The 120497-nt window shown below is 34.1% G+C and overlaps 2 protein-coding genes, 7 long non-coding RNA genes, 1 other non-coding gene and 1 pseudogene across 10 annotated transcripts; 6 read left to right on the top strand and 5 right to left on the bottom strand.

Annotated features, from left to right (window-relative positions):
- Positions 1 to 3510: 3510 nt before the first annotated feature.
- LOC124436027 (NLR family CARD domain-containing protein 3-like) lies at positions 3511 to 26524 on the bottom strand. The gene is made up of 3 exons (XM_046985952.1): positions 24534 to 26524; positions 4436 to 5649; positions 3511 to 4373 (listed from the first exon to the last, which is right to left on the bottom strand). The coding sequence occupies exons 1-3, from the start codon at positions 26444 to 26446 to the stop codon at positions 3937 to 3939; spliced, it is 3564 nt and encodes a 1187-aa protein (XP_046841908.1). The 5' UTR covers positions 26447 to 26524; the 3' UTR covers positions 3511 to 3936.
- Positions 10993 to 12190, top strand: LOC124436806 (annotated as a pseudogene).
- Positions 26525 to 37482: 10958 nt separating the features above from the next.
- Positions 37483 to 52201, bottom strand: LOC124435824. Its single transcript, XR_006945167.1, has 3 exons — positions 52117 to 52201; positions 50258 to 50263; positions 37483 to 37493 (listed from the first exon to the last, which is right to left on the bottom strand). It is a non-coding gene; the product is annotated as an uncharacterized LOC124435824 (long non-coding RNA).
- A 322-nt stretch (positions 52202 to 52523) lies between these two features.
- LOC124435828 lies at positions 52524 to 52767 on the top strand. The gene is made up of 2 exons (XR_006945171.1): positions 52524 to 52623; positions 52731 to 52767. It is a non-coding gene; the product is annotated as an uncharacterized LOC124435828 (long non-coding RNA).
- Positions 52768 to 62764: 9997 nt separating this feature from the next.
- Positions 62765 to 67222, top strand: LOC124435820. The gene is made up of 2 exons (XR_006945164.1): positions 62765 to 62969; positions 66804 to 67222. It is a non-coding gene; the product is annotated as an uncharacterized LOC124435820 (long non-coding RNA).
- A 4806-nt stretch (positions 67223 to 72028) lies between these two features.
- Positions 72029 to 76822, top strand: LOC124435821. Its single transcript, XR_006945165.1, has 2 exons — positions 72029 to 72231; positions 76285 to 76822. It is a non-coding gene; the product is annotated as an uncharacterized LOC124435821 (long non-coding RNA).
- On the bottom strand, positions 75094 to 77065 carry LOC124435827. Its single transcript, XR_006945170.1, has 3 exons — positions 76981 to 77065; positions 75867 to 75872; positions 75094 to 75104 (listed from the first exon to the last, which is right to left on the bottom strand). It is a non-coding gene; the product is annotated as an uncharacterized LOC124435827 (long non-coding RNA).
- A 16369-nt stretch (positions 77066 to 93434) lies between these two features.
- Positions 93435 to 93508, top strand: Trnaa-ggc. The gene has a single exon. It is a non-coding gene; the product is annotated as a tRNA-Ala (tRNA).
- Positions 93509 to 112962: 19454 nt separating this feature from the next.
- LOC124435819 (NLR family CARD domain-containing protein 3-like) lies at positions 112963 to 113585 on the bottom strand (the record flags this gene model as incomplete). Its single annotated transcript, XM_046985778.1, has 1 exon — positions 112963 to 113585. A coding segment is annotated over one exon (573 nt), but the record flags the coding sequence as incomplete, so codon positions are not given.
- A 576-nt stretch (positions 113586 to 114161) lies between these two features.
- LOC124435822 lies at positions 114162 to 116670 on the bottom strand. Its single transcript, XR_006945166.1, has 2 exons — positions 116495 to 116670; positions 114162 to 114477 (listed from the first exon to the last, which is right to left on the bottom strand). It is a non-coding gene; the product is annotated as an uncharacterized LOC124435822 (long non-coding RNA).
- Positions 116671 to 116779: 109 nt separating this feature from the next.
- On the top strand, positions 116780 to 117019 carry LOC124435829. Its single transcript, XR_006945172.1, has 3 exons — positions 116780 to 116801; positions 116901 to 116933; positions 117000 to 117019. It is a non-coding gene; the product is annotated as an uncharacterized LOC124435829 (long non-coding RNA).
- Positions 117020 to 120497: the final 3478 nt, after the last annotated feature.

The raw sequence follows: 120497 nt of genomic DNA, 5'->3' as shown, positions 1-120497 counted from the left end.
GCAGGCTTGGTAAATAGTTTTCTTAAAATGATGTAACAGAGCATCTTATGTGGGTGGAATACATTTGAAAGATCTACCTTTCGGGGTAAATAGATCATTGCAGGGTTCAATAGTTGTCATCCATGAGCTTTCATTAATATAACAAAACGCTCAATTTCCGGAAATGAAATTTCGACAGCGTGAAGAAAAGGGCATTTTCATATTAACTTGAAGAAATTAGAAAAATTGAAATTTGACCAAGTCTCCGATGTAGTTCTTTGCCTTTTCATGCAAATGTTCATGCTTGGTCGCATCCAGCAAGTGCGTGAAAGAATAACATTCCCTTCAAACAATCAGGACCCATGCTTCGTAAAAATTTCATTGATTGGAAGATAACGCGGATTATATTCCAGCGCCAAACACCACGCAAAACTCGTTAAATTGGAGTTATGGAAAGAATGTCTCACAAATGAATAAAACATCAGTGTCTACTGTTCTGATTAAGATGTCGGGATAATGCATAGCTGCTCCAGCTGCATGGAGGATAAGCCTGGTGTCCTCCTTTTCATGACTACACGGTGATAAAGTTGAATGATCACAAGCACTAGCACATTCTAGTGTCAGGTTGCACTCGCCGTTGAATGCGTTTCCCTTTTTTTTCTCTGGTTGGCGCTTTTAAGCTGTGCTGATTGTAACGATCCAAATTACGTCTACTCTTCGGGCACTTCTCAGCTGGTATTTTACATAAGGAACGAAAACAATGCTGCAGTTTTTTGGAAAATGCTAGAAGCACCATTTGAAAGCATGTTGACAATTGCAGCGCCATCAATCATCATAGCCAGTGCATGCGGATATTAAGTTTAACAGTTTGGTTCTATTGAACTTTCTAGACATGTCAGCAAGTCAGATTTTTTCGGTGTCTTCAGTTTTCCAAAGTTGGAGATAGATAGAGGAAATCCTTGATTTTTATGAGCAAAACTTCATTCAGGTCACCATCACAAACTTGACAAGAGACGTACAATCTTGAAAGAAAAGCAGTCTTGTATCAGAGACATAATCAACTTTTTTAATTATGATTATTTTTGCATCTTGGACAGGTAAAATATCAAAGTTTTGTTTTCCTTCATAGGCTCAGTGAGAGGGGTAGTACGTTTCTTCAATCGTTCTTTAACAATTGCATTATATTATGCCTTTTGTATCTAATACAAGCAGCTCTTCACTTGTTTGCTCGAAAGGATTCTGCAATGATAATTGTGTAGCTTTTGTTTCTTCATTATGAAGAGACAATGATTGGCTATATCCTATAAGCTCCTGCGATGCTTCAAAATCAAGGATAACTCTAGAAACCTCTAGGCCCGATCCAACCATCTCAGTAGCTTCATCTTGTCTTCCGTCAGTCCGACTTCGCCTCCGCTACCTTTTACAAACTTGTTGTTTTGTTCGTGGGCCTGGTCAATTGGAATTACTGAGAAGGGCGTTGGCTCTTATTCACCACATAGTCACCCTTGTTTATTCTGCCGAGACTAATAGAAGTAAGCACTTAGTGTTTTCCAGGTCACGAATATGAACGGTGAACCATCTAGCATAATTTGTGTGGTCAAGTGCAAAAAACACGGAGCTAAAGACCAACAAGCTTCCTTGTAAAGCTGGAAGTAGTTCTCAAGAAATGACCTTACAAATACCAAGATAGCAAGTTAGAAATGACCTTACAAATACCAAGATAGCAAGTTAATGACAAATAATGAAACTGTGGAACTTCTTTCGTCTGTTTTGCTTAGCATATCAAAACTTACCCGCGTGCCAAGATTGGTAGTATCTCAAAACATGCAATTTTGATGATAAACTAGTTACGCAACATTTTGTAAACAGCGGTTTTTACTTTTCCCACGTACTATCTTACTTATAACTTCAGGCTGTTTTGCAAAATGCACAATTGTACCTGGTTTGCTAATTGTAAAACTGAAAAGAACAATTTTGGAAATTTTTTAGTAACGTCACTGTACGTCATAATTTAGGAAGCGCGTTTTTATGTTTACATGCGCAATCACACTGGGGTTTATAGCCAGTTTTATTTAACATGTCAAAATCTACAAATAAGGCCAAGTTTGGCGATTGTTACCCAAAGCCCACATTTCTTCCAAAAAAGGTCAAAAACCTCCGCACTACCATGGGGGCATTTAATTTTATCTACCAATTATGAGGTGATTGTGCTAACTCGTTGAGTTACACGCCCAAAGATTTCTTTTAGTTTTTTGGAGTAATTCATAACTTTGAAATGAAAGAAAACAAGTCGATCTTGTCGCAGAGAAGAAATTGAACCTTTGCAGGCAAGATTCTCGTACTGTCAACTGCACCACTCGGCCAGAATAGAGACGTGTAAGTCACATGAGAAAATATAGAACTATTGGTCCAAATTACCATTAATTGCCTTTTTTTATAATTATAAGGATCGCAACATAGCTACATAGAATGTTTGAGCAATGTTTTGTCCCCATCATTGCAAAGATGAATGCAGGGACTTACTTAACCCTCACTATAGAACTATGGCATGGTTATACAGTTTACATTATGACTAGGAGGAAGAAAACCAATAAAGTATGCACAATGTCCGACATTGCTATGTGGTGAATGAAGCAATGTCGCGCATGCCCATTGTCAATTTTATGGTGTTGCATGGGAGGTGTTTTATCTTGTTTGCTTGGTTTAGCCACAGTATAGAAAGCATACAATAGGGCCACTCCATTGAATTTTCTTGTGCCACGCATATCTTATTACGCATGTGATTGCCATATTGGCAGCAAGTAAATTATATTTTGTGACCAATAGGATTGACCATATGGCAAACGGCAGTAAACTAATTTCATATACAGCAGCCAGTTGCACAGCGACGTGGCCTTATTGTATATTCCTATACTACGGTTTAGCTAACATATTTTTTTAACTGTCATAAATAATTATTGTATGAGTTGACGACTTCTTCAAATGTGTCTAACCAAGGGGTAGGCTCAACAGGTAGAACAGCGAACTACTACCCCGAAGATGCGAGTTCAAATCTCGTCTAAGTCACATGTTTTTCATGTCAGGATTAATATTTCTGCTTTGTAGTAATTAATTAAAAACAATAGGTTTAAAGGCAAAAAAAGCAAGATTATAGAAGAGTTTCAAGCTAAAGAGAACGCCACAAACCAAAATAAAAATCGTAAAAGTAAGGTGTACAAAGAGTGTTAGCGCGTTGCATAAGCGACGTTCATATAGCTATTAATTTAAGTTTTGTCATTCACAAGGAATACTTACGACAGTTTATAGCCCAGGATAAGTTCAGAAAAACACACAGACAATTACTATGTCTGTTTAAAGTTGTTCACATATGGAGCAAGTTTCCTAACGTTCATGCAATAACGAATTCTTCAGAAGATTACCTTAATTATATATCCTGTTTATTTTTAGCTAAAAAAATATTGCGTTTTTATGACTATTAGACGGAATTTGTTCATAAATCTGTTGACTGGAGAGGAATTTTGAAAGAAAACATTCAATGTGTTCATGTTTAGTATTGAAATTTCTTTTGATAGTTACAAAATATTTATAACATCATTTAAGTCCAAAATTGTTTGTTACAGTCTTTACTCTTTGCAGTAAATAATGCAAAAAAAACAAAAGAAATAAATGAACAATACATGATTACTAATAAACTATACTTTTACTCTGCAAATGGATTAACATAGCTATGTAGAGAGAATTGAAAATAGTTTTTAAATCAAGAAACACTTTATAAAATGAAAGTCACAAGAAATATATATTGTTCACTGTGAACAATTTTTCATTTATTTTGCTGATAAAACATAAATGTTTAAATTACAAACCTTCAAGCAGGAAGTTACATACATTTTTACTATTTTTATCATGTATCATGCAAAGAGAAAAATCATTTGTAGGAAATGTAACTAAAAATAAAAATCACTTGTTTGAAGTAAAATTTTCACTTTTTAATGTGCTACTAAGATATTTAGCACCTTGAACACCTATACTGTTACTATTGACACTCAACTTAGTAAGCTTACAATTCTCAGTATTCAAAGCTTCACTAAGAGATTTTGAACCTTCATCATCTATATTGTTAAAATGAAGAGGCAATTCAGTAAGTTTACAATTCTCACTTTTTAAAGCTTCACTAAGAGATGTAGCACCTTTATTACCTATATTGTTATAATTAAGAGACAAGTCAGTAAGTTTACAATTCTCACTTTTTAAAGCTTCACTAAGATGATTTGCACCTTCATCACCCATACTGTTATTGAGGATGTTTATTTCAGTAAGCTTACACCTCTTATTTTTGAAAGCTTCACCAAGAAAGATCACACCTGTAGCTGCTATTTTGTTATTACCAGTACCCTATTTGATAAGTTTATAATTCTAACTTTGAATGCTTTTCTAAGATATTTAGCACGTTAATTACCTATTTTGTTATGCTTCAAATAAAATTCAGTAAGCTTACAATGATCACTTTTTAAAGCTTCACAAAGATATTTAGCACCTTCATCACCTAGTTTGTTATGATCCAAATAAAATTGAGTGAGTTTACAATTATCACTTTTTAAAGTTTCACTAAGATATTTTGCCCCTTCATCTCCTATTTGGTTGCTACTAAGATTTAAACTAGTAAGTTTACAATTATCACTTTTTAAAGCTTTACTAAGATATCTTGCACCTTTATCACCTATCTGGTTTCTATTAAGTTGCAATTCAGTAAGTTTACAATTCTCACTTTCTAAAGCTTCACTAAGAGATTTAGCACCTTCATCACCTATCTCGTTTTCATTAAGAAACAATTCAGTAAGCTTACAATTCTCACTTTTCAATGCTTCACTAAGATATTTTGCACCTGTACAACCTATATTGTTACAATGAAGAGGCAATTTAGTAAGTTTACAATTCTCACTTTTCAATGCTTCACTAAGATATTTTGCACCTGTATCTTTTATACTGTTTTTACCAAGACCCAATGTAGTAAGTTTGCAATTCTCACTTTTCAAAGCTTTACTAAGATATTTTGCACCTTTATCACCTATTCTGACTCTCTGAAGAGTTAATTTAGTAAGTTTACAATTCTCACTTTTCAAAGCTTCAGTAAAATATTTTGCACCTTCATCACCTATAATGTAAAAACTAAGATCCAATTCAGTAAGTTTACAACTCTCACTTTCCAAAGCATCTCTAAGATATTTTGCACTTTCATAACCAATATTGTTATTACCAAGATCCAGCTTAGTTAGTTTACAATTCTCACTCTTTAAAGCTTCGCTAAGATTTTCACCGAAAATATTGCCTAAGTCACAAGACCTGAATTTTAAATTAATCAAAATTTCCGCTCTCTCACTTGACAAATAGTTTTTTAAAGGAAGACAGCTATGATTATCAAGAAACTTGCAATCGTCAAAAGAAAGACTTGTTATGTGTTCACATTTAGAAAGAAATTCAAACAATGCGTTTGAATCAACAGGCGTAAAAGAAACTTTATCAATCTTCACTTCTTGAGAAAAATGCATTAACTCTGAGCAAGCTGAGCGCATGACTTCTTTGTCCTGCAACTCGTATAAGCACTTTACTCCAAGAAAACCAAGGACTTTATCGCCGTTTTTTAAGAATAACTTTGAAATCCACTTTTTAAACCTACAAAATCAAAATACATAACTTATAAGTAAAGGTACATTGAATGTTGCATGACAGGAATTTGATTGGCTAGTGCAATAAATCAAGTCTCATTTTAAATGTCAACGCATGTTACATTTGTTGAATGCATTAAAGTCAAAAGAAATAATAAGAAAAAATTCTAAATTTTCTTTTGTTTTAAATGCATTTGGCTTTTGTAAATTTCAACGTTTGAAACGGGCCTACAATGGTGACGTAGAACATTTGTAAGTTTGACCCAGAACTATTCTGGGTCCATCTAACAAGAATTCTTTGGTAATCAAGCTAAGGATTTAAGGAGCCAGCAAAGTTTCAAAAACAAATTGTGTTCAACATGGGACATATAATACATGCCTCTTCTTCTTTTAAAATTAAATTTTCAGTCTCTTTGTTTAAAATCATTGACACCAATTGCTCAAATTTTACTCTTGAAATAAAAGAAGCTCTTTGCATCAATAAAACTAATCTTGTCTTAAATGTTGAAATTTACCACTATAGCTATAAAGCTCTCTTATAATATTTATAGTTAATGACTTAGTATTGTAATTAGATAATGTACCCATGGCGACTTGTTTATGTACGTCTAACTTGGGTAGTCTTTGGTTAACAGACGACAATCTGTAATAAAAATTTCGACAATAATTGTAGCATATGTTTAGTTCTCCTCAGTCTGTGTTGATTGTTGTTTCTTTGCGATGAATTGTTGTATGCAGTATAAAACTTTTTTTTTGTAAAAATTGCTTTGAAAATTTATTTTGTAAATACTATAGCAAGACTTCCGACTGTCCAACAGTAAATAAATTATAAAACACCGATTTATGAGGTGCACTTTTTTGTTCTTACGTGTTATGATGGTATTTTATTCCATATTTATTGTAAAAATAATGAGCAATGATCAACAAAATTTCTCACTTTTTTTGATAAATTTTGCCAGGAATAATGCGAAAAACAGTTCTGTTGCCTCATTTGTCTGGTCCATACGGAGCTATGCAACATTAGCTAGATGAAGAAGCGCTTATTCCTTAAGATCAGATCTGCATAAACCGTTGCACGGTCAGCTTTCAAAAGCAAACCATAGAACTCAAATTGCATTATCCGGAAGGAAAAAATTGATGATGGATTAAGAGGAAAATCAATTGAAAGGGAACTTGCCACAGCAGAGGAAAAAGAATAGTTATTAGTTTACATTGATGGAAGTCAGTTGAAAATAGCAAAGTTGAATACAAAGAAAACCATTTTACGGCCATGATTGTAAAAACGATAGAAAACAAAATGAGTTTGTCCCTTACACGTCTCTTACGATGCCCAAGATGAACAAGCGACAGAATAGCGTTGTATAACTAACAATCTAAAAATATATAATACCCTTTATGAAGCAGAAAAGGTAACCTTTAATTTAGAAATGTTAACGGAGTTAAAAATCAATGGCGACGCGCCAAATTCCTGTTCAAACATCTTAGCCGCTCAGGATGATTGACTTGGCAAAATTGGTCAATATTACCATTTGCTTATTACCAACTGCTAAGTGTCTCGAATTTTTTTCGTTTGTTCACATTTTAAACGTCACGTTTGTCAGACAGAACGTCTGGTTTCAAATGGTAAACGTTACGTTTGTTTAAATCGCGGATTTCTAAAATTGTAACAGTTTTTCTATATATTATATGGTTAATTATCATACTTTGCAAATTGCTTAAGCTATACGAATGTAATTCTCAGTTGCTACAGCATTTTATCAATGTAAAATCGTATAAATATGTCAATGACATGACGAAAACCTGTTCAAATTGTTCCTCAAAATTTAAACATTCCTGAGCAAACGTTATGTTTCTAATTTGAAAGCGGTGTTTCGCCTGACAAACGTAGCGTTTGAAACGCGAACAAACGCGAAAAATTTAGGACACTTACCATTTGAATGCAAATGGTAATATAATGGTGAAAAAACCAAACAAACGATGATCTAAGGCAGAAACTGGCAGACATTTATCAACCAATGTTAATCATTTAACTTGGAAGAAACCAAATGAATACATAAGATCGACACAAAGAAAAGCCCGCTGTGCCAAAGAATAAATCTCTGAAATTTGGTAATTACTGAATCATACGATTTGCGGCATTTATCCTAAAGTTGGGAATTTTTTAGATTAAGCTTGTCAAAGTTGGAGTTGCAATTACTTAATCAGCCATAGCGTAGCTGATATTGTCACATTGCAATCTGAGCATTCGATTTGAGATACTGCAAAGCTAAGCAAAGACATTGAAAGATGTCGACCTATAACACCAGTGCTTTAACACCCCTTGGCGATATGTACAAGGAGCTGTTGACTCGCAATCTTGAGCTTTTCAAGCCAAATTTAAATAAGGAATGTCGTTACTTGTGTTCGCTTCAAATACCCGCGTAACGGAGTTCTTGTTTTGCGAAGATTTACATGTTCACATTCCTAGTATCAAAGTAATAAAATTAGCCATAAAACTACGACCATCTCAAAGGCTAATACTTACACCAATGTAGATCGTCTCTATAAATGCAAGGGATATCACTCCTAATGAAAATGATTTCTTCTCAACAAACACAGCACAGATAGTAGCAGGCAGCCTTTTTTAAGGCAAAGTCAGGTAACAATTATTGCCCTACTAGATGAGCCAAAACCTGCCTATGTGACTGCATAAGACGGCAAAACTTTATAATATTTCTCCAGTAAACGCTTCAATCGTCAATTCATTATTATTATACTACCAAAGTAACTAAGTAAGTCTCTAGCTTTAGAGCAGGTAGTCTTTGTTCTATGATAAATGTGAGATTATAGCTTCAAATGCTGAAGTTTTACAACTGGTCTCAGGTAAACAACCTGAATTCTCACAACTACTCTATCAGCTATATCTTCCACAAGACAAATCAGGTTTGGATTCCAGCTGGAATGCTGAAAATAACTTAAAAAAGCCTTAAAAATTCCTCAGCAAAATTGGTGCATAAGTTCCGTGAAAGAAGGAAAAAGCGTATGTATCTTGCAAAATTTCATGACTTCAAAAAAATGGGCATGGGGTCCTTAAAACAGATTATGAAATTTAAAGGTTTAAACTAATTTATAAAATATCATCATTACTTAATGGAATCCTTTGCTGCCACCATAACATAATAAAACCCAACTATATAACAGATGGAATTGATTTAAAGGAATGCAAAATTATTTTTTCGCACTTGCACCACAACATTGAAAATATTTAAAGTTTTCCAATGGGGAAAAATTATATGAACTTTCCTCTACCCCAATAGTTTGTCATAAAACAAAACGAAAATTTAAAAAATGATTAAAGCCATAAACTTCTATTCGTAATAGCGGGGCTGTATCTATGTTAGTCAGTTTGATGTTTATTTACAAGGCAACGTTTAATTATAATGACCATTCAAACAATGCTTTAGATACGACCATGCAGGCTACTGAAAACTTTAGAGTTTAACAAGCACATTCAGAATTCATCATTTACCAAGCAAAGTTCTTGTAGTTACTTTGTTTTTAGATTATATCTGTCCAAATAATTCTAACCAAGGAAAAGGTAAGCAGTGTAGAAACATGACGCTGTATTTTTTATACAGTTTACCACTCGGTATCCATCACTTTGTATCTGTGTGAGATTATGAATCGCTATTTTTCCTTATGTCTAGTTTGAGCCTTTTATTTCAGACATTTTTTGCCCATAAAACTTCAGCATTGAAAAAATATTAACAAAATTTTCATAGAAGTATGAATTTGGAAAATAGCATGTGAGAATTTGTAATATTTGATTATGTTTGCTGAACTGTTTATTCAAACGGTCAGCGGCGTAACAGGGTGTGTCCAAGTGTCAAGTGACGGAATGGCTTGAACATTATACAAGAATTACTATATAAGTTAAGTTAATAAATAAAAACATATATGAGAAATAAATAGCAATACTATTATGTTACATCTCAGCAATTTTAGTATATTGTTATTAAAATATAAATATTTTTTTGAGGAGTCTTTATAGGTGTACTTTTAACAAAAATAGCATGCACTTGGGGTATATTCGTGCACAAAAATGTCACGTATTTTACGTATCTTCTCAGTTGATTTATTTTAAATCAAATTTTATGAAATTTTCATATATCTTATGATGTTGTGGCAGGAGTAGAGGTCCCGACACACTGGATTTCAGGTATGGTAGCTGTGCAAAAGAAAGGTGGAAGTATTCGTGTATGCACCAACACAAAGCCATTAAATAATGCAATGAAACGTAATCACTATTGTTATCCAGATATAGAGGATCTTCAACCTAACTTAGCAAAGGCTAATTAAGGTATTCTCGGTTGTGGATGCAAAGAATGGGTTTTGGCACATACAGTTAGATAATGGAAGTACCTATTTACCACATTTGCAACAACATAGGGCCGTTACAGAAAAACGAATGACTTTTGCATTTTTCTGGCTCCCCGAAAAATTGCACGCTATCTTGACGATGCTCTGGAATGATTGAAAAAAAATAGAGCTATTTGTGACGATATACTGGTTTGCGGCGTAAGCGAATCCTATGAGCAAACATTGGATAATCATGATAATAAGCTAGTTAGTCTATTGGAAAGATGCAGAAGTACTAGAATAAAGTTAAACGTAAAGACGTTGTTGTTTTGTCGTAATCGAGTAAGTTTCATGGGTCATTTAATTACCTCAGATCGAAGGACTCAGTCATGATACTAAAAAGGTTGAAGCAATGCAGAAGATGCCTATATAAACTGATAGACAAAGGGTACGACGACTCCTAAGGATGATCAACTATCTTCAAAGGTTTGCGCGTAACTTATCCTCAGTCACAGCAATTTCAAGAAAGCGCCTCAAAGAGCAGAACGAACTTTACTGGAGAAATGACGTTGAAGGGAATTCTTTCAATGTGATCAAGGACATTTTGTCAACAACTCCTCTTTTGAAGTATTTTGATCCTGATCACGATCTTGAGTTACAGGGTGACACTAAGAAGATTTTGGGAGCTTGTCTAATGCAAGATGTGCAACCTATCACCTATGCATCGAGGTCATTAAGCCCAATTGACAAACAGTACGCTCAGATTGAGAAGGAAATGTTGGTGATTCCATTTGGAAGAGAAACGTTTGAACAGTATATGTATGGGAGACGAGTAAATGTTAAAACTGGTCACATACCAATTGAGACTATTAAGAAGAAGAGTGTCCTAAATACACCGAAGAGATTACAACGAATGATGCTTAGATTACAGAAACAGAGTGCTTAAGCGGTGACGTCACGTTTCCATCGTGCTAAAAATGTCAGTTCCAAACAAGCGCCCATTCGATTCAAAATGACGACATTATCCAACGCTTCGCTTTTTTCTTTCTTCTCAGAAGAAAAGAAATCTATAAAAAAGGGGGGAACCTATTTAAGTCAGATCACATTAAAGCAATTACTTGCCAGCAGGGTGTTTTACGGGGAGAAGTACACGCAAGCATGAAACAAAAGGTTTATAAAGTGACGGTGAGTTGTTATTCTTTGCATCATCGATCTTTTACTAGTAGCATCTTGCCAAAAAAATCGTTTCTATTTGCCGAACTAAATACCATTAATCTTGACATCTTGCAGATTTATTTGGATGAAGAACATGAAATAAAATCAACCCAGTGTGAATGTACAAGATGCGTGTTTAAATGCAGTCACGCAGCAGCCCTCTATATTCACGGTATTCACAAACTGAGCCGAACCGACATCGAATGCCAATGGCTGAAACAAAAGTCAAATACATCGCTTTCAACTCGAGCGGTCACAGAAATGTTTCCCCGCATAAAAGGTATTCAGCTCCGTCGAAAAAACCTACACAAGCAGACCGTTGCGCGTTGTACGAAGACCTGAAGGAACATGGGCGGTTTACGGGGCTCTGCTGGCTAATCAGCCCTTAGCCACCTATTGCTAACCAGCTTCCTTTTCCAACTATAGAAGAAATTATTTTCTCTGACGAGTTTCTTTAAGCCACTGGGCGTCAGCAACAGCTGGACTGTTTGGTTCGCCTTTCCAGATTACAAGAAACGGACATTTTATGGGATAGCGAAGACTGCTGGCCAGCGAGACAGCCCGGCCTGGTTTTTGGCGAGAAAGGGCCGTCTTACAGAGAGTAACTTCGGCTCTGTCCTAAAGGTAAAGAAGATCACTCCTTCACTTACTAAACGTCATCTCGAGGAGTATGACCTATCAAGGGTAAAGGCAGTGCAATGGGGAGTAAATAATTACGAGGAAGCCGTCAAAGCATTCACCCTGAAAACAGGGTTGGCAGTGGAAGGAGCTGGAATCTGGTTTTGTTCATCTGGAATTCTTGGTGCATCTCCAGATGGTATCATTGATGAAGGAACTGCTCTTGAGGTGAAGTGTCCGTACATGGAACGGAACATAACAGTAGCAGAGGCAGTGGAGTCAGCAACATTTTGCCATGAAAAATGTACAAGTGGACAGGGCTGCGCCTTAAAAAAAGATCATGTTTATTACTCTTCACCTCAATAGAGTCTGTAACTCTAACTTAAAATCACGTAATTCATCAAATTCTTACCGATTAAGGACTTGTTTTTGAATATCAGTTCATACCTTATGAGTCGAATCCATCTCTTGTACTCGTCGTTCTGCTTTGTAGCGCTTGGAAAATCGAAGAACTTGCAAGTGTTGCCTTCCGACGAATGGCTACATGTAGGCCACGTGAAGGCCGAGTCCTTTACACTTCTTAAACAAAAGTTGATCCCTTGGATGACCCTTTAACCTTTCCTGTTTTTTTTTTTACTGCCTTTTGTTGGATTACACTAGATAATTAAAGCTTTAGACATTCAAAACAAAGGAAGCGTGTCAAAAGCGCTCGCATAAGATATTTTGTTTAAAGCTGCATTTTTAGCGCCATGTTAACGTGACGTCACACTTAAGGACTCAATATGAACTGGAAGGTTAAAGGTTAAAGGTTAAAGGTTTTTTATTATTCATCTTCACATTAAAAAGTACGATGAATTTACATTGAATTTCTATATTTTCATACTATACTAAAAATTACATGTTAACTTTATTATATATATATTTACAAGATCTAGCAATAAAAGATTGTTTATGACGTTTGGTCCGAGATAAAATACTATAAGTTTTGCTTTTACGCAACTCGTGCGAATTTTCTTTGGGATAAGGTACTAAAAATTTGCATGGATGATCAGGTTCCTCTATAATCCTTTTGATCTCTTGGATAGTTGCTAGTTCACGTCTGCTTTTAAAGAGGGCAAGTAGTTTTATCTAGTTGTAAAATTTTTAAACTTCTTCTTTGTACACGTTCAATTTCTTGCTGTAAAAAATGTGGAAGTCCTGCCCAGACTGCCGATGCATACTCTAATACTGGTCTTATTTTTGATGTATATGTTAATAATCCAACATCTGAAGGTAATTGAGACTTCCTACAAAGTCGAAGATGATATAGTCTTTTATTTGCCTTGCTTGTAATTTGGTGTACATGTTCATTCCATTTAAAATCATTTTGACATGTTACGCCAAGAAGTTTGAAATTAGTAACTCTTTCTATTTCCTCTTCTCCAATAAATAGGGAGGGTGGTTCTTGTATTGAGTCCGTAAAGCATATCCACATATCCTTTGTTTTTTTCGGATTCAGAGCCATTCGGTTATTATCAGCCCATTTCCGTAATTCGTCGATTACTTTTTGCATGGAACTGCATTCACCTCTTTCGACAATCTGGTTCTGAGTGCAATCATCCGCATATTTACATGTATTAGCATCTATTTCTTTCGGAATATTGTACTCTAAATCATTTATATATACATTAAAGAGCACTGGTGATATGACAGCGCCTTGTGGCACGCCCAAAGGGCAAGGTTGGATGGATGACATGGTTCCTTGTAGGTTGACTTGTTGCGTTCTTCCTGTCAAAAAACTTCGAATCCATTGCCAGAAAGACTTATTAATTTCCATAGATGCTAATTTTTGTAGTAATATATTGTGATTCACCATGTCAAACGCCTTTCGAAAATCTATAAATAATACGTGAACTCCCCTTCTACCTAATTGAGAATTATCTGTTGCATTATACCAATTTTGTGTCATAGATATTAGAACAGATACAGTAGATCGGCCATGAGTAAAGGCATGTTGGTTACTCTTTATTTTGAAATATGATTTATTCAAATGGAGTTGAAGTTTGTCTATTACTTTAGCCATTTGAGGAAGGATAGATATAGGTCTGAAGTCATTTTCAACATTGCTTGGATTATTAACTTTAGCAACTGGAGTTATTAGTGCATGTTTATATTGGCTGGGGTACTTGCATTGTTTTATACTTGTGGTTACTATATTGTGTACGACTGGTGCAAGATCTTCGCAAAAACGTTTAAGTATCCATGCCGGAATTTTATCATCACCTGTTGCTTTTCTGGGATTTAGGTGCTGTAGACAACTCTTGACCTGTCCAATAGATGGTAAAGGAGGTTTAACATCCTTAAGCGTTTGGTTGATCAAGTTATCTTCAATTTCGTAGTCGGGTAATTGGTTTAACCAAGGTTTTGTAAAGACTTGTTGTAATTTTTCAGCTAGTTCCAGTACATTTTCATCATAAACATTTCTTTTTACATTATTCCTGCTATTAATTCCCAACATTAAGAAGATTGATTTATACCATTTTTTGGGGTTAGTCGTACGAAAGTCTTTTGCTTTTCGTTTGTAATATGAAATTTTGGCGTTGTTTATAAGTTTTGAGACATCAGAGCATAGTTTTTCATAACGTGCTTGATTTTTACATGAGAAAGCACGTTGTCTGGCTTTGATCTTTGATTTTATAAAGCTTGTCATCCAAGGTTTATCTGAAGCATGCATTCGTACTGTTTTTTCAGGAATAGTTTCATCCATAATACTAAGCATCGTCGAGGTAAAAGAATTTACTTTTTCATCTACATCTTCTACATTAAAGACCTCCGACCAATCTTCAAGAATAAGTTTTCTGCATAAGACATTTACTTTTCCAGGTGTTAAGAGTCTTACCCTTCTGGGAATTGTTGGTGTTTTTTCTTTCTGTTTTGGCACTAATAGAAGGCAATTGTGATCAGAAAGTCCCAATGGTGGTAGATGCTGTGTTGGTTTATACATATCTCGCATATTTGTCAAGACTTGATCCAAAACGTTTTTTCCTCTGGTTGGGTATAGGATAGATTTTTTTAAATTGAAACAATTACATAGATTAGTCAAGTTTAATTTATTGAAGTCTCCAGCAACTATAATTGCAGAGGATGGACGTTCACATAGCAACTGATCTAAATTTTTGATGAGATATTCAATCATATCATGTTCTTTTTCGGCACTTTGTCCAGGTGGATAATAAAAAATGACGACAATAATTGCACTAAAATGGCGAGGCTGTTGGTTTAAGCACTAACCATAGCACCTTTTTATCATTGTCTTCATCAAATAACTTACGACTAACAGCTATACTTTGATGTACATAAGTAAGAACTCCTCCGCCAAGGGTGGGTCTGTCTTTGCGAAATATTTTGTATTCATCATTAATCGATATTGCTGTATCTGGTATATTTGGAGAAAGCCAGGATTCTGTAATCAGAACAACTTCAGGACCATCATTCATGACGACTCCATGTAGTTCATCAATTTTATTAGTTATATGACATGCATTTTTGAGCATGATTGTTGGGAGAAAGGTTTTAACTGGATCATTACTATTAGTTTTAATTTCTATAGAGTTGCATTTTCCATAATTCGTATTGTATCCCTTATTTATTTTAATATGTTTGATTGGTTTTCTCTGGGTTATACGAACGTCAATTGAGAAGATGTTATCATTGGTTGTGTAATCTGATGCCATTAAACCACGATTCATTCGATCCATTTTCCTCCTCATCTTAGCCCCGAAACCAGTCCTATACTGAGAACAAACGTCAACATGCGGTTCAACAGTAGTTATTTTTCGTTCAGTGTTTGATGAACAAAGTGTAGGTATGTTAACCATTCTCTTGCTTTGTTCTTCCTTTTGCAAGATGTCTGATAATCGTACTTCAAAAAAGCTTGTTTGCGAAGATCTTGGTGATGTGAGTATGTTGGGGGATGATGGTAATACCGAAAAGGGGTACTCTTATGATAAAAATTGTTTTTCTTTGTACTTTTAGAAGGTGTTTGAGATGGTGGATATTTAATGGCGTTAAACTTGACTTGATAATTACCATCCTTAGAGTTGTTTTGCTTTGAGTTTTGGAAAACAGTAGTAGGACTCGGCAGTTGCTCGGTGTTAATTGCTGTAAGCGATGTTAAATTTTGTTTTTGATCAGAAAGGACTTCATGAGTTGTATCAACTGGGTTTGATGGCTTCTGTTCCAGATGGATAGTAGCAGCAGAGTTGTTTATCTGGAGTTGTTCCATGCCAGCATGATTTGCAGTATACTTGACATGTTGTTTTTCACGATATTTAGTCATTTGCATTGAAAACGTGTCATTGAAATTTTGTTTGTTATTAATTGTAGTATAATTTTGTAGGGTAACCGGACAGTTTTTCGCCTTGGTGTAATTATTTTTGTGTTTGGCACGATATATTTCTAGTTGATCATCAAGAGAGTTAAGCGATTGTGATGGAACAAAATTATTGCAAATTTTAAATTCATGTCTATTGTTTCTAGTTTCAATAGCTCGTTCAGTCTTTTTGTTTTCAAATCTCTTTTTTAACATTAATACATCTGTTCTAAGCTCTTTAATTTCCAATTCAAGTTTGATATTTTTATCCTTTTGTACTTGCAACTCTGTTTGCAATGCCCTTATATCATCTATGAGAATTTGAGCCTTTGCTTCGTGGGGAAAAGATTGGGTATTTTCTAAAGTTTGAAGTGCATCGACTCGGCTTTGAATAATTTCGATATCAAGTTTAATATCTTCGATACACTCTTTAATGTTAACATTCGACGATATAGGTGTCATTCCACCTGAGGCTTGGGAAGGAATACGTTGTAAACATCTACAACATACCTTTGTATTAGCTTTAAATTCCTCCAAAGTTGTTGATACACACATTTGAATTAGACAATATCTTAGTTGATTACCGCTTTCTCCTTGAAACATCAAAGTATTCTGTCTACCACAGTACCAAGTACAAACCAGATCATTGCTTGAACCGACAAACTTTCTTGAACTACCTCCCGGTGATGACCATTTACCTCGTTGATCAAGGCTATTTTCGAAAAAATCTTGCAGTGTTTTTAAACAATTTTGCCATTTTAATCGTTTTCCATCATAAACAATACATTTAGAAGCTTTAAAACTATAAATTCTTTCTATATCACACTTAAGATTACATTGATCGCGAGACAACAAAACACAACCTTCCGCCATGTTTGCGGAAAGTGAAAAAAAAGAAGTTACGTATAAGAAGGGATCAGGGGCCGGTTGTGTAAAAACGTAGTTAATTTTAACTATAGTTAGCGCTAACTACCGTAGTTAACTCCTTAACTGTACTAACTTAACTAAGTAACTTAACTGTAAGTAACTTAGTAACTTAGTAACTTAAGCCGATCAGTTAAATAGTAACTTAACTGATCGGCTTAACTGTATTGCACAAAACGTAGTTTGTCGGATAGTTAACTAACTGCGTAGTTAACTTGCGTGGGAATTGCGTGGAGTGCTGTTTACGTTAAATGACCAAAAGCTAAATCGATTTATGCTTTGTAATGGCGGGCAAGTGAACTATAAAATGACTTCAAAATCAAGAAAAATCTCTTGGCTTATGTAAAAATCTTAAATATGGCAAACTATTGTCGTTTTTAACGGATGTTGCTGATGTGAAAAGAAAATTTAATAAACGATTCACGGTGACATGGTAACCGGATTAAATTGTAGCTTATACTTTGGACTTTTCTAAAGAAAATCGACCCTTATCTTCTGTGTAATACAGTGCGATGTTGATAAATGATTACGAGTCTCGGAAGGACTGCTTTATTTCATTTACCAATTATATATAATGGACTTGAGCAAACGAAACAATGAACTCTTCTCAAATTGATTCATATTGTGTTCTTTGTGCAAGGATTTGAATATTTGAATGGCCTTGCTTTTACAGAATTTAAAACTGAGAGATTGAGGGTAACAAAAGAAAAGATCGTTTCGTTCTTCTTTATAACAGCTGAGTAAAATGCTTGAAAGAAATGTGTTTGTACAGACATAAGTCACACATATTTGTAAAAGAGGACAGTGATGGACATTTTTATTATTATATGAAAGAATGTTATATGCAGTGCGGTGTTTTGATCATATCTTCATTTAATTTTTTATTATTAGAAAACATTTCTTTGAGTCATCATAGTTAGTGGCCATGTAATCCAGCAACTGTCTTTTCTCGGCTTGTGACATGTTATATTCACAGCTATGCACAAAATACTTATTTGCTCTTAATTCTGCCTTGCAAAAACTGAGTTGTAAAAACTATTGGGTATATTTGTTAATGAGCCTTAGTTATGAAACTGTTATTTATGCCTTTGTGATTTATTGGCCTATTTTTGTCTAAAGCTTGGGAGTTTTATTTTTTTTCGTACTTTTTAAATCATCAAATAGTAGCTAGAGCTTTCTGCTTCTTAGAAAAATATTGGCAGGCAAGATTGTATGTACATTAAAAATAAACATTTTTACATAGGAAATATATGATGAAATATCAGTAAAACAATTATGATTTATTTTAAAACCAGTTTTTACGAGGTTCTATCATTGAGTTCTATAATAACTAGAGCGGCTAACTTTACTGGGGCGAGGATGCCAAAAAAATGGCGGCCAAAGGACGTATTTCCGCTGAAATGATCGCTTTGCAGAAAAATAATATTCTCGACCTCCCCCTGGTGTCTATAGTAAATTATAAAGAATTTTTCAAAAACAAGCACGATATCACAGAATATGGATATCGTAGTTCCATATTCCGTGACGATTCTTTTTTGGCATTTCTTTTATAATGCCAACACTTCAATCGTTCAATTGTTGGATGTCGTAGTTTACACAAAAAGGAACATATCGCTTCTCACAGGTGAGGTAGTTTTTGTTTTGTTAGTCCGTCAACGATTGAAAGGCAATTATACATGCACTTGAAAAGCCATAAAATACATATTAAAGATCGTATTTTTTAAGACTGACTTGAACGCTAAATATACTGATGTTTTCCTGTTTTTGTTTATAAAATTATGCATACTTTTCTGTCATTTGTTAATGCATGAAATCGTAAATTTACCCATTTATTTGCAAAATAGTTTCCCTAAAGCAAAAAAGACCCTGCACACATTTTGCTCTGTGAGTAAGTATCAAAAAGAAATGATCAGCCCCAATGGTACCCATGATTTGGAGCAGAGCTTGTTATGTTCTATTTGCTGACAACATGCAGGGAAGATCAAGGAGTAAAGATGACTGGAAGATGTTATTGACCAGGCAGAGTCTTAAAAAATGATAATGCTGTAAAGATAATTGATTTATTGTCTGCCCTATCCAGAGTTATTTAATTTGATCGTGGTCAAATTCTATGGATGGAGACAATGGATTCACTAAGGATGCCTTAAATGCTTTGAAGTTAAAGCTCATGATCCAAAGAAAGATGGCAAGAAGATTGTGTGTGTTTTGATGCTTAATGAAATGTCAATTCACAAACATGTAAAATGGAAGGCCATAAAGTTTGTGTCTATGTAAACATTTGTACTGAGATTGATGATGAGTCGATGCAGATGTGAAGCTTCAAACTGTATAAGCCATTGGGTTTTATGTAACTTAAAGTTTAAATGATGTCATATCTTTATCAAAATATTTTAGTTGAGTGTTGTTTAAATGTTACTAATATCTAATGCACTATACTGAAGCATTAAAGATTCAGTGATGAAACCTTTAAATTTACTGTACTGTATATTTCTTATATATTTCTTATATTTCTTTCAGAAAAATTTGAGCTTATTTACCTATTAGAGCACAGAATGGAGATTTATGATAAGTATTATTGCTGATTTTTTAAAGAAAAGTTTTTCACTTTTCAAAGCTTTTCTACAAATTTTTTGCTTCTTATTTCTTATCATGAGATTGATGATATAGAGGTGGTAATATAATCCAATAACTTTCTAATTTCTAAAAAGCTTTTAAGCTTCTAGCATAAGAGTACAATATAGGTATGTAATTCATTTGGTTTTATTGTCTTGCTATGACATATCTACTTGCACTTCATCATTCTTGTATGAACAAAACACCAGATGTGGATACTCAAAGAACAAAATGCACTATGAACTGCTTACGAAATTTATTATTGAGGTGAAAACTGTGTTAATCATTCAAATTATAGTGCACTTACATTGCAAATATAGGAAAAAGAAAACAAAGTGAAAAAGAAAGGTAGAAGTATTAAAACTACAAATGAATTATAAACAACATTGGAAGCATAAGTGTTTTGATGATTATTTGCATTTTTCCCAATTCATATATCAATACAACAAAATCAAAATGTGCTACAACTTTACAAGTATTTGATGCGGTCATGTAAATTTTCTGCTTGTGTTCTAAACCATGAGCAATGGAAAATGTATATATATATATATATATCAAGCAACATGGACCTTCACCATGTATGCTAATGAAATGTTTTATGCATTTAAAAAACTAACATCATTGTATCTCATGCAGCTGATACACAAAAGAGTAGTCATGAATAAAAACTGTTGTAAAGCTCATGTATCTATATGTATTATCGTTGGTTTATTTAGCACAACATTTATACTGTAGTATATGTTTGTTTTAGCATAATCTAGCTTATTTTCCATAGAGCAATGAGTTTATATGATGCATATGATTTTCAATCAAGCAAAATGCTCAGGGAAAAATCCGCAATTTGAATATTTGATACATCCAAGCCTACAGGATTCATTGCTCAAATAATATTCTTTCTTTTTTTTTGTCATGGAATGAATTGTACTTGGTTGTAAGACAATGTCAGCGAGTTATGTGCACTAATCTTAAAGAAGTGGCTCTATCTCAATTGAGAGTCTCACTTATGAGTTGAAATAACTACCGGACGCAAAAAAGACGATACAAAATGCAATTGCTATTTTGTAAAAAGGGTTTTGTTACGCGGATAAGTTGTTGGCTGTTTTTCGTCAGAAAAACTTGTGATGCTTACAGTACGGACGAATGTAGTACACCGTCCATAAAGCTCTTATTCTAAAAGCTTTGCCATGGAAGATACATATGTGATTAAAAACTCAAGGTAAAACTTGTTGATCAACAACCTCTCGCCCATAATTGTCTTTAAGAAGATAAGCCACCATATTTAACTGTGTTTTGAAAAGTTAACTATGCCCCACAGCATAGTTAACTTAACTACCTTTAAACTGCAGTTAGCGCTAACTACTTTTTTATACAACAGACTTAACGCGTGTTAAATATAACTACTTTTTAAATGCAAAAAATGTAGTTAAAAAGTAGTAAGGAGCTCTATACAACCGGCCCCAGATGTATTAAGCTGATACCTTAAGTCGTGCATATGTAAAGGGAGATCGTAAAATGCAGAGTTTTGATCACGAAATGTTGTCAATTTGAAACAGTATCAAAGAGAATATAGAGTCCATTAATATGGTTAATAACCTTGAAGTCTCTGAAGAATCATTGACAAAGATTAAACAAGGTATAGTAGCAGATAATGATTTAGAGAAGCTAAAAACGATTGTCAGACTATGATGGCTAGAGGTAAGAGGTCAAGTACCACCAACTATAGCAGAATACTTCAATTTTCGCGATGAATTGTTAATTCAAAATGGTTTGATATTCAAAGGTGAAAGATTGGTCATTTGATTTGGGGCAAGATCATTTATATTGGCAAGAATTCATGCAAGTCATATCGGTGTGCAGGGATGTCGAAGACACACCCGAAAAAGTGTGTATTGGCCTGGTATGACAAAGAAATCACAGACTATATTTTAAGATGTCAAACGTGCAACGCAAATTCACATGAACAACGAAAAGAATCGTTGTTCAGCCACGCAATTCCTCAACGATTATGTGAAAAGTTGGTTGTTACCTTTTTGAGCATGAAAGAAGTGATTTTTTAGTGACAATTAATTATTTCTGAAATTTCTCTTTGAGTTGGATCAGGTAAGCAATAAAACCAGCAACAAAGTCATTAATAAACCTAAATCACATATTTCAAGACATGGAATTCCAGAACAGTTTGTGACCGACAACGGAACATCAAGAGAATTAGAGTTTGAACATATTACTAACTCACCCGGATATCCGAGGTATAACGTAAAAGCTGAGAATGCTGTGCGGACAGCAAAACAATTATTGAAAAAAGCGAAGAAGAGTGGAAGAGATCCTAATTTGTCCCTGTAGGAGTGGCGTAATTTTTCTATTGAAGGGATTGGGTGTTACATGATAGCAACTACTATCATGTAATATCATTTTTATATCATATTATAATTTCATATATAATTAATTAGAACTTTATCTAGAAGCTTGCTTGCATGCGCTAGAAGCTTGCTTACATGCGTAAACACTTTAGAACCGCAACCGCATCTGTTGTTATTGTGGTTAACTATATCTTGCTGTAACATACTGTATTGCGTATGGGATGTAGGTCACAAAACCACAATACTTCCGATTAGATATTATATATATATCAGTAGTTTAGACCACTGAGTACAACCTAAGAGGACAACCTACGAGCACAAGCTACGAGGAGACAAACTTGGGAGGCATAGCCTACCGAAGTAGGTTGACAAGCTACAATCTACCAGACAACTATCTTGGCTTCTGTGCCATAACTATCTTTTGGCTTCTGTGCTTTAATCTATTAGAAAACTATTGTGAGTCATTGTTGGACTCACGAACGCTCAAGAATAAAGACTCGCGGTTGTACTCAGACAGAGGAGATAACTTTTACTCATACTTATTGATATTATTATTAAGACACTTATTCCCTTTAATATTTACGCTTTATTAATAATTGTTTGAGAAATATAGCTGGTTCACACTATCTTTGTTGCGTGTGGAAATTAATAGTTATTCTTTCGGGACCACGCACGTAACATTGGGTTTTAATCTGTCTAGAGATTGTTTTGTCTGCAAAATAGAACGCCAATTCAAACGTCCAAAAGTCTTCTAAAGTAGGAAATCCCGAAAAATCTTGACCGTAAATTGCTAGAGCAGAAAAGCAAGTAAGCTTAGTAGTACAACGTAAGAACCAAAGAACTAACACAATTGGAAAAAGGTGATTGTGTTTAAATCAAACCATTAAAGTAATCAGAGAAGCGTAAGCCATGGGTACAAGCAAAAATTAAAGGGAAAGATGGCATTCGTCCATATAAAGTTCGAATGGAAAACGGAAGAGTGTACAGACAAAATCGACGACACCTTAAACATTCTGAAGAATAATAAGAGTAAAATACAACGATGTCTGACTTCCAATCACCAGTGACAGAAACATATATTAAAAAGGATTAAAGTGTTGAGCAGTCACGTAAAGACCTTTTTATTTCCGGTCAACCTTTGAGAAGACAGAGCCTGTTATTCTTGATCATCAAGTGAGAACGAGAAGTGGAAGAGTTGTAAAGAAACCCTCTCGCTTTCAAGTGGGTGTAAAATGAAAAAATCCCAACTATGAGCTAAGTGATAGAATACAGCATTAATCATGTTATTAAGTTTGAAAATTGCCTAATTAATTAAGGGTATAAATAATATCATTTAATTAGGAAGCCTTGCTCTATATAATCATATATTTTCATTTTCAGTTGGATACTTGAAATTGGCAATATAAGAATGTTTACATAAAGAAAAAATATTGCAGTACATAGACTACTAAGGTATCATGTCCTTTTGTTAGAGAAAGGGAGATGTAAGGATTATCATTTAAAATTTGAAATATTGTAATGCTACTTCCGGTGGTTGCATGTAAAGACAGGTTCACAAATTACTAAAGACACACAATAAATTTAATTTAACTTTGAGTGCTCTGTTCTGTATTCTGTATAATAAGAAGAAACGTTACAGAAACCATATTTATGACATGATTTCCCACAATTTAATATTATACCTATAGTTTAATAAAAAGTTGGCGGGTAGTACAGCACAAAATTTATTGTATATCCGAATTGGCCTGCGAAACCTTGGTGACCAAATGTAAGGCCTTGGTGACCAACATTCACCATTAACTATTCCAACAAAACAGCTATGATTACCAACAAATATGCAATTTTGGAAGTAAAGATTTGTTATGTGTTCGCATTCAGAAAGAAATTCAAACAATGTGTTTGAATCATCAGCCGTAAAAGAAGCTCCATTAATGGTCATTTCTTGAGAATCATTCTTTAAGTCTGTGCAAGCTGACCTTATGACATATTTGTCCTGCAACTCATATAAGCACTTTACTCTAAGAAAACCTAGGAAATATTCCTAGGTTTTCTTAATCCTAGGCTGTTATAAATTATGTACCCCACGCTATAAATGAAGTGAGAGGCCTTAGCCTTTATAATTTTTTTAGATTGCGGCGTCAATGATAACAACGTCAGCTTCAAAGAGCTAATTTAGTAAAAAAGGGCAACAACTTTACTTTAAATCCGACAGACCTCTTTAAAACTCAGCAACATTTTCAAAACTGAAACAGCACTCTGCAGAAAACCATGAAGTTTTGTCTTATATAAATATAGGCTAACTTCATATAAAACTGCTGCAATTTCTTATAACAATCCAGCAACAACTCTGAGCATATGTAGTAGACGTAGTTAGTGTTCCTGCGCTTCCTGTCCAGCAGGACAAAAAACTGTAAAAACAAAACTCATCGAAGACAATAACCTAAACCTCACTAGAAACAAAAATATAGAACCTACCGTTGTTCAACCTTTTCTACTGTTTCAGCATTTCTGATGCTGCCAGATCTCTTCATGTCTCCAACTAAACCAGCAACAAACTCTATCACCAAATACCATTTAGAATCAGATACATTATCATCCAAAAAATTTGCAATGTTTTGCCAATCGTCAACAATACACCATGCAGCGAAGAACTCTTGAAGAGTCAAATGAATAAAACAATAAAGATTGCGTCGTCTATCTGGTAATTTATGAAAGAAACCGCACTTTGCCAGATGTGGAAAATTCGGGAGACTTGGTTCGTTAAAAATCAAACTCTCTTTCGCAATACCGTCTTTTGCAAGGCTTTTTATTTTCGTCAGGTCTTCAAGCTTATCAAGCTCTTCCGGTAAACCTCTGACGAGATAATCTATTGGTCGTGATCTTCTTATAAAATCTGGATGGTGCTTCCAAAGTAAGATTTTAACTGCTCTTTTGTACAATTCAGTTGTAGTTTTTGGAATATCTTCTGCTTCTTTTGTAAAGCATTCTTTCAGGGTCAGACAGACAATGTAAGCGTTGACGGGGATATAACACAGGCTACGAAGTTCGATAGAATTATCAATGCAGCTCAAAATAAGCTCAGTAGATTCCTTATCGTTACCACAGAACTTGTGAACATATTCTTTAATCTGATCTTCAAAAAACCCCAAGATCTCCACTGTCCTCTTGAATTTCAAAAGTTTAAATGCAAATTCAGCGGTTGGTCGTGATGTTATAAGAACAGTGGCACCTGGCAACAGCTTACCTTTAATCAACATACTTAACACTGTAAATGCTGGCCTTTTTTCTTTAACAAGCACTGGGCCATCAGTTTTAAGATTTTTGTCATCCAGCGGAAGCTCATCAAGACCGTCAATGATAAGAACAGTTTTTTTTGGATTTGACATTATCAATTCGTAATCTCGATATGGCAATCCATCAGCACACAACATTTCTTGAAGAGTAATGTCAACATTTTCAAACGCACGACATCGGATTAGATGAACGTACTTATCTCGCCAATATTTATCTGTGTTGTTTTTCCATTCATGCATAAGTTTTTTTGTTAACATTGTTTTACCAATTCCTGGCCTTCCAATGACTAAAATAGAACGTGGATACGATGTTTCTTTCTCACCCTGGATTGGCTTAAAAATATCAGTCACCATTTTCAATTTTCTTGCATCATGTCCAATTTCTAGATGACTTTGAAAGATTTCATGTCTTTTATAATTTTCTGGATAAGCATTCTTTAATTCTCTTTCCGCTTGCATAATGACATTGACATAAATCTCCTCAAACTTTAATGGAGTGTATTGATCATCCCCAAAGTCCTCATTTGTTTGAACGTCTTCGTTGCTGTCAAAATTTTCTTTTTGTTTTTTCAAAAATGTTTGAAATCTTTCACGTTTTCGTAACAAATAAACTTCACAAAATTCTCTTGATGTTGTAAATAATCTGTACTTCCAGGCTACAATCGTCAAATAAGACAGCTCTAAGATTGTCAGTATTATAAAAATGACATCAACAGACGCAACAACTTGAATCAACGTCTTACTTTTATCAGCGTTAAGATTTTGACAAGCAAGTAATATGACGTCGTATGAGGTAGGAATAGTGTGATTTAAAGAGGCTGTTTCTTTCAATTTAGGATGCCATGAACAAATGTAATCGATAGGAAACTTGGCTGAGAAAAGTAATCCAACGAATACGGATAATATAATGAGGCGAACAACCAAATGGACGATATAAATGTAAAATGTAGAAAATCTAAATTTAACGCTTTTACATTTATCATTGTCTTCACCATGATAACCACCATCTAGACGTTCACTTTCCCCATCATTGTTCACTGGATCAAATTGACCATAACGCTCCACTCGACGTTTTACATAATATCCATAAACCATACTCCAAATTAAGACAATACCAATATTTAAGCACACCACAAGAAAAATTACATACTTGAAATTTAGGCTATCTTTGTATTGTCTGAAACATCTTGATTCAATGGTTTTCATGAGAGAATTGTCATTGTTTTTTGACAAATTCTCATTATAACAATTAAAAGAGACATCATTATATAAATTTAAGGAAATACCAGACACGATGAAGCCAAATATTTCAAAGATAATCAATATTATTCTTCCAAACCAGTTAAAACTTTTCCATGGTATATATTCAAGACACTTCTCGAACATTTTTGTATCCCTTAAATCAATGAATTGAACACGAATTAAAACAAGTCTAAAAACCATTATATATTCAGCACTTAGCGAATCAACAAAAGCGTTTTGAAAATTAAGACTAGAGGTGAAAAAGTTCTCGGGCAGGATACAAGATTGGCGTGAATTCAGGGACTCTTTTAAAAGTTCAATTCACAACAACGACGGATTGTCTGAGGTCGACAAATTCACCTATCTGAGGGGACTGGTGGAGGAGCCGGCCAAGTCAGCAATTTCGGAATTTGCTCTAAATTCGATCAACTATGCAGAAGCCCTTAAGGTGTTAGAACGGAGATACGGAAACAAAGTGATGGTGCAAAGGACACATGTAAATGATATGATGAACTAAAGCCCGTGTACAACGAGAATAATACGACGAGGCTTCGCGAGTTCTTTGACGCCGTGGAAACGAATTATCGAGGACTCGAGGCACTCGGTATAAAGGAGAAGACGTATTGCAAGATAGTCATGCCAAATTATCTAACAAAAATACCGGACTCATTAAAACTGACCATTACCAGGGGAAGAGACTACTTAGAGTCGGGCATGAAAGATTTTTTCGACGCGTTGCAAGTCGAAGTGGAGCTGTAGGAATGCCACAATTCTTATTAGGGGAGAAGGACGAAGATTAACGAAGAAGATGACGGGAGCCAGAACAGCTAGTGGTTTGTTTGCCAGCCGCAACAACCGATTGTTTTGTGCTTTCTGCTCTGGGGAGCACAAACACGAAGAGTGCAAGAAAATAACAGGACCGACAGAACGTATGCAACTTATTCGTAAGTTTAAAAGATGTTTTGTTTGTCTAAATAAAGTTCATTTAGCAAAAGATTGTCGTGCACGTACTAAGTGTATGTATGTGGGGAGGGTCATCATGTGTCTTTATGTGACAAAGAAAAAAGGGACGAAGAAAAGGCTGAAAACCAGAGTGGTAGCGCAGAGTAAACAGAGCAGGTAAATGTGAGTAACGTGCATGTGAGTACAAAGACTAGGGTAGCCTTGCAGACTGCGCAAGGAATTCTTGTAGGTCAGAATAGGAAGAGAGTGCGATTGCTATTTGACTCGGGAAATCAGAAGTCTGTCGTGACAAACAGAGCAAAACAAGATGCGAAGCTTAATGTAGGAAGGTGAGAATGGTTAGAGATCAACACCTTTTGGTGGTGGAACAAATGAAGGTAAGATGACGGAGGTCAATTTCAGGGTCGCATCAGTTAGGGATAATTACAAAATTCGTTTAGAGGCATTAGTAGTTCCACGTATATGTACGGTAAAAAATGAGCATATTTAGGTGGATGAGGAGCAGTATTCTCATTTGAAAAATTTGTTTTTGCCAAATGTAAGTTGGAAGCAGGAGATGTTGGAAGTGGATGTTTTGATAGGAGCAGATAACCTTTGGGCTTTTCAGAAAGGAGAAATAATTAGGGGAAAAAGAATGAACCAGTTGCGATTGATACTTGTTTATGATGGGTTGTAAGCGATCCACTAAAAGGGAGCTTGAAAGTCAAAAACGCACATGTTAATTTAGTTTCGCAGACTGCAACGCAGAATACAAACAGCATAAACAGGCAGGTGAACAAGTTGTGGGATATAGAAACACTTGGGGTCAGAGAAACTGACGATGTGCACGAAGCCTTGTTAGATAAAATTGAGTTTAATGTGCATTAGTACTCTGTTAAATTGCGGTGGAAGCAGGGTTATGGGCATTTACCAAGTAACTATGCCAATTGTTTAGCACGCATGAAAGGGCAAATTAAGCGTTTGTCAAATGAGCCTGATTGGTTAAAGGAATATGATAAAATTATCAGGGATCAACTAAAAATGGGTGTCATTGAAAGGGTTGACGAGTCAGAACCGGGGATGAATGTTCATTATCTTCCCCATCAAGCGGTGATACGTAAAGAAGCCAAAACAACTAAGCTAAGAATAGTGTATGATGCTTCATCAAAGAAGGGTAAGAAAGGGACTTCTTTGAATGACTGTCTTCATGTAGCACCATCATTAACATCGTTGTTGTTTCATAAATTAATCAGATTTAAGGAAAAAAACGTGTCCTTGGTAAGAGACATAGAGAAAGCATTTTTGAACGCAGAAGTAGACAAAGCAATAAAAGGGATTATTTAAGATTTCTGTGGGTTGGAGATGCGACTAATGCTAATTTAGAGGTTGTTGTTTACAGGTTTTGCAGAGTAGTGTTTGGATTAAATGCTTCGCCATTTTTACTCAATGCCACGCTTAGGCATCACATAGCGCAATTTGCAGAATCACATCTAGTGCTTGCTCAAAAATTGAATGAAGGATTTTAAGTTGATGACTTAGTTTCGGGGTGCAAAAGCGCAAACGAAATGATCGATTTATATGAAAAGGCAAAATTTAGAATGTTTCAAGGCGGGTTTAAGTGAAGGAAATGGATTACAAATTACGCAAACGTGCGAGCGCATTTAGAACAGTGTGAATGCCTGAACAATGTCGTGCAGACGACAGATCGAGACAATGAAACATTCACACAATGGAGTTTGGGAATCCAAAATAACGATGATTACGCAAAGTTTTTGGTATAAGCTGGGGTTGCGACAATGATCTGTTCATGTTCGACCTGCAAAAGTTTGCAGGAGACTTGGGTGACAAGAAGTTAACTAAACGAAACCTGCTGAGCGCACTAGCAAAGATATTTGACCGCTAGGATTAAGAGCTGCGTAATAGTTGTGATGAAAATCTTGTTTCAGCAGCTATGCGTAGAAAAGATTTATTGAGATGACAAGATAAGCAGATAGTACGCCGGTCTTTACACCAAATGGATTGAAGATCTAAACCGTGTTAAGACTATCAAGCTAAGTAGATGCATCTATAGTGGTGTGAAGGGCAAAATTCGATCATGTGAACTTCACGGGCTTGGTGATACAAGCGAGAAAGCGTATTGAGCGCTAGTATATTTTGTTTGTTGCACAAGTGTTGTAGTTTTTGTGAAATTGTTAACAGCAAAAACTAGAATTGCGCCGCTGAAGAAGCTTACTATACCGCGCTTAGAACTAATGTCCGCGCTGATGTTAGCAAAGTTAATGGAATCTGTGCGGAAAGCTTTGGTAGGCCAAGTAGGGAAAATAGAAGTAAGGTACTGGTTAGATAGTATTACAGCATTACATTGGATTCTGAATTGCAGATAGTGGAAACAGTTTGTTAGAAATAGAGTAAATGAAATCTTAGCAATAACACAGAAGGAGAAGTGGGGACATTGTCCAAGAATGGAAAATTCCGCTGATTTAGGAAGTAGGGGAGGGTTTGCGTCGAAGATACAAGAGCAATCATTTTGGTGGACAGGACCAAGGTGGCTGAGTAGCGTAGAAAGAGAGAGGCTTCAATCAGAGGTAGGCGTAACTGGGGAGAGTAAAGAAGAAGAAAAGCGAACGGCACTATTAGTAGTAGATACTAACGAAGAAATAGGTATTCAGAACGTAATCTCTTTAGAGAGGTACAGTAAGGTTGAAAATTTATTCCGGGTAACGGCATGGGTTACACGGTTTGTCAGGAGTTTGATCGCTATGATCAAAGGGAAACATGAAGATTTAAACTTCACGGAATTAGGGAGTCAGGAGATAAGTAAAGCAGAAAAACTTAGGTTGAAGGCTTCACAAGACAGGCTAAAGAAGGAGGATAAGTTCTAGCCGTTAGAGATACAACTCAAGGTAGTAGAAGATGAGGCGTTACTAAAATGTCAGGGTAGGCTAGCAGGATCATACTTGGAAGAGGAAACGAAGTTTCTAATCTTATTACCAAAGGAAGGTAGATTGACGGAATTAATAGTTGAGCATTGCCACAAAAAGGTACATCATAGCGGAGCTAAGGCAACTTTAGCAGAGATAAGGTCAAGGTTCTGGATTCCACAAGGGAGAGAGAAGGTAAAATCAATTCTCAACAAATGTGTCGTGTGTAAGAAATTAGAGGGTAAACCATATAATAGACCGAACGAAGCAAACCTTTCGGCATTCAGAGTGTAGCAAGCAGAACAATTTTTGAAGACAGGGGTAGATTTTGCTGGACCACTACATGTGAAGAATACTCAGGGGGACAGACAAAGTATACATCGCATTTATTTCCTGTTGCGTAACTAGGGACCTACATTTAGACCTAGTTAAATATTTGTCTACGGATGAATTCATAAGATGTCTTAGACGATTTTCAGCTAGAAGGGGGACCCCTTCATAAATGGTATCAGACAATGCGAAAACATTCAAAGCAACAGTCAAGACTTTAGAAAACTTCTATAATAATGTATGTGTGCAAGGGTATTTGGGAAACAATAGGATAGAGTGGAAATTCAATCTAGAAAGAGCTGCCAGGTGGGGTGGATTTTTTGAAAGAATGGTTAGGTCAGTAAAGAGGTGCTTGAAGAAAGTATTAGGAAATGCTAGGTTTACATTTGACGAACTACTGACAGTGATGGTTGAAGTTGAGGCAAAATTAAATCCTAGGCCATTGACTTATACGTACGACGAAGTGGGTAGTGAACCACTAACTCCGTCGCATTTTGGGAAGAAGGTTGTAGACCATGCCAGATGAAGGGTCTGGTGAAGAGGAGTCTAATGAGGGTTACTGTAAAATACGGTATCTGTAGTTGAGTATGAACAAAATGCATTTCTTGAATAGGTGGCGTAAAGAGTATTTGGTTGGTTTAAGAAAGTTTCATAAGCAGGACAAGGACAATGCTATTAGGTTAGAAGAGAAGGGAGATGTCGTGACTGTTTATGAGGATAATGTCAAAAGAGGAAATTGGAAGACAGGTGTAATAGAGGAATTGGTTTTAGGGAGAGATGGGGTGGTAAGAGGCGATAAGGTTAGGCTAGTTTAGAACGGTAAAGTCATTCACCTCAATCGTCCCGTCTAAAAGCTCTTTCATACCCAGTTAATGCACGACGAAAGAGAATTTGAGCAAAAAGAGAATGAAAAAGGAATGAGAAGAAGGGAGGCAAAACATGAGGGTAGATGGCAAGAGAGCCGCTGCTCTTGATTCTGTATGAAAGACACAGAGTATGCTTGATTAGTTGGACTAATCAAGGAGGGGAGTGTGTTGTAAATTATCATGTCAAATTATGTTGAGTGTGACTGTGTCATATTATACATTATAAGATATAACGGATATTAAATTTATGTAAAATACTATAGTCATGTTAAGAGAACACTTCCTCACCGCAATGCGTCATTGCGGTAGGATGTAGGTAGAAGCGGAATGGCGAAATTGCGCGTCATATGTAAAGCCTAAAACCACTTTCCAACAATTATATATAAATATAGCTTGAAAGCGTTGGTTCGGATTTTGGAAAAGTTGACGTTAGTGCTGTATCAAATAGTCATACAAATTTGATGAATTAGAGTCGTATTGCAGAAGGTAATAAATTTGGAAAACACAGTTCTAGGATTGACGGTTGTCCGTAATCTTAACGAGATCAGATTTAATCATTCCGTATCGAGAAGAACCAACGCTTGGAACGTAAAATCGTGCACAACACTGTAAATATCTTACTGAAGTGCTAAAATTATATATTCAAAATACAGTCCCATCGTTAGTGTGAAGATTTGGACAGTGAACCAGCACTTCGCACAGATTGTGCGAAAAAGAGAACCAATGGAAACGAAAGATAATTGTAACATTACTAAAATTAGCAAAATTCTTGTAATAAGCGATACTTATCTATGGCAAATATAAACCGATTTACATAGTACTTTCAACTTGCTTTTTTAAATACTCTACAAACTCTATGAAATTGAATAGGCGCAAAACTGTCCAAAAACCACTTATTACTGACATAATTTAATAAAACGAACACGCTAAATAAGCAAATGCAAACAAAAAAAAGCATTTGGCAGAGTTTGTCATGAGAACAATACATTTAACAAGCAGTACAAGTTTACATCAATAATAAGCCGAATTACTGACAATATTTCCATACTTTTAAAACGACTCAAATATGTATTCTATTTAGGCTATTGTCTCATGATTTCTAACGAACAAATTCAGCATCCTTAACATACCAACACATCATCACAAACATACCTTGTTTTGTTTTTGCTTAGCAAATCGTTGTTGCTGTTTGTATTTTTAACTTCTTTCAATTGATATTCAACAATACGGTCATGAGTTTCTACAGGTAATATAAAATAAAAATGATTTTATAGTATCAGGCACGATACTCAAAGTTTATTAAATGACTTATTATATGGCGAACAATTACATTATGATGATAATTATACATCGCAAACACGCACAACAATTCTGTGAATTTTGTTTGACAAAACTTTTACTGGTTCACAGTTCAATCTTTCGTATTTTCCGATATAAGGCAAGAGAAAGTTATAAGCGTCACACATATCTTTTACGTTGATATGTGGCCAGTGGCAAGTTATTTTGTGCCGCGGAATTTAAGTCATTTTAAGAATAGATTGTAATTCAAAGCAAAGATACGGTTTATGATTTTTATTGTTTTTTATAATTATAAGTTTGATTTTAATTTTGAGTATGTTGATTGATAAGTTAAAAAATGTAAAATCTAATGCATTATCATAAAGTATATGCTTACTATAGGATTATCTTTACATTCTTTACAGTGTGTATATACATACTCATATGCATATATGTAGTCGATTGCAAAACTAGAGGGATTTTATTCAACATTTGCATATCAGCATGAGACAAACACTATTTTACATATGCCTTTTTCATTTTTTGTTGAGGACTTTGAGTTTAAGCATATTTATTTTCATATTCTGTGCCATATATTTTGAATGCACTGATCAAAACCACTATATAAATACTTAAATTCCGAAATAGAAGTGATATCTTTTTTATGCAGTCGATTGCAAAGCCAGAGTATCTTCATTTTATATTAGCATATGAGCGTGACGCAAGTAATATTTGCTAAAAGCTCGAATAAAAATAAATGAATAAATGTCTTTTTATTTAGTGTTAGTGACAAGATGACAATTAACAGTGAAGCACATTTATTTTTCCATCGGTGTCATTTCGATTATACTAACGACAAATCATTATACAGCGTGTTCGAAAAAAACGGAATCCGCTTAAATTTATACGTACACATTAAATGAAATCTGCTTGAGACCACTTAGTCTGCAATGGAGATTTGTTCTGCCTGTTTTATTTAATTCCACGTTTTTCTATGTTTGAAGCAACTAATGAAAAAAAAAGGATTACGTTTTCGTGGCTTTACATTCTAATAAATGTCGCTTTTTTATGTTACAAAGATTTAATATTATTTGTGCAAGTTATAAGGTTCACATATATCCTTTGCGTCGATACTTGGCAATTTGTTCCACGGAATTTAAATCATTTCAAGGATATAGTAACTAATTGTTATGAAAACAGAGAAACGCTTATAATTTTGGTTTTTGTTTAGGTATTAATTGTATTATTACATAATGCATTCAGCAAGCTTACTATATAGGACTCTTAGCTTTTTATGAGAATATTTAAATGTACATTTTCTCTCGGGTATACGTATACTCATACAAGCGTAGGAAATACGATCATTGGGTGGTGGGGAGGAAGCTCATATTCATATATGCATGTTATAATCTGATTTTAAAATACGCATATTATGCTTGTATGAATGTTCTCCACAATTATCGATTTTTCTACGTCCATGCATCAGGGGGTGATGTTTTTGCATTGATTCAAGATTTCTTAAATAAACATTACCAAGCGTTTACCTTCCACTTCACCTTACGGCTGACCTATGTGTTACGTTTTTATAGGCAACTTAATCCTACGAAATATGCAATTCAAAAACAAAATCGAACTGTATCACACAAGAGAAATAAAATTTTAAAGACATCACCCCCCGTCAAGTGGCATGCGCAAATTTCACGATGCTCGCACGTGATCTACATGTTATTTTTAGGGCTGTGTTTTGAATTAAGATCCAATATGTTGTTATGGGAGGTTTTTCCCTTACGGATAAAGCTAATGTTTTCATTTTTTCGATTGGTACTAAAATACAGTGTATTTCGTTACGATATAGCTATCAAGATACTTATGAAGTCAATGAAGCGGGACTTATTAAGCAGAAAAGCAACGACACTTTGCAATGGCGCCGATATTAGGGAGTTTTAGCAAAAGTATGACTACGAGAACGAGTACGAAATTTGACCGTGTAAGGGAATGGCACGAGGAAGTTTGTTGTCGTTGTCGCTTCGTCAAAATTTTGCTTTAGTTGTACACAACAGAACGAGCCTTTTATTGTGTAAAACACCGACGTTGGCGAAGCAGCTACGGCTATATTTGTCAATAATGATATCAAAGAATCGATAATACTGATTTTGCGAGAGGATAGGACTCTTTACAGTAAAAAATCTTCACTATTTTGAGTTTCATGTACGATATATTTGTACTATTTTATTGTTTGTTTACCTTTCACTTTGCGTACGAAATACATGAAAGTTTTGCAGGTCATATTTTCCTTTTTAATGTACATCTGAGCTCAAAAAAGGTTCTAAATTAAAGCCTGGATGCTCGAAAATAGTACTGTAAACTAAATTCTTACAGAATGAAGAAATATACCTACTTTCTTTGCTTAAAAAGACATCGTAGTCGCGACTACGAATTTTTTACAAAACATCGTACTCAGATTGATGACGGCTACGTGTTGTTGTTGTCGCAACAATGTTTTCGCGCCAAAATGACGTAAATCGTACTCGTAGTCGTACTCGTAGTCTCTGCTAAAACTCCCTATTTAGCAGAGACTACGAGTACGACTCAGTGAACTCGACATTTGAATAACTGGAATGATAACCGAAGCCAAAAATTGAAGCCAAAAAAATATTTGTCGTCATCATTCGTCATCACACGTCAGGCTCTAGTCTCTCGCGTGTTCATTTTAATTTTTTTAAATCATTTGTCCCTTGGTAATGGTAGAGTTCGGATCTTGATCAGAGCGTAAAAATAACGAAATTTTTGGAATGAAAAGGTTCACGGAAAGTGAATCAAAGGGACAAATCGAGAAGCAGGGTGAGGTGAACTTAGTCGATCTGCTTTTACGCTGCGGTTTTCCTTTAAAACACATCAAAGTCTTTAAGGATATTCAATTACTGATATCGAGATGACAACCATTTAGTATTTCAAGCACTATCAAAATCGATGAAAGATACAATCGCTCTGTAAAAAGTAAAATGCGAGTTATAGACTCAACATTTTTTATGAACCTGGATATTCAAGTTTCTCTTTTCTTCGGAAAAACAGATCTTTAAATCCATTGAAACGACAAAAAAAGACAAACACTGTCTGACACCGTTTGAAAATTTACCTTCCGACGAAATAAAAATTTATGCTTGAATATTTTCTCGTCATATTTTCTTATTGTATTGCCTTTTTAGCATAAAGTGTAATTTTCAGTTGGCTTTTCCTCGTTACAAGTTGTAAGTTACAACGAACTCACTGTAGTAAAGTTTTAGCTGTAAAAAATAACCTTTTGCGAGGAGTTGGCCTAGTGTGTTGTTTGTCGTGATGTTGTTTATATGTTTATGCTTTTGCAGTTTGTATTCAAATTTATATTGGCCGTGTATGTTTGGCACTCAGGGGAATGAAACTGACGTACAAACCGCGTGAATATTCGACTTTGAAGGACTGGAACTGACGTACAAACCGCGCAAGAGACTAGGACTTTGGCTTCAATTTTATATCTATAAAATGTATTGTAGTTATCATTCCAGATATATATATATGGAGTTCACTGGTACGACTACGAGTACGATTTACGTCATTTTGGCGCGAAAACATTGTTGCGACAACAAAACACGTAGCCGTCATCAATCTGAGTACGATGTTTTGTAAAAAATTCGTAGTCGCGACTACGATGTCTTTTTAAGCAAAGAAAGTAGGTATATTTCTTCATTCTGTAAGAAATTAGTTTACAGTACTATTTTCGAGCATCCTGGCTTTAATTTAGAACCCTTTTTGAGCTCAGATGTACATTAAAAAGGAAAATATGACCTGCAAAACTTTCATGTATTTCGTACGCAAAGTGAAAGGTAAACAAACAATAAAATAGTACAAATATATCGTACATGAAACTCAAAATAGTGAAGATTTTTTACTGTAAAGAGTCCTATCCTCTCGCAAAATCAGTATTATCGATTCTTTGATATCATTATTGACAAATATAGCCGTAGCTGCTTCGCCAACGTCGGTGTTTTACACAATAAAAGGCTCGTTCTGTTGTGTACAACTAAAGCAAAATTTTGACGAAGCGACAACGACAACAAACTTCCTCGTGCCATTCCCTTACACGGTCAAATTTCGTACTCGTTCTCGTAGTCGTACTCTTGCTAAAACTCCCTAATAACAGAATGTCCGTGTACGAAATATCTAAGATAAAAGACACTGCATTGCATCCAAACTTGACAAAACTGGAGTTATAATATTATTTTATCATCAATGATCAGGAAAATGTACAAGATTTGCCGAATACTTTTAATATTCGGCGATAAAAAGCACATAAGACGGCAAAATATGGCTGAAAGCGGGTTAAGGAGCTAGGTATGCAAAATATATTCTATCGTATGCCAGCAAAAACAATGTCAAATGCTTGAAATAACGAATAATTAGAGTTGAACAATTCAACATCAGCTGTATAATTACTCTTTCAAAATAAATTCGCTTTGTGAGGCATATATGTCATTGAATCATAACACAAAGTTAGTGAAATAACACATAATGCACAATTATACAATACTTCTTCAGGTAATCTATAATAAATCTACTTTCTGGCATTATAGTAACATTATAATTAATTCAAAACGTATAAAAAGCTTAATAGATCGCCATCAATTTACATTTATGGACTGATTTATACATCGTAAACACACATAATGATTCAGTTTATTTTGTCTCACAAACCTTTTACTGATTGGCGGTTTAAGTTTTCAAGTTTTTGCAATTGACGTTCTTGGCAAATTTAAGCACTGTATGTATATCTTTTGAGTCGATACGTGGCATATTATTTTGTGCTACGGAATTTAAATCATCTTAAGAATAGATTGTTATGTAAAGCAAAGATACGGCATATGATTCTTATTGTTTTTGTTTAGGCAATAGATGAACATAACTTTGAGCAAAATTATCCACAGCAAAAAATGTTTATAATAATGCATTATCATAGATTACTTAGACACGTTTACACTATACCGGATTACTATCGTAGCAAGTTAATTTCCTTTTCACTAAAAGGCAGTGAATTTGCTCAACGTCAGAAACACAAACAAATGGACTAAATTTATCAACTTAATAAGTGTTAGCGCAGCTTTAGTACAGCTTACTTTAAACATTTGACGTTATTTGCAGTGCATATATATATGTACTAAAATAGGTGTAGGTTGATCTTTAATTTTTAGGGGGAGGGCTCATACTTAAATATGCATGTTGTGATGCATACAAAACAATGGTATTCAAAAGAGCTTAAATTTGCTAATCACGAAAATTTGAACTCTAGACTACACAATTATCAATATTCCGTACGCCCATACAGTTATAAGTTCAGATGAAGTCTGTTGCAAAGCAAGAATGATTTGATTCCACAGTAGCCAATTAATGTGAGACAAGCATTGTTTAATACAAACTTCAATGAAAAGAAATAATCAAATATCCTTTTATTCAGTTATTCTGTGTTAATAATGTGATGACACGAATTTAAGCCATCATTCATATCGATTTGCATAGCTGTTAGAAAAATTGCTCTGTTCATTTGTGACTTAAAATTTTATCTGCATCTATAAAATTCATTGATATCTCTTGTCATAATGATAGCAGGGTTTAAAAACATAGACAAGACATATAAAAACGTGATAGTACTTAGTAGCAAATAATGATCATATTACATCGTACATAAGCACCTTAAACACGCGTGATGATTCTGTGTATTTTGTCTTACAAACCTTTCACTGATTGATGGTTAAAACTTTCAGATTTTCATGTTTATACTGTTAAGCGTCTGATGTATCCTTCGAGACGATACGTGGCAAATTATTTTGTTCCACGGAATTCGAATTATCTTAAGAACAGATTGTTATGTAAAGCATAGATATGGCTTTTATGATTTTTATTATTTTCCACACGTTTGATTTTAAATTTGGAGCAAATTGATTGATTTGTGCTATAAATGTAAGTTTTAATGCGTATATACTCATTAACTCATATAATTTTATGAAATCACCAAAAAACATTTGGCAGATTTTGTCATGAAAACCAACGGAAGCGAGAGGCATTTGCTACATCACGAAAATCATCAAATTCAGAGACCATATATACAACAAGCGATACAAGTTTATATCACTAATGAACGGATTTGCTTATTTTGCTGGTCTATATTTCTATACTTATAAAATGACTCAAATATTTCAACAATTCAACATTAACTGTAGAATTACTCGTACAAAATAAATTCGCTTAGTGAGGATATATTTCATTGAATTATATCACAAAGTTAGTGAAATGACACATATTCAGTGGCGTAGCTAGCGGTCCCGCTACTCCCGCCCGGCGGGAGTAGAAATTTCCCAAAAAAATAATAAATATTCTATTTGGACATAAGATATACATTATTTCACGAACAATTTGTAACATTATGTTTTATTCGTTCATATTTACGCTTTATTAGGTGGTTCGTAATCGTAATACAGCAAAGTCTCAAGATTTGTTATGTAACCTAGCAACCGCCTTTTCTCGCACATTGCATACTCGCGCGATTCTCCACGTATTCCGCCCATCTTCAGAGGGCGGAACATACAATATAATTCTATATAAGAAGTTTTGAATTCTGGTTGGCTAAGGGACTTGACGCATGCTCAAATCTGCTGTTTTTATAGTCGAACTCCCGCTATTTTAAGGCCCTGTCTACACGTATCCGGATAAATTTGAAAACGCAAAACTTTTTTTACGGATGTACGTTCCGTCCACACGTATCCGGATAAAACGCCCACACAAACCGTATACTTTTGAAAACGCTGTCCAGAGTGGAATTTTTGGAAAACGGAAAAAAATTAGTCTCGTGTGGACGGGTGAAACCGTAAAAATACAGAAACGATGACGTATAACTAATTGGTCAAATATGGCGGAAACACGAAAGGTTGTTGCGATATTGATTTGCCTTATTTCAAGCATAATATCATGCGTCCAGCTTTATAATGCGGTGTTGAATTCTCACGGAGAATATATTCGAAATCGTATGAATATTATTCGTCAGCTTTCGTTGCTTGGTACCGGAAGGGGGATTGTCAAGCGGTTGAGCAAGAAGCGTCAAAGGAAAAAGCGAAGATTTTGGATTCGACCTGGAAGAACAAATGCTTGGTGGAACGGTTTTATACGTGAACTAGTAGTCCCAGAAGAATGGCGAGAAAATTTTAGAATGTCTCGAGTTTCCATTGACAGACTAGCCGAAGAATTAAGACCCTACATCCAAGGGGAAAAAACTATCATGAGATCTCCTGTTGATGTGTTGACCCAAGTTGCTATCACACTATATTATCTCAGTGATGAAGGTCGTATGAGAAAGACTGCAAATGCGTTTGGTATTTCTCGACAGACCTTTTCCAAAATTGTGAGAAAGGTATGCCAGGCAATAACAATACACCTTGGACCAAAGTATGTAACATTGCCATTTACTGAAGAGAATGTGCAAGAAAAAGTGAACAATTTTTACAGAGCACATGGTTTTCCACAGTGCTTGGGTGCAATTGATGGAACACAAATTCCAATAAAGCAGCCACGACAAAATCCTACTGACTATATTAACCGAAAAGGTACTTACAGTTTGAATGTGCAAGCTATATGTGACCATAAATACTGTTTTATGGATGTGGTTGTGAAATGGCCTGGAAGTGTGCATGATGCAAGGGTTTTTTCAAATTCCAGCCTAAACCAATTGTTGAAGAATGGCAAGATACCACCATGTCAACGCAAGATTTTAACTGATGAAGATCCAGTTCCTATTTTTATATTAGGCGACCCTGCATATCCATTAATGCCGTACTTGATGAAGGAGTATTCAAATGGTGGGTCTAATCAGCAGGAACAGTATTTCGGTATGACTTTGTGCCAATCAAGGATGGTCATTGAATGTGCTTTTGGTAGACTCAAAGCTCGTTTTGCAATGCATCCAATGGATATTAATCTTGATGAGCTACCTTTTGTGGTGTATGCATGCTTTGTACTACATAATTTTTGTGAAATTAGTGGTGAAAGAATTGCAGACGAAAAGGTCACTGCTTCTGTCGAGTATGACAAACAATTTCAGCCAGTTATTGCCGACAATAAATTCAGAACTGACTGTAATGAAGCTGAAGGTAAAAAATCAGAAGGATATTGACAAGGTACTTTGATCCATAGACAAACCAAAACTTCAATGAACAATGATTTAACAAAACCTATTTTTTATCTTAACCCAAACTATTTTCATCTCACTATGCAATATTTGTTACTAAGTAACTACAACCTTATAAAATATACATATCACTCTATGTTCATTTCAGTAATGCATATTATATTAAAAATTTTCATTTGTAAAGTGACTAAAGTGCAATGTGCTATTTTCTACATTCATGGGCTGTGCAGCCTGTGGTCTGTCCCAGTTGCTGTTGTAACCAGTAAGCCGAGTTGCAAATTGGGGAGGTAATGGTTGAGGATGCAGCATTACTTGACGAAGCATAGAAAAACCTTCCACAATACACCCAGTAAGTTGTTCCATATTTTGCGAGAATTTCTTCATTTGGGTAGCCTGCTGCTTATCCACTTCGTCCATCTTTTCAAGAAGACGTTTTTATATTTCAAGATCTTCTTGCATGGCATTCAGGAGTTGTTCGTCTGTTGATAACTTTCTCTTTAATCTGTTTTGTCTATAATTCTTCAATTTAGAATTTAAATATTCTCTTCGTTCAGAAACACAGTTTCGTTCATTTTCTTCATCGTCAAGAGTAGGTATTTCGGTATGAGGGCTGCTGGATGTTGAGGAAGCTATGGGTGTACCAATAGAGTTGACGAGACTGGGACATATTAAACTTGACTCAAACTCTTGTTGAATTTCTTGCGTCTCTATTCCAGATGCCATTGTAGTCGTAGCTGGTGAGCCTCCCCATATTTCCTGACATTTCTCGAAATAAATCAGCACAACTCTTCCATGCCCACTTTTCTTACCACAATCAACAGCAGCGCGGAATTTGAGTCTGATAGCTTTTAGTTTTGAAGTAATAATTGACTTATTGACTTCATTATTCTGGTGGGGAAACTCTTTTTCAATTTGGGCTGCATCATGTTCAGATGGATACTGAGCGAAGGAATAAATTCAAAATATCAGAATATTTAGATTGGCATGTCTCCCAGTCAACATTCTCCGCAGCTCTTGCAGTTTTGTACTCAAGAACAACGTTTAAAAGGAGCTCCACTTCATCGTCCGTCCACACAAAGTTTTCGGTTTTGCTCTTCTTGGATTTGGACGAATTTTCTAATGCGTTTGACATAATTTTTGAATTGTATTTAATAGCAATGCGCAGAAGAATGTCAAGTGTCAAGAAAGCACATATACGTACACGTTATTTGCAGGCTCATCTTGTCTGAAGCGCATGCTCAAATGGAATTTTATCAGTGTTGTCAAATTTATCCGGATACGTGTGGACGGGCGAAAACGATCCGAAAACGATTACGTGTGGACGCGGAAGTTTTTAATACCGTAAAAAAAGTTTTGCGTTTTCAAATTTATCCGGATACGTGTAGACAGGGCCTAAATTGGCGGAGGTTGTAATTATTCGACCTTTTAATACGAGTACAGCGATTAGTGATTATCAAATTACGTGTCATTGTCGGTATTAATTTTCCATTGTGTTTACTCTCAAATTGCTATTTTGTATTTGTGTATGACACAATGGCTTCAAGTGCGACTGCGATTTGCTCAACTGATGTTGATTTAGTAAATAGCTTATTAGCTAAACTGTTCTCTGCTCGATCGTCGGTCGAACAGAATGTTATCGTTCATGAACGGCCTACTCCTGATTTAACTATCTAAAATAAGGGAAGAGCATTTCAGAGAGATTGGTATGAGGCGAAGGACTGGCTGTGTGGCAGTACAACCTTGCAGAAACTGTTTTGTTGGCCATGTCTAATGTTTTCCCAAAAAACATCGCCATCGTGGACTAAGAATGGCTACAACGATATGCGGAGTATTATGTCTGATGCTAAGAAGCATGAAAAATCTAAATCGCATTTGAATTCATTTAAGACATGGAAAACGTATGGAGCTAGTGAACGAATTGATTGTCTTATGTCCCTCGCTAGAAGAAATGAGATTCAGCGTCACAATGAGGAGGTAAGACAAAATCGAGAAATTTTAAAAACTGTTACTGAGGCCGTGCTGTATTTGTCAAAGCAAGAGTTGCCATTTAGAGGTCACAATGAGTCCGAAGGTAGCTTGAACAAAGGTAATTATAGAGAGTTGCTCGAATGTTTTGCTAAGTTTGATTCTATATTTGAGCGTCGACTGCACAGTAGACTAGCAGAATCTGATATAGTTGGTGACAGAAGATTTACTGGAGTCTCCCCAGAAATTCAAAATTGTCTTATCAGCTGTCTTGATTCAATTATTGAAGATGAAATCAGAAAGGAAATAAATGATTGCACATTTATGAGTATTCAGGTTGATGAAGCATCTTATGAGTATTCAGGTTGATGAAGCACCAAAGAGTAGCTAAGTGTTATTGCTCGGTTTGACAAAGCAAATGAAATTATGGATAGGCAATTAGGATTTGTGGATGTAAGTATGAACAGAAATGCCACAGCAATATCACAAGTTGTCAAAGATAAACTTGGTGAGTATTCTAATATAAAAGAAAAACTGGTTTTACAAACATATGATGGTGCTTCTGTCATGTCTGGCCATATCAATGGTGTTCAAGCATTGGTTTGACAAGAGTATACTTTTGCTCATTTTGTTCATTGTGCAGCTCATAGATTGAACCTGGTCCTATGCCAGTCAGCCTCATCAATTTCTCCTGTTAAAATCTTTTTTATTAATATAGCTACATTCAGCACTTTTACAAGCAATGCCCCAAAAAGAAAAACTTTTCTCACATCTAACAACCTTGAGTTTCCTGCCCCTGGTGAAACAAGATGGTATTATCGCTCTAGATTAATCAATGTATTGCACAAAAACTATGAAAAACTTTTAGATATTTTTGAGGGGTACTTGAACAACCAGCTGTGTTGGATGATGAGTCATTAAGTAAAATAAGTGGCTTACTGCATTATCTTGATAGCTTTCTTTGTTTTGTTTGTGTGTTTTTTACAGGATTTTAGAACAGTCCACAATTTTGTATTCCATTCTTCAAAATAGGGAAACCCATTTTAACTATGGCATAAGCAAGATTGACAATTTCAAGCCGTTTATTGTGTCACTTCGCACAGATCAAGCTTTCACCGAGTTTTACCAAACTGCACTAGAAAAAGTAGGCCCACCAGCAACCAGAGCAGATAGTAGATACAATTACAAACAGCTTTATTTTGAGATTATTGATTCCATTAAAGGCATGTTAAGTTAACGATTTCAAGATATTAATCAGTTCGAGTTTTTGGACCTTGTAAATCCTAAACTATTTACTACATGGAAGGGCATAGTTCCACAGGAGAAAATCAATCTTCTCAAAGATAAGTATAGTCCTCTTTTTGACATCCAAACTTTGAAGAGTCAACTTTCCTTCATTTACAACGACAAGGACTTTCACAAAGAGTGCAGTAATGAGGTTCTTAAATACATCTTCAAATTTAATCTCCAGTCGAGTTTAGGTCAAGTGGTAAATTTGTTAAAATTGAATGGTGTGTTGGCAGTGGCAAGTGCTTCAGTAGAGAGGTCGTTTTCTTGCTTAAAAAGGGTAAAGAGCTATTTAAGAAATAGAATTGGTCAAGGTCGGCTTAGCTCTTTGTGTAGAATATCTATTCACAAAGATATCATTGAAAAGAAAGAGGAATCAGAGGTGTTGCATAACGAGGTGGTTGAAAAATTTTTAGAAAAACCCAGGAGGCTGGCCTTTCTTTATAAATGATGAGCATAGTAGGTGTTTTGATATTTGTTCGTATAATACATGGTACTTCATTGAGAAAATTAAGGATAACTTTAAAGAATAAAGCCCTCCCTGTCTACTTGCCCCAATCTAAACAAGTTTAAACTAACAAGTAGAATGCTAAGGAAAATCTCTCTCTATGCACTTTAGAAGTGTCGTATACTATATTATTTTTTGTGCTAATACAAATTTCTTCTGTTTATGCAGGGGCAGTGATGAGTAAATTATGTTTTAGGGGACAATTGTCTCCTGCGTAACGTTTCTCTGAGCCACCTTTAGTACCTTTTAACTAGTTGCAGTTTCAACGATTGCCACATTAAGAATGCAGCTAACAAAATGGGTTTTATAAATTATTGTACAACAAATAATTCGCCCTCGAAATCCCAGGAAATGCTGTTTCCAAGGCTCTGGATTTCAAAATTTTCCGTGGGAGCATGCCCCCGGACCCCCCTAGTGGGGTCGCGCCTCCGGCGCGAGGAGGATTGGCGGGAGTGACTATTTTTCCTGGCTACGCCACTGCACATATTGCATAATTATACAATATTTTTTCAGGTAATCTATAATAAGTATAATTTCTGGCATTATAGCAAGAATAAATTTAATTCAAAATGTATAAAAAGCTTTATAGATCGTAAACAATTTACATTTATGGACTGATTTATACATCGTAAACACACATAATGATTCAGTTTATTTTCTCTCACAAACTTTTTACTGGTTGACAGTTTAAGTTATCAGGTTTTCGCACTTGACGTTCTTGGCAAATTAAGCACTGTATGTATATCTTTTGAGTCGATACGTGCCATATTATTTAGTGTCACGGAAGTTAAATCATCTTAAGAATAGATTGTTATGCAAAGCAAAGATACGGCATATGATTTTTATTGTTTTGGTTTATGCAATAGATGACCCTAACTTTGAGCAATATTATCAATAGCAGAAAAATGTTTATAATAACGCATTATCAAATAATTACTTAGGCCCGTTTACACTATACCGGATTACTATCGTAGCAAGTTGAATTTCATTTGTGCTAAAGGGCAGTGTTGCCACTCACTATTTTACAAATTCCCAAGATTTTGAGCAAAAAGTCCCAAGATCCCCCACAGTCGTTTCTGGAGGACCCCTTTGTCATGGGTACACGATTAGCCCCACTAATGAACGCATAATGTAAGGACTGGGATGAATTGATTTTTGTTTAATTTTAATTTCATAAAAATCGATAGTTTATGTATATAAGTGTTGAAATAATCAAATATAGTTGGTGAAACGCAACAGTACATAAAAAAGTCAAACATGGTGATGGTAACATCGTAGAAACAGCCAAATCGACAACATGCTAAGTGCTAACCAGACCCTATCTCAACAGTCTCTTCGTTTACAATGTCATAAACATCAGTCACATTTTCTTCCTGTTCCTGACGCTGACAATGTTTCTTAAAGAACTCCCTCCGACAATGATCAAATTGTACGTCTTTTACAAGTTTCGTAGACGGCTCCCACCTGTAGCAATGCGCACCTTGTCGAGCAATAGCTTGTCTTGCAATTAATCTGTTCCTCAAAGTTGAACAATGTAGGCGTTTGGTTTGAGGAGTCTTTATCATGTTAACTTGAGGAAAAATTCTCTCGACACAGGCAGATGAGTGAGGCAAAACAAGCAGGTTGCACATAAAATTTCCCAAAAGTTCAAACTTTTTATTGCCGTTACCATCTTTAATAGCTCTGATCTCATCCCAAAACTGTGTTGGGGAATTAATCATGCCTTTAAGAGAGTCTGTGGCATATAACAATTGCCTCCACTGATCATCAAGTTCATCCAATTGATCTTCAGACACTAAAGACGGAAAATGGTGTGCTAATACCGCTATCGAGTTAAATGACCGCCTGCTGGATAATGCCTCTGAAGGGTTGACTACTGATAGCTTTTGAAAGAAAACCTCTTCTATACTTGGTCACATAACTCAACGAGAAAGTTACGGCAATCGTTTCTGAAACGTTGTTCTTGGCTACCCAAAGACTGTTGGGTGCACAGGACTTTACATCTTCCTCCAAGATGAATATCGTTGAGAGGCTTGTATAGCTTTACGTCATTTGGATCAATCTCTTCCAACGGTGTTTCTCGTACGACTTTGTCGTGGATAAACATGGCCAAAATGCCTCTATACTCATCCGATATAGAACTGTACAGTGTGTGCAGCTTGAAATCTTGAGCCTGAAATTCAGCATTTAATCTGTCCACTTTTGACAATATGTAATTTAGGAATGCCATAATATGCTTGGTTCCATTCGTCGTCATGGTTTCATAGATCTTGACTGCCCCGTCTACACGATCACATGGAGACTCAGATTGAAAGAAAAGTTTTAATGCATCCCATTGCTCTAAAGTTCTGGCAACAACTTGGCCTCGGGAGAGCCACCTCGTCTGTAAAATCTTGAGAACTTTATGACGAGGCGCTCCAACAATATCTTGTATGAGACGGAACTGGTGTTGCCGCTGACTGCTACGGGAAAATTAACAGCAGACATCTTTCACAAATGCTTCCAACCATGAAGGTAGGCGACAACTTGCATAGTGTGTGCAGAGAGCAAAGGAGTGACAAATGCAACCAAAGACAGATACACCAGGTACATCTTTTTTTAAAAGAGCCTGAAAATCTCCATTTTTGCCCATCATTGTTGAACAATTGTCGCCAGCAAAACCAACAACATTACTTAGTGGTATGGCTCGTTCTTGAAAAAAGTTTTTAACAGCCGCATGCAATCCATCAGCAGTGCCGTTTTCTACTTCAAGGGCAGTCAATAAAGCATCAATCACTTTCCTTTCATGGTAAAATCTGACGACAACAGCAAGAATTTGGGATTCGTCTACGATCAGAGAAAACTTGTTTTTCTGACAGATTGCTGATATTGACTCCACTTCCTCTCGTGCAATTCCTTCTTGAACAACATATGATGCCTTTGTTCTTTTTAACTGCATTTTTTGAGCAATTTTGCTGTCGGGAAACATTTTTTTCATTAACTCGCTGAGATGATCAGCCTGAAGAAAAGGCGTTCGGTGCTCAGCTAGAAAACCAGATAACAAAACTTCAGCTTTTGCTGTCATTTCGTCAACATCTGGCCCTGTTTGCTTTTGAAAAAACTTGCTCACTTGCAAAGTATTTTGCTTGGCTTTATATGCATCAGTATGTTTCTTTGTTGCTTTATGTTTCATCAAAGCCGACTTGTTCGGACCGTTGAATGTATGTTCACACACTTTGCATCTCACTGTGAATTTATTTCCAGGATCTTTTGAAATCCAATCTGCTAATTCTGGATCTTTGAACGATTGCTTGTACCATTTTTTATCTTCAGGTTTTGCTTTTTTTCTCAATGGACGATGATCATTCTTATCACTTGAGTTGCTTTCTTCGTCATACATTTTGCTTCTGAAATGTGTATGCACTGTAGTGTTTTGAGCTCCCCACCCAAATGAAGCAAAACAAGTCAAGTTTACCTCAGGCTTGAATCCTCAGAAAAAGGCCGCCATTTTGTTTTTACAAAACCATACAGGAAAAAGTTTTTTGGATGTTTAATGTTCGCGTTCAATACATTGAGTTGAACAAGAACTGGAGGGAACAAGGGGCCTGGACCCGGTTGTCAAAAACATGGCTGTGATGGCAGATTTTGGTTGTCAAACTTCCACTTTAAAAATTATTTTTAATATTCACTCCCTCCTGATTTCTACTGTTCAATAGTAAAGACAACCAAGAAATGCAATACCAATTAATAATATTTTCGATCGAAAGAAATGCTTCAGCGTTCTATGGAATACACGTACATTAATTTAAAGAATATCCACAGTAAAAGAACTTATATTATTTTCAAATAAACATCAGATTCAGGCGGCATCTTCAGTGGGAGGGTGTGAAGGTTGTCAAGCTTATTTATAAACACGTGTCACACTTATTTATAAATTCATAATACGAGATAATATTACCTATAAAATATTTAAACAAAATATCCCAAGATTTTACAATATTTCGAAAAAAACCCCAAGATCCCAAGCTTGAGCAGAAAATCCCAAGATCTTCGGAGAAATCCCAAGGCGTGGCAACTCTGTTAAAGGGCAGTAAATTTGCTCAACGTCAGTAACACAATCAAATGGACTAAATTTATCAACTTAATAAGCCTTTATTCCGAAGAGTTGCCCCTTTAAAGCAAATGAAGATGTCTTGATGAGCGAATCCGGTATAGTGTAAACGCAGCGTTAGTACAGCTGACTTAAAACATTTGACGTTTTTTGTAGTGCATATATATATACTAAAATGGCTGTAGGTTGATCTTTAGTGGTTGGGGGAGGGCTCATACTTAAATATGCATATTGTGATGCATACAAAACAATGGTATTTAAAAGAGCTTAAATTGACTAATCATGGAAATGTGAACTCTAGCCTACACAATTATTAATATTCCGTACGCCCATACAGTTATATGTTCTGATGAAGTCAGTTGCTAAGCAAGAATGATTTGATTCCACACTAGGCAATTAATGTGAGACAAGCATTGTTTAATACAAACTTCAATGAAAAGAAATAATCAAATATCCTTTTATTCAGTTATTCTGTGTTAATAATGTGATGACACGAATTTAAGCCATCATTCACATCGATTTACATTGCTGTTAGAAAAATTGCTCTGTTCATTTGTGATTTAAAATTTTACCTGACGTCACGCATGGGGAGCGTGTGGAGGGAGAACAAGCACATGTGCACATTTTATATGTTGATATGGCTAGTAACCTAAAGTCAGCGCTTTGTAGGTGAAAAAAGGTATTCTGCCTGGATATATAGAAAATATTCAGTGTAAGGATAGTAAAGCGCGTTACAAAATGAAATTAGGACATTCCAATGGAGATGATCCGTACGAAATACCAAAAAATCAATGGCTCAACGATATCGCTCTGTGGCCTGCTGTCAGCTACATTCATGTTGGGATGTATTTATTATTTTCGGTCAGTCCGTACACGAAAGAGCAGTTAAAAAAAACTTTAAGAGTCTTGATAGTCATCAAAATTTTGTGAATGGATGGGTGCGTCAAGTGTTGGTGAAAAATATGACGATCATTGCTTGCTTATTGCTAAGTAAATGCTTCTCAGTTGTCACAAAAACATTGCACAAATGTTCAAAGCAGCTTTTCGCACCAACAGAGATTCACCTTCTACGAATCTAATCATAAGCATTTGCTATCCTCAGCTGAAGAAATTTTCAACTGCAGCAACAAGATGGGGTTGCCAGCATGAAGATGTGGCAAGATACGAATATCGGAAATGGCTAAACACAAACCATGAAAATGTCTCAGTAACAAAGAGTGGATTCTGGATTCATTTAACCCATGGATTTCTTGGTGCTTCTCCAGATGGACTTGTCTCTTACCAATATTGTGGCACTGGGATCTGTGAAATAAAGGTTTGTTATTCATTGTGTCTATGTTTCATGGGGAAAAGGTCAACATAATAATTACATCACCTATTGATTTTGTTTTGATAGTGTCCATTTTGCCATAAAGATGAGACAATTGATACTTCAACAGATGACAGGTTGTTTTGCATTGAAGTAAAAATGGCACAAAACAACTTAAAAGAATTCATGCATATTACTATCAAGTACAGTTGTAAATTATTCTAATTTCATTTAACAAGCTTAATGTATAGCAATTAACTTTATTAAGTTATTGCTCAGTTGTCATGCACAGGCTTGAGCTACTGTGATTTTGTTGTGTGGACAAAGAAATACTTGTTTGTTGGACAAATCTTGCAAATTAACGAATTTCTAGAAAGGAGCATAGAGGCAGCAAAGAAATTTGTATTGAGGGGACTCCTTCCAGAGTTAACTGGAAAATTATACTTAAGACCCAAAAAATTGAATAAGTGAAATATAATGAAATCAAATGTCTTATAAATATTATTAGTACAATTTTAAGTGTACGCATGCAAAATCTTTCAAAAATTTTATTTACTGATAAGGTATGAAAGAAATGTTAATTAGTGCACAGCTAAGAGTAACTATTTTGTCAATTGTAGTGGGCTCATTATCTTTAGACTTTACAAAATCAATTGGCTGAGTTGAACTCAGAAGTGCATATTTCTTTCAAATGTTTCCAATCACTCTTTTCACGTGAATCCTCACATTAGCACTTTGTCTGGTTTGTTCAACTTCAATGTCACTGAGCTGTTTTTTACCCTTAGTAAAAGCTGGCATCTTGATAGTTGCACAGTACAAACCAACTGACTCCTGGATATCAAAGCCTCTATCAGCTAAGAGTGCATCTCCAGGTAAGAGCTTATCAAGGAGAGCACTGTTCTTAGTCAAATGTTTGTCACCTACTTTTCCTCCCCAGCCACCGGAAATAAAATTTACTGTACCCTGGGGAGTGACAACAATTAAGTCCTTAATCGTGTTGTGGTGTTTGTAGGATGAGTAAGTTTGTGCCCTTGAAAGAGGATTTAATACACAATCCAAAAAAATGTCAAAGCAGTTAATGATGGCAACACAATTAGGGCAGTGATTTCTAAAATCCATGGGCAAGGTCTTTCTTAAGGCTTCCCTGTCAGGCCATAAAATAAGAGAGCTTAATCGATTATAAAGAACATCAATTACTTGTAAGAAAATTCTTGATACAGTTCCCTTGTTGATGTTTCCAAATCGATAAGCCAAATCTACACCAATTAAATTAAGTAGCAGTTTCATAACTGTTAAAAGCAACTGCCTAAATGGTGACAAAGAGCATTTGGGAGAATGTGTAGGGGCGTACCAGCTCCAATGTTGCTGACAAGATCTTCCAATTTGGCAGACCAGTGTAAAAGAGGACTTCTTCGTCATTTAAGAAGGATTTCTCGTCAAGCGTCATGTCACTTATCTTGTTTTTTAACTCAAGATTTTCTTGGGTCAAGCGATTGATCTCGCTCTTAATTGCGGTTATTTTATACAAACTCGGTTAAGTTTGTGAATATTTGTTGTTCGATTCTGATTCTGACAATGAAGCAGATGTGACTCCGTGTTCTTCGTCTACAAGATGGGTTGTAAAAGTCGATTGGGTCACTGCTGAAAGTACTGTTTTAACTGTTCACTTCTTTTTCGTTTTTCATTTCTTTTCGAAATACAAGCATAGCGATCCACATCAACTTTTTCGACAAATGTATGTCCAAGGTTTTTAGATGGAGCCCAGTCTCGATTAGTTTGGTCCGTTAAAGCCGATGGTTTCCCTGCCATTGTAAATAAAACAACATAGTCCAGGCGTTGAGTGAGGTAGGTATCACCTGAGCGGGTAATTTACAGGAGTAGGACTATCTAGACCAGTTTTTGGCGTAGAACACGAATCCGCATGTTATTCAGTCCGACGAGGCTGCTTTTAAGAGTTATTTCTAGATGTTGCGCAATTCAGCCTCATTTTCATGCAAAATCAAACGTATTTAAGAATTAGCTATTATTATTAATAATGAAAAAAACCACGTCTACTGGAACAATTTTGAAACTGGAAAGACGTTTTTATTCAAAAAAAATTACCCAAAAACCTGTGTTTGACTATATTTCCAGTATATAGCCTCGTTTTCGTGCAAAAATATAGTCTTTAGTTCATTGTGATGCTTAAAAAATTAAACTGAAAACAAACTTGAAATGCTTTTTATAGACTTACAAATTTTTTTTTACTATGGATTCACCATATCCTAATAAAAGATAGTATTGATGGTGCAGGAGAGCAGACGTTTATGAAGAGCTCAAAAACCACAGGTACTTTTTCTCCATGACATTAATATATTTAATTAATATTTCGTTATATATACATGTGCATATTATTGAAGGTTTATGTTAACTGTATTTGTTCATTCTCTTTATAGGTGGTATCAAGAACTTCACAACCCTGGATAGTGCATACGAGAAGTGGGCTCTCACACGACCATGCCAAGCTGAATATGTCGACGCACTTCTCAATCAAGCAGGGGTAAACAAGGTCCAAAATAACCCGCGAAAGTGTTTTCGTCGTTCGGAAATTACGAAATCGGAGAATAACGTCAAGGCCATTATAAATGTGTTAAAGAATGACTTTATCGATCCTTTCAGCACTGACTTGGACCACGATAAGTTGTACAACCTTGCCTCCGGTAATTATTTACCTGATGACGTAGCAGAGTGCCTCTTGTCTGTTAAAGAGCGTGGAACATTGTCGAGAGACACATTCTTTGAGCGACTAAACTCAGAAAGTGCCAATGAAACCCTTTATTTCAGTCCCATAAAACGAGTGGAATGGAAGAGTTTTACGAACGTAAGTATGAAGCTAAAAGTTTCGACGAAAGGTAAATCTAAGGAAATAACTGTTCAGCGGGACATTCTTGGTATTCTTGCTGCCAAGTCACAACAACAGAATGCTGCGATCAACATCGACAAAGCTCTGTGTTACCCCCTTGCACCAGTCCCACTATCCATGGCAACATGCGATTGCATTAGGAGAAAGACCGCTAAAAGCGTGTTGTTCGATGCAGCGTTACGATCATTGATTGAAAACGACGCGCAATTTTCCGACGATCAATATGCTCATAGAATCTAAATTCTAGATAACGCAGTTATTATTCGAAGTATGGTGAAGGTACCGAACACGTTTAAAGATGTTGCTTTACGACTGCTGTCAGATATTCCAATGCGGTATAACATCGTTTACGTTGCATGTGATACGTACAGGGATCGTTCGATAAAGAACAGTGAACGAGAACTTCGAAGTGATGGCGACAAGTTTGTTATTAAAAGTGTGAATGTGCGCGTACCAGCTGATTTCAAGAAGTTCTTTGGTAACGGATACAACAAGGAGCGACTTTTTGAGCTTATCGAAGAAGTGTGGGTTTAAAATAGGAACCAACTAGGACAACGTGTTGTATACTTCGCTAAGGGGAACGCCTGCCTCAAGATAACAGAAAACGGTTCTTCTTGTGTAAGAGAACTAGCAACAGACCACGAAGAGGCTGATACTAAGATCGTGTATTTAATTCAGCATGCATCCTACCATAGCGATGATCAACAAATAGCCTGTGTGGTACGATCAAGTTCCGGCGACATCGATATTCCCATAATTTTACTTGGAATGGAGCCAATCAGCAATGTGGCAATCTACATCGACAACGGTTCTGGAAAGACGCGAAAGTTCCTTCACTTGAACGTGTGTAGTCTAACTAATCAACAAAAGAAAGCATTAGTTGGCCTCCATGCATTTACCGGAAATGATTATGTGGCAAGCTTTCTGCGTAAAGGCAAGCTTTTCTGTTGGAAACAAGTGAGCAAAGATCCAGAGTTCTTGGACATTTTTTGCCGGTTGGGAATGGAAATGCATGTTCTTGAGGAGATGTTTACTGCCATGGAAAGATTTGTATGCTTCTTGTATGGAGAGAAGAAAATCGAACACGTTAACGAGGCAAGGTCAGCTATTTTCTGGAAAAAGATAAACAAAGAGCGTAAAGTAGTTGACCTTTCTCTTTTACCACTATGTAGCAGCAGCCTACGAAAGCATGTGACCAGAGCTAACTATGTGGCCAGGCTTTGGAGAAAAGCACAGCATCCAATTATGTCATTGGAGGATCCCCAGTTCCATGGTTGGCTCCCGAACTTGAACATCGATTGGATCGCGGAAGCATATCCTGACGACGTTTCCGAGCTACTTGTCGAACGTGATGAGGAAAGCGATGAGGAAAGTGATGACCAAGAAGACAGCTGCAGTTCAGACGACGACGAATGATACAGCTATAGGTACTGTATGTGATTTGAATTTTTTAAGAAACTATATCAAAACTAGTAGTGTTGATTTATATTTAATGTTAAGATTTATATCAAATTACAATATGTTTGCATGAAAACTAGGCTATATTGGGGGGGGGGTGTCTTGCCATTTGAATTATACTGCACTTCTAATTCTAAAACTGGTCCAGTATACGTCTTTTTATTATTATTATTAATAGGTAGGTATCACGTCTGTGTTTTTATTATTAATAATAGCTAAATTTTAAAAACGTTTGATTTGGCATGAATATGAGGCTGAGTTGCGCAATATCTGGAAATAACTCTTAAAAGCAGCCTTGTCGGACTGAATAACATGCGGATTCGTGTTCTACGCCAAAAACTGGTCTATATAGTCCTACTCCCGTAAATTACCCGCTTAGGTGATACCTACCTCACTCACCGCCTGGACTAACAAATGGTATAAAATGACACAAACGAACACTACAAAGATTTTTTAACTCATTGGCTTACCAGTAACAAAAGGAAGGCTATACACTCGTAAATACGTGCATTTAGAATCATCAATGTTTGCCAGACATTCTTCGAAGCCACAAAGAACGAAGTTCCTTTTGTGAATCTTGCAATATTTTGCTCGCTTTGGTTTTCACAGTTGGTTTGCGATAAAAACTTAATTCCTTATCCTTATCAGCACGCTTCGAACAGCCATAAATTGCACAAAATTTAATCACCCTTAACAATAATATTGCTTTGTTAATTACATGTCACGTTTGCTTGTCTTCCAGATGTATACATGCATCACCGGGATTGTAACGTCACATGCAATGTGTCTGTTATGTAGTTATGTTTAGTTATGTTTTTCTTTAAAACAAGTAACTATGCATATATTAAACAATCAAAGCCAAGTCACATGTAATCAAAATACTGTAATACTGTATGTGTTCTTTGTATAGTAAATGATATTCACGCGATACCAAAAACTAACACACAAACCAACGATGATTGATTATCGTTGTTTTTATGCATAGTAAGTCGCGCGGGAACCGTCATGTGAACTCAATCATGTAATAATGCTTGCATTATATATCTACTGGGATGTCATATGTTGACCAACTCTACATAGCTCAAAAAATAACGGAGAAAAACTGAGGATAATAAAGTCAACCTGTATTCACGCTGGCTCACAAATGACATGATAAAAAGACCCCTTATATAATCACTGACCCCCTTAGTCGACTCTACAAATCTTCTGGGCTTCTTGTAAAAGTAAAAAAAATTCAACGGTCAAAAAGATTCTCTTGTAGCGAAGTAAAAAGAGCTCATTTCTGGTCTTGGTACTCCCGCTTTACCTAATTGAGTTTGTGACTCATGTGTCTGACGTAACATTTTGTTTCTCAACTAAAAAAGTCTGATGATGGTTGTAGTTAGCCATTGTTTACAATTTATTTGAAATAATTTGGAAATACTTTCACAATATCATATACGTACAATGTTAAAAATTAATGTTAAAACAACTAATTTTTCTCTCAGCTACCAATTTAAATAAATTAATTTATCATATATTTTATTGATCAAACGGAATTGGTCGTTTCGACTAATTCATTTTCCTTTGGAACAACTTCATGTTTATTATTAAACAGTTTTTAACCAATTGTTGAATGATTATACTGTTTGCCTTTGTCATTGCAATGTGTAATGACCAATTTATAATTAATTGGTGAAGTTATAGCTCAAAATGGCGTATTTGAAAGAGTTATAGCCCTACTCAGTGTTAAGCATTTATTTATTTCATTGTTTATTTCAAAACTGACATGAAACATGAAAAAGCATCTAATTATTGCATACACCGGTTTGTAGACAAATAATTGCCAACGTTTTTACGTAAGCAGTTGAAATAAAAAAAAAACAAACGTATATATTATTCTCACGCAAAACATAAATCCAAAAACATTTGTCAAAAGTTTGTTTCAAACACCTAATAAAAGATTCCGTTGAAACACTAGATTTCTTAGTTACGCTTGCACGCTTGCTGTTTACGACCAGGATGGAATGCCTCGTTTAGACACACCTACAAATGTCACAGTAACATGACAACTGACAGGCCAAGCACAGAAGAAGCACTTGCCTTGCGATTGCTCGCTTGTTCGAATTTGTAATGTGCATGTGGACACGCAAATATTTTTCGCTCTGATGTTTTGGATTATTGATAGTAATACAAAAAATTATATCTACGTTGTCATATGAGGAAGCAAGGTACGTAGATTTTACTTTTCTTAAACATTACACTACATATAACTATTTACTCACATGTATAATAATTGCTATAACAGTCTACATTGAGAACTTGTGTAGTAATAGAATTCGCAGCAGACATGACACATCGTTATGTAATTGTAATAAAATACAAGCCTTTGTCACTTGCCGACTTGTGAACTTCATGTGGGAACACTTATTGGCCATAGCCTTTATCATTTCTTTTGATTTCTAATACAACTTCTAGCGTGTTTTTCTCATATTTCTGTGATTAGAAGCCGCACGCGATTTGGGCTCGAGAATTCAAGCAGGGGCGGATCTAGAGTATGTCAAATCGGTCGCGCGACTGATGTTTGAAATTGAAAAATTACCTATTCGTATTAATTAAAAATTCATTAATTATTCTTATTTTCTTATCGCACTTACTTCGTGATAAAAATCCCGCATTATTTATTATTGAAAACTAATGACTAATCCAATGAATATCTCGTTGGTAACCAGATCAGTTGAAATTTAATTGACCTGGAATAACCGACTGATAAGCGGGGTGGCTTGACTGGTTCGACGGATAAAGGAGTCTATGAACGCTTATTTTATTGGTCAATAGCCAGATCAGTGGACAGTCTGGAATGGTCTCGACTTATAATAAGGGTGGCCGGACGTATAAGGGAGTCCAATTGTTATCTTACAATTGGTTCATTTGAATTTTTGCTTTATTGTGATTGGTTTGACGGATTTCGACTGATAGCCAACTGAACTAACATAGTCAAGCTCACTGTCTGAATTGAATGTTTGATCGTTTTATAGTAATTTTTATAAGCATGATAGAAACTAAACTACAATCAGATGGAATTTATGGAAACTTTTACAAATTCATATATTGACATGAATGCTGCTGTCCAAAATGTGAATTTTTTCAAGAGGGTGGAAATTTATGGATAAATTTTAAATGCTTGGCAAAGACGATCTCACGAGCGACATTTCAGTCATTGATGTTCAAAAGCAAGCCAACATTGTTTTGAGTTTTATCAGCAGAACTTTACATCCAAAATCGTAAGTAAAAGACAAGTGAAGTGTATGCATGAATGTAATATATCAAAGTCAATTATGCGAGTGTGTGATGCGATTTATGTCAATATGGCGTATGGTAAGCAGATCGATGCTTCTAAAATTGTTGTTGACGAAGGACTTTTAGCTATGATTTCTGTAGTGCTTTGGGAATCGTGGCCGTTATACGGCAGCGAAATCCTACATTCCTGCAAATATATTTCAATGGACAAAAATCTGTAGCCATAAGGAGCCATACTATTATTTACTTTATCATAAACAAATGTTTGGGGTTTTTCAGTTTATGATCATTGATCATTCAATCATTGGACAGTTATACTACATATTGTTTAAGATTTGAGAAAACTAACATTGATTACATGAGAACCTACTTACTATAACCTGTGATTTTGAGTCTTCTGATCCATGAAGCTTTTTATTTTGACAATTTGACTGGAATGGTATTAAACCTGAGTATTTCACATACATGGAATGTTGTCCCATGTCACATATTGTCCCTTTTCTAACTGAACACCTCATGTAGAGATGTAAAGGTGTGTTAATCTACGGCTCATACCAGATTGTTTGCCATAAATTCCAAAGGGCTATTGATGTATGAAAAGCATTTTCCATAAAGTAAAAATGTCTTTCTATGTATGCAGATTAACCTTGAAATTTGGCAAAACAGCAAAGTATTTTTCATGATCACTAGGTAATTTTTCTGATGATCATTATAATTTCTAAACTAAATTATTTCTGATTTACATTTAAACAAGCTTTGATCATATGAAAAGATATTTATCATAACCAGTAAGCATGACACATGAACCAATTTTAACATTCATGTAATTATATAATTAAAGACATGTTGGTTACATTCTGTTTGTATTTGCAAATACAATGCTACTAGTGATTGCTATATAGCACACCTTGCAGAAGATAGTAGTTAAGTGAAATGCCTAATAAACATTTATGGCAATAAGCTGTCCTTAACTGCAAATTTTCACTCTGATAATTTTTGCTTAACCTTTGGCAGAAAAAAATTTTGAGTTTTTTCTCAAAAGGTGAATTTGCTGGCACTGATGTGGAGATGGGTAAAGGGTTACAATAAACTTGCATGGTTTGAAGTCTGAGCTTTTCTATATCTATGAACTGTCACTTGTAGTACCAAATTTCTAACTTAACTAAACTCATTACATAGAGGTTTGAATGGGTGTCTCTAGGGGGGTTTATGCCTGACAACTTGGTAGAAATGTTTAAAGACTATATCTGTTTTTGAATAGCATTATTGTAAAATAAATTTTACGTTCCTAGACATGCTAATGAGCTATATATTTGGCATGATAATGAGCCTAAATATTTGGCAAAACATTCAAGTATTGTTCACTTCATTTTATTTTTTTTGAAAAAAACGTAAGCAAAATGTGTTGTTTTTACGCAAAAACGATGCCCACAAATACATTTTGTATTGCTCTAAAACGCTGAAAATGGCATTTTCAAGGCTCTGAAATTCAAAATTTCTCAGGGGAGAATGCCTCAGACCCCCCCAGGTGCGGAGCGGCTTCGACGTTTTACGACTGATGTTCGAAAAATCCTAGATCCGCCCCTGTATTCAAGTATATCGTGAATTACGACAAGTACAACTATATTATAGCCAAAAGTATCGAACGATTAAGTTACAGTGCTACTGAAATTCTGAAAATTACGCATTAGTCCGTTGCCTGTTGCCTCAAAACATTTACTTTCGTAGCCACCATTCTAAATTTTATGAACGGTATTCTGTTGTTTTTGACAAGCTAAATTCGAATTTTTTTGTTCCCACTCACAAAAACCCGCAGTTTTTTAGAATTTTTTCGATAAAGATCGCTCCCATTTTTTTGTTTAGTCGACCTTTTTACTTAAAGTACAGCAATTTACCGCTGGTATTTTGATCCAAGTCGTTGTCTCACAGTTTATATAGAGAGGTAAACAAAGCAAATTACAACTTTCTTGTATGAAAAATTATGCAAGTTGACAGAATATTGAAGCTTGCTACAAGAGGTGTTATAATACAAAGACAAGGCTCAATCGAGAAACATGTGAAATCATGATGCTATACTTGTTAATTTTCAATGTTCATTTACTTCATTGACTCATTGTCACTTGACAATTCTGTGTCTGGAATTTTTGCATCCAAAACCTCACTATACAAATGCCATTTCCAATTCTTCTGTTGTATTAAAGCACGAAAGTCATTAACAGAGTTCAATGCAAGAAATGGATGCATTTTTACTAAAACATCTATTTTTTGAGCAACCAGTAGTGCATTTGCATACAATTGTAAATATTTAGCACATCGATTAGTGCACAACTGCCATCTATCTAATCAATGGAGATAGATTTATTTTTGTCATCTTTGCATCCATGGTTGGACGGAATTGGCGGGGCACAGTGACGATTTCCATATTGCTGCTTTCTTAATTGGAACGTTTGACGCGTTTCTCCATACACTCTTTATTATGAGGCAAGTTGTACCTAGCCATGTTAATGCCAATGGCAGGTATTGAGTGCTAAATCGTACATTTTTATTATTAGGGCAAATTTATTTATGTCCCCTCCCCTTAGGTGTTAGATATGTGAATTTACTGCACAAGGTATGGAACTTTTGATCGCGACCCTTTTTATTCAAGCAAGCTTTTCTGTTCATAACCAGCAGCCAAACTCATTGGTTATTCTGGAGGTTATCTTTGATCAAAGGGAAGTCGTGAAAAGTGTAAATAACTGAACAGATCGAAAGCTGTTGGTTTGGTGTTGGCTATCGAACAGACCTTATGTAGCATTATACGTTAAATCTTTTGGACTTATCTAGTACTAGGAGGCGTCATTGTTACTCAAGTTAAACAAAATTACAGAAAAGTGACAAGTGTATATCATCACCATATATACTTCAAAGATTTGTTGTTCTACAAAGAAAACTTGCGTACTGAGGTAAACGTATATACCGTTTAAATCTTGCTCATTACTAACAACTTTTGAATTTGATTGCTGATTTGTTCATTGTATCTCACGTATAAATAATCAAAGTCGACAACATCTGTGAATTCAATTTGCACAAGAAATGGAACGTTGATCAAAACCACCAGTTATAAAGTCAATGGTTATTACGGTGATTTGTTTAAGCATGAACAACGAATGTTAAACAAAATAAAAAATCATGTGGAACAAATACATAATGAAAAAGGTAAAACCCACGTATATAAAGATATTCTTCACTTAAGGTTTTGGGGATTTATAAATTACGATGGAAGCATAACAATATTGGATAATATTCCAGTGTCTCCTTGTTATTGCCTTTTTATTCAGCTTTATAATCCTGCCATTTGAAATGAGGAGGAAAAACAGTTGTAAATAAATTATAATAACTACAAAAACCCTGCAATTCTATTGGTTAATATGCTAGTGGTGCTTATTACTAGCATTTTCAAATAAGCTTTATTCTTGCATTTAAAATAGCAGACTATCCACTATTATGGAGAAATTAATCCATTTTTTGGAACAATGAATTAGGCAAAGTAGTATTGTTGTTTATCAAAAACCTATCTATATTATAATACATGTGCGAATTGCGGTTATCGTAAAGGCATCATGTATGATATACCACGCATGAGTGATTCGTTGTTGTAGTATTTTCGTCAAGCAGCAAACGACAGACTTGCAATTATCGCAATTATAAAGCAACATGATCTAACTTGTTCTATAGTCAAATTCAGATGTGAATTCAAATTGGAATATTTACAACCGCTCTAAAACACAGCTACGACGATGCCCATATGCCTTCGAGTAATAAACGTTTGTTTGCATGTATTATATATTAAAAATTAGAGTTACAAAATTTAATAAATTTGTCTTGAGGGCTGCTAAATACCTAAATCGTCTGTACTCTTCGATGTTATAGAGCTTGCCCAACTCTTTTAGCTAGATACGTCACTGTTACGGGATATCAATGGGGTTAGGGTTTGTGTGGAGTTCATTATGTATTTAAAAAGCAACAATCTTAAAAATATTGAGAATTAACAAGCATTTAATGACTTTATTGCGTTACAATGTTTGGATCGGCTGATCACCGACACGATTTCGTCTTTAACAAAAAGCATTTTCGCAATGTTCTTAAAGCATTAAATTTTAACACTCTAGTAATACCTCTCGAGATAAAATACTCAAGACTTTCGATAAAGTGTAAAACGTCGCGTTTGAGCACGCTCAGATTCTTTCATCCAATCTGAAATATACTAGATGGCTATGATGATTTTTGAGAGCATGAACATGTCGAGCTATAAGCGTAGAATAAATTCTAGTTGACAAACGTAGCTTAATATATTGTTTACATTCTTTTCAAATAATTATATGTAAGTAAATCAATCTTTTAAAAAGCTACTTGTCATCAACTTTAACAATAATAATGTTGAAGTTATTTTGCGGGAAATTTTATTGACGGCTAGCTACGCCACTGTATGTGATAATGATATACCCAGTCATTGATAGTCATTTAACTTTACTATGTAATATCATTACTATTAATTTTGCACTATGAACTTTTGACTTTGACTTATAGAAATTTTTATAATTTAAGACTTAAAACATACTCACAGAATTAATATTACACAATTGGAAATTTTTCCATCGATTTTTGTCGTTTTGTAAACTTGTACTACAGCGCTCGTAATGTCTTCTTGAACATTTATTTCATATGATGGATTTGGACTTATTTTAAGAACTTACTGCAATACAATAGTAAACATGTCATCAAACCCACATGACAACCATGTCACATTTACAACAAAAACGTGACGATCATCATATGAATTTTAACAGGTACAATGATTTTCATAGGACCTTTTATTGATGTCTTTCAAACAATTGTGTTCAGTTGAAACCTTTATTATTGATCATAATTTGCTACAATGAAATCGTTCCTTTTCATCGCGATAATAGTGGCCGTGAACATCTCTCTTGGAAATGCATATTTTCAACATATAAAAGGAGTAACGACAAAAATATCATTGAATGGCAACGAGAAGGTTTGTTATAAATTATAAACAACAACACTTAATTTTAGGGGTTTTTGTCGAAATGATTTCCAAGCATGTTTATGGTATTTGACAAATACCGAAATTTTGTTATGGCTTGTCTGTCGTTTTATGCATTGCGTTTTCATTGTCAAAGCTTCTTTATTGCATGATGCTAAAACTTATCGCTTTGACTGTGAAATGAAAAGTGTTTTGCCATTTTCTTTTAGTTATTGTTGCATATTTTGCTACCGTGCTACACTACCACAGTGCTACACTGCTTTATTATAGAAAGGCCGTGTTAAATCATTAATAATCATTTTGCATGTTTGCCAGCAATTATTGACTTGAATTTCAGCCATGTTGGTGGTGCGATACAAAAGAATAATTTATCTGTGCTCTTTTTGGCACCAGCAGGCATGGGCGAGTAACATTGTTTGTTAAATCTCCAGAGAATGATTGCAAGTAAAGATCAGCTATTTGTTCTTCCTTGCTATAGATTTAATCATACAATTGTGCATGTTCGTTGCATTTATGAAAAATATCAGTACCTTTTTTTAATGTTTGGCTTTGCTTTTACAAAGCTTTTGCGTAAGAAATTTAAGTTAAAAATGAGGATATGACATTATTTTTAAGTTTGGAATTGTTTTTTCTTTAATTAATATTGTGTAACACAATAGTAAATCCCAAAGGAGTTGAATTAATGAGATCTTTTAAAAATTTTAATTTCTAGTTAATTCATTGGGGATAATGACTGTACCAAATGCATAATTATTTATATCGTTTCCTGTTGCTTTTTTTACACAGAGAAAAATAATTTGATAGAGTGTTTTTGGTAACGAGCTGCCATTCTGGCATAAAAAATCCATATAAATGCATTACTACTTGGTAAATGTTGAAACTTTGATATTACCAAAAATATATAAAATTTTGATGTATATTCGGATACTTTCAATCGATGTCACCGGAAAACAATATATCCATGTATAAGCCAGTAGCTAATACTTGACAAAAGCATTAATTATGCCTATTTCCCAATCTCATTACGCTCTTGTTATGCACTAAAGTCTTCTAATTTAATCACCACACCCGAAACGAAATTTGTGACAGTAAGATTTTTTCTTATTAATAAATAGTTTGAATTTTTAAGGGACAGTGGCGTAGTTAGCGGTCTAGCTCTTCCAGCACGGCAAGACTAAATATAACAAAAAAATGAACATAATCAATTCTAGTAATTTAAGGTACACACAAGAACACAAGTAATTTTAAGACAAAATTTTAAAAAATTTGTTTTCTCTTTAGTATCAAGTTACAAAGATTTTAAGGAGTTTCTTAGCAGCAAATCTGTTTTTAATGCAGTTTCTTTTTCACTTTCTCGCATGCAATTCGACTTCATTCCTGCCATTTATGAGCAGGAATGTCCATAATAATTACTAGAGAAAATACGACCTTTCTATTGGATAATATTCCAGTGTCTCCTTGTTATTGCCTTTTTATTCTTCATATATGGAACAATGAATTAGGCAAAGTAGTATTGTTGTTTATCAAAAACCTATCTATATTATAATACATGTGCGAATTGCGGCTATCGTAAAGGCATCATGTATGATATACCACGCATGAGTGATTCGTTGTTGTAGTATTTTCGTCAAGCAGCAAACGACAGACTTGCAATTATCGCAATTATAAAGCAACATGATCTAACTTGTTTTATAGTCAAATTTAGATGTGAATTCAAATTGGAATATTTACAACTGCTCTAAAACACAGCTACGACGATGCCCACATGCCTTCGAGTAATAAACGTTTGTTTGCATGTATTATGTATGAAAAATTAGAGTTACAAAATTTAATTAATTTGTCTTGAGGGCTGCTAAATACATAAATCGTCTGTACTCTTCGATGTTATAGAGCATGCCCAACTTTTTTAGCTACATACGTCACTGTTACGGGATATCCATGGGGCTAGGGTTTGTGTGGAGTTCATTATGTATTTAAAAAGCAACAATCTTAAAAATATTGAGAATTAATAAGCATTTAATGACTTTATTGCGTTACCATGTTTGGATCGGCTGATCACCGACACGATTTCGTCTTTAACAAAAAGCATTTTCGCAATGTTCTTAAAGCATTAAATTTTAACACTCTAGTAATACCTCTCGTGATAAAATACTCAAGACTTTCGATAAAGTGTCTCATATAACCTGACTCAAAAATGAGAATTTTTTGCGAAAATGAGAAGTGCCAGTAATTTAGAATATTTCGCAGCAGCACGATTGAAATGAGGTATTTAAAGTGATATACGACAACTTTCTTTAAATTTTGTAATGTACACATGTTTCGGCAAAATTATGCCATCGTCATGCCGAATAACCTGTAAATGATTTACATAGAGTTCATTTATAAAGAAATATGATACATAACATGTGTATAGACAAAAGAGATAGATGTGAAAAAAATTTATTATATTGTTGTGGTCAAAGGGCTTCTTTAAGATTTATCTACGCGCATTCCTTCTATTTAAAACACAAAGAAGCAATGTGCATCAAAAAACTTAAAACTAATCTCAACAAACAAATTCAGAATATCAATACTAGGCCCTTAATAAAAGAGCTCGAGGTCTTTACGGAGAATTATAGGAGTGGCGTCTTTTTGTACAGACCGAGCCCGTAAGGCGAGATGTCTGATTTTTTTTAGTAAAGACTGAGAAGCGAGGTTAGTAAAAGGCTTATTTTATGGCATTATTTAACCTTAAACGAAACTTTCTTTTATTTTCATCTTTGCTGTTTAGCACGGGTTGACTTTCACTTTTCTAGTTTTTCTCAGTAAAGAAGAAATCGTTTCAAATTGTATCGTCAAATTGGATAGTTAAACTGTTTTCGGAGTGTTTTTCCTTCGAATGACATTTGCAAATGATTTTTTGTTTGGTTTATAGATTCCGTTATTCTTTTTCAATGTAGATCGTCCAGGTTGGTATAGTCTTGAGAAGGACTGTTGTTGTTGTTGTTGACTGACATTTCAACAACCTTGGCGGTAGTCATCTTCAAAGTCAAAAAACTACAACGTCATTTGACTCTAAAGATGACTACCGCTAAGGTTGTCGCATCGTCAGTCAACAACAACAAAAACAGTCCTTCTCAGGACTATACCAACCTGGACGATCTACATTTACAAACATGTAACGATATTCCCGGGTTTAAACCATTTACTTTATAACGTTATTCAATTACTAAAAACTTACAAATTTTTAGGCATTGTTCTGGCCATTAAGAGGACATTAAATTTTGACTTGTATCCGGGGGCGAAACTAGAACGCTAATTGAGGTGTGTGAACATTCATATATGTAGCTCTGCTCAACTACTTTCTTTCGTTGGGGTGTTAGTTTTAAACGAAACCAGCCTGGCAGAGATAAATATAGGAATATTTACCACCCCCTCCAATTAGAGTTCTAATTTCGCCCTTGTGTTTATGTTTTCTACACTCATTGTGACAAATAAGATGTTGTGGCCACAAATTAGAACATCTAGTACGCTCCTCAAAACTATATTCTTTAATTGAAAGTAAATGGACCTTCCTCACAAGGTTTCATTTTAGTCTGTCGACTTCCTTTCTTCAATAAAGTTAACTTCATTCAGCTACCAAAACTAAACAAAGAGACTAAAATTTAACTGCTTTTCGTCGCTGTTTTTCCATCTTATTTATATAATTTTACATGTCATTATTAAACTAAACATGATTTTTAACCTTGTGTTTGTAAAAAAAATTGGATTCTCTATCAACTATGGTAGCTTCTTTACTCAAACTTTTGAGTTATGTAAACGAGCTATTGTTACTTTATTTTACAGAATTTAAAGATGATTCGATGTTCAAGACGTGAATATTGTGAAGACTATCAAACGTGTTGCCGTTATCGACAAGGTGCACATGGTTATATGTGTTGTCCAGTTAGATATGCACAATGCTGCGATGGAGGATATTGCTGTCCACGTCCATATACTTGTTCACCTGTTATTGGTGAATGCCAGATTCCTGTACCTCATGCAATGAATTATTGATGGATTGCAGTGTTGATGAAAAGCAAAATATCGCTGTTAAAATTTATGTTTGAAAGATTATTACTTTAATTATACTTATAATTAAAGAATTATTACCTAATTAACTAATTGAAACTTATTTTGGCAAGCATGTGGGTGTTACAATCTCATTTTCTTTATCTATGAAGAATTTATTACCAAGGGAAATTATATTTTGTCCTACAATTCAACATCTGGAATATTTTTTGGTTTGATAATATTATAGAATTTTCTGACATAGTGGAAAAATGAAGGAAATTATTGATTTCTTTCAATGATCCATTAAAAATTACAATTGGTTAAGTCAAAATAGTCTGAAGGATTTCTCACAAAACCAGCATAATTGGGGCAAGTTTTATAACTAAGAATGAAATTGCATAAAGTATTTTCGTCATATAGAACGTCATACGATTCGCTAAATTAAAATTAATAAATAGCACAAGTAGGTCGTTGCCTGCAAGTTTTGACAAAGTTAGAGGCATGGGTAAGCTTAAATTCAGCATACGATTGGTGAAAATCATGTTTTACGTGATTTTGCATGTTTTTGAGCATTCGTTTTTACAAAACTTCAGCGCTGATTCGTGTAGATATCCTTCAGATCAAAATATCCTTATGCGTTTGTAAGTTTAATTACTTTTAAAAATCATTATTAATACGGGATATTATTGTTATTACTATATGATAATAATACATAATAATAATGATGATTATTATTAACATAATAAATATTAATGCGGGAAGGGTATTGTTTCGACATTGAGTTAGCAGGTAATCAAGCAAAGTTGAAAGTACTTTTCTTTCTATTTACACGAACTAGTAACGTACTATCTTACGAAAACTATTCCCTGCAGCATTTGACACTTTATGATAGTACAGAGTGAACGAATGAGGATGACTCATTGCAAATTCAACGATTAAAATTTCACTTCTAAATTCGTAAAACACAGCATTTCTCGTAAATTACCATGAGGATTGTAAATGCCATATCTATGGATAACGGATTATCAATGTCGTGACTTAAAGTAATGTGGTTTATCAACTAGAAAATATATCTATAATATAAAGCAGAATACTTTGTTTCCATTTAGGCTAGAAAGGAATTTTGGCTTCATGAAAACATGAAGACTATAAAAAAACACTATTTGAAAAGAAACAAATGCATCATACAATGAAAACTATTAGAAGTATAAACCATCAACTTGGTACTCATGAAATTAATAAAGTATTACTCAGCTGTTTTGATGATAAACGTTACATATTAGATGATGGATGTATGAGTTATGCTTATGGTCATTATCTTATCAATTCAAATAACTAAATATTAACAAACAGTTATAATGTGTAGTAAGCATGTAGCTTAGGCCTCTGTTGGAGTAAAATCATACATACCTGCTCCTCAGGTTTGACTACATATCACATAACTGTTTGTAATAAGTAATTAATACAAAACGGTTTACCGCATATACATTTTGTAAAATTTTGAGACAAAAGCGATATACAAAAAAATGCGAAATCCTGAAACAATTAGTAACAAACACTTTTAACAAAAATTATATAAAACATTAAATTATTTACATTAAATTGTTAAAATGCGCCGACTTACATGTGCTGGTTACATTAAACAACCATTGTTAAAAACATGCACTAAGGAACACGCGCTTCACAGATAAATTAAAAAAATACATATAGATTCCAAATTTTGTAAAGAGCATATGTTAAATGTCTGTTATTCTTCGAATTCTTCGAATTCTCGAATGCCACTTCGGACTCCCAATTTTCACTTCGTGAAAATTTACCCCACCGTCGTCCGAGAATTCTCGGAAACTCCATTCTTCTGCTCGAGCACTTTCTGCTCTGCGCTGCCGAGTTTCCTCCGAAACGATGCTATGTTAACATTTATTTGTAAAGACTGCTTTTAAAATTTAAACGCACCTATATATTTCAAAAACATATAGATTCCATATTTTTTAAATGATAGATTGTAAACTCGAGTTTTTTACCCCCCTTTAAAAACTGGTTCAAAACAGGTCCTTTTTCACGCTGGTACCCCCATTTTCTATACTACTACATAGGAGATAAATTATGAATAAATGTTTGCATTACTTTTATTTAACGTTATAACATTGCCAGTGAAAGCGATGAAGAATAGCAAGATACGCGCGCGCCATTGTGGAAAAAAACAGTATTAACGACGTATAAATTACATCCACTGCATTAAATAAATGCCTTACTATCATTATGACATCTATAAAAAACTCAATTCTAAATGAAGAAAATGGTTTGAACCCGTGAGTAATTGGTTTGAACCCGGGAGTATCATCACATGTTTGTAAATGTAGGTCGTCCAGGTTGGTATAGTCCTGAGAAAGACTGTTTTTGTTGTTGTTGATTGACGTTTCGACAACCTTTTACGGTAATCATCTTCGGAGTCAAATGAAGAGTAAACGTCAGGCTAGCCGTATTTGTTATCTGGTTCTTACGTCATTGTATTGTGTGTACAGGAAACGTGTACAATTATCAATTCTAAATGTAGGGATCGCTGTCTATTCATGAATAAAGAAACTCAACAAGAAATTTGTCTTTCTACCATTTAATGCTTTATATTTGCTGGTTTTTGGAACAAAAATGGAGGACGCTAAGACAGTTTTACTTTCGGTGGCAATTTTATTACAGGCCTCTAGTAACCGCCGCCCATAGTTTTTGATTTCGCTTCAATCACAGCTACGTCATCAAAATTGTTAAATCTACTTCCGCTTTACGTTACAGTTTTTCAATCATCGCTGGCTTAAAACTTTTATCTTGGCATTGAAGGCCATGAAATGGATTACCTCAAGAAAAACTGTCATCAAAAATCGAAATAACAGACGATCAGATTTCTCGGAGACATTAGCAGAAATTATGTCGAATTCTTTTGATGGTTATGGAAATATGCCGAGTTGTATATCACTTACATCAAAAGAAAGTTTGTCTTTTCATCATGTTCACAATGTTTTATTATTGTTAGTTAAACGTTAACCAATGTTAGGAGCAATGTTACAAAAAGAGATATCCGGTGATGCCAGTAATGTTCAAAAATAAGTAACAAGTTTGGAACTGAAGCGTGCTCGAGTTAGTAAAGGAAAAAGAATATGTTATTCTTTGTTTCCTTTCATTGTTTCACATTGTAGACATCGTCCACAAATGGAATTTCATTTAGAAATAATGATGTCTTTCTTTAAGAAGAAACCAAATCAATCCATACTAGCAAAAGCACCCACCTCTACAATGTGATTACATCCCTCCAAAAAAACCCGAAGAGATAAATTTGAGAACATTTACCCATCAAGATACCAAGTCATATATTGACTCTTGGAAAGCCATCAGTTGTACAGTTGCTTGGGTAATAACAGCTGCAACCTTTCTAAAATTCTACGACAAATTAAACGACAAATATAAACAAAAAAAAAACAGAGAAACGTTGATTCTTATAAGCAATCGTACTTTTATTCACAGAAAAGCTCCAGTTGACTACCTTGACGGTTTTTTTTAATTTTTAAAGTCATTGTTTCAAGTATTCATATGCTAATCCATAAACGTTTGGAATGTGGCTAAAGAAAACACAGCTCAATCTAAAAAGATTTTGAGAAAAAAGCCTTTGTAGAATACTTGTCGTTCAACAATGTTCCTGATCCAAACATCTTGTGGAAGATTTATTTAAACTAAGATTCTTTATTGACTGGCACGGGTACTGGCATCTCCAGTCATGGCGTATTGATGTAATCGTCCATGAAATGAAGAGAATTCCTTAGATCCCAGAAATAATAGACAGGATGCTATCTTGACTTGTCATTTCATAAAACCAATCTTTCTCCGTGCATCAACTTTCCCTAAAGCCTTGAAAAAATGATTTAGTTTACACTCTCGGCATTGGCCTTTGCTTTGCGATGACATTTTGCTACAGCTAGATTTTCAAGCAAAGAAAAGTTTTCATGGCAAAAAACCGATAATATTTACTTTATGAAAGAATGTTTTATGCAGTGCGGTGTTTGAAATTAAATGAAGATATGATCTTCGCAATTTGTTGGACAATTTAAGCAATTGTATCATGAACCTGAAAAATTCAGGTAACTCAACGGGACTCGAACCCATTATTTCTGCGGTGCGAATCCATGACATTTAAAGATCATATCTTCATTTAAATTCATTTAATATTTTCTTTAGCAGCATATAAATAAAAACAAGCAACGGAATTATATAGGAAATGTTTTGAAATATTTACAACGTACACGAACTACAACAACGAATGTAGCACAAAAAAAATTACACGCGGGATTAAGTGTAGGTCTCGCTTTGCGAAATCAGCACAACGACATGACGTAAAACGTCGCGTTTGAGCACGCTCAGATTCTTTCATCCAATCTAAAATATACTAGATGGCTATGATGATTTTTGAGAGCATGAACATGTCGAGCTATAAGCGTAGAATAAGTTCTAGTTGACAAACGTAGCTTAATATATTGTTTACATTCTTTCCAAATAATTATATGTAAGTAAAATCAATCTTTTAAAAAGCTACTTGTCATCAACTTTGACAATAATAATGTGGAAGTTATTTTGCGGGAAATTTTATTGACGGCTAGCTACGCCACTGTATGTGATAATGATATCTCCAGTCATTGATAGTCATTTAACTTTACTATGTAATATCATTACTATTGGTTTTGCATTATGAACTTTTGGACTTTGACTTATAGAAATTTTTTTATAATTTAAGACTTAAAACATATCACAGAATAAATATTACACAATTGGAAATCTTTCCATCGATTTTTTGTCGTTTTGTAAACTTGTACTACAGCGCTCGTACGTTTCTTGAACATTTATTTTATATGATGGATTTGGACTTATTTTAAGAACTTACTGCAATACAATAGTAAACATGTCATCAAACCCACATGACAACCATGTCACATTTACAACGAAAACGTGACGATGATCATATGAATTTTTAACAGGTACAATGATTTTCATATGACCTTTTATTTATGACTTTCAAACAATTGTGTTCAGTTGAAACCTTTATTATTGATCATAATTTGCTACAATGAAATCCTTCCTTTTCATCGTGATAATGGTGGCCGTGAACATCTCTCTTGGAAATTCATATTTTCAACGGATAAAAGGAGTAACGACAGAAATATCATTGAATGGCAACGACAAGGTTTGTTATAAAATATAAACAACAACACTTAATTCTTTGGGAAAGTTTTTGTCGAAATGATTTCCATGCAGGTTTATGTTTATGTTTATGGTTTTTGACAAATACCGAAATGTTCTTTTGTTATGGCTTGTCTGTCGTTTTTATGCATTGCGTTTTCATTTCCAAAGCTTCTTTATTGCATGATGTTAAAACTTATCGCTTTGGACTGTGAAATGAAAAGTGTTTTGCCATTTTCTTTTAGTTATTGTTGCATATTTTGCTACCGTGCTACACTGCCACAGTGCTATACTGCTTTACTATCGAAGGGCCGTGTTAAATAATTAATAACCATTTTGCATGTTTGCCAGCAATTATTGACTTGAATTTCAGCCATGTTGGTGGCGTGATACAAAAGAATAATTTATCTGTGCTATTTTTGGCACCAGCAGACATGGGCGAGTAACATTGTTTGGTAAATCTCAAGAGAAAAATTGCAAGTAAAGATCAGCTATTTGTTCTTCCTTGCTATAGATTTAATCATAGATTTGTTCTTCCTTGCTATAGATTGTGCATGTTCGTTGCATTTATGAAAAATATGAGTACGTTTTTTTGGATGTTCAATCTCAGTTAATGTCTGGCTTTGCTTTTACAAATCTTTTGCGTAAGAAATTTAAGTTAAAAATAAGGATATGACATTATTTTTAAGTTTGGAATTGTTTTTGCTTTAACTGATATTGTGTAACACAATAGTAAAACCCAAAGGAGCTGAATTAATGAGATCTTTTAAAAATTTTAAATGCAATTTCATTCATTGGGGATAATGACTGTACCAAATGCATAATTATTTATATCGTTTCCTGTTGCTTTTTACACAGAGAAAAATAATTTCATAGAGTGTTTTTGGTAACGAGCTGCCATTCTGGCATAAAAATCCATGTAAATGCATTTCTACTTGGTAAATGTTGAAACTTTGAAATAACCAAAAATATATAAAATTTTGATGTATATTCAGATACTTTCAATCGATGTCACCGGAAAACAAAATATCCATGTATAAGCCAGTAGCTAATACTCGACAAAAGTTTAATTATGCCTATTTTCCAATCTCATTACGCTCTGATTATGCACTAAAATCTTCTAATTTAATCACCACACCCGAAACGAAATTTGTGACAGTAAGTATTTTTTCTTATTAATAAATAATTTGAATTTTTAAGGGACAGTGGCGTAGTTAGCGGTCTAGCTCTTCCAGCACGGCAAGACTAAATATAACAAAAAATGAACATAATCAATTCTAATAATTTAAGGTACACATAAGAACACAAGTAATTTTAAGACAAAATTTTAAAAAATTTGTTTTCTCTTTAGTATCAAGTTAGAAAGATTTTAAAGGGTTTCTTAGCAGCAAATCTGTTTTTAATGCAGTTCCTTTTTCACTTTCTCGCATGCAACTCGACTTCACTCCTGCCATTTATGAGCAGGAATGTCCATAATAAACACTAGAGAAAATTTGACCATTTTATTGGATAATATTCCAGTGTCTCCTTGATATTGCCTTTTTATTCAGCTTTATAATCCTGCCATTTGAAATGAGGAGGAAAAACAGTTGTAAATAAATTATAATAACTACAAAAACCCTGCAATTCTATTGGTTAATATGCTAGTGGTGCTTTATACTAGCATTTTCAAATAAGCTTTATTCTTGAATTTAAAATAGCAGACTATCCAATATTAGGGAGAAATTAATACATTATTTCGAACAATGAATTAGGCAAAGTAGTATTGTTGTTTATCAAAAACCTATCTATATTATAATACATGTGCGAATTTCGGTTATCGTAAAGGCATCATGTATGATATACCACGCATGAGTGATTCGTTGTTGTAGTATTTTCGTCAAGCAGCAAACGACAGACTTGCAATTATCGCAATTATAAAGCAACATGATCTAACTTGTTTTATAGTCAAATTCAGATGTGAATTCAAATTGGAATATTTACAACCGCTCTAAAACACAGCTACGACGATGCCCATATGCCTTCGAGTAATAAACGTTTGTTTGCATGTATTATATATTAAAAATTAGAGTTACAAAATTTGATAAATTTGTCTTGAGAGCTGCTAAATACCTAAATCGTCTGTACTCTTCGATGTTATAGAGCATGCCCAACTTTTTTAGCTAGATACGTCACTGTTACGGGATATCCATGGGGTTAGGGTTTGTGTGGAGTTCATTATGTATTTAAAAAGCAACAATCTTAAAAATATTGAGAATTAACAAGCATTTAATGACTTTATTGAGTTACCATGTTTGGATCGGCTGATCACCGACACGATTCCGTCTTTAACAAAAAGCATTTTCGCAATGTTCTTAAAGCATTAAATTTTAACACTCTAGTAATACCTCTCGAGATAAAATACTCAAGACTTTCGATAAAGTGTCTCATATAACCTGACTCAAAAATGAGAATTTTTTGCGAAAATGAGAAGTGCCAGTAATTTAGAATATTTCGCAGCAGCACGATTGAAATGAGGTATTTAAAGTGATATACGACAACTTTCTTTAAATTTTGTAATGTACACATGTTTCGGCAAAATTATGCCATCGTCATGCCGAATAACCTGTAAATGATTTACATAGAGTTCATTTATAAAGAAATATGATACATAACATGTGTATAGACAAAAGAGATAGATGTGAAAAAATTTATTACATTGTTGTGATTAAAGGGCTTCTTTAAGATTTATCTACGCGCATTACTTCTATTTAAAACACAAAGAAGCAATGTGCATCAAAAAACTTAAAACTAATCTCAACAAACAAATTCAGAATATCAATACTAGGCCCTTGAAGAAAGAGCTCGAGGTCTTTACGAGAATTATAGGAGTGGTATCTTTTTGTACAGACTGAGCCCGTAAGGCGAGATGTCTGATTTTTTTTAGTAAAGACTGAGAAGCGAGGTTAGTAAAAGGCTTATTATATGGCATTATTTAACGTTAAATGGAACTTGCTTTTATTTTCATCGTTGCTGTTTTGCACGGGTTGACTTTCACTTTTCTAGTTTTTCTCATTAAAAAAGAAATCGTTTCAAATTGTATCGTCAAATTGGATAGTTAAACTGTTTTTCCGAGTGTTTTTCCTTCGAATGACATTTGCAAATGATTTTTTGTTTGGTTTATAGATTCCGTTATTCTTTTTCAATGTAGATCGTCCAGGTTGGTATAGCCTTGAGAAGGACTGTTGTTGTTGTTGACGACCTTAGCGGTAGTCATCTTCAGAGTCAAAAACTACAACGTCATTTGACTCTGAAGATGACTACCGCTAAGGTTGTCGAAACGTCAGTCAACAACAACAAAACAGTCCTTCTCAAGACTATACCAACCTTAACGATCTACATTTACAAACATGTAACGATATTCCCGGGTTTAAACCATTTACTTTATAACGTTATTCAATTACTAAAACTTACAAATTTTAGGCATTGTTCTGGCCATTAAGAGGACATTAATTTTGACTTGTATCCGGGGGCGAAACTAGAACGCTAATTGAGGTGTGTGAACATTCATATATGCAGCTCTTCTCAACTACTTTCTTTCGTTGGGGTGTTAGTTTTAAACGAAACCAGCCTGGCAGAGATAAATATAGGTATATTTACCACCACCTCCAATTAGAGTTCTAATTTCGCCCTTGTGTTTATGTTTTCTACACTCATTGTGACAAATAAGATGTTGTGGCCACAAATTAGAAAATCTAGTACGCTCCTCAAAAACTATATTCTTTAATTGAAAGTAAATGGACCTTCCTCACAAGGTTTCATTTTAGTCTGTCGACTTCCTTTCTTCAATAAAGTTAACTTCATTCAGCTACCAAAACTAAACAAAGAGACTAAAATTTAACTGCTTTTCGTCGCTGTTTTTCCATCTTATTTATATAATTTTACATGTCATCATTTAACTAAACATGATTTTTAACCTTGTGTTTGTAAAAATAGTTTGATTCTCTATCAACTATGGTAGCTTCTTTACTCAAACTTTTGAGTTATGTAAACGAGCTATTGTTACTTTATTTTACAGAATTTAAAGAAGATTCGATGTTCAATAAATGCATATTGTGAAGACTATCAAATGTGTTGCCGTAATCGACAAAGTTTACGAGGTTATGGTTGTTGTCCAGTTAGATATGCACAATGCTGCAATGGAGGATATTGCTGTCCACGTCCATATACTTGTTCACCTGTTATTGGTTTATGCCAGATTCCTGTACCTCATGCAATGAATTATTGATGGAGTGCAGTGTTGATGAAAAGCAAAACATCGCTGTTAAAATTTATGTTTGAAAGATTATTACTTTAATTATACTTATAATTAAAGAGTTATTACCTAATTAACTAATTGAAACTTATTTCGGCAAGCATGTGGGTGTTACAATCTCATTTTCTTTATCTATGAAGAATTTATTACCAAGGGAAATTATATTTTGTCCCACAATTCAACATCTGGAATATTTTTTGGTTTGATAATATTATAGAATTTTCTGACATAGTGGAAAAATGAAGCAAATTATTGATTTCTTTCAATGATCCATTAAAAATTACAATTGGTTAAGTCAAAATAGTTTGAAGGATTTCTCACAAAACCAGCATAATTGGGGCAAGTTTTATAGCTAAGAATGAAATTGCATAAAGTATTTTCGTCATATACAACGTCATACGATTCGCTAAATTAAAATTAATAAATAGCACAAGTAGGTCGTTGCCTGCAAGTTTTGACATAGTTAGAGGCATGGGTAAGCTTAAATTCAGCCTACGATTGGTGAAAATCATGTTTTACGTGATTTTGCATGTTTTTGAGCATTCGTTTTTACAAAACTTCAGCGCTGATTCGTGTAGAAACCCTTCAGATCAAAATTTCCTTATGCGTTTGTAAGTTTAATTACTTTTAAAAATCATTATTAATACGGGATACTATTGCTATTACTATATGATAATAATACATAATAATAATGATGATTATTATTAACATAATAAATATTAATACGGGAACGGTATTGTTTCCACATTGTGTTAGCAGGTAATCAAGCAAAGTTAAAAGTACTTTTCTTTCTATTTACGACGAACTAGTAACGTAATATCTTACAAAAACTATTCCCTGCAGCATTTGACACTTTATGATAGTACAGAGTGAACGGATGAGGATGACTTATTGCAAATTCAACGATTAAAATTTCACTTCCAAATTCGTAAAAGACAGCATTTCTCGTAAATTACCATAAGGATTGTAAATGCCATATCTATAGATAACGGATTATAATGTGGTTTATCAACTAGAAAATATATCTATAATTGTTGGTTTGTGGTTTATCATCTAAAAAATATATCTATAATTGAAATTATATCTTTAATGTAAAATCGTTTCCCATCAAGAGATGACGTAAAGCTGCACATGTAGTGCGGGTCTTATATACTTCTGGGTTAATTCAAATCGCAGTAATAAACTTTATCATCTATTAAGAAATGATCTCTCGAGAGACCAAATTGTGAGGTCTTATGCAATTCATTACGTTCTGCTTTTCATCATTTCTTAAAGATTTTATCTTGTCAAGATAAGCCTTTAAATGGGTGACAATGCATAATCTTGGATCAATAGGCTATGCTAAAAACTCCAAAGGTTTCTGGTGTGTACAAATTAACTGGAATGTGTTTTAATTTTTTCTTTATAACAAAAATGATTTACTAATTTCTCCCTTTCTTGTACTGGGTTGGATAGGGTCTCCTCCCACTGTTCAATAAAAAAACTTTAGGGATAATCTTGTGTTGGGAATAATATTGTGTTATGAATAATATTGTGTATATTCTCTGATGATGTCTTTAGAATAAAGTCGAAACACGTAGCCATCCTGAAAACTACTATCGTGGTAAGAATTTCTCGTCTATAACCAGTTTAGAAAAGATTTGACTTCATTCCGAGTGGGCTTGGTAGCTCAACAGGTAGAGCGGCGTAATAGTTCATGAAGGTGCGAGTTCAAGTCTTATCCATGTCACATGTTTTTCATGTGCATTTAAAAAGCCTGTTTCAAATAACATTGTGTATATTCTCTGATGATGGCTTTGTTGTGGCTAGGTATAGTTTCCTCTCTGTGATTGTGGTTAAGATAATTTATGTCCGCTACCTTATCTGAGATGGGTGCAACAAAACCATCAGTAGGTCTAAAGGAGTAGTCTATAACACTAAGAAACCTGTCAATTTCCTTCTCTAAATCATTCCTTCGAAGAGGCTAATAGCATCAGCCTCACAAGGGCGCACTGAAACAACGAATTCCCTGTTAGATGAATGTTGAACTTCCCTAAAGCTAGTGTAAGTGCTTCCTCTAAAGCTGTATGTGTTGCCCCTCTATAACTTCCTCATCGATTCCGCAATGCAGTAACGCTGTCAGGAGCGGATCCAGGATGATGCCACTGATGCTAATGCATCAGTCAGATTTTAGATGTTGCAAAATTTTCGTTTTTCAAAAACTTTCAAAAGTGAAATAAATCAGCAAAATGTATACAGTTAGCCCTATGCATTACTAGTGAATTAATTTAAAACGTTTTCCTTCAGTAAACCGATGTTTATACATGGTTAAAAAATTTACACCAAGTATTATAGAAATGAAAACAAATTCAGTAAGATATCCATTTAACCGACAATATTTACCAAAATATAGCGATCGCTTAAGCAATGTTGACAAATATGTAATTATATTCTAAAATTAATACAGTCGTGAATAAGTCCAAAGAGTTCAGTATCTTTACGTCACATTGGGGTGATAGTGCATAACTATCGTCACGTTGGGTGAAAAGTGCATCAGAAGTGCAACAGTCCCGAGTATATTTGGCCGAATTACCAAACAAGACGTCATGAATACAAATGTTTTGTTGCCTACTTTGCGTTGGGAAACGGCTGCTAAGTAGTGCACTAAGCCCACGATCAATTGGAGTGCATCAGTAACTGATGCACATAGCCTGCGGTACATTTACACTTGGATTACGGATATATCTATATTTTTAGTTTTTGATTTATAATGGCAGAATTTGTGCGAAGCAACTTCGATCTTTGGTCTCTGTTTCACAAGGAAAAGACTACCGATATTGCCATTATTAGAGGAGTGTTTCAAACAAGATTGTATGAAGCAATTTCTCGTATGAAGCGTAGGGGTCCATTTCGAAGTGGAACGCAAGTAAGAGATTTGTATTCTGAGCTTCTTATTCCCAAGCATATAACTAGCACATGGAACTTGCAAGGAGAGTTACGAGCTATAAAGTAATTTTCAAATTTGATTATGTTTTGACATAGTAATGCATTGCCATTGTCTGATCGCATTTGCGTGATGTTGTGGTTTTAAAGGAATTTCTCAGTCCCATCTAGCAAATGTGTATCATTATGATACATAATGGCTTGATTTCATAATGGCATGAAATTGATAACCTAACTGATAATCAATGTTAGGTTAAAATTTACACATGATATAACGATAAAGGAACTTGATATAGTGCTTGCATGTGTTAACAGGCCGAACAGCACAGCTTCTGATGAAAGTATGAACTATGAAAATATTGTAATTTAAGGAAAGTGTGATTTCTCATAATACTGATAAATTTTATTAGTGATATAATTTTAATTTTAATAAAAATTTTTAAAACAATTTTATGAAACAATTTCATTATAAATTTATACAGATTTTAATAACGAAAACAACAATCTGTTGGAGTCACAGACACACAGAAGTTTAAAAAGTGAATGATTTATTGTAAGTGATCCGCAAACGAGTTATAATTTATATTTACTCAATTTGCAAAATATCATAATTATCATCACAAAAGATAATAAATAAAAATTGCACATATTGCACATTTAAATACCGAGTATCTAATAATTTTGATTTCTTCCATGTTTATACCTCAATAGGTGCTAATTAATTCTATGATTCTGGGTAATGCGTGACTTCAAAGGATTGTATCTTTCATGCATCCTGTATTTAGTTATTTTAATGATAGGCAGTAAATTAATAGATTATTATAATAATAGTAATTTTTCTGGATCTCGTTTGAGTTGAGATCACCCTCAATGAACTCCTCTGATAACAGTCTAGGCGTTCGCTTTATTAAACATTTCACTAAAGAAATTTTTTCTCTGTGTGAAGGAAAAGAGTCAAAGCGTTTGTAAAAACCCGTAAAAGTTGCCTTGCAGTGAATGCTTCTAAGGAATTGACCATTGCGTTTATGGACAAGAACATCCAAAAACGCTAAAGGGAAATTTGATTCATGTTCACCATCCTAAAAGAATCTCTACCGGTACAACTTTGAAGCAATGTAATTTATAAATATAAATGGGAGTGTGATGCTCGCTATGTAGGTAGAACGTCTCAAAGGTTGGGTGATAGATCGCATTGACTTCCGCACCGGAGAAGCAGGCAACTGCTTCTATACCTGCGCTTGTCATGTTGATATTAATTATTGTTCATCAGTAAATTGTGAAACACTATTTAATTAATACAGCATCATCTGCCCCACTTAAATACATAACCATGAGAACTATAACTTCAAGATCAATTGAAATAAAATGGAAAGCACCAGATATCAAGGATCAAAATGGCATCCTTTTGCTTTATGAGGCCACTGTTTATGAAGAAATGTAACATTCCAAAGTCAGAACGGTTACAATCTCGTCTTTATCTTCAAACACTACTGTTTGGTAAATGAAAAACTTGAGTCCATACTCCGATTATATATTTCATATTAAAGCTGGAACAATTGCAGGAGTTGGACCACCTTTTACTCTACACAATCGTATTGAGAGGATCTTTAATATTGTCATTTGTTCGTGTTATTAAGTTAAATGTTTTTATGCTTATGCACCTGAGGCTGTACACGGGGGTGGAGGTGTGTGTTAAGGAAATTTCAACTACATTTATGTATTGGAGTGTTTTAACTAAGATAAATGGATCAAACTCATTGAGTAGTTTAATTTAAATAGATTATATAACTTCATCACCTTTATTTTAAACTATGAAAAATAACTGTGAAAGAAAACTTTACTTTCATTATTTTTAAAAGACGTTCAAATGCAGTATTTTATCTTTCCTTTTTTCCTTATAGTACTTTGGTTCATAACTATTTCAATACATCTCGTTATTTTATGACGTAGAATTTCTGTTGCTACACTACGTTACTTGCTTAATTTTGCTATCAAATGCACGAAAGCAACGAAAATGTATTCCTTAGTCAAAAATTTTACTTGATAATTATAGAACAATTGTTTTAAATATTTTATAATTTATTGTTCTAAAACATTACAAATTTTATGATAAGTTTGCCATCAGCAATTGTCGTAGCACATCGTCAAATTACAATTCTAATTAGGACGGATAGTTTGTTTTTTAACTAATAAATTGCAGTGCACGTGTGTATTTAAAAAAACTTAGCATCTTATTGCCCAGTTTGTTGCAGCAGAAAGTAATCAAGTATGCAAATAAACTGTAAAGCTGTATCATCATTACAGGACAAACTGCAACAAAAGGTGAAACAGCAAAAGGTAAGTTTCTGTCAACAATTTTAATAGACCTTATGCATAATGACGTTAAAATGCGATGATAGCAGTACATTGTGAACTCATTAGCCAGGCGAAAGTTTGATAAAGAATCTTCTACGATACTATAATAACCTGTTCCATGCATGTATTTGTGTATTATATACGATTACAGTTCAGAAAATAAAGAAAAAGCTCGCGATGCCTTTTGCCGTTGTAGGAACGCCGAAACTCTTCTTTTGCTGTTTTTTTTTATATCCGCCAAACACCTTAAGATCCAATTAAGAATTTATAAGAGAGCTTAGGTCTTTTTTTAATTAAAATCAGGTATTGTATTTTGAGAAACAGTCGCAGACTAGCTAAAAATAGTAGGCATATTGTAGTGTTTTCATTCGTGTGACAACTAACACCACAATGCGCTAAGCTCTTCTGCCTTTCGACGTCATTAAGCGTATGGTGTATGGTCAACAATGATGAAGATGCTTAGTGTTCATGCATTGAGAACAATAAAGTTCAGAAACATCATAGTTAGCGAATAAAAAGATCTGTTTCAAAAATGCAAAATAGACATTAGCTAAAAACAATTAAAATTTAATCATGATTGGTACAAATATAACTTTCGGATTAGCAAATTTAGATAGTAGCATTGTTTAGTTCAGATATAAGAACAAAATTAGTAAAAAGTGTACATATAATATCAGGCTATGCTCAAAAATCGAAAAAATACAAGAATAGGAGTCAGTCTTTTGTACGCTGTCAATATTGGGAAATTAAAAAGAATAAATTGTATACTTATTCTGCGGAAAGTTACAGGAGTATTAGGGAGAAAAATTTTCCTTTTCAAATTTTTATAATAACTGATAGCCACATATAGCAATTAATATTTAAACGTTGTCTTGCGTGTAACGCTGTTTGAGTAACAATTTTTTGGAACTTTTTGACACTCAAATTCAGTGGCGTAGACAGCCGTCAAGTTTTGATCTTGCTATGTAAATTTTAGGACATGAACGTTATTCATTTCTTTAGAAATCTTTTGTTTTTACAGTGAGTGAACACAAAAAATTCACATAGGAGGACCAAATTGCGGGCTGGCTACGCCAATGCTCAAATTTAAACGAGGGTTTTTGGTATTCTTTATTTACATACAAAAATTACAATAGATTACAAGCAAAATTTTTATCAAATTTTATTTCCAATAGAAAACGAACATACAAACTGCAAAGCAAGGTAAGACAGGAAAGGCGAAAAATGTGTCGCAAAAGAAGAAAGAAAAGAAAAGGAAAAAAAAAGTCAGATATGGCAGTAATTTCAATTCAAATCTACTTTAGTAGTTGGCTTAAAAGACCCTCTGCTATCAAGATAAGAGGGCTTTACCTGCATGCTCTTGCAGATATCAGACCTATAGATGTTTTTGTCCGACATATATGTGTTTACTAAAAATGCAAACGTCTAATATTTCCACAGAAAAGGACGAGAGAGAGAGAGAGGGGCGATAAGTACATTCGCTATTGTCTTTAGGATGTACATTAATATTTTCCCATCACATATTTGCCTCTCGCTTAATACAAAGACACAGATACTGCTGCTACGAAAATTCATGCTGCCGACTCGGTGTATTCCGAATTACGCGATTTTGATGCTCCAATAACTAAGACAGGTTCATGTATATGTAAACCTTAATTGTAAATTAAGTCTTATGGACCTTATTAGTATCTAACACACAATAAAGACTATTCTTCTCTTAAATAATTGAGTTATAACAACAATCTTTTATACATTGAAGCCTATTCTTGTATCAAGTGAAAGAGTTTCTCTTCCACATGAAGAACTTCGTTCTGTTGTTATATAATGGATCCATTTCCTTTATAAAACAACTTCATTAAACACTTCAAAAAAAGCGTTTTACCATGAACAAAAAAAGTTATAATTACTAGTTTGCGTGGATGCAAATGCGCAAGAATATTGTTGAAAAACACAGGAAAATTATTGATAAAATGCTGAACGGAATTATTCATTTTCTTTACATAGCTCAAAAGCTGTATGACGCAACACGTGTTACAACTGCGTATGGCATAGGCATTATCGCCGATGTACAAAACATCTATGAAACTGAAAATACGACGGTTGAAAATCTTTATAATAGTAGTTTATTAGAAGTTATTCCAGCCATTGGAGCCTCATGTTGAAATATTTGAGGATCATATGAACCAGAAACAGCAGCGAGACAAGATATCTATGGAACGTCCGATCACGAAACAACAATAGACATGTATGGTTCAGACATGGAAATTTGTGAACCTGCAGCAGAAGTACAAAAAGACGTCTCAAGCATTGGTACTGCTATAATAGTAAACCAAATGCCAACGTAAATTCCACAGTAAACAGCAAAATATGAGCTTAGGACTTAATTAAGAAGTTTGACTAGAGAATCTGGTAAAACTGTACTGACATATCATTAACTGATATTTATCATCGATTGGGTTGATTCAAGAATTAAGATTTATTACTAGCTCTTTCTTCACCACCATTCAAAATATATATTTATGTGCATTGAACTTGATTAAATCATGCATTCATCTGCAATTGAGGTTAATGGGTATTTTTGTTACCTTTAATTAACTTAAAATTGTTGGCTAAGACAGTAATTAATACGATGAAGCTATAAGATTAGATTCGGGAATGTTATTTGCATATTATCCTCACCAACCAAGTTTGATACTTTGGACTTACTATCCACATTAGTTGTTGATGTTTCTGCTATATTACCAACAATGACACCATGTGAAACGTTGGAAATATCACATGCATGAAATGTGGATATTGTTGCCATAGCATCCTCAGTAATGCAATGCAAAGTTTTAACCTCCTAAGTCTTGTTATCAACATGTACGTTTTGAAACGAAATGTTTTATGCTTTATAGGTAGTAGTGGTATAAAATTTATCGCTGAAACGTCTTTGCAAATTCTTTCATTAAATTTTTAAATTAAAATTCAAGCCATATCTTTTTTGAATCTATAAAAAGCAGACGTTACTCACGACAAATTTTTCGTTTTTCTTCTAGTTTCTACTCATTTCATAATACAAAGTGCTAGTCCTATTTATCATATCTTTACGCTTAACCTTAACATCACTGAGCTAAATACATGGAAAGCGCATCTATTGTATATTATACATACAAAAATTGAAGTCAGAAGTCAAGTGTGGCAGCCATCTTACTGTTACTAACTTTGATGAGTGATGTTACATGAAAATCCTTAATCATGTAAATTATATTTATTATTGCCATATTTTATACTTGAATATATTATTATTTAACTGGTTAGTGACCTTTGTAAAATGCCTTACTCATACATGCATGTGTATGATAACCAAAATAACAGGAAAAACTTACACATAGGATGTGGTCAACCTACTGACCACAGAAAACGTATAGGACGTGTTTAAACAACTGACCACAGTCTACGTACAGGCGCTTAATCCTACTTCATTGTACGATCAGTTATAACCAGAGAAACGAAAGCTTTAGTCATGTTGGTACCCAGTAGAAGTCCGCATCAAAAGGAAGTAAAAAGTGAAACATAAACAAACGAGAAACCCGAAAATAACTGAATAAAAGAAAACGAACCATCTACGAAAGAACTAAAGAATCCAGAACATTATAACCGTCAACGTAAGACTCACTGAAATTAGTTGTCCTAGATAAGTTTGAACACTTAACATTTATGTTATAACGTTTATATCAGAATTATTAGTGTATTGAATAAATATCTTAAAAAATGATAACAACTTCTCCACAAAGTTTTACTCCTTTTGTTACGAGCAATTGAATCAAAAGCGGCCATTTCATTATTAGTCGGGACGTTCGTAACAGTGATCTGTAGTAATATGAGTTATTTTTAATAGTTTGTCTCCTTTTATCTCGGGATAAATGACCAAATCAAACCAAATATATTATTTCAACATAAAGAACACTCTCAAGAAAGGTTTGAGGTTTTTTGTAATCGAATGAACGCGATAGAGGAGGAAATTTTCGGTATTGGTGATACTTCAATGGGACATTTTTAATAATCATTGTTTTAGTTTATTTCTCTAAACAACATATTCGATTGCTAGATGTTTTAAAAGTTTAGTTTTTTGTTATCAGTTGAAAGAATAACCAGATCCTTACTAAATACCATGCAGACATTTTTTTCGTGCATTAACGGATTTTCAAATTTTTCTTTGAATTTAGATGAAATAATCAAAAAACTTAGTAGATATGTTGAGATGTTGGTTATTTGAAAGATTGTTATTTGCAGTGCAGTGCGGTCATTCAATGTTGGTTATTGTCAGCAGTATTGTTACTTTCACAAATGTGACAAGTTCACAAGCTTTGAAATAAAAGAATTTGAAATTCGGTTATACAGCTCTATGTTATTTTCAGCAAAACAATTACAATCTGCTAACATACTCTTTGCTACTAAATAAAAATACCCTAATAAAACTATTGTTCGTACTAACTGACATATCGGTCGATATCAACACTGAGTTTTTATAAAGAACAGTAAATTAAAGGTATAATTTGTTTCAAATTTCTTTGAAGTTTAAGCTCTTTATTTTTTCAAAGTTTACAAACAAAGGTTCACAGAGCAAATAACATGAAGCTTTATCCAATGGATTGTTGAATATGCCGATAGATCGAGAATACAACGATTTATTTTGCTTAACAAGAAAAACGAGTTTTACAAGATAGCTCTACACATTAGCTCTACTAGAGATATATTTATAACACGTACAACGAACGATTTTAGTTCATATTACCATATTTGGTATATGGTCAGTGGCAACTAATATATTTAACAAGAATGTTATTTTAAATAAACACCAACACTCCTTCTCATTCGCAGTTAAATATCTAATTGTTCTTCTGATACTACTCCAATCTTTTGTCGTTGTTTTTCAAACTGCTCTTTACTTACTCTTTTTGTCAAAAAATCTGCTAACATTTCGTTTGTAGCACAATATTGAATGTTTCACGGATTTCTTTTCTATATGATCTCGAAGAAAATAATTGACGAATTCGAATTGCTTCTTGAACAGCTGATCTCAAGGCTATATATTCAACTTCTGCAGTCGACAATGCTACACAGCTTTGTTTCTTGCTTTTCCAACTGACTGCAGCACCGTTCATAACAAAAATATATCCGGACGTTGATTTTCTATCGTTAATATCTCCACCCCAATGTGCATCTGAAAATCCAACGCAGTCCAAACTTATTTCGGGTGTGTAATGTAAGCCATAATCGAATGTTCCATTCAGATATCGGAAAATTCTCTTTACTGCTGTCCAAGTGTATACTACATAGAGTAAACTACCTAGTGTTCACTGATAGTTGTGTTTATCAAACATTTCACTGTCCTCTGTGCATTTCATATGCTTTGAGCACGATTGAACAGGTGTTCCCACTCGTTTGAAATTCTCCATTCCAAACTTGTTTAAAATGGTTTTAGTATAGGTAGTTTGTCCCAACCAAACGCTTCCATTCTTCTGGATAACTTGCAATCCAAGGATATAGCTTAGTGGACCCTTGTCTTCTGCTTTAAACTAAGATGCGATATTAATTTAGACTTCTGCAATATTCTCCTTGGTCGAGCCAGCCATAATTAAATCATCAACATGAACTGCAATAATAAAAATTTCCCCATTGTCATCTCTGATGTAGATACAAGGATCACCAGCCGTTTGACAAAATTCCATAGAATTCAAGTGTTCATGCAGAACAGAATTCCAGCATCTAGACGATTGTTTGAGCCCATACAAGCTCTTCTTTAGCTTGTACAAGTAGTACTCATATACACGTCTTCATTTAACTCTCCGTTCAGGAATACTGCTGTGATAGTCATTTGAAGCAACTGTAATTTTCTCTGGACTTATAAGGCAATTACACTTCTAATTGATTCGAATCGCACTACTGGAGAAAACGTTTCGTCGTAGTCTTCTCCATATTTTTGTGCATAGCCTTGCGTCACTAATCGAGCTTTGAATCTTTCTGTTTCGCCATTTGAATTGCGTTTGATCTTGTAGACACATATGCATCTAACTCTCTTACGTCCTTCAGGTAGTTTGTCAGTTCCAACACATCATATTCATTGAGTGAGTCAATCTTTTCCTGCATAGCCATTTTCTATTTATCAACATTTCGGTCAGCGAGTGCAACACCAAAGTTTTTTGGTTCTCTATTATTTTCGTCGACAATGGTAACCCATTCTCCGTAACGATAAGGTGGGTGTCATTGTCTTACCATAAAAACCAGTGGTGCGTCATTAACTACGTTGTTTCCACCATCGTCATTTTTCTCATCACCACATGAAAGCTGTAAGATCACACGTCTAGGTGGACTCTCGTTTGTTCCAGGCTGTTTCTCAAATCCATACTGCTTTTCATTAAATTTGACGTCACGACTAAAAATGACTCGAGAAAAATCTGGGTCAAACAACCAATAACCTTTAGTTTCTGCACCATATCCAGCGGAACACACTTCTTAGCTTTTGAATCCAGCTTTTTCAATCGTACTTCGGAAAATGAGCATAGGCAATACAACCAAATGTTCTTAAATGACTGATGTCTGGTTTCACACCTGACCAAGCTTCAAGTGGTATCATCTTCAACAGACTTTTAGTGGGGCTTCTATTGTGTAAATACACGGCTGCCGTAAGTTCTTCAACCCATAATCTTTGCGGCAGCTCTGCTTGAATCAACATGGTGCGAACAGACTCCATCAGCGTTCGGTTAAGACGTTTAGCTAGACCATTTTGCTCGGGAGTTTTTGGTATGGTGAGCTCTTGCTTGATTCCTTCTGATTTTAGGTACCTCTTGAATTCATTCGACGTAAATTCGCAGCCGTTGTTGCTTCTTAAGGTTCTAAGTTTAAACACACTTGCTTCTTCGACAAAAGATTTCAATTCCTGAAACTTGCCGAATACTTCGCTTTTCTGTTTCAAAGGATAAATCCGAACATATTGAGTTTTATCATCAATAAACGTCAAGAAATATTCTGCACTACCACAAAATTTTACATTTGATTTCCCACAGTAGTCACTGTGCACTAGACCAAGAGGATCAGATGCTCTGTTCGCTTCACCATGAGGAAACGAATTACGCTGAAGCTTTCTTTTTGCACATTCATCACAGAATTATAGATTCTTCTTCATGTCAAAATTGAATCCTTTCGCTAAACTTTCATTCACCATTTGTCTCAATCTGTGACCTCCAAGAGGACCAAGAAGTCGATTACACAGCATCTCATCAGATAATTCAATTTCTAATAAATTATACCAACTTATTCTTTATTAAACAAACTTCGCTAACGCTGCCTGGGCCATAACCTATTAAATATGTCAATAGAACTAGAATAGTTTAGAACGATTTTTTTTTGCTAAACAAAGAAACACGAGTTTTACAGGATAGTTCTTTACATTAGCTCTACTAGATTTATATACGTACAAAGAACACTTTTTGCTCATTTTACCATATTTGGTAATTGGTCAGCGGTGACTAATACATTTAACAAGAATGTTGTTTCAAATAAGCACCAACATGGATTACGAGAAAATTTCTGTGAAAGCGAGATATGGATTAGACTACTAATATTTGTGACTTCGAACCAAAATTTTCCAAATTTTTGTTATTGGTATATACACAGTAAGCAATATAACTTTTTAGTTAAAACTGTGTGACTAACGAGTCTAGATCTATTGTTTATTTTGATTTTTCAGTATGCAATTGTTGCAATTGTTGCACATTACAATAAAATTTGTAAGATTAGGGAATTTGTTTTGCTAAGTTTGATAAGAGCTGTCAAGAAAGGGTTGGTTGTTATTGTGGAAAACATTACATCCCGGGATGGGCGCTTGTGCAATAAATTTCAGTCAGTGTAGTGAATAAAACTGTATTATTAAACCATTCCCATCTATTCCAATGTTTTATATTTTAAAATATTGAAAGATAAAAACATTATCTTAGATTGTCAATATGTGATTATAAGTGGCATTATATAGAAACTAGAGTCAACAAAAGACGATGTACGTGTGTTCATGCTACACATTTTTGTGCTGAATACGAAAACTGTTTTTGCACTCGTCAAATGTAGGTATGTATTCTGCTTCTTTTCTTATTTGTTTTTATTACTTTAACTGTTTCTGTATTTTGAATGTAATCACTTTCTAAGTTTTGAGTTAAGCATCTAAATAAATAAACTACAACCATGTTTTGAGAGTGTATAATGTAAAAGGTTTGCAAGCTAAATGGGTAGGACATTATGACAAAATTGTACCCAGCTATAGTTGCTACCGATTCAAGTTTACATTTTCTAAATCCAACACAATCATGGAAGGAATTATGACAGTTTCTCTGTTTCCTTGGAAATTTCTTTAATGTTGAGACGGGGATTGTAGTTATTTGTGTAAGTTCATGCCAAAGTTTTAGCATGGAAAAACAAAACAGTTTGAAAGTGCAGAAGAAAAGTCTAAATTTAAACAGCTGGAAAGGGAAAAATGTAAGCATTTGTCGCATCTAAGCGAATGATCTCATCTGGTCAAACATTAGTATCTCGTCTACAGCAAAAAATAAAAGAAATGAATATAAATTGAGTTCAATTTTCTTATGCACTGTATAATGCTTTAAAGACTGGTTAAACATACTCATGAATTTCATCATAGCAATAGCCAATTATGAGTGATGTTAAATCCTCTCATTCTAATTCCACTTTAAAATATTTGTTTAAGCTCGAATTTTTACAATTACACCTTGCAAACTATGTAAAGGAAATTTTTAAAATTAATGTACATAAAAATAACCAGCAATATAAATTTATATATATTGTGGATTGTGAGAATGATTTGCATTGTGTAAAAATTTAGTGTTATAACTTAATGAAATGAGCAATTTATAACTTAACAGAATGATTGTAGAATGTCTGTGGGAGTGCTCCCTTAGAAGGAAATGATTACACCACAATTAAAGCTGTGCTGCTTTGTGAAATATAGCGGCTCGATATATGGCCTAAATTGTGAATGCCAACGCGTTGCCATTTGATTAATTTCAATGAAAAATTCCGTAGCTCCTAGGTCAAGTGATTTATAGTTAAGGTTTGCAAGGAAGCAACTAATTTTCCTCTTACACTCTCTGAAATATTGCTGTTATGCCTTCTAAATATCTTTATAATATTATTTTAAATCTTTGTGTAAGCAGAGGCGCAACTCCCAATTAACATTTTAGTTACGCCTCTTTGTGTAAGTATTGTCCATGCTAATTAAGGGAGCAAGACAATCTTTGTTTCCCATGAAGGCCATGGATGGTTTGCTTGTAAAACATGAGAAACAGTAAATGAGAGATATGAATGTTTTATGCAGTGCGGTGTTTGAAATTAAATGAGATATGATCTTCGCACTTAGCTGGACAATTTAAGCAATCGTCTCAGGAAAGAAAAATCAGGTGACTCAACCTGATTCGACACTGACCTCTGCGGTGCCGGTGCAGTGCTCTGACCACTGAGCTATGAAGTCACACAGTGGTAGGCAGGTCAATATTGTTGGGTGATGTTTTCTAGTGAAATGAATGTCATATGAATGTTTATGCAGTGCAGTGTTTAAAATTAAATGAGATATGATCTTCGCACTTAGCTGGACAATTTAAGCAATTTTCTCAGGACCTGAAAAAATCAGGTGACTAGAGGATTCGAACCCATGACCTCTGCGGTGCCGGTGCAGTGCTCTGACCACTGAGCTATGAAGTCACACAGTGGTGAGCAGGTCAATATTGTTGGGCTGATGTTTTCTCGTGAAATGAATGTCATATGAATGTTTTATGCAGTGCGGTGTTTGAAATTAAATGAGATATGATCTTCGCACTTAGCTGGACAATTTAAGCAATCGTCTCAGGACCTGAAAAAATCAGGTGACTCAACGGGATTCGAACCCATGACCTCTGCGGTGCCGGTGCAGTGCTCTGACCACTGAGCTATGAAGTCACACAGTGGTGAGCAGGTCAATATTGTTGGGCTCATGTTTTTCTCGTGAAATGAATGTCATATGAATGTTTTGTACAGTGCAGTGTTTGAAATTAAATGATATGATCTTCGCATAGCTCAATTTAAGCAATCGTCTCAGGACCTGAAAAATCAGGTGACTGGGATTCGACCATGACACCTCTGCGGTGCCGGTGCAGTGCTCTGACCACTGAGCTATGAAGTCACACAGTGGTGAGCAGGTCAATATTGTTGGGCTGATGTTTTCTTTCGTGAAATGAATGTCATATGAATGTTTTATGCAGTGCGGTATTTGAAATTAAATGAGATATGATCTTCGCACTTAGCTGGACAATTTAAGCAATCGTCTCAGGACCGGAAAATCAGGTGACTCAGCAGGATTCGAACCCATGACCTCTGCGGTGCCGGTGCAGTGCTCTGACCACTGAGCTTGAAGTCACACAGTGGTGAGCAGGTCAAATTGTTGGGCTAAAAACATTCATATGACATTCATTTCACGAGAAAACATCAGCCCAAATATTGACCTGCTCACCACTGTGCAGCTGTCATGGGTTCGAATCCTGAGTCACCTGATTTTTCAGGTCCTGAGACGATTGCTTAAATTGTCCAGCTAATGCGAAGATCATATCTCATTTAATTTCAAACACCGCACTGCATAAAACATTCATATGACATTCATTTCACGAGAAAACATCAATATTGACCTGCTCACCACTGTGTGACTTCATAGCTCAGTGGTCAGAGCACTGCACCGGCACCGCAGAGGTCATGAGTTCGAATCCTGAGTCACCTGATTTTTCAGGTCCTGAGACGATTGCTTAAATTGTCCAGCTAAGTGCGAAGATCATATCTCATTTAATTTCAAACACCGCACTGCATAAAACATTCATATGACATTCATTTCACGAGCATCAGCCCAACAATATTGACCTGCTCACCACTGTGTGACTTCATAGCTCAGTGGTCAGAGCACTGCACCGGCACCGCAGAGGTCATGGGTTCGAATCCCGTTGAGTCACCTGATTTTTTCAGGTCCTGAGACGATTGCTTAAATTGTCCAGCTAAGTGCGAAGATCATATCTCATTTAATTTCAAACACCGCACTGCATAAAACATTCATATGACATTCATTTCACGAGAAAACATGAGCCCAACAATATTGACCTGCTCACCACTGTGTGACTTCATAGCTCAGTGGTCAGAGCACTGCACCGGCACCGCAGAGGTCATGGGTTCGAATCCCGTTGAGTCACCTGATTTTTCAGGTCCTGAGACGATTGCTTAAATTGTCCAGCTTGCGAAGATCATATCTCATTTAAACACCGCACTGCATAAAACATTCATATGACATTCATTTCACGAGAAAACATGAGCCCAACAATATTGACCACACCACTGTGTGACTTCATAGCTCAGTGGTCAGAGCACTGCACCGGCACCGCAGAGGTCATGGGTTCGAATCCCGTTGAGTCACCTGATTTTTTCAGGTCCTGAGACGATTGCTTAAATTGTCCAGCTAAGTGCGAAGATCATATCTCATTTAATTTCAAACACCGCACTGCATAAAACATTCATATGACATTCATTTTACGAGAAAACATCAGCCCAACAATATTGACCTGCTCATCACTGTGTGACTTCATAGCTCAGTGGTCAGAGCACTGCACCGGCACCGCAGAGGTCATGGGTTCGAATCCCATTGAGTCACCTGATTTTTTCAGGTCCTGAGACGATTGCTTAAATTGTCCAGCTAAGTGCGAAGATCATATCTCATTTAAGTAAATGAGAGAGTTGAATAAGTAAGATAACAAAAATTTTACAAAACTTGTTTAAGGTTGTCTTAAATTATAAGTGTCAAAATAGTTGGTTCGAGCATTACTTGGTTTATTTTATCAGAAAAACTTAAGTAAGAAAAAACATCAATTTGAAAGCAAAAAATCCTGTTTCGTTTCATGTTTCCCGTTACCTTCTTAGGCGTAAGACACTAGATCGCGGCATGTTAACGTTTCGGTAGGATTTTTTGGCCCTTCACGCTATCCTACTTGGGAATGGAAATAGCAAGATTCCATGCGATATGCTTTGCTAGGGTAATGTAGGGAGAGTGCGGTTATAACCAAAGTCTGGGTTCCTAAGCCAATGCATACGTAATTGCACCGAGCTTCAACTGCTAGCTGACATCTACAACATGAAATTTTTAATTTGTAAATATATACATAAATTCAAAGGCTTGCTAAAGTTAAATTGTGATTGACATTATCATCACGCATACCCATATGATTCAAGTGAGCTAACTGCCACAAATACAGTGCAAGTACATATAGTTAGCCGTTGCCATGACTTTGAACAATTAATCGACTGGACTGCACATGCTCGAGGACATAAAAAGATGATTTATCTATTAAATTGCTATTAAGTATGTTATTTACTTCAAAATCGGTGCTTGTAAATGCAGTTGGTTATTGTCCATGGACTTGGGCAGCTGATCGAGATGACTGTGCATGTTTAAGCACACTGCGCGTGTGCAAATGATTTATCTGAAAATTTGTGATACACTCCATGATCATTTCCTCCATGATCGGTATTAGTACATACAGATGGTGGCTGTTATTGCCATGAAATTTGAGAGTCTGTAGAGTTGATTACGAATGCTCAGATTAATTCTTAATTAATTTGTGACACAGTGAGGTCTGAAATTGGTGCTTGTGTATGTGGTTAATAAATTTTCAGCAATATATTATCTGGAAAAACCAATACAGATTCTCTATCGACTGGAATTGCATTGTGATATAGGAAAACAAGTCAAGTTAAACCCAGAAGCAAGAGAGTACAGACCTAAACGGGCAACAGCAGTGAAAGGAGCGAAAAGCATTCAAGGAATACTTTCATATGAAGATAACGGTGAATAACGGTGAAATATGACATAAACCTTATGATTGATTACATATGTTTACGTGAACAAGAAATGGACTTAGAGGATTGAAGAAAAGAATATTTTAAATAATATACAATTAAAATAGAGAAAGTGTGTCGTGAACGTTAGCACATTCAAAAGAAAAGATCAGGGAATTTGTTATGTTAAAATTCATGAAAGCTGTCAAGAAAAGTTGGGCTGTTGAAGAATTGTGATGTAAATGATGTGATTAGGGAGATCAGAAAGAAAAAGCGATCAGTTAAATTCAAATCAGGATTCCTCAAAGTAATTGTGAGAATTGAACGAAATTCACCACAAAACTGCTAAATTTCAACACATAATGCTCGTCATTTTATTTATCACTTAGCAGTTGAAATTTTTGTCGCTCTATTTCCTTTTGATTTCCGATTAAGTGCTTTTTGTTATACCAATTTATTTGGCATTTAACTCTACGAGTTTTGGATACATTAATATTGTATTTTGAAATTAAAAGCGTTTCATTTTACTTCACGTTGACTCACATTTTCCATAGACGGCCCGAAACATCACTTTTATAGTTTAAGCAAACGATAACCCATTTCCATCGTAACAGCTAGACCATGCTAGGCAAACTTTGTATTAATTAATTGTATCTGTATTGCATGTTTACAGCAAACTTTGTATTAATTGATTGTATCCATATTACATTATATAATATACATACATTCAATTGATTCAACGTTGCGGCGCACGGTCGGTTATGATGGAATGAGGAGAGTTATCGCTTGCTTAAACTATTTAAGTGACAGCCTATGATTTTTCATTACAAAATACCTCAAAAAACTATATATATACAAAATATTTACAAAATATATATATGAAATGTATTAATATAAATATATACCCAAAATATTTACAAAATATCTCATTCAAATACTAATTAGTAGGTTGACAATAAACTCCTATGCAACCATGTTTTTTTTTCTTACCTATTTTACTTTGAATAGTTGGTAATTTGGAATAGTTCTCTTTTTGCTGCTCTATAGATACGGTGCCAGTGGAATAGCCAGACTGCAAGTTTGGGTCCAGCTATTTAAATGTTGGATCATTAGCATTATTCCTTTTTTTAGAAATCTGTTGTTCTTACAGTGAGTGAGCATAGAAAAATTAATGTAGCAAGACCATATTAGCAGGCTTGCTTCGCCACTGTATGGTGCTCAGCAGTATGTCACACAAAATGCTTTGGTAGATTTGCATTCATTTTTCTTCTTTTGCAATGAAAAAAAGTGGTGAACTCAAGTGATATGCTAGGCAATTCATATCCTAAGCATAATTTTGACATATTATCTTATACATGCAAGTTAAAGATAATGTTTAAATTTGATAGTTCTACTCGATATATTGTTCCTTTATGTAAACTGTGACTTGTTTCACTCTCCAAACTAGTATTTGGATTTTCGAGTAACGTACAGACTTTTCTTACCGATACAGAAACCTGAGATTTTTCGAAATCAGTTGCGTTAAATGCCGAAGCTTACATGATTTATACCTAATTTGTTTACCATGCACCATGGAAATAAGAATAATAAAAGAAAGTGACCAGAAACCAATAGGAAATAATACTTGCCAGTGAATATCGTTATAATGTAGCATTGCCATATCTTTATAATTGTGCTAAAATTGAAAGTGCAAAAAAACATAGTTTTCAGTATTGATTTTACTAGCTGCTATAGTACAAATTTTAAATGAAATATCCTATGTTGGTCTTCTAAATAATAGAATTTCACTATTTGATTTTCATTTGGATTTAATTGTAATGATTCCGTGTTGCAGGAATATGCGTAGTAGGTAGATTCCTATTCCAATACAAATTCAGAGAATTTGTCCCATTACTGATTGAGGTAAAATTACGTGAGAACGCTAAACGATTACGGTAATACCACGCAACAAAAAATTCGACTTATGGCTGAACATTTGAGCCTTCTAGTAAGGAGTTAGCAAGGCATTAAATGAATTTGTCAAATGGAAGCAATTCATTACTTACCACTGGATAAATTTTCTTACAATATGAAACCACAATATGAAACAATGAACCGAAACAAAGAATGACCGAATCTGTTTTGTATAACCAAGTCGTGCGCGCTAGGTAATAGCTCGAGTCTTGGTACTACAAGTGACAGTTCATAGATAAAGAAAAGCTCAGACTTCAAACCATGCAAGTTTATTGTAACCCTTTACCCATCTCCACATCAGTGCCAGCAAATTCACCTTTTGAGAAAAAACTCAAAATTTTTTTCTGCCAAAGATTAAGCAATAATTATCAGAGTGAAAATTTGCATTTAAGGACAGCTTAATTTCATGAATGTTTATTAGGCATTTTACTTGACTGTTATCTTCTGCAAGGTGTGCTATATAGCAATAACTAGTAGCATTGTACTATCAAATACAAACAGAATGTAACCAACATGTCTTTAATTATATAATTACATGTATGTTAAAATTGGTTCATGTGTCATGCTTACTGGTTATGATAAATATCTTTTCATATGATCAAAGCTCGTTTAAATGTAAATCTGAAATAATTTATTGTAGATTTTATAATGATCATCAGAAAAATTACATGGTGATCATGAAAAATACTTTGCTGTTTTGCCAAATTTCAAGGTTTATCTGCATACATAGGAAGACATTTTAACTTTATAGAAAATGCTTTTCATACATCAATAGCCCTTTGGAATTTATGGCAAACAATCTGGTATGCGTCGTAGATTAACACACCTTTACATCTCTACATGAGATGTTCAGTTAGAAAAGGGGACAATATGTGACATGGGACAACATTTCATGCATGTAAAATACTAATGTTTAATATCATTCCAGTCAAATTGTCAAAATACAAAGCTTCATGGATCAGAAGACTCAAAATCACAGGTTATAGTAAACAGCTTCTCATGTAATCAATGTTAGTTTTCTCAAATCTTAAACAATATAAAGTATAACTGTCTAATGATTGAATGATCAATGATCATAAACTGAAAAGCCCCAAACATTTGTTTATGATAAAGTAAATATTAGTATGGCGCCTTATGGCTACAGATTTTTTTTCCATTGAACTATATTTGCAGGAATGTAGGATTTCGCTGCCAACTGAGGCAAATGTTAATATTCATGCTCCGCTATGAAAATTCGCATACAAAATGATGTTCATTGCACAAAACTTTGCAAGCGAAATCTATGTAGACACAACAAATATATATATTAATCCTATAGCATCAACACATCGTCTAAACCTGCCTAGATGGTTATATTGCTCAAAAAATCTGTATTATCTAAAAGCTTGAACAAAATATTTTGAGCTGCTCTTGAGCTTTTAAGCATAAACGTCAGTCATAATTCATTGAAGGATGTCCGTTACAAGGAAAACATTCCAATAATTGATACTTTAAAGATATTTTTATGTGCTACACGCCAAATGTTATAATTTTTGAATAAAATTGTTAGAAATTTTGACTTTACGTCATGATTTTTATTAAATTTTGTTTTAAAATACAAGAGAGACTCTAGAACAGTTTTTGTTAGTATAGTTTTGTTCTTATAATTGTATGCTTATTAAGCATGCCATTACCTGTATTTGTCTTTATACTTATTTTTACAGTTACATTATATATCTTTTTGTAATATTGGCATTGATTGTATAAAACCCTCTGTGTTTTTTATGACCTTCAATTTTCAAATGCGTAAATATCTTGTGGGCTAAAATTCCACATGTACTATTAGTATACATAAGTTTGAAAATTTGTAATCCAGGCATTTAAAACATAAAAGATAAAAGTTTCTCCGGATTTTTAAGTGATTTTTATTGAGATTTCGACTCGTTGCTTCGAGCCTTCATCAGAATGAGGATATTTATTTGCACGTGCTTTTAGCTTGGAGACGTTTAGAGCGTCTAATTGGATGAGTGGGTGGATTATTGTGATTGGATGGGGTGAAATGCGTTGCCATGGGTTTTGGAGTATTGTGAATATGATTGGTGTTAATAATATTAGAGTGTAGTATTTTAGTTTTAGTGTTGTTTGTAGTTATGTCCTTTTCTTTAGTTGTGAGTATATGATGGGTATGTCGATATGTCTGTTTATTGCGTCGTTGTCTTTACTGTCAATACTCCAAAAACGTTTATAGATATAGAATGGCTTGCCAAGTGACAGTTCATAGATATAGAATGGCTTGTGTAGTATTGCATAACATTTGCATTCTAAGGCAAGAGCCTGAAGTTTAAGAAGATGAGTTTGAAGAGGATGCACTGGAAGAAGAAAATGAAGATGTTTTGCTGGATGCAGGAGAAACAGATAGAATAGCAGCAAGGGAGCATATGGCACAAACATATTTTAGTTGACTAGTTTAAATGAAAAAATGAAGGGGGTTGTTTTTTGATTTCAACTATCCTCTCAAGTAACTGTACTTGTAGTTCGAGTATTCTTTTCTTCAACTCTGGGTTGTGCTTCTCAAACAACATTTTTTTCTTTTTCCAGTTGAAGAGCCTCAACATGAAGTTGTTGAACATCATTTTTTATCTCTCCTTGAGTCCTTGGTCGTTTCCTTTTAAATGTTCTTGATTCTTCGCCTGTTAATTAAGTTCAATACAATGCACAAATAGACTTTATAAGCTATGAAGAGAACAATGGATATAAACATAATTAAATGCTCACATTGTGATAGGGTGGATGTTGTTGGTATTGTTATAGAGAATTCCAGCGAATATCATATTTCACTTCTGATTAGTAAACCCTTAAAATAACCCCGTTAGTGGTTGGCCCTTGAATGTGTTTTGATTCCTCTAGCAACTAGTATGCACGCATTTGTTATTGACTGTAAGGTAGTACAAGGCCCCTAGATGTTACTGCAGCTCCATAACACCCCCAGGTAATACTGGGTTATCACGTGTAATTGGCTTCCTATATGTCCTTGCATAGTAAAAATCTTTTCTTTTCAGTGGCAATACTGATGTGTAGGATGCTGCTGGTCTTCGCACCTTTACAGCTTTGGAGAATAGTTAGGAATATAAACGGTCAGTATGCTTATCAATTATCTTTAGGAAGCAGCATTTGTTGATTCTGTTTTGGTTTACAAAGAATTTTTTGATTTCCAAAACTATTTGGTTGTTTAAAGGATCGCTGTCTATGAAAATTGAAATGGACCACAAAATATATAACTTAAAAAAAAGAAATAGATCACTTGCAAATGCAAGTGGACAACTACAAAGTGAAATGTGAAGGACAAGAGGTACCGAAATCTTTTTTATCGTTACTTGGATGACTATCTTCTAAAAGATTCCTTTTGATATACTTGAATTAAAAAGTGGTTAGAAACATGACTTGAAAATGTTGTTTCTATGTATCTTAACTATTGGATTTTTTCCTTTTACAGAAAGAGATGACCAAGCTTCAAATTGAACTTCAAAAAGATGAGAAAATATCGGCAAATCTTGACGAACACAAACCTGATGATAAATAATGAAAACACTATAGATATTTCAATTTTCATATAATCTGTACATGCAATAATTATATATTAAAGATGAATACTTTTGTAGAAAAATTTTATTGTCAGTCACACTTATGTAGAAATGTATAAAAACTACATTTTAGTACAATGGTGACCTTACAAGACGTTTTGTTATAAACTTTCTACTTTTCGAATGCTTTTTATATCACAAATTTGCGTTTGTATGATTTATGGTGGTAATTCGTTTACAAAAAATTTGATTCAATAGGATTTTTTACTCAATACACTCGTTTGTTCATGTTTATTATTTAGATTTCATAAAATAATCAAATAGTAAGAAAATCGTTGAGGTTTATCATTGTTTGTTACAGTTTTTACTGTTTACAGTAAATGTTGTAATTTTAACAAAACAATTAAATAATTAAACAATATTAAAAAAACATAAATTAACAATATATATTTACAAATCAAACTTTACTTTTACTCTAAATAATGAATTAGTATAGTAGATGAATAAATAGACATTTTCATTGTTTAAAAATCGTTTTATAGATTTAAGATTGCAGAACGTTTATTTTTATTTAACATTTTTTTTTTTACAATTCTCACTTTTCAATGCTTCACTAAGATATTTAGCACCTTCATCACCTATTTTGTTATTAGAAAGATACAATTCAGTAAGTTTACAATTCTACTTTTCAATGCTTCACTAAGATATTTAGCACCTTCATCACCTATATTGCTGAACTTCATTACCAAATATGTAAGTTTACAATTCTCACTTTTCAATGCTTCACTAAGATGTTTAGCACCTTCATCACCTATATTGTTGCCCTTCACTACCAACTTTGTAAGTTTACAATTCTCACTTTTCAATGCTTCACTAAGATTTTTAGCACCTTCATCACCTATTATGTTAGAGGAAGATACAATTCAGTAAGTTTACAATTCTCACTTTTCAATGCTTCACTAAGATATTTAGCACCTTCATCACCTATATTGCTTTTAAACATTAACAAGATAGTAAGTTTACAATTCTCACTTTTCAATGCTTCACTAAGATATTTAGCACCTTCATCACCTATATTGCTGTCAATTATTAACAACATAGTAAGTTTACAATTCTCACTTTTCAATGCTTCACTAAGATATTTAGCACCTTCATCACCTATTTCTTTCCTACCCATTTCCAACGTAGTAAGTTTACAATTCTCACTTTTCAATGCATCACTAAGATATTTAGCACCTTTATCACCTATTGCGTTAGAATCAAGATACAATTTAGTAAGTTTACAATTCTCACTTTTCAATGCTTCACTAAGATATTGAGCATCTTCATCACCTATACTGCAATCTATTGCCAAATAAGTAAGTTTACAATTCTTACTTTTCAAACCTTCACTTAGATGCTTCCCAAAATAATTGCCGAAAGCAATCGTGGAAAAAGTTAAACTAATCAAATTTTTCGCTCCCTTATTTAACAAATAGTTTTTTATTGGAAGAGCTATGATTATCAAGAAACTTGCAATCATTAAAAGAAAGATCTGTTATGTCTTTACATTCAGAAAGAAATTCAAACAATGCGTTTGAATCAACAGGCGTAAAAGAAACTCCATTAATCCTCGTTTCTCTAGAATCATTCTCTAACTCCATGCAAGCTGACCTCATGACATCTTTGTCTTGCAACTCGTATAGGCATTTTACTCCAAGAAAACCAAGGACTTTATCTCCAGTGATGGAAAATAGGTTTGAAATCCATTTTTTAAATCTACAAATTTAAAACATAAATATTATTTTCAAGCAGGTTTTTTTTTGGTTCAAGAAAAGATCGTAGTCTATGTAGCTAATGTTGCATGACATGAATTTGATTTGTTAATGCAATATATCAACGCCCGTTTTAACATCGCAATTTACATCTGCTACATGCATTCGAAATGAAAATGATAAAAAAATCCTCATTTTCTTTTGTTTGAAGTTAACGGGTTAAATCTGAAGCAATCATTTAGTAAACAAGTTAAGGATTAAAGTAGGCGGTGAAATTTTAAAAAACAAATTTTGTTCAACATGTGGCGTGCTACATGCACCATTATTGTTTTAAAATAAATTTTCAGTGTTTTCTATTAAAATTAAAAAACTCCGAGCATTCAAGATAAATGTTCAGTTCTCAAGGTAACGTTTATAAATTCCAAATTACTTTTTAATGTAAAAGTCAAATTACTTTTTTCAAGAGATCACGCAAACGATATCTTCTGATCTTATTTTATTCAAAATTCATTAATTATTCTACAATTATTAAGAAAAATATTTAGCAGACGTTGATACCTGAAGAGTAGTCTGCCGAAATGCATCGTGCCGTATAGTTTAATAAAATTTCTTTAAGAACTATTGGGTTAGTGCTCTTTACCTAAAACTGTTCTTTTAAGAAATATTAACTTACTAGTTTTACCATTCACCATAGTAATTGCTATCTTTAAAACGAGTTTGAAATTTGTCACCACGATAAAGTCTCTATTTTATTTTTAAACTAATATGTTCAATTATTTAACCTATTTTTAGGTAAAGCATAGGGCTTTACGAATGGCGAATTGACAGAGGCCCACCATGGTTGTGTTACGACACTGAATTCAATCCCCCCACAAAATCAGACAATATTTTATCGACAGATACATAGACTCAAAGATTTTGTTGTGATATTGAGGTATCAAAATAAGGGGGTGAGGGAGTTGGGCTGTTGTTGAATCAACCCACAATATCAATCATTTAGCAATGCCAAAACTCTTTTTTGCGTTTAGAACACTTAAAAACAATTGTCTCGAAAACATGTGTGTGTGCGTGTGTGTGTGAGAGAAAAGATAATATGACTGAAGTCAGCCATTCACTATATTTCGTAAAATTTAGAAATGTTGTATACAGCATGATAAATTTTTAACCAGAGTACACACAACGAGCAATGAGAATGGAGCGGCAAATGAACAGTCTAGAAAGCCTTTAAAAGAAACTGAATGGGCTATAGGTAAAATCTTAGGCTAATATGTAGAAATCTAGTAATTTAACAATTCTCTTCTCAATTTAATTAAAGTATGCGAAACCTTTTAAATCTTATCATCTGGGTCCCGAGGCTTTTAGCGCACTTAAATATGGTTGGAAACCATATTTATTTTATGATTTCCCTTAACTTAGGAACCAGAAAACCAGAACGCTAAGAATACCAGACTTCATTCTCTTTACCCGAAATCAAGCATGCTGATGTGTCATATTTTCGGGGATCCTTCAAGAGATTTACAGAAGGAGTTCTATCCATTATCTTGTCCTCCTGGAGAACAAGCAAACAGAAAAAAACTTTTGTACGAAGAAGTTGGATTTAATTTTGGGCAGCTGCAGAGAATGAATAATTTGCTTGGCTTTGCTTTTCAAAAAGAAGGGCGCTATGGTGGCCAATGAGTGCCATAGTAATTTTTAGTTTTTCTACTCCATTATTGATATTATTTCATTTCTATTTTTTTACAAAGTACTCTTGATTTATTTCACAGTTTCAATTAAATATTTTTTTGAAAGTTTAATTATAGGTTTGTTTCAGTTTTGTTTTGTTTAAGTTTTGCTTTTTTTTCCAAATCCGTCCAGTTTTCCTAAAGTAAACCTATGAGTGCCATAGCATGTGATTAGCGTCAAATATTAAAATTCTCTGTTTAATTAAATGACATGAAGTACAGTTAAACACAAACAAAGTAGTCAATATCATTGAGTTCTATAAAAACTGTATTGGCTAAGTTGACTGAGACCTGACGCCAAAAAATGGCGGCCAATGGACGTATTTCCGCTGAAATGGTCGTTTTAAAGAAAAATTTTATTGCCGACCTCCCCCTGATGTCTATAGCTAATTATACAGCATTTTTTCACAAACAAACACGTTGGCATTTCTTTTAAAATGCAAGCACTTCAATCATTCAATTGTTTAACATCGTAATGTCCACAAAAAGGAACATGCCGCTTTCCCAGGTGAGATATGTGTTTTTTTTTGTTGATTAAAAATTGAAAAGCAATTTAACTTGAAGCCTGAGCGATAAAATCCGACTGATATTTTCTATTTTTTTTCAATATCAACATACTTTTTCACTTATTTGTTAATGAATGATACCGTAAATCTGTTTGCAAAATAGTTTCCCAAACGCGAAAAAGATTCTGCTCTTTATACTTAGTGGGTAAATTCTATGAAGAAACGATCACCCCAAAGAGTACACTTAATGTAGAGCAGAGTTTGTTCTGATCAATTACTGACAACATGAAGAGATGATCGGATAGCAAAATGTTTCTGGAATATGCTGCAGTACACGCACCAACACTATTAAATAGTGCATTATGAAGACAATTATAAGATGTTATTGACCTGGCTGAGTCTAACTGCAAAATTATAAGACTGAATATAAACAAAGGTAATTAATTTAAAGACTTCCTTAGCTTTAAATCTTCTCATGTGCAATGTATATGAACACAAATGATTGTAAACCAATAAAAATGCGATGGTGTCATGTGTAAAGAATCCTTTAATTGCTGCTTTGAATACCAAATCAGGAAAATTATAGTAGAAAGATAATAAGTAATTGTTTTTTTTAAATCAGCCTCCTTGGAGTTAATAAAAAATTTCACGTTCCACATAAAACGTGTAGAAATTCTCCATTAATACATATAAATATTTTACCTTTGTCCAACAACGTTAATATCTTCTACTTCTTTTCATTTTTTCATATCTTCAACTAAACCAGAAATGAATTCAATCACCAAATGCCATTTAGGATCTGCCACTTGATCTACCAATTTTCCGAGGTTTTGCCAATCGTCAACAATACACCACGCAGCTAAAAATTCCTAAAGAGTTAAATAAAAAAATAATAAAATTTTGAACTTGATGAAAAATACCACAGTTTGCCAAATCTTGAAATTCTGTATTATTCTCTTCTTCAAAAATCAAATTTCCTTTCTCAATACCTCATTTTGCTTTTTCTTTTTTTTATCGGTATGAAGCAAGGATGGTAAAGGAAAGTCAAATGATTTTTGGCGTTGTTTTTTTGAGAGAAGGATGGTGTCTCCATTATAAGATTTTAATGGCTCTGTTGTACAATTCAGTGATTGTCTTTGGAATATCCTCAGCATTATTTATAAAGCATTCCTTTAGGTTCATACAGACGATATAAGTGTTGACGGGGATAAAACACAGGCTACGAAGCTTACTAGAATTATCAATGCAATTCAAAATCAGTTCATTGGTATTCTTATCATCACCACAAAACTTTTCGATATAATATTTGATCTGTTCTTCAAAAAAACCTAAGATCTCCACATTTCGGTCAAATTTTAGTTCATGAAATGCGTGTTCAGCTGTGGGTCGTGATGTTATAACAACAGTGACACCAGGCAACAGTTTACGTATAACCAACAAATTTAATATTGTAAATGCTGGCATTTTCGCATTATGGAGGGAGCAATTACGTCCCTTCTAATGCAAAAAAGCTAAGTTGCATAAGGAGGCCCTGATTGTTAATTCTTTCTGGGAGAATATCGTAATTACGACTTGACTGAAGCTGCAGAGAGGAACTTACGGAGTTTTGGATGAAGCTTCAGTAATCCACTTTTTCAAGCCTAATGTAACATTGGAAGATTACGCCACATCTACGTTTGTTTCTATGTGTCTGCGTAGATTTGATATGTGAAACGTGTCGATATTATGTGGAACGAAGAAAGTTAGGAACAGCCTGAAAGCTACTACTAGGAGTCTTCGCGGTTTAAGAGTGAGGCAATACGTTGCACCGAATAACCCCCTTCCAAAAGCTTTTCTTCATGTTGAGTAAAGCAAGCAAGAGCTGTTTCAATTTCTCGCCCAGTGTGTCACTTCTATTGATTGAGAGCGCCAGGCAGATGCTATCCAGTGTTGTTTCAGGAAAATCAAAGTGCACAGTGACGATACAGATGTTCAGGCTCTGAAAGTATGTCTGCTCCATCAACTACAAGAGCTGACAGCTAATGATATTGAACTCTGGGTTGCACTTGAAACCTGCACACATCTACGTACGTTGTATAGCAGTTCATGAAATAACTAATGTTTTCGGTAGTGAAGATACCGGTGCTTTTGCCCGCTTTTCATACTTTCACTGGATGTGACACCGTTTCCTGTTTTTCGGTAAGGGCAAGAAAACTCCTTGGATACCTGGAATATTTATCCCAATGTTACTCCTGTTTTTCTAGCCATGAGCAATGCGCTTTTGAAAGTTTGTGATGTGTGGACATCATATTTGGAGGGATATACTGTGTTGTTGTATGACAGAGCGTAACAAAAAAAGGTCAATGAAGCCCTTAAGCAGTTTTTACTCGCAAAGGACAACAGTTTGACGCTCTCCCATCAACACGAGCAGCAATGGTCCAATATGTCAACTGTACAATCTAACAGGCTGGTTACGCATAGGTACAGGAGCTTGCGCAAATTCCTTTCCTTCCACGTCTGCAAGACTGAAGATAGATCTTAGATGAAAACAAATATTGGCCCTTGAGGACAACATTACCAGAAATGATGAAGTCATGTCAGCATTTGGTCAAGTGTGGTGGCAAAAGTGTTTGTCATGGACGTTGTGATTGCTACAAGGTCAATTTGAGTTGTACAGCTCTTTTCAAGTGTCTTGAGGATTGCGACAACAGATTATTTAATAAGGATTTGTCCATCATTCGGTAACAATTTCATGCTTTACTTTTTAAACAGGTTTTTAACCAAGTGCTGAATACGTGCCTCTCTGTATACGTTGCTCAGATATACTCAGACATGAGCACTCAGATATACTCATACACGGGCACCATCAAAATATAGTGTTCCTATTGGAGCACGTTCTTGAACACCATGCCCGGGCACTCAGTATCTGAACACATTATAATAAGCTTCACAAACGAAATAAAACAAATTTTGTATATTTGATGATTACTGATAAAATTCTTAAAATCAACTTTGCTATATTGGGAACAACAATCTTATTCTGCAACCTTCTTTTGCCTCATCCCCACCGCACTTTTCAAATCTCTCCGCGGTCTGGAGAGTTATGTTACAAAGAACATTTTCAAGATTCAAATGTTAAGGATTAATGTTTAATAAGAAATACGGAAAACGTTTTTGTCATATTTAGTCATGCTCTTTATGACATGAAATAACTCCGCAATAAACTGATTCTAGTTACCTCATAATTAATTTTTAATTGCGTGTAAGAAAAGAGTTTTTAGACAGAAACCGAACGTCGTATATTATGAACTTTTGTCCAATGATTCTAGTCAGTACCTGTTTTGTGATTACTAGAATTATTTTATTGCAATGGTTAATCTGAGCGATACGTTTTAAGAACAATTTGCTTTTTTTGATATTTGCCGAAACTCCCTAGAATAATTTTGACCAATATTTTGACTTTCAGTTCAAGGTTTAATGTTTGATGTTCATCGACAAAGCCAAAACCCTCCTACAAGACACCACCACCTACGAACTTCTCCACACAGACCCCTGCAAAACGACCACCAACCGCATCAACCAGAAACTGAAACATTTAAAAGACAAAAAGAAACTAAACGAAAACGACTACAGAAGAATCCGACTCAATGACGCATCCACCGCCAAATTCTACGGACTACCAAAAATCCATAAAGAAAACAACCCACTTCGACCTATCGTATCGCTTCCAGGATCACCTACGTATGAACTTTCAAAATATATTTATAACATTCTGTATCCATTAGACAAAAATTCACCTCACACCATCAGAAATGCCACTACTTTCCTCGCCAGTATTGAAAACATTAAACTACGACCAGACGAAATCATGATATCCTACGACGTGACATCACTCTTCACATCCATACCACTAGACATTGCCAAACAAATTACAAACGAACTACTCACAAACGACAAAACTTGGCAAGCTACAACACAACTAGACAAAAATGACATCCTAGACTTACTCAACCTTTGCCTCTCCACTGAATTCACCTTCCAAAACACATACTACAGACAAATTTCAGGCACACCAATGGGATCACCACTATCCATCTTCCTCGCAGAAGCTGTCATGCAACACCTCGAAACACAATCAGTCACAAACAACACAAACATCAGACTATGGAAAAGATATGTCGACGACATCTTTGCCATAGTCAAGAAAGACAAAACTGAACAAATCCTCCACACCATAAACAATACCACAAAGAACATTACCTTTACTAAAGACGAAGAACACGACAAACAACTTACCTTCCTCGACATCCTACTAACGAGAACAGATGACGGTACACTAAACACACAAGTATACCGCAAAACCACCCACACAGACCAAATACTCGATTTCAACAGCAATCATCCAACACAACACAAAATAAGCTGCATTCGAGCACTTTTCAACAGGATAAACACTCATTGTAATACGGAAGAAGCCAAAAAAACAGAACGCAAGTACTTATACTCCACATTTATTAAAAACAATTACCCTAGAAACTTCATAAACAAAACTATATACAAAATACAAAACAAAACACAAACCGACAAAAACAACAAAAAACCGGACGAAACAGTAAAAATCATCACATTACCATACATAAACGGAACATCAGAAATGACTGCCAGACTTCTTCGACCACATAATATTAACGTCGCCCACAAACCTACACAAAAACTCAAATCATGTTTCACCAAACATAAAGACAAAACAACAATTCATGATACAACTGACGCGATCTACATGACACCATGTAAAGACTGTTCAAAACAATACATAGGACAAACATCTAAGAAAATTGAAACAAGACTCACAGAACACAAAAACGCCATAAAACGACGAGATCCGAACTCACTACCGGCAGAACATACCCACGGAAACAATCACACATTCGACTGGACAGAAACTAAAGTACTCGGACGCGCACAGACTAAACACGCACGCGAATTTAAGGAAGCTTGGTACAGTGAAGACAACGACACAATAAACAGACATATCGACATACCCATCATATACTCACAACTAAAGAAAAAGGACAAAAAAACTACAAACAACACCAAAACTAAAAAACTACACCCCAATATTATGAACACCAACCATATTAACAACACACAAAAACCCATGGCAACGCATTTCACTCCATCCAATCACATTAATCCACCCACTCATCCAATTAGACGCTCTAAACGTCTCCAAGCTAAAAAGCACGTGTAAATAATATTTTTCATTCTGATGAAGGCTCGAAGCAACGAGTCGAAAGCTCAATAAAAAATCATTTAAAAATCCGGAGAAACGTTTTATCTTTTATATATTCAATGCCTGGATTACAAATTTTCAAACTTACACAATAAGTATATACATAATAAACAGGCGTGGTAATTTTTTGAGTTTTGTTTGACAAACTATTTAGTAGTTGACACTGTTTAAGCTTTTAGGTTTTTATGTTTAAAGGTCTGACAATTTAAATGTCTGATGTATTCTTTAATTTAAAATGAGGCTTATTATTTTGTTTGTGCCACAGAATTCAATCATCTTAAGAATAGACTGTAACGTATAGCAAAGATAAAGCTTATAAATTTTTTTGTATTTTTTTTCATTTTAATTTTTTCGTGCAAATGGATACAAAAAATTGTAAATTTTAGCGAATTATCATAAAGTATGCTTACAATAAGACTCTATGAATGTTTGACTTTTCTGCAGTGCACATGTTTTGAATTGTCTTGCTAAAGTCGATTGCAAAGCAAAAGCAATTTGATTCAACATTTTCATATCAGCAAGAGAGATACATTGCATACTAAAAGCTGGAATACAAATAACTGTCCTCTTATTCCATGTTAATGACTTTATAGTTGGTGCATATTTATTTTGTTATTTTCTGTCATAATGATTGTTCCTATAACACATCAGAAAACCTTATAAAAACTTTGAAATGAAAATACTGTATAATGTCATAAAACATATAACATCAAAAGCGTTATAAATACTTTAAAATCAAAAATAGAAGTAATATCCTTTTATGAAGATGATTAGAAAGAGTGATTTCAATTTATATTAGCACATCAGCGTGAGACAAACGATATTTAACCAAAGCTCGAATAAAAAAAATAATTTAATATTATTCTATTCTGTGTCAATGACATGAAGAAAAGAGTTTAAGCACATTTTTTTATCTTTGTCATTTCGATTACACTAACAACAAATTAAAATCAATATAAAAACTTTAAAATCAAAATATTATTACTCCTAATATCATAAAACAATTTTAATATAACTATAATTAGCAAAAATCTAAATTCAGGAATCATAAATTCGACAAGGAAAATACATTTAGAGCGATTATAAGCAAGGCCAATTTGCTGATCAATATTTCTATACTTCTATAAGTAGAATTGCAACTTCGAAATTAATTTTGCTTCGTCAGCTATATGTCATTTAATACCATCACAATGTTGAAATAAGACTTTGGACGGAGCGACTAATAAACAAAAATAGCAGTTTATCTTCCTTAACCAACACATCACCACAAAATTACCTTGTTTTCTTAGATGAGAGCGATTTTTTTTGGTGAGCAATCTGTTGTTGTTTGTCTTTGTAACTGCGTTTGATTGATATACAATAACAGAATTACATACGGGTTATTTATAGAAGATATTTTTTACAGCATTGTAGAGCGACACTTAAATTTTTTCAAAGTGTATAATGACTTACTAGATGGTGAATAAGTTACATATATGATAAAATTTATGCATCATAAACGCGAATGACAGTAAGTGTATCTTGTCTTTAAAACCTTTTACTTTTTAATGGCTTAAACTTAGAGATTTGAAAATAAAACGTTCTTAGAACTTAGCCATCATCTGTATTCTTTGAGTTAATAACAAGCAAATTATTTTGTGTCACGGAATTTAAATAATCTAAAGAATAGATTGTTATGTAAAGCAAAGATACGCTTATGATTTTGTTGTTGCCTATATATTTTATAACAATGATTTTTAGGAAATTTATAAATAGCTACAAAAGTTGTATATATCGCATGCATTATAACAAAATTCTGGCTTAATACTATATGGCTCTTTAAGCATTTGACATTTTTTGCTCATATATAGTTATAGGAAGATTGATAATTGTGGGAGGGGCTCATATTCAAATATGCACGTTATAATCCTTAGAGAGCCATCGACTTCAATGGAAATTAATACTTTTTACTATTTATTCATGAATGTTAGCCCTTCTCTCAATCACATTATAGGGATATACAGTAGGTCCACTTCGTGTGTAATTGGCTGCTGTTTATTTAATTAGATTATTAGCTGCCGTTAGCTATTTTATCATTTCTATTGGTCAAAAAAAGCAATTGACTGACTTTGACTATGTTAATCGCATGGGTAATTTGGTAAAAAGGTATGCGTGGCACGAAAAAATTCAATGGAGTGGCCCTAATGTATATTCACTACACTGTATCTCAATTATCGACTTTCTACACCCATACGGTCATACTTTTTTTGAAGTCAAATGCAAATGATGAAGTCTTGTTATGAGCAGATAGTAAAAAACTCATTTCTCAACTTTGCTCCTTTGTTATACCTGATAGAGTTTGTGGCAAGTATCTGACGTAATATTCTGTTTCTAAATTTTTAAAAAATCGAAGGACGCTTGTAAAAAGCTAATTGTTGTCAGTGACTTTTAAATGAAGTCAAAATACAATTACAAGAAAACAACTTTTTCTTAAATAAACACTCAAATTTTGCGTTCGTATGAATGTTGTCGGAATTGTCATCAGGAAAAGGATTTTTTATAAAAATATTCGTGTGTTTATGTTTATTATTTAAATTTCATTGGCTACTTAAAAATTTACAACATCATTTCAGTCTATCATTGTTTGTAACAATTTTTACTATTTACATAAATGTTATAAAATTAACAAAACAAACAAATGAAAATTGTCTATCTAAAAATCAAACAATACTTTTACTTTACAAAATGAAGTAAAATGAAGGTACGTTTCCATAAAATGAAAGTTCCAATTATTCATTTACTGTAAAATAAATAAAAAAATTATAATCTTTTTAGCTAGAGGTGGAATTTTACGAAGCAAAATATAAGTGGCTTGCGTACCTACAGCGTACCTAGTACAATTTGCGCAAACAAAAGAAAATCATGGCTATATTACTCATAAATTAGATTTCGATAACAGGTATGCATCAGGCTTGGACTGCTCTACTAGCAATTGCATGCGCTATAGCATATGAGCCCATTGTAAGGCCCCCTTACTGAGAAATAAAAATTAAAGCAGGCAAACGGGCATTGCACAAACTAACATTTAAAAGTACTTTTGAGAGGTGTCGAAGTCATTGGAAATGGATTAACTGTTCTTTTTACAACACTGAATTATTTTGCAAAGTTAAAAACAGCTTAGGGTAGCTAAATTCTGCAGAAATTGCTGTTTATGACAATATATTATCATAAAATATTTTGGGTATACTTTTTATGTTCCCCCTAATAGTAAAAAGCTAAAGGACCTTAAATTGAAGCAAGTCAGAGCCCAGTACACCACTGCAAACGAATCTTTTCTTAATAGACAATGGTTGGCCAAGCTTAAGTACTAGGCCTTTCCGTTTGCAAACTACGTTGTTAGTGTTCAATCTTAAGTATTCAGTAAGTTTACAGTTCTCACTTTTTAAGGCTTCACTAAAATATTTTGTGCCTTGATTACTAATTTTGTAAGCAGAAAAGTACACTTCCGTAAGTTTACAATTTTCATTTTCAAAGCTTCAATAAGAAATTTAGCGCCTTCATCACCTTTATTGTTGTCAATAAAGATTCAATTGAGTAAGTTTACAATTCTCACTTTTCAATGCTTCACTAAGATATTTTGCACCTTCATCACCTATATTGTTATATTCAAGAGACAATTCAGTAAGTTTACAATTCTCACTTTTCAAAGCTTCACTAAGACACTTTGCACCTTTATCACCTATTTCGTTAGTTTCAAGATCTAATTTAGTAAGTTTACAATTCTCACTTTTCAAAGCTTCACTAAGATATTTAGCGCCTTCATCACCTATCTTGTTGTTATCAAGATACAATAGAGTAAGTTTACAATTCTCACTTTTCAATGCTTCACTAAGATATTTTGCACCTTCATAACCTATATTGTTATAATAAAGAGGCAATTTAGTAAGTTTACAATTCTCACTTTTCAAAGCTTCACTAAGAGATTTCGCACCTTCGCCTTCTATACTGTTAGAACTAAGACCCAATTCAGTAAGTTTACAATTCTTACTTTGTAAGGCTTCACTAAGATATTTTCCACCTTCATCACCTATTTTGTTGTTTGAAAGTTTTAAGTTAGTAAGTTTACAATTTTCACTTTTCAAAGCTTTACTAAGATATTTAGCGCCTTCATCACCTATCTTGTTGTCATGAAGATCCAATTCAGTAAATTTAGAATTCTTGCTTTGCAATGCTTCACTAAGATATTTAGCACCTTCATCACCAACATCGTTTTTATAAATATCCAATTGAGTAAGTTTACAATTCTCACTTTTCAAAGCTTCACTAAGATATTTAGCGTCTTCATCACCTATCTTGTTGTTTTCAAGAATTAATAGAGTAAGTTTACAATTCTCTCTTTTCAATGCTTCGCTAAGATATTTAGCACCTTGATCACCTATATTGCTATCCATAATAAGCAATTCAGTAAGTATACAATTCTCATTTTTCAAAGCTTCACTAAGATATTTAGCGCATTCATAACCTAAATCGTGGTCTTTAATACCTAAATCCGCAATTTTACAATTCTCAAATTTCAATGCTTCACTAAGATATTTAGCACCTTCATTTTCTAGATTAATCAAGTTCCTAGATGCAGTGAATGTAAAAATACCACATTTTAAAGTTTCACTGAGATATTTCAAAAAATAACGACTAAAATCACATAAATCAAAACGCAAAGAGAGTAATTTGTCGCCTGTCCAGTTTAATAAAAACTTTTTCATTGCAAGGCAGACATGATTATCAATAAACTCACACGAATGGAACACAACTTCATTTATGTGTTTGCATTCAGAAAGAAATTCGAAAAATGCTTTCGAATCAACAGGAGTAAAAGAAACATCTTCAATCTTCATTTCTCGAGAATAGTTCTTATTTAGTTGTGTACATGCTGACCTGATGACATCTTTGTCTTGCAACTCGTATAAGCACTTTACTCCCAGAAAACCAATTGCTTTATTGCCGTCATTGGAAAATAAATGTGAGATCCAAAATGTAAACCTGCAAATGTTAAATACAAAAGTTTTTTATAAACCAATCGTTCATCAAAGACTTAATACTTGCGTACGTATTGTGGCATAATAAGCAATTAGCTAGCTGATGCAGATTATTCTCTCTGTGGTCGAGCACAGCTAGAGAGGGTACATCTTATTTGAATTGTTCGGTAAGTAAAAAACTGCACACTGTTTTAAAGTCGATGAAGTAGACTTAATTACAGTCATTAGCTTAATAGTAGAAAGTAAAAATTCCTCTATTTGTTTCTAACACCAAGTCGATCAAACTTAAATCAAGATATATTTACTAATTAAAGATTATTCGGTTTTTAACTCTTACGTTTTTTTTCCAGCTGGAAAAAATTTGCGTCGTGTTTTTGTTTATTTTATAACTAGTGCGATGCGTTTATCCGTTTCAACTAAAAATCTTGTCAAATCAGGAGAAACGTAGAATGAAGAAAGCATTTAAATAGTTTTAATGATATATTGTACATGTAATGTTTTCATGTCTTGTGCGTCATAGTGCATGTTGCACCAGTATTAACTGAGAAACTTGTGTGACAAAACACATCGTTTCTTATCCACTATTTTAACATTAAAAACAACTTAATCTATATATTTCACATATTACATAAATTCAAACATACTGCTTTCACAATACATCATCGTTTCTCTTAATTTGATTTGTTTCAATAAACGTGACAAGTCAATTTCGCCAATTCTTTAAGCATGCTGGTATTTTATTTTTTTACATCAGCAAAAAAATCGTAAATTTTAGCATGTTCCCAAAGTTGGATTTCTTAGGACTTTTCATACAAGGGCAGATCTATGATTTCAAATACAGTAGTCAGATTTCAAGACGTAAGAAATATGACCTAATAAAATAGACACCATAACATATAAATTTAATAAAGTAAGACACATTATTTATGAAGGTTTACACTGCCCTGCTGACCTTCGCAACTTATCTCAATATATTTAAAAACATACTGGAATAATAAACACCTGATATCCAATTCTTCCATTTACAAATAAAATATACAGTAAGTCGATATGGATAGCCGATAATATGAATAACTAATTGGAAAGGTTTAAAAAACAATCCATTTGCTACAACCGATTAACCCAAATCTTATCATTTAATGAAAACAAACAAGAACGAAGGCATGAACTTTATTTAATGGTTACATGAGTTAAGCAAGCAAAATCAATCCTATAAAGTGAAATATCAAACATTACAACAAAATGGTTGTCGAAACTATGTACAGAAATAAGAAAAGCAATTTAGCCAGTCAAGTGATTATTTGATATAGATTGCTAACAATCAAATAATTCTATTTTACAGACTTCTTGCTTAACTGCTAAACCTCGTGAAATGAACACATTTGTCTAAATCATCATATTACAAATTTATGATCTAGCCTGTAATTGCATCATTCATATAAAATATTTATGATTGCATAACATTAATAAATTATAGTATAATATTACATATATTTACTACAATGTAAGAGCCTTGTCCTGACCGTCAAAATCGTGATATGCCACATACCTCTTACTTCCCCATAGTTCGGCTGAAAGCGTTGTGTGGCGTAAATAATACACAACAGATGTTATAAATTTTGCACCCCACGCTTTAAATTAAGTAAGAGGCCTAAGCCTTTATACTTTTTTTAGATTGTTGCGTCAATGATAACAGCGTCAGCTTCAAAGAGCAAATTTAGTAAAAAAAGGCAGAAACATTGTTTTTAAACAGACAGACCTCTTTTGAAACCCAGCGACATTTTCAAAACTGAAACAACTCTCTGCAGAAGAGCATGAAGCTATGCCTTATATAATTACACGCCAGCTTTATATAAAACATCTGCGATTTCTTATAACAATCCAACAACCAAACTGTGCATATGTAGTAGACGTAGTTAGTGTTCCTGCACTTCCTGTCGAACAGGACTAAAACCTGTGTAAACAAATTTCAACGAGGACAATAACCTAAACTACACTTGAAAGGAAAATAAAGACCCTACCGTTGTTCAACATCTTCTATTGTTTTAGTATCTCTGATGCTGCCAGATCTCTTCTTGTCTCCAACTAAACCAGCAACAAACTCTATTACCAAATGCCATTTAGGATCAGACACATTATCATCCAAAAATTTTCCGATGTTTTGCCAATCATCAACAATACACCATGCAGCGAAGAACTCTTGAAGTGTCAAATGAATAAAACAATAAAGATTGCGTCGTCTATCTGGTAATTGATGAAAGAAACCGCAATTTGCCCGATGTGGTGCTTGTTTTTTAGTCTCGCAAACACAGTTAAAATAAAAGAGAAGTAAGCATTCATGCTACTGTTTTGTTTATAAATCATATGTTCAAATACTAATGTTAAACATAAACTTATACAAAGAAATTACTTAATCTCTTTGTATAGTGGCAGAAGGAAAGAAAAACGAACGTGTAATGGGTATGTTTTGTGAGTTATATTTTTCAGTTTAACTATTTGTTGTTCTTACACTTAATATACTTGCAGAAGTTGATGATGCTACAGACCAACAAAAGAGACCACAAAAAGAAAAAGTCATGTGGTCATCCTATGGTATCTCTACCAATTCTCATACCACTAAAAAAACTTCCAGTAGTGCCAGTACAATCATATTGAAATTGGAAATGAAATATAAATAAACAACAAAGAAATAAGAATGACAACCCTAGTCTGTCCTGCAAACTGTAAAATACTTATTATATTTTTGAAATGTTAGGTTTTACAGTGAAAACATTCAAATACATTTGAAGTCTGCAATAGATAATATTTTCCAATTGCAGCATATGAAGAGAGCACTACAAGTGTGGTGGGAACTGGTGGTGGTCCATCCAAAAGTATGACTTTAATCGTTTTCTACAGAATATTTTTTATCCTACTTGATTTATATTATTGTAATACTTTATTCTTTTACAGATAGAAGAAACAAATTTAATGGTATGATGTAATATATTGCAATTCATTAAAGACTTTGTTGTAATAACTTATATTTTAATAGACAATACTTTTCAATTGCAGCACATGAAGAGGAAGGCACAACAAGTGTGGTGGGGACTGGTGGTGGTCCATCCCAAAGTATGACTTTAATCTTTTTCTACTGAATATTTTAACCCTAATTGATTTACTGAATATTTACTGAATATATACTGAATATTTTTAACCCTACATCTTCAGAGTCATTTGACTCTGAAGATGACCTAAGGTTGTCGAAACATCAGTCAACAACAACAAAACAGTCCTTCTCAGGACTATACCAACCTGGACGATCTACATTTACAAACATGTAACGATACTCCCTGGTTCAAACCATTTACTTTATATTGCAATTCATTAAAGACTTTGTTGTAATAACTTATATTTTAATAGACAATATTTTCCAATTGCAGCACATGAAGAAGAAAGCACTACAAGTGTGGTGGGGACTGGTGGTGGTCCATCCCAAAGTATGACATTAATATTTTTCTACTGAATATGTTTAAAATGTTTTGAAATATAAAAATTTTTTATGACCCTACTTGATTAATAATATTTTAACATTGTATTACCTTTGTTACATTACAGATAGAAGAAAAAAATTTCATGGTATGGTACATAATATCATAATTTGTTAAATACTTTGTTGTAAGAATTACAATTTTTTCAATTTCCATAGGCAGATGTCAGAAGTGTGGTCTTTTTGGCCACCACATAACTGAATGCAGAGCAAGTAGGTTCACATTTTTGTAGTATAGACTCTTGTTGTTAATATAACAATCTGAAACATTAATATTCTTTAGGAATGATGTGTCGATATTGCAAAAAGAAAGGGCATGTTAAACAAACATGCCCTATTTTGGCCAGAAAAATTTCGTCAACTCGAAGAAGAGTGACAAATGTTTTCAAAAATTGCCAATTTAAAGGCAAATTAATGTAGTTTATTAAAAAACAACGTTAATTGTGTTCATTGTGTTATTACTATATTTCCTTATTATATTTTATTGGATATTACAATTTATTTTATTTATAATTTTACATATTTCTTTTAATATATATTGGATTCATTTCTACCTTGGCAAGTTCATTTTAGTAGTAATATACATGGGGGTACGAATCCATAAAAAGTTTACTTTTTATGTATTCGAATCCTCCATGTATATTACTACTACACCCGTGGGTATAAAAGCGTAAATTAGGATCATGGTATAAAGACGTCCCTCTGGTAAAAGATCATGTAAAAAAGCTGTGTAAAAATCGTTATTTCAAAACAGTGTAAAAAAGGCCATGTTTTAAAGGCGTCCTCAATAAAAGGCCATGTAAAAAAGTTATTGTTTCAAAGGGGGTAAAAAACTCGAGTTTACAATCTATTGTTTAAAAATATAGAATCTATATGTTTTTGAAATATATAGGTGCGTTTAAATTTTATAAACGGTCTTTACAAACAAATGTTAATAAGCATCGGTTCGGAGAGGGCTCGGCAGCGCAGAGCATGAAATGCTCGAGCAGGGGAATGGAGCCCTCGAGAATTCTTGAACCCCCGGTGGGGAAATTTTTCACGAAGTGAAAAATCGGGGTTCACCCTCGTAGATTCGAAGAATATTCGAAGAATATTCGAGAATAACAGAGGTTTAAGAAATGCTCTTCAAAAAACCGTCTTTAATAATCAAATGTTAATAATCAAGTGTTATTAAAATATCAGTAGCAGCGCGCGTGTCTTAGTGCATGTTTTTAACAATGGTTGTTTAATGTAATAGCACATTTCATCAGCGCATGTATAATAATCAAGTGTTAATAATCAAGTGTTAATAATTTAATTTTTATAAACTACCTCCAGAAACAGTTATTATAAAAGGTATATATGCGGTAGACCGTTTTTATTAATTACTTGTTACAAACAGTTTATTCTTCACCTTCATCTTTAGGCTTAGCTTGATAGTTATCTTTAATAAATTTTTTTAATTTTTCGATTTCATCATTTACAGATTTTTTAGTTGCTAGAATATTGTCTTCTATAATGGCCGAAAAATTTGGTGAATAACCATTATATAACATAGACAATATAGATGTATGTTGTGAATAAACTTGTATTTTGGATAATCCATTAAATGCTTTATTCCATTTTATTGCCCATTCATTATAATTAATTGAAGCTGTAGATACTTTTGGTGCAATAATAATAGAAATATTGTTTATATTATCATCAACACAGTATACGTAATATAAATCTAGTAGTGCATCAGCTATCTTTTTTTCGTTATCATTTGTTATTTTAATGATAAATTTTTTATTAATCTTATCTACCATAATATCTAATTGAATTGTTTTGGATTTATCAGATGGATTTATAAATAGAAGTGTAAATTCAATAAATTTAATATTGTTAAAAAGAATATTTATAATATCTTGTATGCTACTAACATTTGAGTTGTAATTTAATTGATTACTATAATATACTACATTACCATTTACTCTGCTGTCAATCTCAGTCTTTGTATAATAGTTATTTAAATTAGAAGTCAAAGCATACTTACCATCAGCTTGTGTTTTAGTATAGTAGTCATTAAATTTACCATCAGCTTGAGTTTTAGTATAATATTGATTTAAATTAGAAGTCAAAGCATACTTACCATCAGTTTGAGTTTTAGTATAATATTGATTTAAATTTGAAGTCAAAGCATACTTACCATCAGATTGTGTTTTAGTATAGTAGTTATTAAATTTACCATCAGCTTGTACTTTAGTATAATAGTGGTCATTAAATTTATTATCAACTTGAGTTTTATTATAGTAATCATTAAATTTACCATCAGCTTGTGTTTTAGTATAATAGTTAGTTAAATTAGAAGTCAAAGCATACTTACCATCTGTTTCAGTCTTTGTGTAATATTTATTTAAATTAGAACTTAAAGCATACTTACCATTTGTTTCATTCTTTGTATAATAGTTGGCTAATCTTGAAACAAAAACATATTTATTATCAGCTTGTATTTTAGTATAATATTTTAGTAAATT

Source organism: Xenia sp. Carnegie-2017, unplaced genomic scaffold (genome assembly GCF_021976095.1).
Source record: "Xenia sp. Carnegie-2017 unplaced genomic scaffold, XeniaSp_v1 HiC_scaffold_16, whole genome shotgun sequence".
Classification (NCBI taxonomy): Eukaryota; Metazoa; Cnidaria; class Anthozoa; order Malacalcyonacea; family Xeniidae; genus Xenia; species Xenia sp. Carnegie-2017.
This window is presented reverse-complemented; position numbering and strand designations above follow the sequence as displayed.

Excerpts from the sequence above, each read along its gene's own strand:
- LOC124436027 (XM_046985952.1), bottom strand. The coding sequence starts at position 26,446 with ATGGTTTATGGATATTATGTAAAACGTCGAGTGGAGCGTTATGGTCAA. Across the intron at positions 5,650-24,533 it reads GTAGAAAAGGTTGAACAACG|GTTTAAAAAGTGGATTTCAA; the intron begins GTAGGTTCTATA and ends TTGATTTTGTAG. Across the intron at positions 4,374-4,435 it reads TTTGAAGCATAACAAAATAG|AGGGTACTGGTAATAACAAA; the intron begins GTAATTAACGTG and ends AACTTATCAAAT.